Source organism: Pinus tabuliformis, chromosome 2_2 (genome assembly GCF_031772625.1).
Source record: "Pinus tabuliformis cultivar Carrire ecotype Pingquan chromosome 2_2, CPIR1, whole genome shotgun sequence".
NCBI classification, from domain to species: domain Eukaryota; kingdom Viridiplantae; phylum Streptophyta; class Pinopsida; order Pinales; family Pinaceae; genus Pinus; species Pinus tabuliformis.
The window spans coordinates 222812092-222956270 of NC_142300.1; the positions used below are offsets into that span (position 1 = coordinate 222812092).

A 144179-nucleotide genomic window follows, 5' to 3' on the forward strand; every position below is an offset into this window, starting at 1 on the left:
AGGAAATGTTGGCAATACTCCATGCACTTAAGAAATGGCGACCCTACCTAATGGGAAGACACTTCAAGGTAAAAACGGATGATGATAGCCTTAAATACTTTTTAGAACAAAGATTATCCTCTGAAGAGCAGCAAAAGTGGGTCACAAAGATGTTGGGTTATGACTTTGAAATCATCTACAAAAAAGGGAAGCAAAATGTGGTGGCAGATGCACTCTCAAGAAAGGATGAGGATGTGGAAGCATTGTTGTGCGCCATTTCTATTATCCAACCAGATTGGATAAACGAATCAAGGGGAGAATGGAAGAATGACAAAGAAGTTTGGGCACTTATTCGAAAGTTACAACAAGATTCCAGTACGTCTGATACATTTAGCTGGCAAAATGATTTGTTATGGTACAAAGATCACTTATACCTCTGTAAGAATTCCCAGCTAAAACAAAAGATTCTTATGGAATTGCACACTTCTCCCTTAGGAGGGCACTCAGGATTTTTAAAAACTTACCATAGGGTTAAGAAGGAATTTTTTTGGGATGGCCTTAAATTAGATATTCAAAAGTTTGTGGCAGAATGTTTGGTTTGCCAACAAAATAAAGTTGAAACAATTAAGACATCGGGTCTATTACAACCTTTCTCCATTCCAAGCCAACGTTGGGAGGAGGTTTCAATGGATTTTATCACAGGTTTACCCAAGTCTGAGAGAAAGAGTGTCATCATGGTGGTAGTTGACAGACTTACCAAGTATGCACACTTTTGTGCATTATCACATCCATTTAAAGCCAATACAGTTTCTACTGCATTTATGGAAACAATTCAAAAGCTACATGGAAACCCAAAGATTATTGTAAGTGACAGAGATCCCATTTTCACTGGCAATTTTTTGACAGAATTATTTTCTTGTCTTGGTACTCAGTTAGCTCATAGCTCATCTTATCATCTTCAATCTGATGGGCAAACTAAGATAGTAAACAAATGTTTGGAAGGATATCTTCGTTGCTTTGTATCTGATAAACAGACACAATGGGTCAAATGGTTGCCTCTGGCTAAATGGTGGTATAACACTTCCTTCCATACAGCAACAAAAATGACCCCATTTATGGCACTTTATGGGTATCAACCACCATCCATCACATCATATTTAAGAGAAAATTTTAAGGTTCAAGCAATGGAACATCACATCGAACATCAACAACAAGTCCTCCAACTCTTAAAGGATAACCTCGTGTTGGCACAGAATAGAATGAAACAACAGGCAGATCAACATCGCAGCGAAAGAAGTTTTGATGTAAGTGATTGGGTATTCCTACGGCTACAACCATATAAGCAAATGTCCCTCAAGCAAGCTAAGAAGGATAATAAATTATCACCAAAGTATTATGGTTTGTACAAGGTGTTACAAAAGATTGGTACTATGGCATACAAATTGGAGCTTCCTGCAGCTTCTCTATTGCACCCAGTTTTCCATGTTTCATGTTTAAAGAAGGTTATAGGCGATAAGCTCCCAGTTCAAACAATATTTCCCAAACTTGACGAGGAAGGAAAAATTATATTGGAACCGGAAGCAGCGACAGAAACAAGAACTTGACAGCTACGAAATCGATCAATTTCGAAGTATCTTATCAAGTAGAAGAACTTATCTGCTGAAGATTCCACATGGGAGGATGAGAATTGTATACAGAAGCATCCATAACTACTCAAGTGTTGAGGACAACAGTTTTTTGAAAGAGAGGGGCATGTTGGGTCCCTATAATACTAGTGATTACCCCATTACTATTGTAGTTGTACCCCTTATTAATATTGTTGTGCCCCTATTGTCCCCATATTGTTATTACTGTGCCCCATAGAATCCCTCTATTGTTATGTTTGTGGCTTTATATTATTATTGTTAGGTCGGCTAGGTTATATTGTGACTCCTTAGACTCCTATATATAAAAAGGAGGTTTTGTCATTTGAATCATCGAAGAATTGTTCATTTATGTAATGTAAAGGAGGTTGCCCCCTCGAAGACGTTGAATTTTAAGGTGTTGATCTATCTTTTCTATCTTTTTCTTGAGCTGGTTTCATAACAAAGCAATTGCTTTATATTTAGACATTCAACCTTCTCCTGCCATACCCAACGTGGTGAACATCAATCAACTAATGTTATATGAACAATGATATTTGAAAAATAATATAAAAATAGTACATTTAAATAACACAAATTTGGATTTACTCTTGAAAGATACACCCAAACCAATGTTAAAAATAAATGCGAGAGAAAATAATCATAGCATCAATAACACACAAAACGCAAAGTTTTTAAACTGGAAAACCCAAACCGGGAAAAACTAGCTAATAGATTTATTAGTCCCTTAGAAAAACCTGGCCAAGCCGACCAAGTGAGTATTCACCACTCACAACCTGGCACATATAATGAAGTACTCCAAACCTTTTAAAGGATTCATTACAGGCAATCCTGTTGAAATTTCTAACTCTGACACGTTAGAAATCCCTACTGCATTATCTGGTTTAATTTCTCCTACTTGTTCATTCCATTAACAAGTTATTTATAAATATAAATTTGAAATAAACACAAATGCAGCCTTAACTCATATACAAATCAGCGACTGAAATAATTGAGACAAACACACAAGGGACACAGTTATTTTTGGACAATCGTCCCCGGAAAAACCCAATGAGGGAAAACCGGTGCAGCAGATATGAGGGTTTTATGATTATGCAGTTTCTGAATACAACTAGGGTGCCAAAAATGGCTCACCCAACAGATCATTTCCTTGGCAGTAGTACCTCTCCTCGGAGACAGATATTCTGGCTGATCAACCACCAGATGGTCGATCCCACAGCAACTACGGCAGCTCCTTAGCTGGACAACGAAAGTTGCTCCACGCTTCTCCACTGCTCTGTGTCACTCTGCTAGGCACTATGTCACCCTCTCAACTCCATTCTGCCTCACGAAAATCTCTAACATTGCCTCTTGGCCCTACGTCAGCTCTGCTAGCCTCTATGCAGCTATCGGTGCCTTTGCGTCAGCCTCTTGGCTCTCTGCATCATCCTCTTGGCTCTCTGTGTCAGCCACCTTGGCCTCCTCAACCTCTGCATCAGTCCCAACTGCCTCTGTGTCAGCCTTCCCAGGCTCTGCTTTGTCTCTTTGGCACTATCTCTGCCTCTCTTCTATGTATTCTCGGCCTCGCCAGGCTGCCCCTCGCTGCAACAGATCATTGGTTCGATTCTCTCAACAAAACCCCGCTCCAGAAAATTGAACTGACTGATCAATTTGGTGTGTCTCCAACTAACCCTCAAGCCTCCTCTAATACTTTTCATGTTGAGTCTTTAACAGCCGAAATTAAGTCTCTAATCAACGACTAAGATTAGATTTGGCTTGATCCATGTCATTTAGAACATTTTCACCCAGTTTTATATTAATACCCATTAATATTTTAATTTTCCTAAATTTAGACTTAGGAGCCCCATTAAAAATATTAATTACTTTAATATCTCTCCAACCGTGTGGAATTTCTCCAAATGATTTTTGGGTCTTCGAGATCTTATGTGCCTTAGCCTCTCCACCAATTTTCATCGCTAGAGCACATTCGATGCTACCATAAATCAACACTCCCTCTTAGCGAAGAATGTGCTCTAGTAATGTTTCACCATGAAAACATCACATTGATCCTCTGCACTAGTACCTGTGTTGATGCTTGGCATGCTGCCTCACATCATCTACATTGCTGCTTCCTGTATTATTGCCCATGACACTGCCACTGCCACTGCTACATCTGTATTGCAACTCCCTCTCAATATGATGCCCGTGCTACCCCTAGCACTGCCACTGCTAAATGTTGCACTACAACTCAGTTACCGAGAAGTAGGTAACTGACTTCTCCCAAATACTAACATCCCAGTCAGTGTGGAAGCCTCGTGAAACTGAAGCTGCCTCTGCTGCTATCATTTTCTCCCTCTGCTGCTACTACGTTGTTGCATACACTTTTGTGCCTCTCGCACTGCTGCAACCTCTACTGTGTTGCCTCATATTTCTTCACCCAAGCACTACCTTGCTGCTCCACTACACTTGGCTCCACCCGACCCCTATCACCCTGCTACTGTCGTTAAGGGCTCCCGTAGCTGAATATGCTCCAAGAGTTTGGGCACCTCAAGGATGCTGCCCCTAGTATGTAGTCCTCCTGACTACAAGTCGATGTCTCCCCACCTCTTCTCTAAAGGTGCATGTGCACTCATGGCACAGTGGTCATCAGTCTCGACCTCTTTCTCCACCTTAGCTGGAGCTGCCTTAGAATCGGAAGCCTCTCCCTTGTTTTTTTCCTGGGACACTGGGATGCATAATGTCTCAGTTCCCCATAATGGAAGCACTTCACCTTGGAGATATCCTTCTTCTTCATCTTCCCTTGTTGTCCCACAGATGTTAGAGCCACATCCTCCTCCTCGTTCTTGATTCGACTTCCCTTGCCACTACTCTCCGCCTTGGTCAACCTCCTAATCTCTTCTTGGTGAAGAGTTGCCCACATCTCCTCCCGACCTAGAAGAGTAGCCCTGCCCAAAATACTTTAGACAAATTTCTCCCACCCCTCGGAGACTGCAATTAGGGCAGTCTTGACCATAAATTCTGGATCCGGTGTAGACCCCACGGAAGTAAGCTGGTCGTGAATCTCCTGCAACCTGAGAAGGAATGGATCATTAAGCTCTCCCTTCTGCATCTGATACGACCACAATTGATTCTCCAATAGCATCTTCTGTTGCATGGAAGTGCCTTGATACAAGGTCGTCAAAGTATCCCACATCTCCTTTGTTGTGTTATTTTCAGCAACATGTGGTATGACATGATCTTTGACCCTATCTATGATCATGCACTTCGCCCTTGCCATTGCATCATCATACTTCTCATTCTCAATTGGGTGACTAGGATAGCCACGGCTCTCAAGGCAAAGTCCTTGATGCGATTTCGATCCAGGACTGTCAGGATGTTGGCCTTCCAGATGACAAAGTTGGAAGCCCCGTCCAACACGTCCTGATCCATCAGTCCATTCACTACCATTTCAACTCCTCTTTTGGACTCCCTTTGAGATTTGACTTCAATCCTGGAAATCTCTCTCTAAGTCTTAATTTCCCTCCTAGAAATTCTCTGGCCAGTTGTCAAACCGCTCCTCTCCAATCCTCCTTACAACTGCAACTCAGATCTAGATTTCTTGGCTAGAAATCCGCCAAGGTAGTGACTCCCTCTACCTTGGTTTCATCTCCTTAGGTATTTCTATGTTTTGACAGAACCAGCACCCCACCAGCTTCTCAATCACAATCCACCCACAGCTCCCCAAGCCTCGGAAACTGAAGAAACTGAGCCTTTCAGGCTCTGCGCAATCCCGGCAAAGGCAGAATCTACTCCTCCTGCCCACAGCATCGATCCTTCCGAGCAGAGAAAGATGACCGGGCATTGCATAGGTCTGATATGCCCCTTTTTACCTCTGCGCTGACGCCTCTCCTGGCTCGAAATGGTGACACAGGCTCTATGTGAGCCTCTATGTCACCCTCTAAACACTTCGTCACCTCTCCTCTTGTCGCTTTAGCTCTAGAACAGCGTTGTCTCTCGAGATAGCTGCTTCTACTGCAATTTTTTTAGATTTCTCCTGCAAATGTCTTTAGTTCTCCTGTGATCTGTAATCGCTCTGATACCATGTTGAAATTTCTAACTCTGTCACGTTAGAAATCCCTATTGCATTATCTGGTTTAATTTCACCTACTTGTTCATTCCATTAACAAGTTATTTATAAATATAAATATTAAAATAAACACAAATGCAGCCTTAACTCATATACAGATCAAAAACTAAAATAACTGAGACAAACACACAAGGAACACAGTTATTTTTGGACAATCGTCCCCAGAAAAACCCAAAGAGAGGAAATCGATGCAGCAGATATGAGGGTTTTATTATTATGCAGTTTTTGAATACAGCTAGGGTGCTAGAAATGGCTCACCCAACAGAGAATTTCCTTGGCAGTAGTACCTCTCCTCGGAGACAGATATGTTGGTTGATCAACCACCAAATGATCGATCCCACAGCAACTACGACAGCTCCTTAGCTAGACAACGAAATATGCTCCACGCTTCTCCACTGCTATGTGTCACTCTGCTAGGGACTGTCACCCTCTCACCTCCAATCTGCCTCACGAAAATTTGTAGTGTTTCCTCTTGGCCCTGCGTCAGCTCTGCTAACCTTTGCGAAATTATCGATGCCTTTGCGTCAACCTCTTCGCTCTCTGTGTCAGCCACCCTGGCCTCCTCAACCTCTGCGTCAGTCACAACTACCTTTGTGTCAGCCTTCCCAGGCTCTGATTTGTCTCTTTGGCACTGTCTCTGCCTCTCTGCTATGTATTCTCGGCCACGTGCCGAACTGCCCCTCGCTGCAACAGATCACTGGTTCAATTCTCTCAGCAAAAGCCCGCTCTAGAAAATCGAACTGACTGATCAATCTCGGTGTGTCTCCAACTGACCCTCAAGCCTCCTCTTATATTTTCCTGTTGAGTCTTCAATGACCGAGATGAAGTCTCTAATCAACGACTAAGATTAGATTTGGCTTGATCCATGTCATTTAAAACATTCTCACTCAGTTTTATATTAATACCCATTAATATTTTAATTTTCCTAAGTTTAGACTTAGGAACCCCATTAAAAATATTAATTATTTTAATATCTCTCCAACCGGTTGGAATTTCCCCAAACGATTTATGGGTCTTGGAGATCTTATGTGCCTTAGCCTCTCCACCAATTTTCATGGCTAGAGCACATTCGATGCTATTATAAATCAATAAATCTATGGGAAAAAAAGCACATGCTACCAAAACCATGCGTCAAAAACCACCATTATTGACCTAACAACTTGACTCTTTTACTAAGACGAATTTAACCTAACAATCCCCACCTTTAAACTTGATTCGTGGTTTCCCGAGATCATATATGATCAAACCTGCCAAGTGAGCTAATACCACTCACCTCTAGGGCCTACCCCCCTCAAAGTTTATAATCAGGGTATCCGAGAATTCAACATGTCCCCCTATCACTTAGGCATATGTCCAAAATTTACTAGTAATTTACCAAGGGTACGCATGCCTAACCGGGTTTCATAGTCGTATTCTCATTTACATGCAAATAAATTTTCAACTCCAATATAATAATTATTTATTTTTCCATTATTGTTATCCCAACACTTATGTCACCATCCTCACACTTTGACATTTCTTTAACCTCAATCGCCTACAACTAGCACTTGTGGCTACTCTCCCTACGAACCTGCACACCACAACCAATGCCCTGGATCACTTCCATAGGCACCAATCCTCACCAATCTAACTACAGCATAGCCATGTTCCATGAACTACTCCTAGACATTTTTCTTTTCCCAATACCACATGCCTTTTAAGATCTTGACCATCCTCCATGGTTGGCCTTCCATGAATCTATCCACTATGCAAATCAGCCACAAAACCCATTCATTTGTTATTAGTCTGTTGATTACCTCGGCTCTCCTTCTCCGACCTCCGAGTTTTGGCTCCACAACAAGCCCACCATGGTACTCCACTACCCTATTGAATTTTCTCTGTCACTTCATCCAATGGAAGCATGGCAAGCATGTTGACCACTTCCTCGTAGGAAACTCGGCTTTCTTCATCCCCAACACCAACACGTTCTCAATCTACTTCACAATAACATGACTCGCTAGTGCATGATCAATAATGGTTGTCTAGCCCTCCACACACTGGAAATCAACTCCAAGTGGCAAAGACACAACTCGTCCATGCCTGCATCCCATTCCATGAGAATATCCGCTAGTCCCTTGATAGCCCCAACCTCCACGACCTTAGTGCAATTCTTCCCAACCAAATATGCCAATAATAGGGCCCTTAAACCCAATGGATCTCATCAATGTCATTTCTAATCTCGGCTTCATGAGATTTTGCTAGTCTCCTCAACTGGGAAATGTTCAAAAAGGTTTTGTCCAGTGTTCTCTCTTTTTTAGCCCAACATCAGTAGCAGCCAGGATGTGATTCTCTCATTGTTGTTGCTCCCACATTGATCCTTGCATATTCATATTCACACAGGCATACATCAGGGAATCATATCCTAATGAAATATATTGAGTCGGCTATTCAAACCATTTTGCATGTGCCTACACCTAACATGTCTCACTAGGACTCGAACTTTTTCCTTTGTGTCAAGGCTTCAACAACACCAAGGCTAGTGAACCCTCCCTTGATTATCAACAATCAAGGGGATTTTCTAGCTTGTTCTCATGGGGTCATTGAGATTGCTCCAATTTCTTCCGGTACAACTAATTTTTCCACTACATAATCACCAATCTGAGTAGAAAAGCATGCATCCTTATCTGAGTGTATTTTGCACCCAACTAAGGCTTTGATACTATATTAAAAATAAAGACAATATGAGAAATAATTATAGCAACATTAACACATCAAACATAGATATTTTAACCTAGAAAACCCAAATCAGAAAAAACCAACTAATAGATCTGTTAGTCCCTTGGCCAAACTTGGCCAAGCCATCCAAGTCAACCTTAAATGCTCACTTCCTAGCACATTATAATGAAGTACTCCAAGCCTTTAAAGGATTTATTACATGCAATTCACAAGCACAAAGCCACATGCCACCAAAACCACTGTTGTTTACCTAAAAACTTTCAATCTTTTACCAAATCAAGTTTAACCTAACAACCAAAACCAAAAATGCAAAACACTCCACACCTAGTTAGAAGAAAATAAAGCTTAACTTCACATGCCAAGGGGATTCCACAATACACCTTGCACAACAATTTCCTTATATTCCATATTGAGTACTAATGTCAAAATTAAAAAATTGTTGGACCTTTATTGGAAAGCCACAAGGACAGAAGTAAATTTTCAAAAAGCTTCAATTATTTTCAATGGATTGGGTGAAGATTTAATAAAGCAAATAGAATGAATTATTTCTTCTCATCCTCTTCCTCTTAATAGAGGCATCAAGTATTTGGGTCTTCAAATGAAGCCAAATAATTACAAGCATTTTGGTTGGTTGTGGTTATACCAATAAATAGAAGATAGGGTGTGATCAACTGGTGTTTAAGTTTAACGTATCAACTAAAACTAACCAAAAATGCAAAATACTCCACACTTAGTTGGAAGAAAAGAAAGCTTGCCTTCACATGCAAGGGGATTCCACAAGACACCTTGCACAACAATTTCCATATATTCAACAGATATCTCAGATAATTTCCTCTAAGTAGGGAAGATGAGTACTAAATCTATATTCAACACTGATGTCAAAATTAAAGAATTGATAGACCTTTATAGAAAAGCCACAAGGACGGAAGTAAATTTTCAAAAGCTTTAATATTTTCAATGCACTGGGTGAAGATTTAATAAAGAAAATAGAACAAATTATTTCTTCTCATCCTCTTCCTCTTGATAAAGGCATCAAATATTTGGTCTTCACTTGCGGCCAAATAATTACAACTATTTTGATTCGCTGTGGTTATACCAGAAAATAGAAGATCGAGTGACCAATTGGTATTTTAAGTGGTTGCCACAAGGTGGCGGGTTGACATTAGTAAAATCAGTGTCGAAAAGCATTCCAATTTACCAGTTGTGTTAGGGTCATACCCTAAAAGGGATGCTAAATAAAATCAAAAAAAAAATGTCCTGGCTTTTCTGTGGACTAGGAAGCAAGAAAATAAGGGATTTCCCTCCGTAAAATGGAGCAAATCGCTCATCAAAAGGAGGCAAGTGAATGGATCTAAAGAGCATTGTTTATTTTGGTTAAGCTTTGCTCACAAAGATTACATCGAGGATGATTCACAATGACAGTGTATGAGGTAGATTAATGGTAGGAAATATAATAGAGATCTCTTTAGAGCATTGGCTAAGAAGAGAAAGGAAGGTCTTTAAAGGAGCCTCCATAATATATAAACGTTGATAAAATCCTTTCCTCTAGTTGGTAAATGGCTAGGTTGGAAAATTGGCAATGGTACCAGAATTAGGAGAGGTAAAGACTCCTGGATAAGGTATACTCGAAAATCCAAACTTTCAGGCCCCTTAGTTCAAGCTCTCCACAATCAAGGTGTCTTAGTCTTGCAGATGTTAAGGCTACATGTCCAGTTCCATAGTGAAGGCAAGGGTGGAAGGAAGCAAATGCTCTTAGACTGGGGAATCATTTCACTGAAGAATGGAAGCATTATATTTTTCTTTCAAGACATAGTGTTGTCAAATTGAATGATTTTGAAAATGAACTAAAGCAGTCTAAAACCAAAGGCACAAATATTTACATCAATGTTCTACTGAGTTTCCAAGATGGGGAAGTGTGGGATTGGGGATACACATAAGGGGTATGTATATAAACAACCCCAAAATTTAGGGAAGTTTCAGGGAGACAAGGGACGTCAAAGTCATAAAAATTATAAAATATTTAAGAATTAAACCAAAAAAAAAAATCTCAACAATATGTCAAATAACTAAATAGTAAATCTTAATAATTATGAAATGTACATCTAAATTGAAATGCATCATTTTGTATCAAGGTTATTGGGGAGCCCTTATGGAAGCGGGGAGCGACATTTTTAAAAGCTCCTAATTTGGGAGCAAATCGGGAGCGAATTTTTATTTAGTATATATTTTGATGCATATATGTCAACAAAAGCATGTAAAACGATGAATTAGATATAAAAAAACATAAAAACATGGATTGAACCATACAACATCAATCATCTAGAAGTTATAATCCTCATCAACCACGTCCACAAGTTAGTAACATACAACACATCGAGTCTCATGATTCATTAATCTTAAAGTTTCAAGCTTTCAAACTTCGATATATAACATTTATCATCATTGATCACCAAATTTCTAACTTGTATTTGTAATCATTACCATTACCAAGTAACCAAACGATAACAAAGAATATCTAACATGAAATAAAATGTTTCAACTTTTATAAAGCATCATATTCACAATTTATTACCAATGAGTTATAATTGCCAACTTCAAACTTCATACTTAAATTTTCATATATTGTTTCCAAAAAATATCATAATAAATATGAAAGAACCAACAATTATAAAAACTACTAGAAACTAGAAAAGACGAGTAAATCTATTATCTATTGCTAATGCTTGGGCCTCTTGCAGCCACGAGAAATGTCTAATTTCTGAGAAAACATGTAGAATAATGAATTAGTTATAAAAAACATAAAAACATGGATTAAACCATATAGCATCAATCATCAAGTAGCTACAATCTTCATCAACCACGGGTCCACAAGTTACAAGTTTTGATTTATGTAGCGTGTAAGGGTGCATAACCAAAATAGCATAGAGTGCAATCCATCTCTGGAAACCGAAAATACATCAACAAACAGGCTCTAGATAGCCTCTATCGTCCAAAAAAATCATGCTACAACAAATACCTACATATCATCAAAATCATTGTCTATCTTGGGATCTTTGCACCATTAATATCACCCTCTAAGCAATAACATAAGATAGAAAAAACATAGCATGTCAATTCAAGGTTTTGTTTGAGTGATGGGTACATTTTTAGAAGGGTCATGATAGAGGATTTCGACAACTAATGTCACTAACATCAAGGTACATAGAGGGATCAGTTCTCTTGACGAGTCCCATATCTTAGTACATGACAAAATCCAATGGAAACATTGTAATTCCCCAATTCTGAAATCCTAAAAAACAAATAAGTTTGTTGGATTTTGAGTGAGATCTAAAATTCTACTTTCACCATATGAAATCCAATAAGGTCGGAACCACTCTCAAACATCCTGAGTCAGTTCATGGTAATGTTAAAAATTTAAGGATGAAAATGAAAAAGAAAGAAGAATGTCACTTTTACTTTAAGAATTTAACATTACTATGAAGTGCATATCAATATTAGGGCCATAGGTTTGATCATTAGGCTGGCCCACTAAAAAATTATTGTTTCTATGAAAAAAAATTGTGTTTGGAACGTGTTTGTGTAAAAAAAAAGTACAAAACAAGCAAGGGAGCGAAATTATTTTTAGGGAGCACACTCCCGAAATTCGCTCCTCCCAGGATCACCCCCAATCCGCTCTCGAATGGAGCACGCTTCAGGAGCAGGGAGCGCTCCCCGGCAACCAAGTAGACTATTATGAATTATCATTTTTGCAATGTACATCTAAAGTATATTGAATCTATCATTTTCCATTATGCAATGTTCCATCTAAATTCATCATTTGGCATTATGCAAGGTACATCTAAATTAAGTTCATCATTTGACAATTGAAATTATGCAATGTACATCTAAAAGTAAATTCATCATATGACAATGACCCTGAAGTCTAAAATAATGTTATCAGAATTAGACCGGTCATCGAAGAACCAGTCAGAACTGGACCGGGACCAATAAAAAAAACCAGACCAAAAAACTAGTCAACCAAAAATACAAAAATAATTCAAATTTTAAAGAAAAACACACACACACACACACACACACACACACATATATATATATGAATCCAAACCATTTATACACAAATAAGCAAAAGTGCTCATTTATATAGTGGCATGTAAGGGTGCACATAACCAAAATAGCGTCGCGTGCAATCCATCTCTAAATCGAAAATACATCAACAAACAAGCTCCACATTCCCTCTAACAGCGACAAAAAATCATGCTACAACAAATACCTACATATCATCAAAATCATTGCCTATATTGGGACCTTCGTCATCAATATCACCCTTTAAGCATTAAAATAAGATAGAAAAAGCATAGCATGTCAAGTCAAGATTTTGTTTGAGTGATGGGTACTTTTTTTAGTTCACTCATAATAGAAGAGTTCGACAACCAATGCCACTAACATCAAGGTACATAGAGGGCTTGGTGCTCTTGATTAAATATTAATTCCATACCCTCGTACAGAACAAAATCAAAAGGAGCGTTGCAATCCCCCCAATCCTGAAATCCTGGAAAATTGTTTTGTTTGTTGGATTTTGAGTGAGGTCTAAAATTACACTTTCTCCATATGAAATCCAGTGAAGTCAGAACCAGTCTCAAACATCTGGAGTCATTTTAGGGTAAATGTTAAAAATTTAAGTAAAAGGATGAAAACGAAAGATAAAAGAGAATGTCACTTTTACTTTAAGATTTAACATTACTGTGAATTGAATAATATTGGTAGGGCAATATGGTCAACTAGGCTTCCCCTATCATAAATCATTACCTTTTTGGAAAAAAATTGCATTCAAAGGGTCCTTGGCAGCAATGTACAAAACCAATGTCCCCCTGCATCCCCTCACCCTCCCTACAAGGGAAACGTGTTCCCTAACGGGGGGAATGTTTCCCCCTACGTTTCCCCAAAAGGGAGACATGGGGAAACACCTCCCTGCGAGTTTCCCCATCATGGGAGCATGGGAAAGTGAGGGGGTGCATTCCCCACCCTAGGGGGATGCATCTCCGTGGAACATTGGTTTACACTGCAAAGCTTGGTTAATCAGCAAAAATGGAAGTGGATGTAAGTAGGATTCAACAGTGGTGGAAAAAAAATCTGGAAATTTAATGGTGCTCTCAGGCGAGGATTTTTTTGTGGCTTGCACTATTAAATATTATTTTATAAGTTGACATAGTCCAAGGAGGTGTATATTATGTAAATCCAACAAGGAATCAGTAAATCATTTGTTTGTGTAATGTCAATAACAAGAGCTCTAGTCAGAAGTTTTAGTATCATCAAATGGTAATACTTGGTGGAAAAAGGATTCATTGATGAGTTGCTTATGTTGAAAAATGTAATTAGGTTCGGTCTTCATAAATTGTATTTGAGTAGAAATGAAATGTATTTATCAAAATAATGAAAAAGAAATTATTATTATTATTATTATTATTATTATTATTACGACTCACTAAAGCATGGGTTTCATGCTTGGGTCATCATGTTTTAGGTCAAAGTCCCCATTGTGGACTTCTAGGATTTATTCTGAGTCATTAGTCTTTTTCCATTTAAAGAAACCCTTCTTGGACTTTTGAATCATGTAAAAAGATTTATTATTGAGCCAAATAAAGTATTTGTCACCTCCACACCAAGTCGGCCTCAAGGAGATCAAGTCGGCCTCAAACTAGGTAAGTTGACCTCACCAGAAGCCTATATATTGAAGCAGTTTGAATTCATTTGGATACATCATTTTCACAAGTTCAATATCCAAGAGAAAGAGGTAGGAAAAGTGCTAAATTCCAAGAAGAGAAGGAGAATGTTGTGTTGGCAATCCTTTCTGTGGACAGAAACAATCCCTCTAGTCCTATGGGAGGATCTAGCAACTACAAAAGACAATTACATGCAATATTTCCTAAGTCATACTAGAAAATGCAAAGGAGGATAGATCTCCTACCTCTCTCTGATGCTAATACCCTTGTTGTTGACCTTGACTATTTGGCTTCCAAGCTCATGATCTCCTTTTCGCTAGTGTAGATGAGTGTCTGCAAGAAAGATCAAGTGGAAACAACAAAACTATGCAACGCATAACATTTTCAAATACAAATTATGTAACAGATCAAGGAGCATTACAATAAATGGACAATAATTGACACATTTATGGAAAGAAAACACATATTGTAGTATTGATAGATGAAAAAGGGAGCATTACAACCAATGAAGCCTTGATGTTGGAAGTCTCCTTCAAGTTAGATTCCAAGTCCAAGCCTTAGCCTTCAAACACCTTTCTCCTTTGCAAATTGGCAGCATTTCGGCACAATTCAGCACTAGGATGGCAACCAACCAATCATTAGCCAACCATTAGTGGATGGTGGGCAATTCATTTATAGGGAAGGAGAGGGAGTTGAGGATCCATGTAAAAAGGGACGAGTTCCACACCTCAAGGGAGAGAACCATGGAAGTAAGATCTAGGCCCAGGAATGGGAGGTCTCGTTCCAATCTTCATCTACCTGAAACCACATCGTCATTCTCAAGCTTCTAGTAAGAGAAGCTTCACCTCCATTTTGGGAAAAACTGCCTGAAAAGGACCAGCACGGATTTTCTTTATAAAAGCCGCGCTGGCAACATTAGACATGTGTAATGCCAGAGGTTACTAGCGTGAGACATCATCTATAGGAAGCACATTGGGCCTGCAAAAAAAAAAATGACAAGTTCTTCAAAATTCTTCCAAGGCAAGTTTTCTTCCTTTTCTTCAAGGATATTCTTTTGATTACCACAAACATGTTTCATGGTGAATACATTGTTTGCAATGGCTTTCACCACTTTGTGACACTTGCGGTATTGACAACACAAAGTGTGACACTTCAAGATACGAGGCTGGGAGTGTGACAAAATATTGTATAACAGGTGCCCCCTAAAGCAAGAAGTCAGAACGAGAAGTGGTGGTTGAGGTGCTTTACAGGGAAAGACAAGGACTTAAAGAACCATTGTAAGGAGACCTGCAAATCCAACATAATATAATATATTTGACATCTCTGATGTAAGTATGCTTAAAGTGTAAGCATCTAACAATACATGGATCCACAGCATGGACGCAGCCATTCGTATAGAAAGGATCATGTTTACAATCATGAATACTTAATAACTCCATACAGCCTGGATTTATCAAATGAAACCTAAGGTCTTCATCTCTGTCTCGATCCAACCAAAGTACGAATCTCACCATGCGAATAAATGGGTTGTAGTCGAACATGGTAGAAACCACCTGATTACTGGCCAATGATGTAAATTGTTAACAGGCATGAGAGAAACCACCAATGATGATGATGTCTCTCAAGGTACAACAACACAATCAATGAGTGTGAACAATGAAGCTGAGGTCGAACACTCGCAAAATCATTCAATTGAAGGCCAGTGATGTGAACCTATCGTCGAATGCGAAGAAACTACCATTGAGGCATGCAAGCTCCAATGTATTGAAAGGGATTTTCTAGATCATCTTCCCGGATAATGAGTTGGATTCGACAAGAAATGAATGATTCGTCGAAGGAGGGCCATAATGTTTCCCACATCATCGACACAAAACATAGGATTTTGCAGAGTTGGCAAGAGTGATTCAGGATTGTTGCAGAAAAAGTTAAACAGGGAATAAGTGGTTTGAATTTGCACGTAAAACTTCTCTTGAACATATCCGCGACACGACTCCGGAATTCGGCAACATTTGACTCAAAATAAGATCAGAGGTCATGGTGACAATAAGATATAATCAAATGAGAGGCAAATGGATTTCCCAAACCAAGTAAGACAAGTGACAAAGTGAGGATGTCCCAAACCCAACACGAGATATAAAATAAGTGTCATGTTCAAGAGTAACATATTGCCATTCACACAACATACAGAATATATGTTTCTTTCCACTCTCCTCACTATTTCTAGTGAGTACCTTTTTACTTTTAATCTCAAGCTTGAAGAGGATATCATATGCTTATTGTATAAGTTCATCCTTCGGATGAATCCATCCTAGTATTTATAACGAATCCTAGGAAGGAGTAGCTCAATCTTGTCATGGTGACAAGACCTTCATCGTTTCAGTTTTATGAGTCCGACGAAGGGGTAACTCGACATCTTTTTCATGTTTAGAGAGTTTGAAAAAGAGGCGAAAATAAAACTCCAAATGTCCCTTTTCGTAGATAGTCCCTTATGTCTAAAAAGGTAGAAAACAATACTCAAGAGAACCTCTTAGCAATGTTTGACTAAGGTATTCATTTTTTGTAGCTAGTCTATCTCAGTCTGGAAAAGGGTTAAATTTATACTGAGTAGATGCCTTTTCATTTACTTTTACCAGTTCGTAAAGACAAGTGCTCGACAATATTTTCGTATTTTTGGAGTCTGAAAAGAGATGAAAGAATACTCCACCTAGAGGAATGAGTGGTATAAAAGGATAGCAATTGGTTCCGGTGATGATGAAACTACTCAAAATATGTAAAGCTCAAGAAGTTGGCTAATAAGACCACTCATCGCAGTGGTTCCTCCGGAAAGGGTAAAACAACCAAGTGAAAGCATATAATCAGCCAAAGAGACGGTGACGGTGGAATGAAAAAACCAAGGCTCATCTAGCAAAAACAGACTGATAAAAATGGAAATCACGAGAGGTAAGATGAGAATGGTTTCATTTTTACACAATCTTGAAATGGAGACAAACTATGCTTGAGAATACTTGAAGATGGTTTCATTTTTTCACAAGCTTGAAACATGAGAAAAAACTATGCTTGGATTTGGTTTCATTTTTACACAAGCTTGAAACGAAGAGAAGCTATGCTTGAGATTAGTTTCATTTTTACACAAGCTTGAAACAAAAAAAAAAAACTATGCTTCAGATTAGTTTGCATGCCCCCATCATAATGACTCAATTCGAGGTACATGCCCCCTAAGTTTCATTTCATTCACCTAAGTAGATTATTGGTTTCTAATAGGTGGATGGAATGAAGGTTCACCTACGAGATCAAGCGAAAGACTTGACTGGGAATTTACGAGATCTAATCAAAGACTCGAATTGGAAGGGGATTTGTTTCATTTTTTAACGAGCTTGACACATGAAAAAAACCATGCTCATGACACCTTGTTTCATTTTTTAACGAACTTGATGCAAGTAAAGGAACTCTGCTCTGAAAACTTTGATTCATTTTTTAAGGAGCTTGACACAAGACAAAGAACTCTACTCCAACACCTTGTTTCATTTTTTAAGGAGCTTGACACAAGACAAGGAATTATGCTCATAGGGATCTATTTCATTTTTTAACGAGGTTGTCATAGTAAAAGAACTATCCTCATAAGATCTTGTTTCATTTTTTAAGGAGCTTGACACAAGAAAAGGAACTCTGCTTCAAAAAACTTTGAATCATTTTTTAAGGAGCTTGACACAAGACAAGGAACTCTGAACCGGGAACCTTGATCATGGACCATAAGAGGCCATGGCTTCCAAGAGGTTCTCATCAAATGGGAGAACAACGCTTTGGAAGGGATACATATCAAGGGATCTAATGGAAAGATCATGCTCTAATGCCCCCAATACATGATGCACTATATCACTAACTAGATCATTAGTAAACACGGGCATGGAACAGGTGGCCACATAATTAACCTGTGGCGGGGACGATACCACTTGCATATGAGGACCATTTAGGGAAGATGGTTGATTGAGAGTCAAATTAGGACCAATGAACAAAAGTTGGTCAATGGTCACAATTCTTCCTTCATGCGGAAACATATGACACGAAAGAGAGAAGAGACAAGAGTTCAAATGGCATAAACATAGTCACGGCCAAGGAGTAAATTAAAATCCAAAGGGCCTTGGACAACCATCACATTGATATAGACGAATTTACCTCCCAAAGTAATAGGCAACTTAGGAAGGATCCCTAACGGTTGACTGATTCTTCTTTTAAACGCTAACAAATTTTGGGTAACGGGCACAAGTTGTGGAGAACCTAAAGCTTGCCAAGTAGTTGAGGACAAAATACTAACTGACACGCCTTCAGCTATGATTGTGCCAAGTACGGGTACTATGATCTGGAAGGGCACATAAGAGGGCAGACGATATCTTATAAGTCGACTCCAATCAAAGGAAGTGACCATACTACTTGGAGGGGGTGTCATGGGAATGGGAGAACTGCCCCCTTGCGTTATGGGAACGGGAGGATCGCCCCCTTGTGCCGTGGGAACGGGCAGATTGCCCCCCAATTCATTGGAATCTGAAGAAACAAGAAGAACCTGAGCGGTATGAAGTTCACTCTCTACGGAAAAGGTACGATCAACTAAAGGTGGAATCGAGTCAACTATTTTCTCAACCAATGGTTAGTTGGGAATGGGTTCATGGGATTCACATTTAGAGAGAGTGGGATTTACTAGAGATGAATTTTGATCAATCACTTGGTCAACTAGTGGAGGATCAAGGGAAAGCTTTCGATAACCAATCAGAAGACGAGGTTGAGAAGTTGTAAGGTTGTCCAATACTTTTGAGGCTTTATCCATATAAGGACAAAGGTGAATAGGATGATTCTCTTCATATAACCTACAGGGAAATTTGACTTTACCCTTTTTCCCATGGACCTTACTATCACTTGTTAAGGGTTTATCACCATCATGATCTCCAAAGGTTGATGTAAGCATGTGGACCACACTTCTAATATCTTGGAAATACCAAGACAATCTCTAAGAAGGTGATCACGCTTACATAACTTGCAAGGCAACTTCACTTTGCAAGGTTAACTTGAAGGTTTCTCGACATTAGTTGCATATGTAGTAATGGTTGCTTGGTTGCCCCCTTGCTTATTTTTCTTCTTCTTAATCTTCATTTTCTTCTTCTCCTTATCCACCTAGTTACTAACTTGTAGGCTTTCACCAGACGAAGAGGAAGAAGACCGAACAGGCGAAGAAGGCAAAGAGTCAACTTTAGAATCAACTGGAGGTTGATATTGTTCAAGTTGAGGAGAACTCGGTTGAGAAGCAATTTGGACATTCAGAACCATAGGGTTGAAAATAACCAAACTAGCAAACTAGTGGTAAATACGGGAAGGACAACGTTGCTATACAAATAGCACCAATATTTCCAAAAGAACGAAAAGGACCAGGATTCCTGTCAAAGGGGTTTCCTTGATTGGTGGACTCAAGAGTGGTTTCCATTAGTCTCAACCAAAGATCTACTAAGGAGTATTTCCACGGGGAGGATGTTGTTCAACGGTCAATTAATTGATTTTAGAAATTAAAGATACAAACAAAAACAAAGAGGGGTAACTAGGCAAAAGGGTTTACAAAGCAATTGTGAACTGCAATATACACCTTGGTGAACCAAGGACTTAACGTACGGCAGCCAATCTCCCCGAATGCGGTGTTTGATGTATCACGGTATACAAGTCGGCATACTCGATTACCTATGGATGGATAGCAACCTATAGGGGACTCCCAAAATATACTCAACGGTATGTGGGAGTGCAGTCCGTAGTAGTGTTGTCTAATGTGTAACTGTTCGATGAGAGCGTTCCTTTATACTTCTCATGTGTGGAGTGTCATCCGATATACCCGAAGGTATGTGGAGAACGATCCTATACACTTACGTACGTGGAACGGGATTACACCCCCAAGATGCAACGTTGGCAAACAACGACAACTCCTACATTTAACGACGTCAGAACATGTCTCTAGCCTAGAACTCTAGATGTTTGCGTTAATGTTCCAAATGCTCCTTAGGTTAATTGAGAGAAATTTTAAAGTTGATCTTGAATTATGTTTCGGTTTCAAGGCTCAAAACCTGATGTCACCTGAACATACCTACGATGCAACTAATATGAGAAAAATATTCTTTTCATTTTCAATGAAAATTATCTAGTGTAGGAAATAAGTGCAAACATGATGCAACAATCAAATATGCAACCAACAAGAGCTTCCTAACTAGATCTTTCAACTTCCCAATTCCAATGCAACAACCAAAAAAGTAAACGAATTTTAATTCACTAAAGTTCACCTACATGAATTTTTTTCTTTTTAAAATGAATGAGGATACACTTATCATCTTTCAACACCAAGCAATGTAATCTATGCTCAATGACAATCTCAAAAACAACTTTCCAGTGCAACATAATCTAACGCAAATTCCAGAAGTGATGATCAATTTTGAGATGAAGGCCTAACAAATGCAAATGCAAATTCTTTCTGGTTTTTAGAAGAACTGAAAATGCTTATCAGACAGCAAATTAGTAACACATACAAGCAGCGAAACAATAAATTCGATTACCCAAAGAATTAAAGATTCAACCAAAGTTCGTTTTCACTACTTAAACATGGGATAGGCTTTTGCAAACCACAAAGAATCTAACAACAATAAGTCAAAATTCTATGCACACAGAGCAGGAGAAAGACTTTAGAGATGAAGACATTGCAAATCTTCTGTCAAAAAACCCTCAAAAAAATCTCATTTTTTGGACCAACGTGATTGTAATGGTCAAAATCCGCGCTAACAGGGTCTTTAGCGTGACTATAATGGGTAAAATATGACCTGGTAGTGCTCTATTTTTCAGAAAGAAAGAAAAAACGCGTTGGGCGAGAACAAATTAGGAAAAAATAAAAAGAATCGAACAAAGATCCATATTTGACACTCTAAACAACACACCACTCAGAATGCAGATCCATAATCAATCAAAGTTACGGAACACTAAGAGGTTGGCCAAATTTATCAAAAGAGACCAAAAACAAAAGGAGGTTTGAAGAGTTATGAAGTCCCCAATGGAGTCGCCATTTTGTTGTGCAGGCAATCCTTTCTGTAGACATAAACGATCCCTTTAGTCCGATGGGAGGATCTAGCAACTACAGAAGACAATTACATGCAATCTTTCCTAATTCATACTAGAAAATGCAGAGGAGGATAGATCTCCTACCTCTCTCTGATGTTAATACCCTTGTTGTCGACCTTGACTCTTTGGCTTCCAAGCTCACGATCTCCTCTTCGCTAGTGTAGATGAGTGCTTGCAAGAAAGATCAAGTGGAGACAACAAAACTATGCAAAGCATAACATTTTATAATACAAATTATGTAACAGATCAAGGAGCATTACAATAAATGAACAATAATTGACACATTTATGGAAAGAAAACATATATTGTATTAGTAATAGATGAAAAGGAGAGCATTACAACCAATGAAGCCTTGATGTTGGAAGCCTCCTTCAAGTGAGATTCCAAGTCCAACCCTTAGCCTTCAAACACTTTTCTCCTTTGCAAATGGGCAACATTTGGGCACAGTTGAGCACTAGGATAGCAACCAACCAACCATTAGCCAACCATTAGTGGATGGTGGGCAATTCATTTATAGGGAAGGAGAGGGAGCTGAAGATCCATGAAAAAAGGGAGTAGTTCCACATCTCAAGGGAGAGATCCATGGAAATAGGATCTAGGGCCAGGAATGGGAGGTCTCGTTCCAATCTTCATCTACCTAAAACCACATCGTCGTTCTCGAGCTTCTAGTAAGAGAAGCTTCTCCTCCATTTTGGGAAAAACTACCTGAAGAGGACCAACACGGATTTGCCTGATAAAAGTCGCGCTAGAAATGCTAGACATGTGTAATGCCAGAGGTTACTAGCGCGAGACATCAGCTATAGGAAGCGCATTGGGCCTGCAAAACAAGGTTTTTGACAAGTTCTTCGGAATTCTTCCAAGGCAAGTTTTCTTCCTTTTCTTCAGGGATATTCTTTTGATTACCACAAACATGTTTCATGGTGAATACATTGTTTGTGATGGCTTTCATCACTTTGCGACACTTGCGGCATTAATGACACAAAGTGCGACACTTCAAGATACGAGACTGGGAGTGTGACAAAATAATGTATAACAGAGAAGTGTTGGAAAGATCAAGATCAAAGATTTGGGTCATATCTCTCTCGCACGTGTGGATTTTCTGGTCTACTACTGGAGGATCGAAGTTGTTGTTGGGCTAACTGTTGGGTCGAAGTTGTTGTTGGGTTAACTATTGGGTCGAAGTTGTTGTTGGGCTAACTGTTGGGTCAAAATTATTACTAGGTTGAAGTTCTATTGCTGCTACAAGTTGGTGTTGCTAGGTCGAAGTTATTGTTGGAAAGGTTATCATCTATAGAAGGAAGAAAAGGTTGACTTGGTGTGGAGGAAGTCTGTTAGAGTCTTGGATTATCTCAGGAAGTTATTAAGGAAGATTTGTTGACTGGGTTTTCCCCTAGATAGGGGTTTTTCCCTGGTTGTCTGCCTATATCTTGTGTTTGTGATCTTTGTGCTATTGTTTTGATAATTGCTTGATGAACTAAAGATAAAAGAGGAACATAAGAATATCACAAGTAACTATCAATATAAAGAAAATCTTTCTACCTTTTTTTATTTTCTAACATGGTTTCAGGGCTAAGGTGAAAAAGGGAAAAAGGCAGCTCAAAGATCTATTAAAAGAAGAGTGGGGAGTTCTAAGAAGCTTTGAATAAGGGTATTCAAAAGGAACATATAAGAAGTCAAGTCTATCATCTTCAAGGACAATGTCTAACTCAATGAAGGGTGGAAACAAACTAGAAGGAGCATCTAACTACAGGGCATGGAAGAAGAGGATATGCCTCATCCTCGAGAAGAATAAAGTTCTGGATCTAGTCAAGCGAAAGGTAAAGAACCTACTAATGAGTCAAGTGATGCAGAAAAGGCAAAGTTCAGGGAAATAGAAGTATTGGCCATGACACTAATGGTTGATGGAATAAAAGATAACTTCATCCCCTATATATCTAACATAGACTCTACTCAAGAGATGTATGAGGCTTTATCAAAATTATTCACTATCAAGAATCTTGTTCATATAGGAAGCCTTAAAAATGAACTAATATCTATAAAGATGACAAAGGAAGACATTGTGGCATCCTTGTTTGGGAGAATAGCTAGATTAAGAGGTGAACTCCAGGGGATTGATGAGATAGTACCAGAGAAGGAACTTGTAATCACTGCACTTCTAGGTTTACCAAGATCATGGAGTGCCTTCTCATCAAGTCTCAGCAGCTGGAAGGGGACTCCTACATTTGAACAACTATGGAATGCTTGCAGTCAGGTAGAAGTCAGGATTTCTCTAGTAAGCAACAAAGAGAATGAAGAAGAAAAAGTTTCAAATGCCTATTCTGCTCATCACAAGAACAAAGGATCATTCAAGAAGACTAAGGGGCCTAGAAGGAAGATAGACATATCTAAAATTGAATGCTACAACTGTCACAAGATGGGTCACTAGAAGAGTGATTGTCCTGAAAATACGAGAAATAGAAAGAGAAATAAAGATCATGCAAATGTTGCCAAAGAAGGATCTCCAAAGAAGCACAAGACAGAAGAATAAAAAATAAAGGACTTATACTATTAAGCCCTTCTACTCCAAGTTTTTGATTTGTTTTGTTTTTTTATTTCTAGAACTTATAGGTTTAACATTCTTTGGAAAAAGATTGTTGAATTGTTTTATCAAAGTTTTAGGTATCCCTTGAGATTGGATTAAGAGGGAGCCCTCGCCATTTTCCAAATATAAGTATCTTACTCCATGTATTATCTTTTAGATTTAGTTTTCCTTTTCCTAGATGTGTTTACACTAGATATTAATCATATTTCTTTTATATTTTCCTTGTTTAGGAAAAGTTGTTGACATGCTCAAGGGCTATGAAGAAGACTTCACAAGACAAATTGGAATTGATGTCCTATAAGGTTTTTCCAAAACTCAAAGGTACGTCTTAGACTATAAGTTTTGTTCTCTTTGTGATAAAGGTATATTCATTTAAATTTTCCTTACATTACTAACAAATGTTATGTCTATGACCTTTGAATCATAGAGATTCTTGTCTAAGAGATTAATTGTTAGATTAAATCTACCCTCATTAAAATCATTGTGTGTGGAACCCTAAAAAGGTTCTATGTAAAACCCTAACCTAAGGGTATGTCAATGCTAATGTGAAAACCCTAGTCTACTTAGGGTTACTAATGAAACCTATAAAATAATATTCGTTTGATGTTTGGGGTTTTGATGGTGATGTCATGTTTGGAGTCTTAGTATTGTTATGGAAACCCTAGTCCTTTAGGGTTGTGTATTCCTAGACCTTGAGGTTTATGAACAAAACCCTTATATATCGAGAGTAAACTCCTAGGAATGAAACCCTAGGTGTATGTTTGTCTGTTTGATCAAAACCCTAGCCTAATCAAGATCATTATATGTCTGACTTTAAATGTATTGATATGTGTCTTGGGTTTGTCCAATATATGTTATGATATGCTTGTGCATGATTATCCTAGATATATGTGTGTGTGTGTGCACGCGCTAACCTATTTGTTGATAAGTTCTAGGGTTTTGTAACTAAGCCCTAGTAGAAGTTTGATATTCTAGGATATGACGATATTGTTCCATTATGATGATAAAATCTAGGGTTTACAACAAACCCTAGTAGAACTTGGTCATTTAGCTGAAACCTTAGATTGTGTTGTGATTGGTTTTGATTGATGACATCTAAGGCTTAGTGTGTCTAAGATGGAATCTAGGGTTTGTATTAAATCCTAGTAGAAGTCTAACATGTGAATTCTAAAGTTGTTAGTTGGATTGTAAGTGTACTTGTTTGAATTGCTTCTAGGGTTTGCAATATATTATAGTAGAGTATGTCATATCTTTGGAAGAAAAATTGAGGCCCTAGATATAATGAGACCGATATCCTAATTGAATTACTGATGTGATCTGGGCAAGGAGTTGAAGTTTAAAAGTATGTGTCTCTTATTGATTATGAACCTAAGTTTGGGTATTTAATATCTAATGTCTAATACTTCCATGATTTTAATATAGTTAAGTTCATGCTTCTATATATGTATTTGGTTGTACATGTTGTTTAAGTTGTGTAGGTACATAATCTTCAAGATGCTGAAGATATTCGTAAGTAAAGTTGATTTGATGAAGGAAGTTATATGAATGATGATGATCAATATGACTCTGACAAGAAGGATGGAAGTCATGAAATATTCTTCAATGTCATAGAAAAAAAGTTGATCTCCCTAAATTAAGAGGGAGCCTAGATAAAGAGTATATCTCCCGAGTTGAGATGGAGGGCATATTATAATCATGATGGATACCTTGTAGAAGAAATTGGAGAATGCATATTGAGGTGTTGTTGAAAGAAGGAAAGTAGGTTTTGGCTGTTGCATGTAAAGTAGGAAAGGAAGTTGAATGATTGAGGAAACCTTTGTCAAAGATTTGTTTGGGAAGCCTCGAAGTCCTACTATGATGAATTGTGAGGCAGCTTCAAGAAATCAAAAGACCCTGAAGGTTTGTGTTTACTCATGAGTATTTGAAAGGTTGTTACTGATTGGGGTTGTGATTGTTCAAGTCAATCTCTCAAAGTGTTTGAAAAAGCATGCTTGAGGGTAGAGAGATTTGTTGAGGCATTGAGTGTGTAAAATGCCTGGGAGGACATCTGGTCGGCGTACGTGTTGATGTCTAGATCCCAAGTAGTAGGGAGGGTGGCAGACCTTGGATATGCACCTAGATCGATTCCCTAAGATGATGGTTAGCAAGTAAGCTTGATGGTACCTAGACTAGCTGAAAACTTTAGTGCATCTTAGTCCCACCTGAATAGACTGCCCTGGTCAGGAATCCAGTCTATGGCACCGTAAGTGCCTAAAATCTTCATGGTTCATGTGTTTTTGAGATCACCGAGACTTCTCCTCTAAGATATAAATGAACTCTTCTTTGCTATGATCATCTTTGCGATCTATCTGAACTCGTTGTCCTGTAATAGCACCGAAACATTACATTCAAACTTGCTTGATTCATTGAAACTACTAATCTGAAATCTGAATTGTTCTATGGTGAGTAATGTGAAACCTCAACCTGGTATATATAGTAGTTTTCCCATCTTAAATGAGCCGACATGATCATCATGAACCGTTGTGTCTCCAATTTATGTTAAGGTCGACTTGAGTTATATTAATTGAAGCAGACTTGTAGATGATCTCATTGAGGTTGACTTGAATACTTCGAGTAGGTAATTTGCTGAAGAGGATGACTTGATGGAGGAGCCTTTGACCCAACAATAAATGACTTTGACAATAACCTAAAGCCTGCAATGGAGGCTTGACCTATAATTGACCCAAGCATGAAACCCATGCTTTAATAAGTCAATTCAATTTAATAAAAAATCGTTTCACTTTCTTTTGACAAATATATTTCATTTGACTCAAGTACAATAATCAAGACCGAACCTAGTTACATCTGCCAACACTGATTCTCTTTTCGGTCTGCAGACTTCGTTTTTGAGAAGGATTTCTGATAAAATGCTATCATATTCAAGGCAGCCTAATACTATATAATCTCCTGTGAGGAAACCATTCTTAAAAATTGATTTAAATAACAATTTGTGATTCGGACATGGAAGTTACTTAGATGAAGATCCTTGAATTAAATTCAAACTTACAATAAAATGAATGAACTATCCATTCGCCTTTATTGACATGTCACTCGAGAGTTAAGAAGAGAAATCTTTCAAGACAAGTAGGTAGCCTTTGTATTAATTGGAGTTGAAAACTGTGACATGGAAAGGAAGCTTTCAAAGGACATTTTGCACTACCTCTGTTTGGTAAAAACTATACTTCTCTAGTGGATTTTGAAAAATATAACAGAAAATTGGAGCATAATGAAGAGTACAAGCCACTCATCAACACAAAAAATATCAAATAGACAAGATTATAAAAACATTTTTAGCTAATTATTTACAGAATATTCTGCATACACATTTATATCAATCTACAGTAGTAATGCCAACCATATGCTACAGGTAGTCATCCCTTGCCTATAATTTAAAGAAACATTATTGTCCTCGGTAATTTGTTATATTATTCCTTTCGTGGTTTCAACTTCAAGGAAGCACTGCAATCATGACAAGAAAATGAATCACTTCAATCACTGTAAAAAACTTGTAAAAGTCCCAGAATGAATAAGGAAAAGGAACCAAAGCACAAGAACTAAACTTTCTAGACATGTTTGGAAACAGAATATCCAACTCTTATTAATCAGAATATTTAACATATAGGTAAGCAGAATACATATTTTGGATCCAGTAAAATTGCCCTTACCTGTTGATGCAGTAACGCTTGCCAGTAGGTGGTGGACCATCGTCAAAAACATGACCAAGATGTGCATCACAAGTTTCACACAAAACTTCTTGGCGTGGCATCAATATTATTGAAAAATCCATTTTTGACTTCACATTGTTTCCAATGGGATCGTAATAAGATGGCCATCCAGTTCCACTATCAAACTTTGTGTTTGAGCTGATATGCAGCAATGACATGATACAAAAGCATGAATTGGGGAGAAAGCAACTCAAACATTTCACATCACACGAGCAAAAATACAAAGTCCACAAACACAAATTAATTCAATTCCGAAAACCATGGAGAATAACATTCATGTGTTTAAGCGATATTTCCAAAATATTTTTTTGTTTAGTGTTAAGACAATCCAAAATTGAGATTGGATGAGAATCTTACTCAAATAAAGGTGTATCACAACATACACAGTGGTAGATCCCATCAATCTTAGTATTCCAGTATTCCCTGTTAGAGCCCAAACAAAAACGCTTAATAATGTCTTTCATGAGAGAGAGGCATATGAAAGAACATTTTCTTATGTTGCAAACATTATTAAAATCATACCCAGTAAAAGACCTCTCAGTTCCTTTCTTTCGAGTAATCTCATACTGATTCTTTGTAAGGCGTTTCTTCCAGTCATCATCACTGATACCAGAATAGTCCATCTTCCCTGGTGTTCAATAAAATGTAAGATCAGAGAGTGGATTTATATAATAATTGTATGCAAGTTGCTACTCCAGAGAAATTTCATCACATGTCAAGAACAATTTCTGAATGACAGATTTATCAGTGTGAGAATCTAATCAATTTAATAAACTCAAGAAGTCTGATTCAATGGCTGACTGGTCAGACAGCTGACAGACTGTTTTAACTATATCCATCAAATTTATCTCGAACACAACAAAAGAATAAAACTTATAAACTGTACAATCAATGAATGGTCCGCTCAAATCTTTGAGTCAAGCAAGAATAGTTTTACATACACTTGAAAATTATCTGATGCATATGTGAAAGAGACATTCAACAGGCACCCTGGCTAATGCTGGTATAAAATAAAGGGACCAATTATATACCCTCATGTAATACGCCCCATTTTGATACAAAGCATGTAATGTTTTGCGAAAGCTATTTTATAGCTTTTGAGTGGCAATATCCCAATTTTAAATTGGGAGCTCAAGTGCCAAGGCCCTGATAAATAAGGGAACTTGCATATATTTATAAATTCATTTCAGATTTTCTATGTTGATTTTATTTTGTGGGCTGGACTGTCTTGAGACAACAATCGGAGGTAGGGAGGTGTAATGATATAACAAATGGAGAGGGTTAGGGAGGGGTATTGGACAGCTCATCTACTGTTAGGATATTTAGACACCTATAAGTTAGTTAGCCTCAGCTTGGTCTAATTCGTCTATGGGTAAAAGTGTGTTTCACTGCATTGACAAGGTCCCTGTTCTATTTGTTCCATCTTCTCAGCTCCAAGCTTGTTTTTCTGTAACATTTCATCATACACCTATGCTCTTCAAATCGATTCTACATCGGTATATCAACTCCTGCTCCCTACACACTTATCCCCTATGTGCTAACAAAGATTACTCCAGGATTACTTCCTTCAGTTGGTATAATTTTATAAGTTGTTTCCTAACTTAGAAATGGCATTGATAGTTCTAACTTGCTTGTAAGCGTGCTATGACATTAGATATGAACTTTTATCATTTACAAATAAGTGAGAATATTACCTCATTACCTCATCTAACCATGGAGAGACATAATTGTCCTTGGATAAGTGTGTCTTAATTTAGGCCAATAGGTACTACTAGGAATCAAGGTAGGTTACACAAGAAATGGTGTTGATAGTTCTAACTTGCTTGTAAGTGTGCTATGACATTAGATATGAACTTCTATCATTTACAAATAAGTGAAGATATTACCTCATTACCTCATCTAACCATGGAGAGACATAATTGTCCTTGGATAAGTGTGTCTTAATTTAGGCCAATAGGTACTACTAGGAATCAAGGTAGATAGTGTAACCATACCATACCATATCTACACTTAACACTTTCCACAAATTCTCTTACATTTCCATCCCAACCATATGAAAAAATTACACTCCTTACTTGTGAATAGCTTAAAAATGTCACCAGAAAGCTTTGATGAAAAATTCAAATGAAAAAGTTCAAGCAAGCCCAAGTTAAATAAAACCAAAAGAAAAGGCTGAGATGTAAAGAGCAAAGAAAAAACAAAGAAAACAGTTGTACTACTTCAATTAAAAGGCCCACCCCCTGACATCCAAGAGTTGAATGTCTCAGTCTAACTAAAGAGAAAAAGGACTTGAAATTAAAAAAAATAACAAAATAGGGGAAGAAAAAGGTGACAAAGTAGCAAAGCCAAATAAAAAGATTCCCTCCACATGGTTTACAAAAAATAAAATTGAAGACCCCTAGCTAAAACAGGGCTAGTTGGACCAAAGACAAACATATCACATCATTTTGTGACTTTGAAGCTTTTTTCACAAGTTTTCCCTAGTCCTATTCCATAAATTACATCACCTTTACCTATTTTTAACCAAAAAATTTAGGAAATACCTGATGTCCTACGTAAAAGACATGTAAAAAGGATAACGTTGTACCACCATAGTTTACTTAGGTAATTGGGTAAGATTAGCTTAAGTTATTTCAGTTAAATGGGATTATCTATGTTTTCATGCCTAATAACTTGTTAGAGTCATGATTCATTGTGATAGATCATAGGTTGGGGTGCTACACATTGAGTTCGTGCATTACGCCTCAGGATTTGTGAAAATTGCCTTGGAATCCATGACAACATGGATGCCAAATCATTAGGGTGTCCACATTATCTTATGACATTACATGGAGTATTTGCTACATCGTACAATGGCTATCAAGCATATGTGAGGAGCGTCATCCTTTCTTTGAGCCATTTCATACTTTGGGGCCTTATTCATGCATTATTGAACTAGTAGGTCACATGCACATGTGTGAACACTACTAGATTCCATTTTCTATTTCATCACCTGTTTCTAGATGCTTCTAGAGGGAATTACATGACATGTTTGACCGAATCAACACATGCTAGATGTAGATCCTTCTAAAAGAGGGTGAACTTCTCTCTCTTAACTCCCACAGGTGTGGATGGATCATGATGTACTTATGAGGTTTATGGTGGATGGACCTTCTTTGACCCACATGCATGGGGTTTGTTGACCACTTTAGTGGAGTGTTCCACTTATTTGACCAAATTAAACTTCCACAAGTGGATAATGTCTAATAGGGTGCACCTCACATGTGGTAGTAAGAAATTAGAAGCTGGTTAGAGAACCACTTGTTTTTAGCATGTCGTATTTCTGGCCAAATTGTTTTGTATGATGGTTTGTAGACACCTTTTCTCCTATAAAAGAGGTTGTCCCATTCATTTTTACTTGTTGGAGAATTAAAAAAGGAAGCTTGCATACTATTTGTCTCTATTAGTTTCTCTTTCTATTGTGCAAATGTTTCGTATTTTCTGAAGATTGATTTGAATTTAGTCTCTTGTGGTCAAGGTTGTGTCAACTAGGAAACGCGTAAGAGGTGTGACTCTTCCTACTTTTTAGGATTTCCAAATTTTCTTAAGGTGAATTTGTAATTTTATTTAGGAGAAATATCATCTAGATTTTGTCCTATTGCTTTATGATTGACTGAAAAAACCCTTGCTTGATTTTCGTTGTTTACTGTAACTGGATTTAACCACCTATGGAGCTATTAGCCTTTGGAATTTTCGGGTTTGATGTTTTTTCTTTCAACTCTAAGTGGGAGAAAACTATAGTACATCTACAAAAAAGAGTTATAAACATGATAAATGTAAACAATAATAATAATGAATAATTAATAGCTAAAAATTAATAATTAATCAACATTCAATGAAGAGTCATTGGTCACACCTATTCACTCTCATGACTAGTCATTGCCTATAAAGGTATACTATCATGAGAGCAATGTAACTATCAATTCATTATTCAATTATTCAATTGCAAATATCTCTATTAGACAAGAGCAAACAATAAATCTACTTACAATAATAAGGTAGTATCCCATTGTCACCACAGCTACTACCCCGTACTCTTTATGGATTTTCACTAATGGGAGGAGTCTCAATAGATAGGTCACCTAAGAGATATTTTATGCTTAAAGGTATAAGGTGACTAAAAGGCTTCTAAGGGAGACTCAACTTAAGGACAAGGCTCAAGCGATGGGAAAGAGGAAATGCAATTCCCTTACACAAGTCAAAAATAGGGTACACTACATCTAGGGTTTGAGTATTGGCATGGAAAAGGGAATGTCCCAAGATCAAGGTGTAAAGAAAAGGTTTCCAATAACGAGTATTAGCAAGCCAAAGGCACATGAAACCTTCAACAAGGCCTCAAGTTGAGGCTTAAACCAAACTAGGGTTTTATCCTAGGGAAAGAAACTAGGGCAAGAGAAATTACGGATGAAAATGGAAAGAATGGCCACAAGAGAAATGATTATGAGGCAACCACTACAACCTTTGATGTTGATACTTTCCAAAACCAAAAATTCCCCTTCCTAGCTAATTCGCACTAAGCCCTAAATGGGTCGTTTGGCTTTACAAGGCCCAAGTTAGAGAAAGGGAGAGAAAATTTTAATTTATGGATGAAAGATGACTTGATCATCAACTAGACAAGGCCAATGGGATGGAGTCTATGGATTCCTAAGATGAGCTATAACTTGCAAAGGAGTAACAATGTTTGATGCCCTAGCACAAACCCTAACTATTGCCTTTGTGAGGGATCAAGGTCAATTGGGGGAGCTATAATCAAGATTCACCAAGGGGATTATCATTCACATATCATACATGAGTAATATATACAATAATGAAACCTAGTTTCTATGCAATTGATTTTCAACAAACTAGGGCACAATAGAAAAACCCTAGATCATGAACTTATTCCATACATTAGAATAAAATCAGAAATTTTTAAGAAATAAGCTCACTTACAAGACAATATGCATGAAAAAACTTTATTGATCCAAGACAACTTCTCCAAAGTAAAGAAAGTAGCTCCAATGAAGAAGAATACTCCATAGATCACATCTTCACCAAGAAACAAGAAGGCTGAAATCTCTCTAAGGAGGGCTAAAATAGTCCAAGAGATGTTGAATTATCACAAGTGATGATGATTGAAATGAAAAGTACTCTCTTGTGTTTTTATGAGAAGGATGAGTTCTAATTTTAGCCTAAAAGCCCCTACTAACAAGTAAAATCGCAATGAAACCCTTGGGTTACAAGCCAACCCTACTAGCTTTGACATAAATGCAAATAAAAGACCACATGAGTGAGCCGTGAGGCCTCTAGGGATGATGTCATCCATGAAGGAAGCTCCAAATGCTAAGCATTAATGCTACATAGGCCAAGTGCGATGTAGTAACATCTAAAAATCATCATTTGAGGGTTGGCCCTCAAATCTCCATCAATGGCTCTCTGTGGTCCCCCAAAATCCAGTTGGGGCATGATAAAGTGGTCTACTAGGTCTCCAACTGTGAAAAGGTGTCCATCTTTGGTCCAACGGTGAGGGCTTTCCAGGTGCTACATCCCTCCCAAGTCTCTGAAGGTGAGACCATCTTCATCTAGGCCCCGAATCAACTGCGATCCTTCATATGGTGCTAAGGTCAGCCTAGGGGCATGTTGGGTCCAAGTGTATCATCCTAAAGAATCATCAAATGAAGTGTAGAGTGGCAAAACGTCCTAAGTGTCGGAGATGCCCAGGGTTACATGTGATGTGCTACTATTGCTTGGCAACCCAAGGCTCTCAACGCTTCACTTGTGGATGCCAATATACTTCTCTAATGGTCCAGGTACCTGTGTGTAAGGCCCAAGACATGGGTTGTTGAACCACCTGATAACCATAGCATAAATTCTAGAGAAAGCAACCAGTGATCAAGGACAGTAATCATTATTGAATCTAAGTGAACCAAGCTTGAATGTAATGGGCTATTTAATACTTCAAATAAGGATTCCCTTCCAAAATCAGGGCCTTGAGCTTGTAATGGACAACTCTATTAGGTGTTTTCAACCACCAAGGGGAAGTAACATTTCTTCAATCCACCCTTCAATTGATAGGTGTTAGTGAATAATAATGATGGCAACAGAGGGGACAAGACTTCATGGCCAAGTGCCATGGTCAAGGGGACTAGATGATGGGGGTATCCACATTCTGAGTGTATAGATGTGAGGAGGGAGTAATTGTGGATGCATAAGTTACCAACTCAGCCTTTGTTTTTCCACCCCTCTTGTGGACCTTTTACTTTTGCTTGATTTTTCTTTGTATTATTGCTTGTAGCCCAAAGGGTTAGAGCTTGCTTTGAATGATATTGCAGTTGTATTACCCCTTAAGGATGAGTCACTTCATTGTTTGTCAGGGTTGGGACATGCAAGGGTTCCTTTCATGATGTAATGGAGCAACATGTGCTCAGGAACCAGGTGATGGTCGTAAGGAGTGAGGTAGAGCTCATGCTAGGCCTTTTCCCACTTGCTAATGTGTATGTTCCAGCCATCTTTTGCATTTTGATATTCTTTCTTTTGATTTTATTTATGGCCATCATATGATATTTCTATTTTTTTTCACTGCATCAGCCACCGAGGGCAAAGTTTCAAGCCCTACCCAAGTATGTGGATGTATGGGTGCCAAATCCCAAAGAATCAATGGTTAGTTGAACCCAAAGAATGGATTTGAGATAAGGGCTTGTAATGTATGATGGAAAGTGTTAAGTATGGAATAGGGATAGATGGAACTATGTTATCTCAATCAGGGCTTCCCAAGTAATGCCCCTCCTATTCCCATTGGGCCATTAGGGGAGATCCCATTGAGCCAGGATCGAAGATTAACCCCCCATTTAAGGTGAGGGAACAAGATCATAGTCAAAACCCCCCCTCCTTCTTCCAGTTCACCCCATAATCCATATCAAATGCCCAAATACAAACAAGCATAAGCACTTGATTGCAAAAAGAATAAATTACCTTTTGACCGAAAGCCCATCTTCATCCATGTGCTCTTGCCAGATGGGTGAGAAGCATATGTTTGATGCAGGTGGCAGAGATATAATGGCACATCATTATCTAGTGGTCGATATAAGGGGCTACATTGCTAGACAACTAGATGTGAAGAATGGGAGAAAAGTTTTCTCCCATAGGGTTACCCATTTTGGTGGGTAACATGTGGCTCCAACTCGGGGACATGAGCTCACCATAAAGCGCATGATCCATATGCTCGAATGGATAGTTCACGAGAACTTCAACAATCCCTGGCCTTGCAGACCCGTAACTTGCACACTGCAATAAACTTGTTTGAGAGCATGTGCACTGGGCGTAGGGTATCCCATATTTTATATGAAAGTATAAATCCATACAAAAAATAAAATCTATTCCAAATGCAATTTAATCTAGTGTGAAACATGATATGAATGATATTAGAATGCTCACACAATATGCAATGCAACTACACTAATATGCATGAAAATTATGTGTACAATGCATGACCTGAGTTTAATCATATAACCAATTCAACTAACATATCATTGGATCAATGTCACACCCCTTACCCCTACGATTAATCATGGGATAAAACCAAGAACAATAATAATTATAATACTCACATGTCAAATCACAAGGGTGGGAGGTGGGAAAATAGGTAGACCATTGATCATGGAGAGGAGTCACAGATGAAACAGCAAAAGAGGAATTAGGCTTGCGCCATTGGATCCTCTCTTGCAGCTTGAAAATGGAGTAATCAATGATCAAACTCAAGAATTTTTATTCAAGAGTTATTGCAAGCATACAACTCTCACTGATGTCCTCAGGGATATGTTGAGAGTGACATGGATGGAGGACATGATTTTGACAACTAGATGGCTTGTCACAACAATCAAATTCAAAAGGGTCAACCAATGTTGGCTCGCCATGTTCAAGAATTATGCACCCTGAATATGATTGAGAGATGACAATAGGAAGATATAAGAATAGCTCAAATACATCAATAATCATGTCTTCCTGAGTATATTGAGTGTATGGCAAGACAAGGTCATTGTTAACATTATCATCAATATCATAGATTGGGTCTTTGTCAAAATGATAGCCACTCAAATCCCACTTCCCTTTTTCTATATGCAAAAAATCACAAATGTTAACTTCAAGGAATTTATGGCTTCAACCTTTTCAAGGTTTTCAAAAAGTGGATCATCAAACTCAATGTCGATGAAAAGGGTGGAGCTTGCCTCAACTTCACTTGCCAAAGTTTCATGTTCATCATGTTCCCCACCATGCTCCCTTCTTGAATTATCTTCAAGTTCACTTTCTACGAGTTCATCTTGATGATCCAGAGAGAACTCTCCTTCATCACAATCCTGATTTCTTTCATCAATAGAATGATTGAAATGCTCGAGGGCGATGTTTGCTGCTACCAAGAAATGGTATTCAACATCTTCAACATAATTAAGGAGGCCCTCCTTTTGGAAAGCAACAATCAAGTCTTGAAGGACAACTTCAAGATGGCACATGGGTCCCTAGTACTTCAAGGAATTCTTCAATGAATACCCCAATAAAAGGAAGGGTCTTAGCTCGGCAATAATGTTTAAGCCAATCTCTTTGATCATCCCCAAAGAAATTAATGAGCAATCTCATGAGAGGGTCCTCATGAACCATGTTAATCTTCGAAGTATACTTGAAAAATTTGGCAACATGATTCACCGCTGAAGAAGGATCACCATCAAATTTTGGGACATTCATTATAGAATTTGCATCCCATCGATTTGGATATCCAAGGCAGGGTATGGTATATCTCATGCAAATCCCAAGGAGCCATTGCCTTGGGCTTTTCATAGCAACAAAATGAGGAGACGTTAGGGTGAATTCAAAAATGCCTTGCAAGATGCTTGCTTCACACTGCAAGCATTGAAACTTTGAGCCATAAGAGGATATATCTTGTTGTTAGAGATCTTCCCCATGAAGCCTAATCTTCAAATTACAAGGAGGTAGACTCGCTTCCTCCTTGGCAACGGTGCCAAATATGTTGCCGCAAAATATATCAAGCCTTATGGAGGGCACCTGACAAGGAAATCACTAGACCAAGTGACATCAATAAGGTAGTATCTCACTATCACCACAACTACTACCCCCTTCTCTTTATGGATTTTCACCAATGGGAGGAGTCACAGTAAATAGGTCACCTAAGAGATATTCTATGCTTAAAGTCTAAAGGTATAAGGTTAAGGTGACTAAAAGGCTTCTAAGGGAGGACTCAGCTTAAGGACAAGGGTAAGGTGATGGGAAAGAGGTAATGCGCTTCCCTTACACAAGTCACAAATAGGGTACGTCTTAAAATTGGCAACTAGGGCCAAACTCCATGTGGGTCACCTTATTTATGGAAGCTAATATTTTTCTTGGATTCCTCTCTCTGAGAGGTGTAGGATTGATCTAAATATCATCCGATTCCGACATGTATTTATGGAGATATTAATTTATTTGTATTATTCACAATTTGTCAAGGTCGGCCAGCAAACAAATTACCCCTAGCTCAACCTCAACGTTGCATTGAAATAGAGGAGACCTCAAGTCATTTGACACACACAACATCTCATGATCTCTCTCCACTTGTTTGGGTTTGTCTTCTCTCAAGGAAGACGTAGTGGAAAGAGTCATCTAAGAGAGCCCTAGACGCAGTCATCAAAGGTGCCCTAGCCGCAGTTGAAGGGAGAGACCTAGATGCAATTGAAGGGAGAGCCCTAGCAATAGTCTTGAGAAGAGATCTAGCCGCAGTTGAAGGGAGATCTGGCCGCAGTCAAAGGAGCTAATCCGCAATCAAGCCTAAAGCCGCAGTCAATAAAGACCTAAAGCCACAGTCAATAGAGGTCTAAAGACGCAGTCAAGAGAGGCCCTAGACGTAGTCAAAGGGAGGCCCTAATGTAGCAAGAAGAACCCTGTTAACAGCGTGAAAGAAGCATGAGAATTTTGGGTGTGTTGTAGGTGACAGTGAGGGCATTTAAGGACTATTTCAAGGGTTCGTTTAGAGGACAGAGCTGCTGGTTGGAGGGCCGAGGCCCTATCCTTGGAGGCCAAGGCTAGGAGGTTTGTTGGATGGCTTGCTAGAGGGTGGACAGTCCTCCTAAGAAGTTGTTGCAGACCTAGTTAAGGTCTTGTTGAGTGTTGTAGCTGTTTTAGGGAGACTAGTCTTTGTGTTGGGCTTGAAACTGCCCTAAAGGAGCAGCGTGGAGGGCAACATCCCATTGGAGGATAGCCATGTTGATTTGTGGTAGCATCGAATGTGCTCTAGCCATGAAAATTGGTGGAGAGGCTAAAGCACATGAGATCTCCAAGACCCAAAAATAGTTTGGGGAAATTCCACCCGGTTAGAGAGATATTAAAATAATTAATATTTTTAAAGGGGTTCCTAAGTCTAAACTTTGAAAAATTAAAATATTAATATGTATTAATACAAAACTCGGTGAGAATGTTCTAAATGACATGGATCAAGCCAAATCTAATCTTAGCTGTTGATTAGAGACTTAATCTCGGCCGTTGAAGACTCAACCGAAAAAGTATAAGAAGAGGCTTGAGGGTCAGTTGGAGACACACCAAGATTGATCAGTCAATTCGATTTTCTAGAGCAGGGCTTGCTGAGAATATTCGAACAAGTGATCTGTTGCGGCGAGGAGCAGTGAGTACATAGCAGAGAGGCAGAGATAGTGCCAGAGGGTCAGCGCAAAGCCTGGAGAGGTTGACGCAGAGGCAGCTAGAGACTGCGCAGAGGCTGAGAGCCTACCTGGGTGACGCAGAAGGCCAAAGAGCTGACACAAAGAGGTAAAAGGCTGATGCAAAGGATTCAAGAGCTACACTGAGGCTAGCAGGGCTGACGTAGAGCCTAGGAGAAGCGTCGGAAGGATTTTCGTGGGGCAGACTAGCTGAATATCTGTCTCCAAGAATAGGTATTACTGTCGTGTAACAATCTCTGTTGGGTGAGCCAATTCGGCACCCTAGTTGTACTCAAGAAATCTGCATAATAATAAAACCCTCAGCACTGCTGCACCGGTTTTCTCGCATTAGGTTTTTCCAGGGACGATTGTCCAAAAATAACAGTGTCCCTTGTGTGTTTGTCTCAATACTTTTCAGTTGTTCATCTGTATATCAGTTAAGGTTGCATTTGTGTTTATTTTCAGTATTTATATGTATAAATAACTTGTTAATGGAATAAACAAGTAGGTGAAATAAACCAGATAATGCAGTAGAGATTTCTAACGTGTTAGACTTAGAAATTTCAACATGGTATCAAAGCGTCGCAGATCACAGGAGGACTAAAGGCATCAGCGATATCAAAAATTTGCAGCAGTAGCAGCCATCTCGAGAGACAGAGTTGCTCCTAAGCAGAAGGCAGCAGAGAAGGAGTGACACAGAGGGCCTGTGTCATCATTTTGAGCCAGAGAGAGGGCCAGCGCAGAGGCAGAGAGAGGCAGAAGAGGCTCACAAAGAGCCACGTCATCCTACTCAGCCAGGTAGGCTTGACGCAGTTGGCCAGAGGAGCGATTCAGCCTTTGTCGGGATTGCGCAGAGCTGGAAGGCTCAGTTTCTTCAGTTGTCAGGGCCTAGAGAGCTATGGGCAGATTGTGGATTGGGAAGTTGGTGGGGTGTTGTTTCTGTCGAAGCATAACAGTACCTAACAGGACAGAACCAAGGTAGAGGGAGTCACTACCTTAACGGATTTCTAGCCAAGAAATCCAAATCCAAGTTGCAGTTGCAAAGAGGATTGGAGAGGAGCGGTTCGACAGTTGGCGGGAAGATTTCCAGCAGGGAAATCAGGACTTAGAGGGAGATTTCCAGGAGGGAAGTCGAATCTCAGAGGGAGTACAGAAGAGGAGCAGAGATGGCAGTGAAAGGATTGAGGGATTAGAACAGGTTGGACGAGGCTTCCAAATTTGTCATCTGGAAGGCTAGGATCCTGTCAATCCTAGATAGACATTGCATCAAGGGCTTCGCCTTGAGAACCGTGGCTATCCCAGTAGACCCAGCTGATAATGAGAAGTATGAGAATGCAATGGCGAGTGAAAAGTGCATAATCCTTGATGGGGTCAAGGATCATGTCGTACCACATATTGCCGAAAAGAACACAGCAAAGGAGATGTGGCATACTTTGACGACATTGTATCAGGGCACTTCCGTGCAGCGAAAGATGTTATTGGAGAATCAGTTGTGGTCATATCAGATGCAGAAGGGGGGGCAGATAGATCTATACCTCCTCAAATTGCAATAGATTCGGGACCAACTTACTTCCATAAGGGCCACGCCGGATCAGGAGTTCATGGTGAGGACCGCCCTAAATGCAGTCTCCGAGGAGTGGGAGACATTTGTCCAAAGCATTTTAGGCAGAGCTAATCTTCCGGGATGGGAAGAGATGTGGGCAACTCTTCGCCAAGAAGAGATCAGACAGTTGACCAAGGCGGGGAGTAGGTCGAATCAAGAAAGAGGAGGAGGAGGATGCGACTCTGGCATCTGCGGGACAGCAAGGGAAGAGGAAGAAGGATATCTCCAAGGTGAAGTGCTTCCATTGTGGGGAGCTGGGTCATTATGCAACCCAGTGTCCCCGGAAGAAGAACAAGGGAGAGGCTTCTGACTCCACGGCAGCTCCGCTAAGGTGTAGAAACAAGTCAAGACTAATGACGATTGCGCCATGAGTGTTCATGCACCTCTAGAGAAGAGGTGGGGTAACATCGAGTTGTAGTCAGGAGGACTGCAGAAGATGAGGCGCAGGATCCTTGAGGTGCTCAAACTCTTGGAGCATATCCGGCTACGAGAGCCCCGAATGATAGTAGCAGGATGACGGATGTCGATAGAAGCAAAATGCGATGGAGCAACAAGGTAGTGCTAGAGTGCAGAGGTCAGTAGCAGCGCAGTGGAGGTTGCAGCAGTACAAGAGGCACAGAGGAGGTTGCAGCGATGCGGAGAGGCACAGAGGTGTTTGCAACAGTGCAGAGGGAGCACAGGATAGCAGCAGAGGTAGCTTCAGCATCGGGAGGCTTCCGGACTGACAAGGATGTCAGAATTTGGGTAGATCAGTTACTTACTTCTCAGTAACTGAATTGCAGTGCAACAGTTAGCATTGGCAGTGCTATGGGCAGCATGTTGAGAGGGAGCTGCAGTACAGATGTAGTAGTGGCAATGGCAAGGTCATGGGCAGCAGTGCAGTGCATGTTGGGCAGCAGGCCAAGCATCAGCACAGGTACCGATGCGGAAGGATCAGTGTGATGTTCAATGGTGGAGCATTACTAGAGCACATTCCTCGCTAAGAGGGAGTGTTGATTTGTGGTAGCATTGGATGTGCTCTAGCCATGAAAATTGGTGGAGAGGCTAAAGCACATGAGATCTCCAAGACCCAGAAATGGTTTGGGGAAATTCCACCCAGTTAGAGAGATATTAAAATAATTAATATTTTTAATGGGGTTCCTAAGTCTAAACTTAGAAAAATTAAAATATTAATGGGTATTAATATAAAACTGGGTGAGAATATTCTAAATGACATGGATCAAGCCAAATCTAATCTTAGTCGTTGATTAGAGACTTAATCTCGATTGTTGAAGACTCAATAGGAAAAGTATAAGAGGAGGCTTGAGGGTTAGTTGGAGACACACCAAGATTGATCAATCAGTTCGATTTTTTGAAGCAGGGCTTGCTGAGAAAATTCGAACAAGTGATCTGTTGCAGTGAGGGGCAGTGATAGTGCCAGAGGGGCAGCACAGAGCCTGGAGAGGCTAACGCAGAGGCAGTAGAAGCTACGCAGAGGCAGCTAGAGACTGCGCAGAGGTTGAGGGGTCTGCGTGGGTGACGCAGAAGGCCAGAGAGTTGATGCAGAGGGGCAGAAGGCTGACGCAGAGGGTTCAGGAGCTACGCTGAGGCTAGCAGGGCTAACGCAAAGCCTAGGAGAAGCGCCGGACGGATTTTCATAGGGCAGACTAGCTGAATATCTATCTCCGAGAAGAGGTACTACTGCCGTGTAACAATCTTTGTTGGGTGAGCCAGTTCGACACCCTAGTTGTACTCAAGAAATCTGCATAATAATAAACCCTCAAAACTGTTGCACCGGTTTTCCTGCATTGGGCTTTTCCGAGTACGATTGTCCAAAAATAACGGTGTCCCTTGTGTGTTTGACTCAGTATTTTTCAGTCGCTGATCTGTATATGAGTTAAGGCTGCATTTGTGTTTATTTTCAGTATTTATATGTATAAATAACTTGTTAATGGAAAAAACAAGTAGGTGAAATAAACCAGATAATGCATTAGGGATTTCTAACGTGTCAGTCTTAGAAATTTCAACAAGCCACAGCCAATAGGAGCTATTCTAGACTAGTTTGATGGGTTGTTAGGGACTATGGTTAGTGACCTAACCAGTCCCAAATTTGCAACATTGCAGCAAGTTCAAAATAGTCATCATTAGAAGAATGAAATCAAAATTATGAGCAGTGTTTGGGCTGATACATCTCGCTGTTGAACACTAAGTTGACTGATCTTTGACCAAGCTTGATTGGAGGTCAAATCTGACCTGTTTGACCAGCGTTGACTTTGTTGGTTAGGGTTTGTTGTGGATGTCATAAAATATCAGTTTTGTATATTTGTACTATCTCTCTCTACTGAACTATTGAAGAATATAAAAAGAATTGATCAAGGGTTTCCCCACATTGGGGTTTGTCCCTGGTTGGTGCCACATTTTGTGTCCTCTTGTCTTGTCTTGTCCTCTACTGTTTATGTTTATGTTCTATCTACATTTTACTATCATGCTGATGTGATTGCTAATCTGGATATTGATATTGGGTTAATAAGAAAATTGAAGTAAAATGCTCTTAAGCATAGAACATACCAAAATTAACAGTACACTAGAAAAAAGGGTTTGAGTACTGGTGTGGAAAAGGAAATGTCCCAAGATCCAGGTGTAAAGAAAAGGTTTCCAATAATGAGTATTAGCAAGCCAAAGGCACATGAAACCTTCAACAAACCCTCAAGTTGAAGCTTAAACCAAACTAGGGTTTTATCCTAGGGCAAGAGAATTTAAGGATTAAAATGAAAGAATGCCCACCAATAGGGATGAAAGATGACTTGATCATCAACTAGACAAGGCTAGTGCCTAGCCCTTGGGTGGATGGAGTCTACGGATTATTAAGATAAGTTATAACTTGCAAAGGAATAAGGATGCTTGATGCCCTAGCACAAACCCTAACTATTGCCTTTGTGAGGGATCAAGGTCACTTGCGAGAGCTATAATCAAGATTCACAAAGGGGATTGTCATTCACATATCATACATGAGTAATGCATACAATAATGAGACCTAGTTTCTATGAAATTGATTTTCAACAAATTAGGGCACAATAGAAAAACCCTAGATCATCAATTTATTCCATACATTAGACATAAAATCCAAAATTTTCAATAAATAAGCTCAGTTACAAGAAAATATGCATGAACAATCCTTTATTGATCCAAGACAACTTCTCCAAAGTCAAGAAAGTAGCTCCAATGAACAAGAATACTCCATAGATCACATCTTCACTAAGAAACAAGAAGGTCGAAATCATTCTAAGAAGGGCCGAAATAGTTCAAGAGATGTCAAATTGTCACAAGAGATGATGATTGAAATGAAAAGTCCTCTCCTCTATTTATATGAGGATGAGTTCTAATTTTTGCCTAAAAGCACCTAATAACAAGTAAAATCACAATGAAACCCTTGGGTTACAAGCCAACCCAACTAGCTTTGACATAAATGCAAATAAAATCCCACACATGAGACATGAGGCCTCTAGGGTTGATGTCATCCATGAAGGAAGCTCCAAATGCTAAGTGTTGATGCTACAAGGTGTCGAGTGTGATGTAATAACATCTAAAAATCATCATTTGAGGGTTTTCCCTCAAATATCCATCAATGGCTCTCTGTGGTCCCCGAAATCCAGCTAGGGCACCACAACGTGGTCTCCTAAGTCTCCAATTATGAAAAATGTCCATCTCTACTCTAGTGTTGAGGGCTTTCCAGGTGCTACTAGCCCTCCCAAGTCTCTGAAGGTGAGACCATGCTCATATGGGCCCTGAATCAGCTGCCATCCCTCAAATGGTGCTAAGGCCAACCTAGGGGATGATGGGTTCAAGTGTATCATCCTAAAAAATCATCAAATGTAGTGCAGAGTGGCAGAACATCCTAGGTGCAGGAGGTGCCCAAGGTCATATGTGATGTGAACTGTTGCTCGGAGACCTAAGGCTCTCAACGATTCACCTGTGGATGCCAATGTACTTCGTTAATGGTCCAATTACCTATGGGTAAGGTGCCCTGGACATGGGATGTTGAACCACTTGACAATCACAACATACAGTCTACAACGATTCACCTGTGGATGCCAATGTACTTCGTTAATGGTCCAATTACCTATCGGTAAGGTGCCCTGGACATGGGATGTTGAACCACTTGACAATCACAACATAGAGTCTAGTGAAAGCAACCAATCATCAAGAACAATAATCATTATTTCATCTAAGTGAACCAAGCTTGAATGTAATGAGCTATTTAATACTACAAATAAGGATTCCTTTCCAAAATCAGGGCCTTGAGCTCGTAATGGTGTTTCCTCCTGTTGACAGTGTTGGACCCTGTTGGAATCACGATTATCGTTACACCAAAACCTGGAGGTGTTAGTAAATAGACACATCGCCAAAATTAACAGATCCACGAGAAGTGGTTAAGCACAAGTCGCGAAACACACGGGAGCGTTGGTTTATCCAATGTCCAACAATCTCCCCCATCACGAGTCGGGTGTGATTCAAACTCAAGACCTTTGGCTCTAATACCACTTTGGAATCACGATTGTCGTTACACCAAAACCCACAGGTGTTAGTAAATGGACACATCGCCAAATTTAATAGATCCACAAGAGGCGGTTAAGCACATGTCATGAAACACACGGGAGCGTTGGTTTATCCAATGTCCAACAGACCCTCCAACATTCAGGGCCTCTCCCCGATATGAAGTCCCAATTAGACCTCACACTGTTTGGAATAGGAGCCCCGTCCGAAATACAGCCCAGTTGTTGAAATAGTGGGTTTTAGTGTTATGTCTTGGCTGCGATAACGCATAGAATGACGTATTTGTGACTTTGGTGAAACAAGTGTATAGCTCTGTGAAGGGTCAAGTGCAATGCATGAAAGGTTCTAACACGATGAAGGGAAAGTGAGTGAGCCCCTTAGAAGCCTGTAATAGTACGCAACTTGAAAGGAACACACGAGCATAAAAGGCATCACAAGTTAGCCTGCAAAATAGTTCACAAGTTAACCATGATGGAAATATACAACAGCACGCATTCAACAAGATTCATACTAATGCAAACGAAATAGTTCATAAGCGTTAGCGTAAATGAAATAACATATATTGCAAACATAACAAGAATAATCCTACTATATTCACAACATATGCATGAAAACGTGCCAGCTCTGAGCTTTATTAAAGTGAAAGTCCCAAGCATACATATACAATTGACAAACCACTAGTCCCAATAGTGGAACATGAAGCCAACACCTGCTCCTCCAAAGAAAGATACTCCCTCTATGCTACGGAGAAGCCAGGGCTCAAAACTTCCAAGCTTCTGCTCCTAAACCAAAATCTTGGCCAAAAGCCTGGCCCCCAAAATCCCTTTACATGACTAATGACGGTAGATTTATAACAAAAGGGGTGACCATTCATCTCCCTTTGTGACTCTTTGACTCCCCTTATGATTGTTTGACTTCCTTCAACCATCACCTTTGGACATCATTACAAATGACTCTTTGCATTCCACAATTGACACTTGGAATTTCACTTACAATTAACTACAAAAAATATTAAAATATCGCTCACACCCATGTAAGACAAAATTGGGTAGAGTCAACTAGACACTCTAATAAGACAAACAAGTTAAGCTTGAGATTGGAAAACTCTAGTTGGGCCACCTCAACTTGTAGCTCCTCGGTCACATAGTGGTGCCAAGCCTTGTATTGTGTGATGACTTCCCCAAACTATGCAATGGGATCAGGCTGGAAGCGAACTCTAGCCTACATTGCATCTGGGTACACTGATTTGGAACAGATTTGAATTTCTTTCTTCAGGAGGAGCAACATGGTGTTGACCTGGACATGGCCACCAATGTACTTCTACATATTGTTCTTGTTCACCTCCAAATCTTCCTTGGTGGCAATCTGTCTGAGCTGGTCCAAGTATTCTTCAACCTCCTACCTGACTTGATTACTATGCTTAGCTTTGATGGGTGAGCCAACTGAAGCGATCTTATGTGATTTCACCATGAAATCTGCGTCGTTGTATAATCGTGCATATGAGGCTTGAATATTGGCGATGAATGAGGCGAGTTGTTTGTTACTCTGAATGATCATCTGCACTTGTGCTTTATCCAACTTTGTCTGTTGCCTTGTTTTCTTTGACAATTTGGACAGTGCCCCTTTATGTTGCATTGACCACTCATGCATGGTAGCAATGGTTGTATGGACAACCATGAGAGCTTTAGCATTATCTTTACATTCCTGCTGCATATCGTGCAAGGGGACAACTACTTTATGCACGGTGACAAGCTCCTCATAAAGGCTCTGCATGGTTTCATCCAATGTCGATAGTTCACCGTGTATGGTTGCCTTGAGTTCTGGACCTCTGCTTGGAGCTGGTCAATTGATGCTTTGCAGCCTACATGTTCTTTGCCTTTTGCCTATTCTCGACCATGAGGTTCTCCGTGTTTAACTAGGTAGCCCCTGTGAAGGCCAATTTGGCTGCAGCAATGGCCTCTGGATTTCTCCTGGTATGTATTACAATCACCCTTTCTCTAATGAATGCAGGAGATGTAAGATCATCTGGAAGAATTTTCTTTCTTGCTTGTACAATCTTCTTCTAAAGCTCATTGTAAGTTAGATTGTACGTATCCATGACCGGACCGTCATCAAGCAGGACAATTTCCTCTTCTTCGCTTGGAGCTTGCTCTATTGTCAAAGGAGGGAGAGACTGAATGGTGACCTATTGAGTACTTGGCATAAGATCAACATCTTGGTTTAGCAGCTCCAGTTCCACCTCCATCTCTTGAATCGCAATCAGTTCTTTGATTTCTTTAGCAAGTTCCTTCTCCTGCATCTGTTTGATCTCCTCTTCTAGTAGCCAGTTATGCTCTTGTTCCTCGGCTTGTTTCCGTGCTACTTCTTCTTATTCTATTCTCCATCTTTCTTCTTTTTCTTGTTTCTTGCTTTCTTCTTCCAATCTTTTATGCTCTTGTTCTTCCCTCTGCTTCATCTCTTCTTCCTGCTTCCTCTATTTCCTCCTCTTTTCTGGTGTTGTGGCCACTTTGAGGATGATTGGATATGCTTTCATCTCGTGGCTTTTCTCTTCCACTGGACTGCATGGAACTTTCCTCTTGCCCTTTTCACACACTGGGTTGTGCCTTTCGGTTGGTGCTGCCTCCAGAGTGACTTCTTTATGAGGAGTAATCTGTGATGTTCCTGCAAAGCTGATTGGTTCGCAGGACTTGGAGGCATTGTAACAATTCTTCATCTCTTCCTCCTCAGGCCTGTAAAATGTCTCGCTTGGCCACTGGAAATGAATCCTTGCACAATGTTCTTTGCAGACATTCCTAGGATCGTACAGATTGAAGTCCAAATGACCGAATGAGAATTTCTCTATCTCCTTGCCTTCGGTGTTTGTAACCTTCAAATTCTTGATCTCGTACAATCCAATTTGCAGAGGAAGAATGGGCCAAGGTGCCTTCTTCTTCTGGTGCAACACTCCTGATAACCCTGTGGAGAGATGATAAGTGACTTCTTGCATGACCAACTTGTCGGTGGCATACCTTGGCAGAAGATGTGGAGGCTTCTGACCACTAAACACTCTGAGGAAAGTGCCATCCGGTGAGGCAAACCAATCTGCTAACTCTAACACTACTTCCATTGCCCCATGGGACATGCAAGGTGGCTCTTCCTGAAAGATTAACCTGTACAATGGAATGAGGAAGTGATCAGTCAGCTTTTCCATTACTCCTTTGTAACTACACTCTGAAAGCAGCTTGCAGTAAATGTGCACGACAAGTTCTTTGGGTGACCAGGTCCAACTCATGCCAAGAAAAGAGTTTTGAGCACAGATTGCATCCAACAAGTAGGCAGACATGTAGAATCTGGCTTGCTTACCCTTGGGAGGGTTCTTAGCATTATTTACATGGGTCCTCAATTGTTGAGCCAGCAAAATTTGACCAGTTGAATGGTTTTCCTTCATTCACAACCTGATTAAGCAAGAATGCCCAGCCTTCTGGAAAGGTCTCAGTACTACTCTGGCCATAGATCCGACAACATAAGATTATCAAGTACTGATAAGCCTTCCTGAGAGATTTGGTCTTGTAAGTGTTGTTGGGTGTTTGGCGGAATTTGGAAGGCTCTTTCACCCAACTTTTGACGATATCCTTTGTGCTCAAGTAGTTGGTGACCGCATAGAAGTGGGAATCCATGTAAGATTCTAGTAGTGGCAAATGATACATAATCTGAAAATCATGTGCCATAAAAGATGCAAGCCTTTGTCCATTGGCACTGTTGAGAGTCATGGTCTTGTTATTTGTATGGGACAGTATCTAGCTGACAATGTCTACACATGGAAAAACCGGGTACCTGCATGCAATCTTGTGTAATCCTGACCTTTGGACATTGACATACACCTGCCGGTCTTCTAGATCTGCTTTGAAGCTTTTTGCTGAGAACACCTTGTTCACCTTCTGCCATGTAATGCCTGACTCTTTCTCTATGAACAGCTGAGTGTTATGAATATAATTCATAACAATTAAGTAATAAAATAAATATTAAATATTAAATAATTAAATATTGGTTAGGTTAAATAAGTCATTAATTAAGTGAAAAGGCATGCCCATTCACGAAAGGTCACCTGCTGAGGTATAAAAGCAGGGTCCTCATTGTACATTCAGATCATCTTATACAATTATACATATTAATAAATTATTATATTAAATACCTGTGTGTATTTTTATATTAAAGCCTTCAAGTTATCAGTCTTTTGTGTTTCAGCATAGTTTTTATGCTACAGTGGTATCAGAGCCATGGCACACAATATAATCATGCGGGCCTTTGAACGTAGTTGGCCGCACAATATATCATTACATTCACGTTTTGAACCCATGGAGAATTCTAATAAAATTCAATAAGTATTTTTGCATTTAAAAAAATAATGTGCTTAAGCTACAACATGTTTTAAGGAAACACGTGCAGAAATCGATAATACATATTCACCGCTCGAACCAAATTGGCAAGAGCTGAAACGAATGAAGGAAGAGAGTGAGAAGGAAAAGAGAGGGGAGGATAAGGGTGAACCAAAGGCTAAAATTGGAAATAAATGGACCCTTGAAGATGAAGAATCTGATGATGATGATGTATTGGCTGTTATGAAAGCACATGGAGATGTTCCTGGGTTTGAAAATGGAAATGTTGTAATGGTTGGTTTGGAGGATGAAAATATGCAGAATTGAGAGGCCATGAAGATTGATAAATCCGATGCCATTGTTGAAGATGAAATTGATCCTCTAGATGCATGCATGAATACTTTGGTTGCATCTGACATGGAAAATTTGAATAGCACAACAGAAACTTCCATGCTTAGTAATGAAATTGAGAATGAAGCCAAAGGTGTAGGCTCCAAAGGAAAGAGGACTTTCAAAAACACTCTTGGGAGAATTATACTAGGTGAGGGGCCTGATACAGATAACGAAGAAGATGAAGACTTCAATGAAGATCAAGTGGATGAGAATGATGATTTAGATGTAGCGTTGGCTATAAAGAGAAATTTATTGCTTGAAGGACAGGATGGAGAAGATGATGTAGAACTTCAGAGGATAGACAAAGACCATGCAAAACTGGCCCAAATGAATTTCTCAATATTGAAGCAAGAAGTCGCAGTCCTTTTTGAAGTGATCACAAAGGATGCAACCCAAGGAAGCAAGAACATGATATATTACAAAATATCCAACGTGGATAACCAAATCACTAACCCAGAGCAGCGAAATGCAAGTGATATTCGAAGGTTCTGTTCAGAGCTGAGTGAGCTTATAAGAGAAGATTTAACAGCAGTTTCTAATGGACTACTCTATACATGGCATCTTTGTTCTTATGTGAGTCCAAAATATGTTCTTTGGATACTGGCTTATGTTACTGGAGTAGGTTTTGTGATTGGGAGGTTTTCTCCCTCTTTTGGGACTTTGATGTCTAAAGAGCAACAATTGGAAGGAGAATATCGACAGTTAAATTCTCGATTAAGAAGCCATTCAGAAAGTGTTGCATTCTATGGTGGCCAAGACAGGGAAGCATCCCATATAAAAAAATGTTTTGGAAATTTGGGTAGGCACATGAGCCTTGTTCTGCATACAAACTAGTGGTTTGGGATGATACAAGACTTTTTTCTTAAGTACTTGGGTGCTACGTTTGAAGTGGTTCTTATCATTGAACCATTTTTTTCTGGCAATCTGAGGCCCGATAGTTCCACAATAGGACATGCTAAGATGTTGAGCAACTTGCGCTACCATACTAGTGTAATAATATCGTTGTTCCGGGCATTGGGGACACTCTCTGTTAGCTCACAACGTCGCAATCGACTAAGTGGTTTTCCGGATCATATTCAAGAAATGATGATTGTGGCAAGGGAGCTAAGAGTTGCCGGTGGAAATCGTGCTATCCAAAAGAAAGAGAGTGGCAGCTACTTTACTGAAGCAAGTCATATTGAATTTGATGGAGTCAAGGTGGAAACCCCAACTAGGAATACCTTGGTGGAAGACTTAACTCTGAAGGTGGAACCGGGTTCTAATCTTCTTATTACTGGTCCTCATGGCAGTAGTAAAAGCTCTTTATTCTGGGTACTTGGAGGGCTTTGGCCCTTGGTTGTCAGTCGTATTACAAAACCTGGAGTGGGATCAGACCTGAATAATGAGATATTTTATGTGCCGCAAAGGCCTTATACTGCCTTTGGCACCTTGTGTGAGCAGCTGATATATCCTCTTACTGCATCAAAGGCGACTGAGCCAATTACCAAGGAAGGCATGTGTGAGCTGCTGAAAAATGTTGACCTCAAGTATCTATTGGATCGTTATTCTCCGGAGAGGGAAGTAAATTGGGGTGATGAACTTTCCCTTGGAGAACAACAGAGATTAGGAATGGACCCCGTCGGCCTGCGCCGTTGCGTGGGCCTCGGCTTCTCCTCCAAAGATGCGGCCAACAATTTCTCGAGCTTCTGCAGTCTATGCTGCGGCAAAACACAAGCTCCAGGCCCTCCGCTGCTGAAATTGTCAGAGGTCCAATGTTTGATGATGCTCGGGAATTTATCGAAAAGCCTGCGTCGGTTTCATCTGCGGTGACCAGGTAATCCGTCGTCTTTTTTCCATTGGGTGACCTACGGATCCCTTACGGTGGCTCTACAGTGATATCCGTGGTCTTTCCTTTGTTGTGAGCTCAAAGGTGATATCCGCCCAAAGGGTCGACGGTCAAACGTGACGGTTCAAAATGTGACCATTTGGTTAACAAAATAAGTTATTAAATACGCCTACCTATAATGACATTTATATAATATATATATATATAATATAATTTGAGAAAAAAAAATACAAAAAAATATATTATATTAAAAAAATTATCAAAAATAAATAAAGATAGAGAAAACCTAGCTTTAAGACAGCCATTAAAAAAATAAGAATAACACTTAAGAGTTATAAAAAAAAAAACGAAGGGAATATACATTGAAGACGACATACACTAAGGGAAGAAAACCCCAAGCGTTAAAACTTTGAGGACAAAGCTTCCGAAGGAAGAGGGTATGTTATGAATATAATTCATAACAATTAAATAATAAAATAAATATTAAATATTAAATAATTAAATATTGGTTAGGTTAAATAAGTCATTAATTAAGTGAAAAGGCATGTCTAAAAGACATGCCCATTCACGAAAGGTCACCTGCTGAGGTATAAAAGCAGGGTCCTCATTGCACATTCAAATCATCTTATACAATTATATATATTAATAAATTATTATATTAAATACCTGTGTGTATTTTTATATTAAAGCCTTCAAGTTATCAGTGTTTTGTGTTTCAGAATAGTTTTTATGCTACACTGAGTGTCTAAGAAAACTAGCAAATTCATTGGAGTACTCTCAACTGCCTCCCCGGTGCTACTCTTTGTAGTGTCCTTTGAGACAGATCTCTTGGGAGCCATAGTGACAGTAACTGATCAAGGGAAGTGCTCAAAAACTGCAATACCTGTAGGAGAAAAATGCACTCATGGCAAACATAAATTAGCTCAAGCAAACTGACTCACAAAGCAAGATCAAGGCAGCAACCACAAGACTGAGAGGGAAAACTGCGCAATTTTTGGACTGAGGGAAGAGACTGGCCTCATGAACTGCGCATTGCGTAGTCTCAACAGTTAGGGGAGAGGCTTGAGGCTTGAGACTATGCAATGCGTAGTCTCAGCCTAGGAAGACTAAGGGAGAGATTGTGCATTGCGCAGTCTTAGTGGCCAAGGATGAGGCTTGAGCCCTGGAAATACGTAATCCGTAGTTGGGCAAGCCAAGGACTGCGCATTGCGCAGTCTTAGAGACCAAGCATGAAGCTTGAGCCTTGGAGTTGCGCAATGCACAATTGATCATGGTAATTGCTGGCCAAGTAAGGGGCAGATATGCCCGGGAAGAGGATGGGAAAGTGGCAAGTAAGAGTGCAGATCTCACCAAGGGAAAGATAGATTACTAAAAATCAAGTGCAGAAGATCAACATGGAAAAGGAAAAACAACATGCATAGGGAGTTTCCGAAACAGCGACCACAAATGGGTATAAACGAGACACTGATGCGACACTTGTAAAAAGCAAACGACAAACCGAACCAAGACTTGTACAAGCTAATATAAGATAAAACGCCAACAACTATGAAGAGAAGCAAACGAAACAACACTCACGGAAGTGAAACGACAAAAAGCGACAAAAACAAAACTCACTCGAAAAAGTGCCGCAAACTCAACCAAAAGTTCCTTGATCTCCTTGGGAAGGCTAGAGCTCCAAGATCGAGTGTGCAAATGAGCTCTAGGGGCGTATATTATATAGATCTAGGTTGATTAGGGTTTCTGACGCACATGCCTAAAATCAAAGGAAAAAGTGCCACTTGTAGACTGAACTGGACATCAATTGGGCAACTCTTATTTTTTAGGGATGCCAACTCTGCTTTTTCAAGAAACTGGTTTTTCACACTGGCAAAGGAGATTGCACAATACCCAAGCTCAAGGGGTTGGGCAATTCCTTGCCTCGATGAATTGCGCAGTTTCTAAGGGCAAGGATGGCTCTGTGCAATTTCTGAGCTCAAGGTCACACTGCTCTCCAAGATTGCACAGTTTCTGAGCTCAAGGTTAACATGCCTCTCTAGATTGCGCAATTCAAATCCTCAAGGTTGGCCTGCCTTCCAAGATTGCGCAATTTTTGAAGGAAAGACCGGAAAAGTTGCAAAGTCAAGGAAAGAGATAGCTTGTCTGAAAAGTATCAAATCGGGATCAAAACAAAACATCACAAGCACTGCATGAAAGATAAGTCTTTACGATAACATGGATAATTGACGATAGTGAATGATGAGCTCCTGTGGATAAGAGGAAGGCTCCAAAATATAAGCATGGCAAAATTTTTGAGGGTGGTTGTAGCAGCTACAACACTTTACTAAGTAAGAGTGGTTAAAGGACAACTCTATTAGGTGTTTCCAGCCCCGAAGGGGAAGTAACATTTCCTTAGTCTACCCTTCAATTAATAGGTGTTAGTGAATAATAATGATGCCAATGGAAGCGACAAGACTTCATGGCCAAGTGCCATGGTCAGAGGGACCAGTTGATGGGGCTATCCACATATCGAGTGTATAGATGTGAGGAGGGAGCAATCGTGGATGCATGAGTTACCAACTCCGCCTTTTTTTCCACCCATCTTGTGCGCCTTTTACTTTTGCTTGATTTTTATTTGTATTATTGCCCGTAGCTCAAAGGATTAGAGCTTGCTTTGAATGATATTACAGTGGTATTAGCCCTTAAGGATGAGTCATTTCATTATTCATCGGGGTCACGACATGCAAGGGTTCCTTTCATGATGTAATTGAGCAACATGTGCTCAGGAACTGGGTGATGGCCATAAGGAGTGAGGTAGAGCTCATGCTAGGCTTTTGCCTATGTGCTAATGCGTATGTCTCGACCATCTTTTGCATTTTGATATTCTTTCTTTTGATTTTATTTGTGGCCATTATATGCTCTTTCTATTTGTTTTAACTGCATCAACCTCCCAAGGCAAAGTTTTGGGCCCTACCCAAGTAACTACGTTATCTCAATCAGGGCTTCCCGAGTAATGCCCCTCCTATACCCATTGGGCCATTAGGGGAGGTCCCACTAGACTAGAATCAAAGATTAACCCCCCATTTATGGTGAGGGAACAAGATCACAGTGAAAACCCCTCCTCCTTCCAGTTCACCCTATAATCCATATCAAATTCCCAAATACAAACAAGCATAAGCACCCGATTGCAAAATGAATAAAGTACCTTTTGATCGGAAGCCCACCTTCATCTATGTGTTTTTGCTAGATGGGTGAGAAGCATATGGTTGATGCAGGTGGTAGAGATATAATGGCACATCATCAACTAGTGGTGGTTGTCAAGGGCTGCATGGTTGGTCAATTGGATGTGAAGAATTGGAAAAAAGTTTTCTCCTATAAGGTTACTGTTAATTTTAGTTAACAATGGTATGTTCTATGCTTAGCACAATTACTTCAAAGTTCTTTTAGCAGTCCAATGACAATTTCCAATTTAGCTTCCAATAGCAATCACATTAACCATACATTGACAGTAACTGTAGATAGAACATGAACAAAAGAAGCAGAAGACAAGAGAACAGCAGATTTGGCGAATGCCAAGGAAAAACCCCAAGATGGGGAAAACCCTTTGATCAATTCTTCTTATTATAAATATCAAATGTTCAGCAGAGAGAGAGTACAATAAATTCAAAATTGACTTGCCAAAAGATGATCAAAACAGCCCTGTCAAAGTCTGCAATTCTGTCCTTGGTCAATCGCAGTAAAATCAGCAGCAGTGTTTGCCCTAACCAATGAACGGTCAAGGGTCAAAACAACCCTTTAGCAGCTCGGTCAAAGTGCATTCAACTCGGCCTCCTTAGCTAGTCAAACAACAGTCAAAACAATCCTCTTTATAGCAGTCAAACAAAAGTCAGCCCTGCAGTCAACGCAGGTCAAACAGCCTAGAAAATCTTGATTTTTGTGCCAATGAATGCGGCCTATAGAGACAAAAAATTTCCGTGGAAATCAAAGTCAAAAAGTTCCGAGAAAGTCAAAGTCAATGCTAGTCAAACCCTGGTCAAACTGCAGAAAAATTTAGAAATTTCAACCCTGTAATTTTTTCCTCCTTCCTGCCACACGTGTGAAGAAATCAACTGCCCAATGAGGTGTACGAACCAATCAGATGAGGAGAGAGAAGAATGTGTGAGTTGATGAAGTGCCAAATGAGGGTGGAGGTCTCTCTTATTTATACAAGCATTAGGGGTCAAGAGACATGTCCATTAGGCTTCATGAACCTACATGATGATGTAGCCAACCATGACAATTTGCACATGTGGGCCTGACCTCAAAAACATATTTCTCCTTGTCAAAATTTGATGAACTTTAGGTCGATTTTGGTCCTCTCGAAAAAAGGAATTCAAATGCAATAATCATCTCCAACAAATGAGTTGTCCAAAGTGGAATTTGGCCCTATTTTCCAATTTTAACACTCCCTCTCAACTAGAGAAAATTCCACCTACCAATCAATCCATCATTATGCCATCCTATCATCATGATCCATCTCTGCATCTCGTCTTAACTATGTTGAGCATTGATATAGATACTGAAGAAGAATCGATCGAGAGTGAGTCACAAGACCTTGCCACTCTCCATTGACAAAAGTAAGTCCAAGGGTAGAACCCCAATCAGACTTCATCCTAGATCAAGTTGTTGAACATCATGCATCCTAGACATAGGGAGTACAACAATACATGATTTGTCCATCTGTACTGCTATGGTCCCTATCCTCTTTTCCCAACTCATTAGCCAAATGAAAGGTACTTCCCATGAGTCTCAGACTACATGGGTAGGATATATGTTGGGGCATTCGTAGGAGAAGGTGAACCACTCATCCTGCTCATATGCCATAGGAGAAGGTGAACCACTCATCCTATGCATATATCATCAATTGTAGGGGAAGGTGAACCACTCACCCTACACACATGTCAATAATCATGGGGTATCACAGGGAAAGGTGAACCACTCACCCTATACATAGCACACCTATAGGGGAAGGTGCACCACTCACCCTATGGTCACACATAGCTCCAAGAAGTACCCCAAGCCGCCAAGAGCTCCCAGAGCTCAATGTCCAACTCAAGTGGGACCCTCATGGGAGGGTCCTTCCACGACTCCAAGTCTCTCTCGGAAGGCTAATAATTTGACCTTCCCCAAGGGCTTCATGAGGATGTCAGCAACCTACTCATCAATCCTGATGTGTTGGAGCCTTATTGCTCCCTGTTGTACCATATTCCAGAAAAAGTGGTCCCTGATATCAATGTCCTTGGAGCGATCGTGGAATGCGAGATTCTCTGAAAGGCGAATCCCTCTACGGTTATCGCAATAGATAGCGGTGGTGTCCAGCACGTGCTCAAATAACTCACTGAAGAGCTTCCTCAACCATATAGCTTCACAACAAGCCATACTAGCTCCAATGTATTCGACCTCGGCGTATACAGAGCAATTGATTTCTGCTTCTTGCTCATCCAATAAATCGAAGCAGACCCCAAAGAGAAGCAACATCCTGACGTGCTCTTTCTATCCACCACACTGCCAGCCCAATCAGCGTCGGAATATCCATAGTTGATTGTGCCACGGAGATATCTCAAGAGATTCTTAACAGTGATCCAATGTGTGTGATGAGGCTCAACCATAAACTGACTCAAAGTATTTACAGTGAAGCATATGTTTGGTCGAGAGTTTACCAAGAACATTAGGGCCCCCACAAGTTGTCGATACTCGGAAGGGTTTGCCAATTCAGGCCCAACAACACTTCCACATAGATTCTTGAAGTTGAGTTCCATCAGAGTAGACACAGATTTGCAATCCACCATCCCACATCTCTCTAGCAGCTTCATAATGTATTTTCTTTGAGAAAGGAAAATCTCACCTAGCTTTTTCTAAACCTCCAGGCCTAGGAAGTAATGCATCAGTCCTAGGTCCATCTCAAACTTGGAAGTCAACTCCCTCTTGCATTGATAAATGAGAGGTTTTGCACCAGTCATAAAGAGATCATCAACATAAAGGACCAAAATAAGAGGCATGTCCCTTTCAACCTTGAAGTATAGGTTTGGATCAGCATAACTACTTGTAAATCCCAGCTTCATAAGATAATTGTCAATCCTTTCATACTAATCCCTAGGGGCTTCCTTCAACCGATAGAGATCTTTCTTCAACCTGCAGACATGTGTCCTTCAGTCTTGTACTTCAAATCCCTGCGGTTGTTCCAAGTAGACTTCCTCCTCGAGCCATGCAAGAAAGCAATTTTGACATCCATTTGATATAGGCTCCATCCTTGATTGGTAGCGAGAGCAATAAAAGATCCGATAGTGGTATATCGGGCAATTGGTGCAAATATCTTGACATAGTCCACTTCTTCCTTTTGAGAGAAGCCCCAGGCAATGAACCTAGCTTTGTATTTTTCAACACTTCCATCAACTCCATGTTTAATTTTGTAAAGCCATTTTGACGTGACCATGGACTTGTCCTTAGGTCTAAGCACCACGTCCCAGACATCATTCGCCATGATTGATTCATACTCCTCATTCATCACATCCTTCCATACTTGTTGTTTTACGACTTCTTCGAGCGTGCATGTTTCAGCTTGAACAATAGTACTCATAGTAGCAAATACCCTTGATACTTGTTCGGCTTCTTACTTTTGCAAAATGTCCCTCTTGGAGCAATATGTCTTTCAGTATCTTCAAGAGTATCTTTGAGCCATAATGGTCGTTTCCTTGAGGTAGAGGGATCACCACGAAGTGGATAAATAGGATCCATCGAACCATCAACATCGGGCATAGGCTCATCTGTCGAAGGTTCATCCTGTTTTTTTGCAGCATCATCATCGTCCTTCCTTGGGATAGGGAGATCTATGGATTTCCCAAGGGCAGTGTTGGCAGATTCTCCCCATAAGAACTTCGGTAGACATTGATCATAGATCATGGCAAGGATGGCTTCCATAATCGTTCGGTTCTTCCTTTCAGCAACGCCATTCTACTCAGGAGTGTATGGAACAGTTGTCTCCCTCTTAATGTTAGCCTCTCTGCAAAAGTCATTGAATTCATTTGATTCATATTCAGTTCCATTGTCAGTCCTTAATATCTTCATCTTCTTCCCTGTTTGATTTTCCACCAAAGCCTTGAAAGAACGGAACCATTTGAACACTTCATCCTTCCTTTTTAAGAAATAGATCCATGATTTGTGTGAGTAGTCATCCATAAATATTCCATAGTATAGGTAACCTCCTAATGAAGTTACAAGGAAGATACCAGATAGGTCAGAATGGACCAATTGAAGAATATCGGTTGTCTTGCTTTCACTAGAAGGGAATGGTCCCTTTGTATGTTTCCTAGTTGCACATCCCTAACAAACACCTTCATGGTTCATATTAAACTCAAGCATACCTGTGACCATCTTCCTTACCCTAGGTAAGGCTTTGTAATGTAGGTGGGCAAATCTCTGGTGCCATAATTCACATTGAAGAGAAGTATCACTCGCCAAAGCTCCCAAAGGACTTCCTCCAACTTGATAGAGACCATCGACCCTAAATCTAAGAGTAAATGCATCTTTAGGGTTCCTTTGCCAAATACGTACCTTTCCATCAACGAATGCTACCTTGAAGCCTTTCTCTTCCATTGCAGAAATAGACACCAAGTTCTTCTTCAAATCAGGCACATACAACACTTCTTGTAGATGGATGGTTTGACCTTGGTTCAAGTGAAGAGTGACAGTTTATATCCCTTTCACGAGGTAGGTGGCATTATCTCCAAGTATAATCTCTAGATTAGTCTTCTTTTCAATCAAATTTGAGAGGGCGTCTTTATATCCGATGAAGTGCCTTGGCCCTTGAGGCTCCACTATCAATCAACTAATGATCCAAAAGATCCGAAGGAGATGCGATAGATAGAGCAGAAATAAGATAAAATTCATCTTGTTTTTCCACAACATTATTTTCATCATACCTGGAATTTCTTGTCCTTTTGGGAGGTCAAGCATTTCCATTTCGAGCAACGGGAGCATTCCTCTTACCTTTGTTATTGAACCTGTTGTTCCTTTGATTGCCATTGCCTTTGAAATTATTGTTGTTGTTTTTGTCATCATCCCATGGAGAATTCTTCTTGTGAGGACACTCTAGCATAGTGGTCGAACCTGTTACAATTGTAGCACCTTCCTTTCCTTCCCTATTTGAATCCCTTCTTAGATCCTTGACCCTGCCTCCTTGGACCATCATTTTTCTTCCTTTTCGCATGAGCGAAGAAGGCAGTAAGCTCATTTCCATTGTCGGGCTTATCTCTCTCCATCATCCTTGTTTCCTCTTGAGTGCATCTAACCAATAACTCATCAGACCTCCAAGTGCAATGAGAGTGAGCTCCCTATCGGCAATAACTTCTCCAATAGATAGTAGGTCATTCTTGATTTGTGTTATTCTCATCAAGTAAGATTGGATAGAATCCCCTTTATCCATCTTGATATCCTTCAACTTGTTCTTGAGAAAGAGGATTTGATTTGCATTGTTCACTTTGAATATCCCAACCAACTTATCATATATTTCTTTAGACGTTCCCAAATCAGAAATATAAGCAACCAAATGCTTTTGAATGGAGTCAATGAAAATTTTCTTTGCTTTGACCTCACATTTTCTATACGTCGTCTTAGCAGCAGCAATCCATTTGAAAGAGGCCCCATCACTTTTCCCTGCACATAGTCCAATCCTTCATGCTCCTCCAAACTCAGGTCCAAAGTCATCTTCCATGCATGATAGTCAGATTTGTCATTGAGCTTGTCCTCAGTCTAGAACTAAGATGTAAATGCCATGGAGACTTGTCCAATAGTCTTGTCCAACAAATCTCTCTTAGTGTTTGATTTTCTCTCTTTCTTGGGCTTTGTCTTCACCTGGGCTCTGATACCATGTTAATTTTAGTTAACAATGGTATGTTCTATGCTCAGCACAATTACCTCAATGTTCTTTTAGCATCCCAATGACAATTTCCAATTTAGCTTCCAATAGCAATCTGTTAAAATTGGCAACTAGGGCCAAACTCCATGTGGGTCATCTTATATATGGCAGCTGATATTTTTCTTGGATTCCTCTCATCGAGAGGTGTAGGATTGATCTAAAGATCATCCGATTCCGATAAGTATTCATGGAGATATGAATTTATTTATGTTATGGGACAATTCGTCAAGGTCGGCCAGCAATCAAATAACCCCCACTTGTCCTCCACGTTTTAGTATAAATAGAGGTGCCTTGAAATTCATTTAGCACTCACCTCTTGTGATATATTCTCTCCACTGTTTTGGGTTTTAGTGGAAGGGAAGAGATCCTAAGAGACTACGCAGCTATGGAGAGGATGCCCTAGCTGAACGCAGTCATGAAGAGATGCCCTAAATGCAATCATGGAAATGAAGGTAGAATGCCGCAGCAAGAAGAGGAATTGAAGATAGCATGGTAAGGTCACTTCAGGACAGCCTTTTAGGAGTTGTGTGTAGGGTTGTTGCTTCAGCTAGGAGGCCGAATATCTTCAGGAGCCTAATCAAGTTTGTTTGGACAGCAATCGAGGTAAGTAGAACTGGTTTTAAGGTGAGTTGTAGATGACAGCTAGACTTTGATAGGCTGCAAGCCTAATCACCTCAGAACAAGGGCAACGTGGATGGGTTTGGGGCTGATTTGTGCCCAGAACAACAGCACGGTTGAAGAGAAGTCTACCTTGCCTAGGTCGCAGATTATAAGGGTTGTTCAATGAATCTGTTAGGGTTGTTACAGCAAATGCCCTAATCAGTCATTGTAATCTAATATGTTGTTCGAAGACATTGGCATTGCTATGGGCTAGGCCGCAAGCCATAGCACCATAGCTAGCCACCTTGGTGTCTTATGATGAATGTTGTAAGTAGACAGCATTGTATATGACAGCAGTATGCATAATGCAGCACACTGCACAGAGCAGCGTGATGTAAAGGTGTGCATGATGTAAAGGGGTGCAGTGTGGAATGATGCATAGTGCAGCAGTATGAAAGATGCAGCACAGTGAGACATAGTGATGGTGCAGCATGGTGCAGCTCAGTGATGCTGGACATGGTATGATTTTGCAGCGTGGTGCAGCGCAGTGATGTTGGACATGGTATGATGGTGCAGCATGGTGCAGTGCAGTGATGCTGGACATGGTATGATGGTGCAGCATGGTGCAGCGCAATGATGTTGGACATGGTATGATGGTGCAGCATGGTGCAGCACAATGATAGGTGCCGCATGGTGATGGAGTCACCTTGGAGGATCAGTTGAAGCAACATGCCTTCAACTGAGTTCAGTTAAGCTACCTCATGTGTCATCTTCTTATAGATGATCTCTGCTCTTATTTAGATAAGTCAAAATCTTGACTTCTGACGTATATGTACTATCTCTCTCTCTGCTGAACTATTGAAGAACATATAAGAAGAATTGATCAAGGGTTTCCCCACATTGAGGTTTGTCCTTGGCTGGCGCCACATCTTGTGTCCTCTTGTCTTGGCTTGTCTTCTGCGATTTATGTTTATGTTCTATCTGCATTTTACTATCATGCTAAATGTGATTGCTAATCTGGAATTGATATTGAGCTAATATGGAAAATTGAAGTAAATTTCTTGTCAGCATAGAACATACCTAAAATTAACACAATCACATTAACCATACATTGACAGTAATTGTAAATAGAACATGAACAATAAAGGCAGAAGATAAGCCAAGACGAGGGAACACCAAATTTGGCGAATACCAGGGAAAACCCCAAGATGGGGAAAACCCTTTGATCAATTTTTCTTATTATAAATATCAAATGTTCAGCAGAGAAAGAGAGTACAATAAAGTCAATATTGACTTGCCAAAAGATGATCAAAACAGCGCTATCAAAGTCTTGTGTGCCCTAACCAGTCAAGGGTCAAAACAGCGCTTTAGCAACTCGGTCAAAGTGCATTCAACTCGGCCTCCTTAGCTAGTCAAAAAATAGTCAAAAGAATCTTCTTTAGAGTAGTTAAACGCAGTCAAACAAAAGTCAACTTTGCAGTCAACGCAAGGAAAACAACCCAAAAAATCTCGATTTTTGTGCCAATGAATGTAGCCTGCTAAGACAAAAATTCTCCTTGAAAATTGAAGTCAAAAAGTGCTCAAAAAGTCAAAGTCAACGTTGGTCAAACCCTAGTCAAACTGCAAAAATTTCAGCCCTGTAATTTTGTTCTCCTTGCCACACGTAGGAAGAAATTAGTTGCCCAATGAGGTGTACAAACCAATCAGATGAGGAGATAGAAGAAAGCGTGAGTTGATGAAGTGCCAAATGAGGTTGGACGTCTCTCTTATTTATACAAGCGTTGGGGGTTAAGAGACATGTCCATTGGGCTTCATGAGCCTACATGATGATGTAGCCGACCTTGACAATTTGCACGTGTGGGCTTGACCTCAACAACATATTTCTCCTTGTCCAAATTTGATGATCTTTAGGTCGATTTTGGTCCTCTCAAAAAGAGGAATTCAATGCAATAATCATCCCCATCAAATAAGCTATCCAAAGTAGAATTTGGCCCTAGTTTCCAATTTTAACGGTTACGCATTTTGGTGAGTGTATGCATAACACAAAATTTCAAGATAGAGATTATCAAAAAATTTACAAATAATTACCAAAATATGACGATAAGAACCATAAAGGAGCCATCATCTGGGTCAACAAAATGGAGGGTATCTTTGAATCAAATACAACACTAGATGAACAAGAAAAAATAACAACAACCTCCAGCAACTTAAAAGGGAAAGCTTACAATTGGTTTCCATGGTGGTCCAAAAAATGTGACGCTCATTCCTTTCATTGGCAAAGTTTCACAATTGCCTTATTAAAAAGATTCCATGATAAAGAAGACGATAACATGTCATTTGGGTTTATCTCGGGTGGTTGGGAGGAATGTTTGTTATCCTCCCCACATAGGTTCAATTCTTGTAAGTGACATAACATGATGAGCTTTGTTGTAATGGCTTCAAGCCTTGTTGTTGGGTCTGAGGGACCCTTCAAGCACCGAAACAAGTATATTTCTCATATGTTAAGTTACAGGAAATGTCCTCCCCCCATGTCACATATTTAATATGTCGAACACGACACGTGCTTTAATCATGTCCTGAAATTCAAACACGTGTCTAATGGAAAAGCAGACCTTCACTTCTTAAAATCAATTTTTTCTCATACTCGCACATTTCAATAAAATTTTGGAGCTCCCAGAGGTTTTGGAGTGCAACTAAGGGAAATTAAGCAGTGCTAGAAGGGATTCCAAGTGCTAAGAAGTGGGTATAAAGGAGAATGTCACTTTTACTTAAATTTTTAACATTACCATTAGTTGTTTCAAGATGTTTGAGTGGTTCCAACCTCGTTGGATTTCATATGAAGAAAGTAGAATTCCATATCCCACTCAAAATCCAGTAGACTTAACAGTTTTTAGGATTTCACGATTTGGGGGATTGCAACATTTTCATTCGATTCTATCATGTTTGAGGATATGGAACTAGTATTTAATCAAGAGCTCCAAGCCCCCCATATACCTCAATGTTGGTGGCAATGATTGTTGAACTCCTCCATGTCCCTAGAAAAATGTACCCATAACTCAAACAAAATCTCGATTTGACATATTAAGTTTTGCCATCTTATTTTAATGTTTAGAGGGTAATATTGATGATGAGGATCCCAATATAGGAAATGGTTTTGATGATATGCATTTACTTGTTGTAGCATGAATTTTTTTGGACTCTAGAGGCCATTTAAGGCCTCTTTATTTATGTATTTTTGGTTCAAAGATGGATCGCACTTGGTGCTATTTTGGTTATATGCATTAGTTGTATGATTGAATTTGCATCATCATCATGCAAAATTGTAAATGTTTTAGTTTATAAATTCTAGAGATTTGAATATGTTTATATCTCATTTGTGTGTGTGTATATATATAACGTGTCCTTTGTGTCCAATTTCTAAGGTTGCCATGTCCCATGTCGGACACTTGTATTTTTGTGTCATTTGTGTCCCATGTCGGACACTTGTATTTTTGTGTCATTTGTGTCCCATGTCTTCATGTTAGATGACTTAGCTCATACAGAATATAAAGTCATTTCTCATAAAAAAAAGACAATGACCTATATAACCAATCTATGTATATTAAACAAAAAGGAAACGTAAATGAATATACCCATGAATGGGATGTTATGACATATGGTCATAGGAACTAACCCCCCTTGCTCATTCCAGAGCCTAGAAACATGCCCCGAGCGAGAACACCATAGAACCACCCTTTAGTGCGAACCCAAAAAATGGAACCACAATTCGCCTGTGTTTGCGTGCTCCCTATATGTTTCAAACCATGTCGCTCTCTCGTACATGCTTCACTTATGGTTCCATCGCAATCCCTGCACACTCCCAAGGCCTGCAGGACGCTCCTACACATGCCTTAGCATGCAAAGACCATAAAGTTGAATACTTTAGCATTGTCAGGTACAATCTTAGTTGGCACACCAAAAACCATAGAGTTCAAGACTTTAGCATTGCCAGTTACAATCTTAGTTGGCACACCAAATCTTGTAATAATCCGATCTTCCAAGAAATCCATCACCACTTCATCTGTAGCCCTTTTTGTGGAAATGGCCTCCACCCACTTGGTCATGTCATTAGTGGCTATAAAAACCCATTTGTGACCATTACTCAAATTATCATTGAATTCACCAATGAAATCAATACCTTATTGTTGAAACAATGATTCAATGATTACAGATTTCAAAGGGAAAGCAGGCAGTCGTTTCTTACTGGAAAATAATTGACAAGGTTTACAGGCCCTTACATTCTTGTGTGCATCAACGAAAATCATAGGCCAACAATAGCCTTCCCTCAAGATTTTGTGGGCTATAGTTTTGGTTGAATAATATCCCCCACCAAATCCAACTGAAACTCAGTGATTGACATTTTTACCTCTTCCTTATCTACACACCTAAGGATCGGCCATCAAGGCTTTTCCATCCTAAGCCATCCTATGTTAAACAATACTTCATAACTCTTAATCTTAAAGCCCTCCTATTATGGTCAACTAGTTCAAGGGGTGCAAATAGGTTCCTTCAGTAGTATATGACATCGGAATAGATTCATTAGTTTCCACCTCAATAGCAGTCGCACAGACTTGCTCAATTTATCCTAATTGGAAAGCTCTAGTATTTTCTTCAATTAACATCCCGTCTAGTCCTTGACCTTTCATAATTTTCTTTGGTCTACTATCTAAATCATATTCTTCGATCTTAAATACCCATTTTCCTCTAGATCCCACACAACCATACTAGGGAAAGACATCCTTGATAGTAGGGTAAGGGACGTATGCTAGAATCTTATTGTATCCAACATATACCCTGAAATGCTTGAGGGATTTGACCGGGGCATAAGCTTGTTTTTTTAGTGATGGTATGTCTAACTTCAACATCCTGCAAGGATTTTCTCATAAAGACAATGGGTCATTCATTCCCTTCATCATCCTTTTGCATAAGGATTCCTGCTATGATATATTTAGACGTAAAGGATTAAATGATTAAGTCTCTAGAGTAGTCAAGACTTATTAGAACAGGGGTAGTTTTTACTCATTCCCATATTAAGAAAGCATCCTTTTTTAGGAGATCATTCACTGGTTTGACAATTTCAGTCAAGTTTAGGAAAAATCTTCTTTAGAAGTTTATCTTACCAAAGAAAGATTTCAAAGCCTTTTTATCTTTAGGGAGAACTATGGCTCTAATTGCCTCTATTCTTTCATTATCAATACTAATTCCTTCTTTTAAGACAACATGCCCTAGGAGCTATTAAAGTTCCTAGTAGCTTCGGATGGTCTTCTACATGAGCTTGGTCTCTTACCATGTAAGAGATGGTTGAATGCCTCTTTAGGTGCTTGCTTGGTGGAGTAAATGATGTATGACTTCTTTCCTAGGTCTAACTTAGGAAAAGAACAATAATTAAAGTCAATTAATTATAATGGATTATTAATCCAAAGTACTAAGGATAAATAGTACTATTATTTAAGTGACTTATATATGATCTCAATCGTTGATCTCAACTGAGGCGAGATCTAATCTTGACCGGCAATCACTTAGGAGATTAGGGTTAGTGATTTTGCTTCACGAAGTTATAAAATAAGCCTAAGGGAGAGGTGAAGACACTCAAGTGGCGGAAGCGATATTTTGTAGAGTGAGAGGCTCAGCTAGACTAAAGAGAAGGGAGGAAGAGTGTAGGGAAATTTCGGGAGTACTTCCAAGAGGTTGAGTTCAGGAAATTAAGAGCCCGAGTAGCTAAAGCACAGAGGAGGCTGAGTTGTGGAGAGGTCGATTTATCCAGCGGGCCAATTTTCTTGAGTGCACAAAGGTTGTGCAAGAAGAAAGGAGAGGGTCGATTCACTGGTGGTGGAGGTCGAGTTTCCCTAGGGCTGAAATTCTTCATGAGGCTGATTTTCTAGTGGGCCAAATTCCTTAGGCCAAGTTACAAGTTCCAGCTATGCATTTTTCTATGTATTTGTCTCTGTGGGTCTCGGCCCAAATTTATTTTAATGAAGAAAAATTGTTACGGGTATATACTTACTGTTGTGATGTGATTGATCTCTCTAATTTTTTCTACTGCAAATATTTTATTTCAGAAGTAAAATACCAATGATTTTAGTTTCACATCAATTCAAAATTTTATTTAATAATTTTATGAGAATAAAAATTGTTAAGGTATAAATAAATCTGGACTGGTATTGGAAATTTAACATGGTATTAGAGCTACAATAACTTTGACGAGAGATTTGAGATCACAAGGATTTTGCAGCAGCAAATTATTCCTTTTTATGGCAGCAAAATTTTTATTTTTGCAACTAGGGTTTTGTGCCCAAGGTCAATTTGTGAACTGGCATCAATGAACTTGATAGAAAAGTTGGATGCGGGCGCTAATTTTAGTTCATGGAAGGAGCGGATCACTATTGTTCTGAAAATGAATGGTTTGTGGGATTTTGCAAACACAGAGATCGAGGTTCCTTCTAACCCTTCCCAAGCAGCGAGCAAAATCTAAAGGATGTGAAAGCGATGGGCATTATTTTGGATGCTATGGGGGATCATATAATTCCTCACATAACAAGGGAGGACATAGCACGTAAGATGTGGGCAGCCTTAACCAATCTGGATCAAAGTAAAAATGAGAATAGGATAATGGTGTTGCGAGAGAGGTTGAACAACATCTAAATGAACAGATAAGAGACTGTAACCTCCTATTTCACCAAGATCCAGCAATCCCATGATGAGCTATTAACCGTGGGAGAACTAGTTAGTGATCTGGAGCTAGTGAAGGCAGTTTTGATCAATGGACCACCTTTGGGGAGGGGATCCTTGAGAGTCAACAGCTTCCTAATTAGAGTCGGTTGTGCGATGACATCATCTAGAATAAATCTAGAAGAGTTCAATAACTGGTGGACAGCATAGGAATGGTGGTGGGGATAAGGAACTTGCTATTATTGTGCAAGTGAATAGGGAAAAGGGAAGGCCAAGCAGAACCAAGACGGAGCAAGATCTTCACAAAGCAAAAAGGACATGATCAAAGTAAAATGCTTTGCATGTTGTGAGTTCGGTCACTTTGCCTAACAGTGTCCAAACAAGAAGAAGGGCAAGGGAAAGACATCTACAACAGCCACAACACATATGGATGAGTTGGCTAAGAAGTTTGAGAAGAACTTTGCCTTGGTGTCATGCCTTACTAGCATCATTACGAGAGGGGTGAGGTTTGTGGATAGCGGAGCATTTCGTCACATGACGAGATCTCGAGATATTTTCACTAACATGGCTAAAGAGCCTAGAGACCTAGATGTGGAGCTTGGAGACAACACCAAGTATACAATAGTGGGCATTGGCAGGATTGAGTTTCAGATGGACTCGGAGGGTATCACGGAGGTGAACTAAGTGATGTTTATACCGAGGTTGGAAAATAATCACCTACCAGTTTTGGCCATGGAGGACAAAGGAACTAGAGGTCAACTTCACAGGAGGTGAAGTACTTGTTGGGTCAAAAGGAACTGATCCCAACAAGAGGCAAGTAATTAGGAATAGGGAAAACATCCTACATTTGTTGAGAGGACAGCCAATGAAGGCTCCTATACATGAGAGAGATAGCCAGAGTGAGCTTTGGCCTAGGAGGATGGGGCACCTACACTATAGGGATCTTGCTATGTTACGGAAGATGGTTACAGGTTTGTTGGAGATCAAAGTGAAGTAAGAGGAAGTGTGCAAAGGGTATGCGCTTAGCAAGCATGCCAAGGCAATGTTTCCTCATAATGAGACCAAGTCCAAGGGGATATTAGACTTGGTGCATTCTGATATATGTGATCCTATGTTATTGGAGTCAATCATAAGGTCTAGCTACTTCATGACATTCATTGATGATTACTCCAAGAAAACTTGGATCTACTTCCTGAAGACCAAGGGTGAGGTCTTAGTTGGTTTCAAGAGTTCAAAGCTCTTGTGGAGAGCTAGACTTGGGAAGAAGATTAAGATGTTGAGATCTGATAATGGGGGCGAGTATACCTCCATGAGTTATAGGATTTCTGTAGGGAGGCAGGGATTAAGAAGGAACTCACAATGCCTTACAACCCTCAAGGGAATGGAGTTGTCGAAAGGAAGAATAGGACCATAGTCGGAGCAGCGAAGGAAATGATCTATGATGAAGACTTGCCTATGTTTTTGTGGGCAAAGGCCTGCAATACAGCTAGTTATTTGCAAAACAAGAGTTTTCACAGAGTATTGGAGGACAAGACTCTTGAGGAGATGTTTATAGGAGTGAGACTGAAGATGAGCCATATGCGCATCTTCGACAATTCGGTTTATGTCCACATTCTTACAGAGAAGAGGACTAAGTTGGAGCTCTCATCAAAGAAGGGCAATTTTGTTGGCTACAGTGAGGTCTCAAAGGCCTACAGGGTCTACATTCGAGAACAGAGAAGAGTCATTGTCAGTTGGGATGTTAGATTCGAGGAGGACAATACCTTTAGGAGGTATCATGATATAGAGACAACAGGGGTAGAGGATCAGGGAAAAGAGGCTCCTAAGGTTAAGTAGGACCAACAACGCTAGCAACTAATCCTTAAGGGGCCAAAAATCAAGTTAAGAGAGAGAAAGTGAAATTTTGTGGATGATCAACCAAGTGACCAAGGCCAGTGCCTTATCCTTGGGATGACGGAGTCTATGGGAGTGTAAAATATGCTAAATCTTGGTAAGGAATAAGGGAATAATGAAACCCTAGCTATCACTTTTGTGAGGGAGCAAAGTCAATTGGGAGAGCTAGTTTAAAGATTCACCAATGGGATTGCCATTCACATTCTATAAGTGAGTAATGCATACAATGCTATCATCTAGATTCCATACAATGATTTTCAACAATAACTAGCAAAATAGAAACCCTAGATAATCATCCATTCCATACATTAGACACAAAATAAAGATTTACCAAATTTGAGGTGCACTTACAAGATAGAATGCATGAACAAGCCTTTATTGCTCCAAAATGACATCTCCAAGACCAAAGAAATAGCTCCAAATAGAAAAATACACCATAGAATCACATCTCCACAAGAAAACAAGAAGGCCAAAATCTCCAAGAGGGACGAAATAAGACACAAATGATGATGATCCAATACAATGAGTCTCTCTCCTCTATTTATGAGTAGGACTAATAATTAGCCTAACAAATCCCCTAAAACAAGTTTGCTACTAAAATGTACTTAGGTTACAAGCAAACCCATCAGCGTTATGAAAATATGCCCTAATTTTCCCACATCTGTGAGTCATAAGCTCTATCATGCTGACATCATCAACAATAAATGCTCCAAATGCCATAGCGAAGGATGATCAAGTGTCCAAGAAGGTGTAGATGCCTGAGAAGTCCACGATTTGAGGGTTGGCCCTTAAATTCGCCTCATTACTTCTTGTGGGGTCCCAAGATCTATCTAAGTAGTCTCCATAGGTCTCCAACTATTAAAATTAGCCTCCTCTCCTCCAACATTAGGGCTTCCTCTGGTGCAACAAGCCCTCCCCGGTCTCTCAGTGTGATACCTCATCTGGGCTTTGAATCAACTGTCGCCCATCAAGTTGTGTCAAGGCCAACTTGGGGGCATGTTGGGTCCAACTATGTCATCCTGAAGAATACTCAAATTTGGGTCAAATTCAACCAACGTCTTGGGTGCTCGAGGTGCTCTAGGACATGTGTCATCCGATAATGCTGCTAGGAGGCTTCAAACTCTCAACGCTTGACTTGTTGGTGCCAATGTACTACTTGAAAGGGCTTGGGTACAAGTAGAATACGAGCCCAAGGTTGGGGTTGTTGAACCACCTGAAAAGAACAACATGGATTCTAGTGAAAGCAGCCAATCATTAGGGACAGAGATCAATAGTGCATCTAAGTGAACCAAACTTGAGTGTTAAGGGAAATTTAATACTTCAAACAAGAATCCCTTTCCAAAATTAGGACCATGATCTCGCAAAGGTGTTTTCTCCCTTGGTAGGTGTGGCTAAAGGTCAACCCTATTAGGTGCTTCCAGCCCCTAAAAGGAAGAAACAATTCCCTCGTCCACCCTTCACTTGATAGGTGTTAATGAATAAAGTGGCAATGGAGGGGAGAGTACTTCATGGCCAAGCACCATGGTCAAAGGGACCAACTGATGGGGGTGTCCAAATCCTAAGTGTATAGATGTGAGAAGGGAGAATTAGTGGATGCATGAGATACCAGCTCGGCCTTGGTTTTTCCACCCCTTTTGTGCAACTTTTACTTCTTGATTATTCCTTGTATTACTACTCATTGCTCAAGGGTTAGAGCTTGCTTTGTATGATGTAGCAGTTTTATTACCCCTTTAAGACGAGTCAGTGTATTCTCATTGGGGGTTGGGACATGCAAGGGTTTCTTCTTTTGGATGTAATGGAGCAATATGTGTTCAGGAACCAGGTGATAGCCATATGAGTGAGGTAGAGCTCATGCCAGAATTTTGCCCATGTGTTAATCTTTATGTCCTTGGCCATCTTTTGCATTTTGACTTTTTCATTTATATCATAGTGGCCATGATTTGCTCTTTCTGTTTCTTTTAGCTGCATCAACCTCCCATGGGAAAGTTTTTGGGCCTTACCCAAGGTATGTGGACATATGAGTGCCAAATCCCAAAGAACCAATGACAAATTGTACCCAAAGAATCGTGATATGTGGGGCTTGCAATGTAAGGTGGAAAGTGTTAATTATGACATATGGGAGGATGGAACTATGTTATCTCAATCATGGTTTTCCAGGTAGTTCCCCTCCTATAGCCCAAAGGTCCTTAAGGGGGTCCCACTGGAATAGGATAAGAAATTAACCCCCCAAGTAAGGTGAGAGAACAAAAATACGATCAAGGTCTGTCAATCTTCCATATCACCCCATAATCCATACCAAATGCCCCAGAACAAACAAGAGTAAGCACCAGATTGCAAAATGATCAAAGTACTTTTTTAGTGGCATCCCACATTCGTCCAAGTGCTAATGCCAGATGGGTGAGAAGCACATGGTTGATGCAAGTGGTAGAGGAATGTGGCATATCATCAACTAATGGTGGTTGGTAGGGTTGTTGTTTGTCTGGTTGATCGGCTAGCTGTCAAATGAAGGAAAAAAGTTTTCTCCTATGGGGTTACCCATTTTAGTGTGTTACAGAGCCTAGAGAAGTCAACTTGTATAATTATATTCATTTAGGGGTGGAAAAATGATGAGAAATGCTAAACATTCCACTACATTCCTTAGCATACGTTTTTACACCTAATACCATCATGTATCATGGCCTTCATCACCAACACCCGACAGAATAACTAAGAGAAAACCACATCAAGATTCAGATGCTCAAGCTATTTATATGAAAGCATTAAACAAATTGATCACCAAAGAGGAGTAACGTGACACCATACAAAGATAGTTGAGCAACTACTTCCTTTGCAATGGTGCCTTTGGGACTTTGTCCATAAAATCTAGCATGCCTTGTGAAGGGATCATAAGGCGAGGGCCAATCTGTATGGCAACAATAAGGGAGAATTGCCACTATCACTTCAACAATATTCCTTCTATTGTTTAGTGGAATTTCACAAGGGAGGCTTCCCTGTATTCACCTATAAGTGTATTTTAAATAGAGGGCTCAAGGTGATATGAATACCCTAGGGAAAGATACCTTAAAGCCAAAGTAGACTAAATCTTTTTTATAAAGGTACAAGTATTCTAACCCTAAACTAGCTAAGGACTACTACAAATTAGGATTTATTGATATGCAATGATTAGGAGTATCTATACATGTAGAAGTCAAAGAAAGGATTCTCCCAATGATTAAAGTCAACAAGGGAATAGGGGAACCCTCAAATAGGTTTCAAATTGAAGCATGGCTAGGGACTAGGGTTTCAATGACACAAAGGAGCTTAAAGAAGTTGATGTCAGCTCTAATTAGGTAGGTTTCACCACAATTAATGCTATATTTTGAATTTAAAATGTTTATGAAGGAAAACCTTGGAATTTCATCCACATGCATCCACCCAAAGTCAACTCTATGGCAAATTAGGCATAGAAAATCTCTAGCAATTTTCCCTAAAAATCCTAGGAGATGTAAGAAAAGAAAAATATTTAGGTATTGCTAGTATTTAATCAACACAACCCTAGCCAGTACCCACTTCCACTTGGGCTAATGGAGTTTTAAGGCAAATTTTTAAAGGAAGATGAAAATTGATTGGAACGAGGGGAAAAGAATAGGTATCCTCTTGTAAAACCCTAGCGATATTTTGTGTGGGGGAAGAAATTAAATAGACGATGCACCCTAAGAGTCCTTTTATAGATTTCAAGGAAGACTCATTTTAACATGTAAAATTTCACCAAGATTTCCAATAAACAATATGCATTTAGTCACCGAACATTTAGAAGTCCCAGCATAAATTCATTCTCATGCAAAATATTGAAAAATCAGCAATAAACTTATGAAATCCACCAAGAAACCCTTCTTTCAATCCCAAAAATACGTCTCCAATGAAAAAACCTATCTCCAATATAAAGATGCTCCACAAAAATCACATTTTTCCAAGTAGCAATATGACATCAGAATAGATTCATTAGTTTCCACCTCAGTAACAATTGCATAGACTTGCTCATTTTCTCCTAATTGGAAAGCTCTAGGATTTTCTTCAATTAACATCTTAGCTAGTCCTTGACCTTTCATAATTTTCTTTTGTCTAATGTCGAAATCGTATTCTTGGATCTTAGATACCCATTTTCCTCTAGATCCCAGACAATCATACTAGGTAAAGACATCCTTGTAGTAGGGTAAGGGACGTATCCTAGAATCTTATTATGTGCTTGAGGGGTTTCACCGGGGCATAAGCTTGTTTTTTAGTGATGGTATGTATAACTTCAACATCCCGCAAGGATTTTCTCATAAAGACGATGGGTCATTCATTCCCTTCATCATCCTTTTGCATAAGGATTCCCGCTATCATATCTTTAGATGCAAAGGATTAAATGATGAAGTCTCTAGAGTAGCCACGACTTATTAGAATAGGGGTAGTTGTTATTCATTCCCATATAAAGAAAGCACCTTTTTTAGGAGATCATTCACCGGTTTGACAATTTTAGCAAAGTTTGGGATAAATCTTCTTTTGAAGTTTATCTTACGAAAGAAAGATTTCAAAGCCTTCTTACCTTTAGCGAGAACTATGGCTCTAATTGCCTCTATTCTTTCATGATCAATACTAATTCCTTCTTTTAAGACAACATGCCCTAGGAGCTATTAAAGTTCCTAGTAGCTTCAGAAGGTCTTCTACATGAGCTTGGTCTCTTACCATGTAGGAGATGGTTGAATGCCTCTTTAGGTGCTTACTTGGTGGAGTAAGTGATGTATGACTTCTTTCCTAAGTCTAATTTAGGAAAAGAACAATAATTGAATTCAATTAATTATAATGGATTATTAATCCAAAGTAGTAAGGATAAATAATATTATTATTTAAGTGACTTAGATATGATCTCAACTGAGGCAAGATCTAATATTGATTGTCAATCACTTAGGAGATTATGATTAGTGATTTGGCCTCATAAAGTTATAAAATAAGCCTAAGGGAGAGGTGAAGACACTAAAGTGGAGGAAGTGATTTTTTGTAGAGTGAGAGGCTCAGCTAAACTAAAGAGAAGGGAGGAAGAGTGTAGGGAAATTTTGGGAGTATTTCCATGAGGCTGACTTCAGGAAATTAAGAGGCCGAGTAGCAGAAGCGCAGAGGAGGTTGAGGCTGAGTCGATTTATCTAGTGGTCCAATTTTCTTGAGTGCACAGATGTCGTACAAGAAGGAAAGGAGAGGATTGATTCGCTGGTGGTAGAGGTCGAGTTTCCCTGCGCTGAAATTCTTTAGGAGGTTGATTTTCTGGTGGGCCGAATTCCTTGGGTCGAGTTATAGGTTCCAGCAATGCATTTTTCTGTGTATTTTTCTCTGTGGGTCTAGGCCCAATTTTTCCTAAGGATTTTAATCAAGAAAAATTGTTATGGGTGTATACTTACTGTTGTAATGTGATTGATCTCTCTAATTTTATTTTTCCACTGCAAATATTTTATTCAGAAGTAAATAACAATGATTTTATTTTCACATCAATTCAAAATTTTATGAGAATAAAAATTGTTAAGGTATAAATAAATCTGGACTGGTATTGGAAATTTAACAAGGTATTAGAGCTACAATAACTTTGATGAGAGATCTGAGATCACAAGGATTTTGCAACAGCGAGTTATTCCTTTTTATGGCAACAAAACTTTTATTTTTGCAGCTAGGGTTTTGTGGCCAAGGTCAATTTGTGAATTGGCATCAATGAGCTTGTGATATGAAGACAGGTTGGATGTGGGCGCTAACTTTAGCCCATGGAAGGAGAAGATCACTATTGTTCTGAAAAGGAATGGTTTGTGGGATTTTGCAAACACAAAGATCGAGGTTCCTTCTAACCCTTCATAAGCAACAATGCACAATCTAAAGGATGTGAAAGCGATGGGCATTATTTTGGATGTTGTGAGGGGTCATATAATTCCTCACATAATAGGGGAGGACATAACACATAAGATGTGGGCAGCCTTAACCAATCTTTATCAAAGTAAAAATGAGAATAGGATAATGGTGTTGTGGGAGAGGTTGAACAACATCCAAATGAACAGATCAGAGACTGTAAACTCCTATTTCACCATGATTCAACAAGCTCATGATGAGCTATCAATTGTGGAAGAACTAGTCAGTGATTTGGAGCTAGTGAAGGTAACTCTGAAGGGTCGCATTAAGCAATGGACCACCTATGTGGAGGGGATCCTTGAGAGACAACAGCTTCCTAACTAGAGTCGGTTGTGCGGGGAGTTCAATAACTAGTGGACAGCATAGGAATGGTGGTGGGGATAAGGAACTTGCTATTATTGTGCAAATGAAGAACGCCAAGGGGAAGGAAAAGAAGAACCAGGATGGAGCAGGATCTTCACAAAGTAAAAAGGACATGAGCAAAGTAAAATGCTTTGCATGTCGTAAGTTCGGTCACTTTGCCTGACAATGTCCAAACAGGAAGAAGGATAAGGGAAAGACATCTACGCCAGCCACAACACATATGGATGAGTTGGCTAAGAAGTTTAACAATAACTTTGCCTTGGTGTCATGCCTTACTGGTATCATTACGAGAGGGGTGTGGTTTGTGGATAGTGGAGCATCTTGTCACATGATGAGATCTCGAGATTTTCACTAACATGACCAAAGAACCTAGAGACCTACATGTGGAGCTTGTTGACAACACCAAGTATACAATAGAGGGCATTGGCAGGATTGAGTTTCAGATGGACTCAGAGGATATCACAGAGGTGAACCAAGTGATGTTTGTATCGAGGTTGGAAAATAATCTCCTATCATTTTTGGCCATGCAGGACAAAGGAACTAGAGGTCAACTTCACAAGAAGTAAAGTAGCCGTTGGGTCAAAAGGACCTGATTCCAACAAGAGGCAAGTAATTGGGAGTAGGGAAAACATCCTATATTTGTTGAGAGGACAGCCAGTGAAGGCTCCTACACATGTGAGTGATAGCCAGAGTGAGCTTTGGCTTAGGAGGATGGGACACCTACACTACAGGGATCTTCCTATGTTACAGAAGATGGTTACAGGTTCGCTGGAGATCAAGGCAAAGCAAGAGAGAGTGTGCAATGGGTATGTGCTTAGCAAGCATGCCAAGGCAGCGTTTCTTCATAATGAGACCAAGTCCAAGGGGATATTGGACTTGGTGCATTCAGATATATGTGATCCTATGTTAGTGGAGTCAATCATAGGGTCTAGCTACTCTGCGACATTGATAGATGACTATTCTAGGAAAACTTGGATCTACTTCCAAAAGACCAAGGGTGAGGTCTTCGGTTGGTTTCAAGAGTTCAAAGCTCTTGTGGAGAGCCAGACTTTGAAGAAGATTAAGGTATTGAGATGTGATAATGGGGTCGAGTATACCTCCAATGAGTTTTAGGATTTCTATAGGGAGGCAGGGATTAAGAAGGAACTCACAATGCCTTACAACCCTCAAGAGAATGGGGTTGCCGAAAGGAAGAATAAGACCATAGTGGGAGCAGCGAAGGAAATGATCTATGATCAAGAATTGCCTGTTTTTTGGGCAAAGGCCTGTAATACAGCTGCTTATTTCCAAAACAAGAGTCCTCACAGAGTATTGGAGGACAAGACTCTTGAGGAGATGTTTACAGGAGTGAGACCGGAGGTGAGTCATATGCACATCTTCGACACTCTAGTTTATGTCCACATTCTTACAAAAAAGAGGACTAATTTGGAGCTCTCATCAGAGAAGGGCATTTTTGTTAGCTACAATGAGGTCTCAAAGGCCTATAGGGTCTACATTCCAAGAAAGAGGAGAGCCATTTTAAGTTGGGATGTTAGATTCAAGAAGGGCAAGACCTTTAGGAGGTATCATGATATAGAGCCAACAGGGGTAGAGGATTAGGAACAAGAGGCAACAGGGACACAACCTATAAATCTGGAGGAGGAGCAAGATGTTCCTTCGAGCTCTACCAAGAGAGACCGATATGGGTTGAACAAACCTTGAGAGATGTTGATGAGCATGTGGAGACACCTAGCTACACGTTCATGCAAAGCAGACCACAAGTGAGAGTTTCCAATTATTTGGCCTTATCAAGCAACATCAGCGAGTCTGAGCTTTCCACTTTTGAGGAGGATGCAAATGAGCAGGTTTGGAGGGATGCCATGGTGGAGGAGTATAGTTCCATTATTTGGAATGATGGGTGGGACATAGTGTCGAGGCCTGAGGGGAAGTTTGTGGTCACTTCAATGGATCTTCAAGATCAAGCATGTAGTTGATGGCAGTGATGAGAAGTACAAAGTGAGGTTCGTGGCAAGAGGGTTCTCCCAACAGGGAGTGGACTATGAGGATACATTTGCTCATGTCGCTAGATATGCATCTATTAGGGCAGTAATATTTATTGATTGAGAGATGAAGTGGAAGATACATCAGATGGATGTGAAGACTGCCATCCTTAATGGGGTAATTGAGGAAGAGGTGTATATTGAGCAACCTCAAGGCTTTGATGTGCATGGGAGAGAGTCTCATGTATGCAGGTTGAAGAAGGCCCTTTATGGGCTGAAGCAAGCTCTGCGCACATGGTATGCCAGCATTGATGGATATCTTCTTGGTTTGGGCTTTACCAAGAGTGAAGTGGACTCCAACTTGTATTATGTACTTGTTGAGGGTGAACTGCTTATCTTGGTCCTCTATGTTGACGTTCTCTTGACTAAATCGGAGAATCTCATGAGGATGTGCAAGGAGGATCTTGCTTTGGATTTTGAGATGAAGGACATTGTCTTGATGCATTACTTTTTAGGATTGGAGGTGTGGCAACAACCAAGAGAGATTTTCCTAGGGCAGGGCAAGTATGTAGATGAGATCTTGAGGAGATTTCAGATGGAAGACTGCAGGCCAATGTCTACACCTATGACCACCAACTTAAAAAAGCTAAGTGCTTCTGAGAGAGAATTGGTGGATCCCACATTATATAGGTACTTGATTGGGTCCTAGATGTATCTAGTCAACACTCAACCAGATATTTGTTTTGTTGTGAACACACTCAACTAGTTCATGGTGCAGTCAAGACAAGTTCATTCCATGGTAGCGAAGCATGTGTTGAGTTATCTGCAAGGTATGTTGGACTTTGGATTGAAATATGTTGGAGTTGGTGGAGTAGAGTTGCAGGGGTACACTGATTCTGTTTGGGCTAGGAGGGGTATGGACAGAAAATCCATTTTTGGATATTGTTTCATCTTAGGATCATCCATGATCTTGTGGTGTTGTAGGAAGCAGCAACCAGAGGCACTTAGGTCAGTAGAGGCATAGTAGATGGTGGTGAGTTGGAAAGTTGTGAAGCCATATGGCTTCGCAAGATGCACATAGTGTTATTTGGTCTTGAGTTGGATCCCATGATGATTCACAATGATAATCAAATTTGCATTAAGCTCTTTGAAAATCCTGTGTTTCATGATAGATCCAAACATATAAAGATCAGACATCACTTCATCAGAGACAGGGTCCAAAGAGGTGTTGTGATATTGCGGTACATTTCCACAGAGGAAAAGGTGGCAAATATTCTCACCAAGCTTCTATTGAAAGGGAAGTTTGTGTTTTACAAAGACAAGTTGGGGGTGGTGAAGAATCCCTTCCTTGCTAAGAGGGAGTTTTGAAGTTCTTGGTAGCTTCAGAAGATCTTCTACATGAGCTTGGTGTCGTAACATATAGGAGATGGTTGATTGCCTCTTTAGGTGCTTGCTTGGTGGAGCGAGTGATTTATGACTTATTTCCTAAGTCTAACTTAGGAAAAGTACAATGATTGAAGTCAATTAATTATTGTGGACTACTAATCCAAAGTACTAAGGATAAATAATATTATTAGTTGAATAACTTAGATATGAACTCAACCGTTGATCGCAAGTGAGACGAAATCTAATCTTGATCGTCAATCACTTAGGAGATTATGGTCAGTGATTTGGCTTGATTTGGCTTAATGAAGTTATAAAATAAGCCTAAGGGAGAGGTGAAGATACACTAGTGAATGAAACAATTTTCTCTAGAGCCAGAGGCTCAACTAGATTGAAGAGAAGGGAGGAAGAGTGCAAGGAAATTTTGAGAGTATTTTCCAGGACGCTGAGTTCAAGAAATTGAAAGGTCGAGTAGCTAAAGCGCAGAGGAGGCCGAGTTGTGGAAGATTGATTTATCCAGTGGGTTGATTTTCTTGAGTGCACAGGGGTCATATGAGGAGGAAAGGAGAGGGTTGCTTTGTTGGTGGTGGAGGTCAAGTCTCTCTAGGGCCGAATTCTTCAAGAAGCTAATTTTCTAGTGAACCAAATTCATTAGGCCGAGTTTTTCCAATGGGGGTCGAGTTACAAGTTCCAGCAGTGCATTTTTCTGTGTATTTTTCTCTGTGGGTCTAGGCCCAAATTTTCTTGAGGATTTTAATGAAATAAAATTGTTATGGGTGTATACATACTACTGTGATGTGATTCTCTGATTTTACTTTTCTGCTACAAATATTTTATTTCAAAAGTTAAATACCAGTGTTTTTTTCACAGCAATTCAGAATTTTATTTGATAATTTTCTAGGAATAAAAATTTTTGAGGTATAAATAAATATGGACTGGTATTGGAAATTTAACAGGAGCTTCCCTTGGTCAACCCCAAATATGGACTTCTTAGGATTCAATGAGATTCCATATTCCTACACCTCTCAAAAACCTTCCTCGAATATCAGCAATGGTCTTCCCTTTCCTTTGATGCCATGGTCAAGTCATCTTGATATATTTCCATGATCCTACGAATGATGTCTCTAAAAGCGAAATCCATGTCTCTTTGGAAAGTTGACTCTGCATTTAGCAAACCAAATGGCATCCCTAAGTATTTATATGTTCCCCATGCATGGTAAAAACAGTTTTAAATTGGTCCTCTTCTTGTGCCACCACTTGGTTATTTCCTAAAAATCCATCTAACATGGAAATTATACCAAATTTTGTGATTCGTTGTAAGGGGTTTTCCATGTTAGGTAGTGGATAATTAACTTTAAGGCATGCTTGGTTTAGATCCCTGAAATCTACACACATTCTAATGCTACCATTCTTTTTTCTAGTAATTACTAGATTAGATATCCATGAGGAATGTCTTATAAGGAATATGATCTTGGCATCCAACATCCTTTGAAGCTCTTCCTTAACTAAGGGGGAAAACTTAATTTTATTTTCCACAGTTTTTGCCTTACTAACTTGGTTTCATCTATTAAAGGGATGGTATGTTGGATGACATCTTCACCTTCAAATCTTGGTATGACCATGCAAAAACATCTTTGAATTCTCAAAGAAGCTTCTCAAGTTCAATTCTTTCATGTTTGGAGGTTCCTTTTCCTATTTTAATTAATTGGGGATTAGATTTTGTCCCTAAGTTGATCTCAAAAATATCAAGGGATTCATCAACCACCTTACCCACCTTACACCTATCATTTCAATCGAAAGACATTTCCATGGAAATATCCTTTTCCGTGTTTGAGATACAATGGTCATTCTTTCCAACTCTATCTGAGTCATTGACTTATCAATTACTTTGGAGGAAATCTATGATATATGAGCAACATGCTCAAACACCTTCCAATGATCTTAATTTCGGGTATGGCTGACCTAAAGACTACTTCCATAGTAAATTCTCCCAATCGAGAAGTTGTTTCATCAGGTGGTTGTAAAGTAGTGTCCAATACAGATAACGAGTCAGCGATGGCATTCTTTTCCCTGGAATCAACGCCAATACCGAAAATTCCAAAGCGTTCCACTATGTGACATACTAAATCCTTGTACTTCTTGAGCTTCTCATTTTGGCATTAGAACATCCCTTGATTTGGGAAACAACTACGTCTGAATCTCCTATCACTTTCAAATGCTTTATCCCTTTTCCAAATATAATCCCAAAGTAGTGCCTCATATTCAACAATGTTATTAGTGCATTGGAATGCAAGCCTATATGAAAACATTAATATGTCTTTTAAAAGGTGATATCAAGACAATCCCAGCGCTTGAGCCAGACTTGGAACATGATCCATCAAAATACATGGTCCAAACTCCATCCACTTCTTGCTCAGTTGATGTTATCCTTTGTGATATTCTCCAATCCCCACAAACACAATCCTCTTCTTGGTCTCTATCAAGGATACTACATTGTTGTTCTACTAAGGGTTTGGGTTGAGGGTCGCCTAGAGTAGGGCATAAGATTGCTCTCCCATCGGAATTTTTATGTATGACAGGTCCATTTGGATGGTACCCCTTAAGTTGGCAGCACAACAACATCCCCCAGTCATTGGGAATACCAATTACAATCACATTCATAGATATTTTCTTTTCAGGGTGCCTGTGTAGGGATGTAGACATTTTCAATCATACCACATACTTCAACGACCATTGAGTCAATCCCACATATATTCCTATATGGTCTTGTGATGTCTAGTCCTAATTGCTTCATGATCTTTAAAGGCATTATGTTAGTTGATGCCCCTGAGCCAAGCATGCAATTATGTAGCAAGAAGCCATTGATCTCAAGAGTTATGAAGAATGGGGGATGTTCATCAAAAATTTGTGTGTATAACACAATAGGAGGATGAGTTTCATCTTTCTCATTTGAGTGGTGTTTTTCAAAGTGTTCGTGAGGAATTTGTTGCTCAATGCTTTGATCTTTTTCAATTTTGTTAATTTTAGCAATGACTTTGTAATTTTTCATCACAATAGGCATCCATTCTCCAAATATGCACTCAACATTTTTGGTGGAATCTATTGAGGAGACACATGCCATTTCAGGATCATGATGTTCCTGTCTCACGAAATCATATATATTGATAACATTGTCCTGGGCTTATGTGGTTGTAGGATCTTTATTTCTAAGGCGACATGGCACTTCACCTTCAAATGCCTAAAGCTATGACGCAAGGACCACCTCATTAGGAGGTTTTAATTTTTTGGTATTATGACTATTATGTGGTTAAACCTCTGGTTGAATTCCCTAAGAGTTTCAGACCCATTTTTCTTGACTAGGAGGAAATCTTTTTATAGGTCCACAATGTCCCTTTCTTCAATCCACCTGAACGAGACGACATTTGCAAGATCACTCCATGAGTGTATACACTTGTCAGGGAGGGTTTGGAACCATTCCTTTGTGTATCCTTATAAGGATAAAATAAACAATTTCATCACCACATCATCTTCAATCTCCTTAATTAGGTGAGAGGAACAAGTTATCCCAAAGTCTCTCAAGTGTTTCTTTGGATCATCAAAAGTATTCCCATGAAACAATGGTAACCACTTGTGATTTTTGGGCATAGGATGTGGATATCCTAGGATTCCTTCTAAGTTAGAAGAAGACATGGTGTAATTCATTCAAGGCTTCATGTTAGCAGTGATATTCAATTTATCAAGTACAAGAATCTCAAGGGAACTGTTACCTGAAAATCTAGAGCCCTTGTGAGAGGCATCACAAGGCAAAAGCCAAACTATGACACAAAAATGAGGTGGATGCTTCATGTTAGCAGTGATATTCAATTTATCAAGTACAAGAACCTCAAGGGAATTGTTACCTGAAAATATAGAGCCCTTGTGAGAGGCCTCACAAGGCAAAAGCCAAACTATGACACAACAATGAGGTGGATGCCACTGTCACCTCAACACTCCACCTCTTGCTCTTTAGTGGAATTTCACCACATGGGAGGCTTCCCAGTATAGGTCACCTAAGGATATTCTAGGTTGATCGGATCAAGGCGACTCTTTAGGGGGCTAGATCAAGGTACTGCATATTAGGAACATGGCACAATTCTTTGTGTTGAGTAGCGTACCTATGAAGAAGCCTATGAGATAAGGCTTGTAGCCTAGGGTTTCAAGATGTAGCTCAACAATTGTACATCTAGGCATACAAGCAAGGGGAAAAGATTTGTTTGTAAGATATAATCAACCAATGGATATACAAACCTTCAAATGACCCTAAGTTAAAGCTTTTATGCAAAATTAGGGTTCTATGAGTCCTAGAATTGCCTAGGGTTGAGGACTTCATCCCTAGAGAGACACTTTTACCATGCAAAATGCTATATTTTGATGTTATAAGGTCAATCAAGGTGAAATAGTCCCAAATCAGCTCCAACGCTCAAGCCCTAGTTGAATTCAGCTTGACCCCTAACCCTAGTAGCTTTCGTTGAAGGGCCAAAATTAGAGGAAGAGAGGAAAAAGATGAGATTTTGAAGTTTTTGATCATCAAGATGGTTGCCAATGCCTTCTATCTACTTGGATAATGGGGTCTTAGAAACTTTAACCATGGAAATATCAAACACTTAAAGGGGGTAAGGGGAAAACCCTAGGCTTTCAATTGCTAACCCCAGCTATCATTTAATGAGGGGAGAAGTTCACTAGAAAAATTCTCTCTACGAGGTTTTCTAGGGAGGTCAAGGATACAAGATTAAAGCATGCAAAAATTACCAAGCATTTCATGTAAATATAAGCATTTAGACAAGGAAAATAGAAACCCTAACAACATTCCATTACATGCAATAACCATAAAATATATTCAAGAAAAAGTACTCACAATGTATCCAAGAACATGCCTTCTTTCAATCCCAAAAAAGGCGTCTCCATAACAAGAACTAGTTTTCAATAGCCAAAATCCAGATAAGATCACATCTCACAAGTAGCAAAGTACAAAAGACAAATCAAATCTCTTTAAGAGAGGCTAAAGTGGTGATGAATAAATGAGAGAGGTGATCCTCTATTTATATGAGGTTTATCTCCTCTAATTTATGACTAAAATCCCATACACAAATTTGATTTTTGAGTGAACATAAAGTAAAATTGGGTTACAAGCCAAACCATTAGCTTAACAACAAAATATGCCAAAATTAGCCCACATGTGAGCCACATGCCTAAAAGGGGTGTGACATTATGCCCTTTTAGGGCTCCAAATGCTCCATCAAGGCAAAGAAAAGGTTGAAAGTGTCTCCAAGCATCATGATCATCCTCCATTTGAGGAAAATCTTCAAATGAAGCCTCGAAGCAACTCCAAGGGTTCAAAATCCAACTGTAGGTACCACATGTTATCTCCATGGGTACTAAGTAGACAACATAGTGCCTTCTCTCTCTAGCATTGGGGCTCCATCAAGTGCAACAAGCCCTTCTTAATCATCTTAGAGATGATCATCCTCATCTAGACCTTGGATCGTGGCATGCTCATCAAGTAGTGTCAAGGCCAGCTTGGGGGCATGCTAGGTCCACTAGTACATCTTCAAGGATCCTCCATGCTTAGCAAGAGAAGCTTAGAAATATGGCTCCTGGGGGTGCTCTAGGATATGCATCAACTACTCAAGTCATCAAAGTGCCCAACACTTTACTATAATTGGGCAACAACACTACATCTACAAAGTCATCATGCTCTCTGAAAATGTAATGTATGGCCAAGGAAACATGTGGAATAGGGAGCCCTCAAGGCCTTTGCTGCCTGCAACCACCTAGCAAAACCAAATCAAACTCAAGCGAAAACAACCATTCATTAGAGACTAAGATCATAATTGCATCTAAGTGGACCATACTTAAGTGCCAAGGGCATATTAATACTTCAAATCGAGATCACCTTCAAATATCTAACTAGACCAAGTCCCGTAAAAGTGTTCCCTCCCTTTGTAGGGGTGGCTAAGTAGTCAACCCTATTAGGTGCTTCCATACCCTAATGGGAGGTAGCATTTCCAAGGTCAACCCTTAAATCAATAGGTGTTGGTGTAAGTAAGTGGCAGTGGAGCGGAAAAACTTCATGGCCAAGTGCCATGGTCAGGGAACCAACTAATGGCAATCCACATTCTGAGTGTATAGATGTAATGGAGAGAGAAATCCAGGAGGCCTGAGTTACCCTTCTCGGTGTGAAAATTCCTTGAATGCAACAACTGGAAATAATTCTTCTAACTTAAAAATTAATTATGCAGTTTATTTTGTTTCTAGCAAAATAACGAATTATTCACACTGCAATTTCTTCACCAAATAAAATATTGCGGAAGCAAAAAATAGGAACTGAGAAATGCTAGAACACACACACATAAAAATGAAACAATTATTTTTGGACAATTGTCCTCGGAAAAACCCAATGTGGGAAAACTGGTGCAGTAGCTGAGGGTTTTATTATTATGCAACGGTGAAATAATTTGAGTACAATCTCGATGTCGAAACACTGGCAATCCACAACAAGAAATCTGACAAAAATGTTAGAAAGAATTTTTCTCTCTCCACTGACAATCCTGTCTACTGGCTCCCTCTGAAGGCTAGTTGTCCAACCTCTGCGCAAACCCTTTTGCTTTGCCTTTGCAGAGGTCTTACACGTGTAGTTGGAAACACCCTCACAACAAGTTGTCCTACATGTCTATTCTGCTGGAAGTGACTCTTCGGCACTCTGGAAAATCTTCCCGACCTCTGGATGCTGAATCGATCTTCACCACAGCTAAATCGAATTACTTATGAATTTGCCTACACAGCTTCTCTGTCACTTGTTGTTGCTCACTGAAACTGGAAAACTTCCTCTGGATTCATTGTCTTTACCCCTCTCTAGCCATATGTCCTCTCTTTGGCTCGAACTTTGCTACTGGCTAGCTCAAACTGCCCAAGGAACCCGCACTGTTGGCTCACTCTAGTGTGTTTCTCCATCTACCCACCAACCTCTTCTTATAATCTCCAGTTGGGACTCCAATGGCTAAACTTAAAACTTAATTGATGGTTGAGATCATCTCCAAGTCGATCTGCGTGAGTTTCTAGAGAATTTTCACCATTCTCAGTTAATTACTATTAATTAACCAATTTTCCTAAGTTAGACTTGGGAAAATTTTAAATGATGGTCAATTAATTTAATTGAGCTATCTCTAGGTGGAATTTCCGAAAATGATTTTTGGGTTTTTGTTAAAATTGGCAACTAGGGCCAAACTCCATGTGGGTCTACTTATTCTTAGCAGCTGATATTTTTCTTGGATTCCTATCGTCGAGAGGTGTGGGATTGATCTAAAGATCATCTGATTCCGACATGTATTCATGGAGATATGAATTTATTTGTGTTATGGGACAATTCGTCAGGTCGGCCAGCCACCAAATTGCCCCCACTTGTCCTCAATGTATTACTATAAAAGGAGGTGACTTGCAAGTCATTTGAGACACACACACATCTCTTGTGATCTCTTCCTCTCCATTCGTTTTGGTTTTGGTGGAAGGAAGAAGACCCTAAGAGAATACGCTACCCTAAGAAGAAGATGCCCTAGCTCTTAATGCAGTCATAGAGGAGGCTTCTATAAGTACAACAAGGGTTCTAACGCTGCCATAGAGAGCCCTAATTACAATCAATGAAGCCAGCCCTAACGCAATCAAGGGAGGAACATCTGGACGCTCTTAAAGGGGATATGCCATGCCCTAATCCGCTATTCTGAAAGAGTCAAGGATGCAGTCAAAGGAGGTCTTATGTGTTGCTTGTAAAATCCTTTCACGCTGTCATAAGGAAGCCCTACTTCAATTAAGAAGAAGCCTAAACGCAGACCTAAAGAGAGATGCCTTAACTACTAATCTAATCAAAATCAAGGCAGTCATAAAGAAGCCCTAAACGCTGTCTATAAAGGATGTCCTAGTCGTAGTAGGAGGAGAGTCCTAGCAGCCGTTAAGGGAGAAATATAGTTGTTGTGAAGGAAGGTCTAACTGTAGTCAAAGGAGGCCTATTTCAGTTGACAAAAGAGCCTAAACCGCAAAGAAGGAGATTGATCAGCGTGTCCATTTAAGGGTTGTTTCGGGGGTCCAATTAGAGGGCTGAACTGCTAGTTGGTAGGCCGAGGATAGGAGGCTTGAGTGAGCACTTGCAAGAGTGATATCAATCACTCTAATAGGCTGTCATAAGCATGTTCTAAGGACTGTTGTATGCCACTGTAATAAGAAGAGAGCATAGACATTGTTCAGTCATTGTTAAGGGCTTGAAGGCTACTCTGAATAGTAAAGGCAACAGCCTTTCCTTGGAGATCAATTGCAGTCAAATCTAGGCAGATTTTGGGACTGTTAGGAGACTGCACTTTGGACCAGTTGAAGGAGTCTTCAACTATAGCCTAGTTGCTCTGCTAGGCTATAAGCCATAGCAAGTAGCTAAGGCTGGTGAGTGTAATGGATGTAGTGATGATGGGTGCAGCATGGTGCAGCGCAATGACGATGAACAGTAATGATGGGTGCAGCATGGTGCAGCACATTGATGATGCACAGTGATGATGGGTGCAGCATGGTGCAGCACATTGATGATGCACAGTGATGATGGGTGCAGCATGGTGCAGCACAGTGATGATGAACAGTGATGATGGGTGCAACATGGTGTAGCACATTGATGATGCACAGTGATGATGGGTGCAGCACAGTGATAGGTACAACATGGTGATGGAATCACCTGAGTTCAGATCTACTACCTCATGTGTCATCTTCTTAGATAAGATCTTTGCTCTTATTTTGTCAAGTCAAAATATTGACTTTTGATGTATATGTACTATCTCTCTCTCTCTCTGTTGAACTATTGAAGAACAAAAGAAGAATTGATCAAGGATTTCCCCACATTGGGGTTTGTCCCTACCTGGTGCCACATCTTGTGTCCTCTTGTCTTGGCTTGTTTTCTACGATTTATGTTTATGTTCTATCTGCATTTTACTATCATGCTAAATGTGATTGCTAATCTAGAATTGATATTGAGCTAATATGGAAAATTGAAGTAAATTTGCTCTAAGCATAGAACATACCTAAAATTAACAGTTTTGGAGAACTCGTGTGTTTTAGCCTCTCCACAAAGTTTCGAGAGTAGAACACCATTTGATGCTACAAAAACTAACGCTCCCTCTTAGCGAGGAAGGTGTTCTCCAACTCTGTCACCGTAACACCGTCCATACACCCTGTTGATGTCTAACAACTGTAGCTGCCTGCCACTATCCACGAACAACTACGCTAACTTTGATTCATCTGCCACTGACTATAGTTGAACCATGCTGCATCTATGTTGCTGCTTACACTGCATTGTACAACCTGTACTACTGCCAACTCTGCATCTGCATTGCAACCCACCTAACATCCCTCTCATTGTTGTTGTTGCTACTGCAACTGAGAAGCATCCAAAATACTTAATCAATTGTGTCACTATGTTGCAACTGTCTCTTGAGTCTCTGACTGCTACTAGCTTCTGCACTGTCCACTAGGAAATCTGCATCGCTGCTGACTCTGCTACTGAGCCTCCTTCTCTGGGCTCCTCAGCATCTGACTACAACTAGTCTACAACTATCACTCTGGAATCTAACTACATCAATTGACATTGATCCTCCTATCACTGAATCCTGTGGGCCCCTGTAGCAACGATCATGATCCATGAGGAAACACCATCCAATGCTTACCTCAATGAACCCCACCCAAGGCTCTATGCAACTCCGGGACTAAAGCTCCATGTCACCCACCTCTCTCCTGGAGGTATAGCTACATACATGGCGACATCTTCCTCTAGTTTAGAGAACACCTGGTCTATCTCCGCAAATGTTGCCGCCTTATCCTGTGTCATATTCCTTATGGAAATATTAAGTAATAACAGACATAAATTTCTTACATGCAACCAAAAATCAAAACACCGCAAAATATCAGCACATTAACAATTTATCCCCAAAGAAGCTGAGCCATTTTATTATATATCATGGTAGGAGTACAATAGGTAAGAACAAGTGCACCTAGGCTTGCCAAAGGCAAGCTAGACAAATCCCAGGTGAGAAAACAAGGTGGTTAGATGATGGGAAGTGACTTCTCCTTTTGTGCTACCCTTGAACTCTGCACTGTTGGTTGGAGGGAGACCTTTGTTTGAGCCCTCTACACTGCTCAGAAAAATTTGCCAAATCAATCTTGGCCTCTCCTCAATAAAGCCAAAAAGGGTTTGTCCTAGTTTTGACGCTCCAAAATTGACCCCAAAATGCTTGGCCCTCCTCTGCTGTTGGAAAATGTCATCTGTGATAGTTGGAGCATTTTATGCTCCTCAAAGGCTAGGAAATCTCCTCCAATTCCCCTCCAATCAAATCCCAAACAATCCCAGCTCCTCAATCCCTCTCACCGGGCCTCCCCACAAACAGCTCCACAACTCCCTGCGCAGTCCTGGGGAAAAATGACGCAGGCCCAACCACACCAATTCGTTCTGCTGAGAAAGGCACCGCTGCTCTTGGAATTTCCTCCTTCCAACAAGTATTTGTGTGAGGAAATAGCCCAACAACGACATATCTCTTCCCTCCGACACAATACCTCTCCAAGCCCTGTGTAGCTCCCTTTTCTGTGTCCCACTAAAGCCAAAACTCGTGCTACTGTGTGGTATCCTCCCAACTACCAAAGATGAGTAGAATTTGCCTCCCTAGGGTGGCACTTGTGGTCCACCAAAGAAGAGGGTGAGATTTCCCCTTGGAAACCTCTGGTGCTAAACAGCACCTGTGACTCAGCTAAACAGCTTGAGCAACAATGTGTAAAATGACAAATTATCAAAAGTTATTTATGCTGCCTTCAAACCCCTATTTATAACCGTTACCTCCCTTTCCTTGTGGGTCCCTTAGCCAACTATTTCGACCACCTTCCCACACAATTGACTTTTCCTCCAAGGGCCTCGTATTCCATGAGGAGTGGCCCCCACAATCCACTAAAGTTGGAATTTTTGTTTTCTCCTAAGTCCCATGTACCCAAAATGTCTCCAATACCCAGATTACAAAATTGTGCTAGGCTTAGCACTTCCCCAATAAACTTTGTTAATCCAATTAAATGAAAAATCAAAATTGGGGATATTACATCCCACTTCTCCTTCTTGTCCTTCTTCCTTTAACAACATCGAGTACTGTAGTGGCCAAACTCACCACACCTGAAGCACTTAATCTTGGATAGATCCTTCTTCTTCTTCTTCTCTCCCTGCGAGCCTTATCTTGACTGGGACCTTTTGCTTTCCCCTTCGATGCCTCCATTTTCTTCCTCCTTCACACCTTTCAATCCCTTGTTGCTACTGTCGTTGATGGAGCTCTTTACTAAAGCTTACCTCATCTCCTCCTGTGAGAGATCATCCCACATTTTGTCCCATCCAAGCAACATATCTCGTCAAAGAATGCCTTGGACGAAATTCTCCCAATCCTTGGTGACACTGTTGAGGGAAAACCTCACCATTTCTATAGGTGGTGGTGTCTCTCCTACAGCTGCAAGCTCATCCCAGATATCCTGAAGTCTGGTGACGAAGGAGTTGATGCCTTCACCCTTTTGCATCCTAGCATTCCGCAGCTTTTCCTTCAAAAACATCTTTCGTTGCTCGGAAGGATTCTGATCAATGTTGCATGACTTGTTTGGCTATTGACTCAGCAAACTGTATAAGACTCGGGAACGACCCGTATAAGACTCTGCCTCCATTTTCCCTTTCCCTCCACATGATCTCCAAAAAACAAAAAACAAAAACGACTTTTGAGGGTTTCCACGGGTCTTATGCGGTTCTTCACAGGTTTATTGCAGGTAGCCAAGCTTAATGAAGGTTTTGGCCGGTGCGGGTAGAAACTGCGAGTTATATGAGAGTGACTCGTCTCGCTAAACTCATCAAGACCCGCGGGTACTCGCAGACCTTATAAGAGTCGTGCTACACTAATTATTATATAACCCTGCAAGAACATCTCACATCTCTTTGGCCGTATTCTTGGTCACTATGTGTGAGACTATATGATCTCGAACTCCATCGAGAATCATCCGCTTCGCCTTGGCCATTTCCTTTCTGAAATTCGTTGGCTATTGTTGATCTGTAGGTTCTACCACAACGTTATCTATAGAAGTCTTCAAACCATGCTCATCTAGGGGAAAGGACATCCTGGCCTTCCAAATGATATAGTTGGAGACACCATCCAATCTATCCTGATCTCTAAGCCTTGTTGTGGCCATTTCTACAAAAACTCGAAATCTCCCTCTTTCACCTGCTAGGCTGTTGGAAATGCTATTTGCAATCCTTTTTGGAATGAGAAATCAACCTGCCGCAACTGGAAATTGTTGGATTTCTTAAGCTAAAAACCCTCTAAGAGAAATTCCCTTTGTGTGTGCACTTTCTCTTCCACCTGGCAATGAATCTACTCTAGCAAAATGTTGCAAACCCTTTGTGCCCAGACAAGAAATTTGCTCTGCAAAATATTGAGTTGTTGCTCCCTCTGCCTGATGGAATCGCTTCCCTAGACAAATTGAACTTTCCTGCCAATCGAGCTCTTGTCCAGCAATTCGCACTACCTGGCTAGGCACTGCATAACCCCTGAAAATTTCGTTCTGCTGCACCCTCTGAATCGCAAAATTTTCCTCCTTCGACTCTAAGCCTCCTGTTTGCCAAATATGCTCTGATACCATGTGAAAATTCCTCGAAATGCAGCAACTGGGAATAATTCTTCTAACTGAAAAAATAATTATGCAGTTTATTTTGTTTCCAACAAAATAATGAATTATTCACACTGCAATTTCTTCACCAAATAAAATACTGCGGAAGCAAAAATTAGGAACTGAGAAATGCTATCACACACACATAAAAATGGCACAATTATTTTTGCACAATTGTCCCCGAAAAACCCAATGTGGGAAAACCGGTGCAGCAACTGAGGGTTTTATTATTATGCAACAGTGGAATAATCTGAGTACAATCTGCATGTTGAACCATTGGCAATCCATAGCAAGAAATCTGACAAAAATATTACAGAGACTTTTTCTCTCTCCACTAACAATCCGAGCTATTAGCTCCCTCTGAAAGCTAGTTGTCCAACCTTTGCAGTGTTGCACAGGCCCTTTTGTGTTTCTTCTGAACAGGTCCCACACACGTGTGGTTGGAAAAACCCTCACAACAAGTCATCATACCTATCTCTGCTGCTGGAAGTGACTCTCCGACACTTTGGACAATCTTCCTGGCCTTTGGATGTTGAATCAATCTTCCCCATAGCTAAATCACACTGCTTATGAAGGTGTCTGCGGAACCTCTTTGTGGAATACTCTGTCACTTGTTGTTGCTCACCAGAACTGGAAAACTTCCTTCGGATTCACTGTCTCTGCCCCTCTCTAGCCCTACGTCCTCTCTCTAGCTTGAACTCTGTTGTTGGCTAGCTTGAACTGCCCAAGAAACTCACATTGTTGGCTCTCTCTTGTGTGTTTCTCTAGACCTCTTCTTATAATCTTCAGTTGGGACTTCAACAGACAAGATTAAAACTTAATCGATGGCTAAGATCATCTCCAAGTCAATCTGTGTGAGTTTCTAGAGAATTCTCACCTTTCTCAATTAATTATCATTAATTAACCAATTTTCCTAAGTTAGTCTTGGGAAAAAATTAAATGATGATCAATTAATTTAATTGAGCTATCTCTAGTTGGAATTTCCATAAATAATTATTGGGTTTTGGATAACTCGTGTTTTAGCCTCTCCACAAAGTTTCAAGACTAGAACACCATCTGATGCTACAAAAACTAACACTCGACCTGCATTTTACACCTCTAGTGTGCCTTTTACTTCTTTTTTATAATGTTTTTATTTGGTGCATAGATCAAGGATCAAAGCTTGCCCTTTATGATATAGCATTCGTTTTACCCCCTAAGATGAGGCAATTTATCACTCATCAAGGTTGGGATATGCAAGGGTTCGCTTTGATGGGTGGAGCATCAATTGCTCAGGAACCAGGTGATGGCCAATGAGGAGAGTAGAGCTCATGCTAGGCTTTTTCCCACATGCTAACTTATGTTCCGACCATCTTTTACATTTTAACTTTTCTTTTTCTTTCATTAAGGCCATCTTATGCTTTTCCATTCTTTAGTTGCATCAACCTCAAGGGAAAATGCAATCCTCTCCCATTTCACTACTGCCCATCGTGGACCCAAGATTCCAACTTCTTTGTCACTGTCTAGAAAGTTTGGTGCCAATGATAGAAGAATCCCCATATCTAGAAACAGAATATTAAAAGAAACAAATAAAAGTTGAAGATTTGGGTCAAAGCCAAGCAAGCAAAAGAAGAAAAGTCTATACTCACTGTCAAATTCCAACTAGAAGAAATTCAAAGAAAATTAGATCAATCCACAACTTCTCAAAGCCTTCTTTTAGAGGAAAAATCAATATTCCAAAATCTCCATGGGGAGTTAAGGAAGGAAGAAGAAATATCGAGGCTAAAATAGCGAAGCACTTGGGTAAAGGAAGGGGATAAAAATTCCATGTATTTCCAAAAGCAAGCCAATCTGAACACCTGGAGAAATAATGTAAGTAAAATAGCGTCAGGAGAATGAGAAACCGTGGATTCCTACATAAATATTAAGGAGATAGCGTTGTACTACTCAGAATGATACAAGGAGCCACCAACAGATGTAGAAGACAGAGACAACCTGCTAGAACACACCCTCCATCTTGTAACTCAGAAGGATAATGGCAAGCTAGATAAACAATTTCAGTTGAGGAAGTTTGAGAATCCCTTCAATCCTTTGATTCCAACAAAGCCTTGAGTCGTGATGGAATTTTTGCTCATTTTTATAAGCCATGTTGGCATATCATCAAAACTAATTTAATGTGGATGATCTCTTATGTTCATAAGGTCTCCAAGTTGGGGAGGAATCAACTCAATTGTTTTAGCCTTGGTGCCAAAAGAGATCAATCCTTCTTCTTTCAACAGGTTTCACCCTATCTCTCCCTGCAATATGTCATACAAGGTTGTAACTAAAATTATTTCTTGCAAAATAAGGACCCTTCTAAAGAAGCTAATTTCTAAAAGCGAAGGAGGATTCATCCAAAAAAAAACAAATAATAGATAATATCATTGTAGTTTAAGGGGCGATCCATTCAAGCAGAGAGGGGAGAAAAAGGAATGATTATCAAACTAGATATGGCAAATGCTTTTGATAGGGTTTGCCATAGTTTTTTTTATTTTTTGTGCTCTCTCGCTTTGGTTTTGGTCAAAGATTTATCTCTTGGATCTCGACATGTATCAACTCACCATGGATTTCCCCTTTAGTCAATGGAAGATTTATTAGGTTTCTTAAGGCATCCCATGGTCTTAGTCAAGGATGCCCCTTATCCCCTTTTCTTTACATTCTCATGGCTGACTCCTTGGGTACAAAGCTTGATTGTGAAATAAATCTGGGATCTCTTCCAAGTATCAAAATCATGACAGGGGTCAAGGAGATAAATCATGCACAATTTGTTGATGACAAACCCTTGATAAGAGGAGCATTAACAATTACAGAAGTCAGATTCGTGAGCATTATGGAACAATTTGTTAATGCATCAGAGGTGTAGGAGGGTATTTCACCACGGCTTCCATGTATTCACCTATAAGGGTATTCTAATTAGAGGGTTGAAGGCGATATGAATGGCCTAGGGAAAGGTACTTTGAAGCCAAAATAGACTCCAATCTTCTTTATAAAGGAACAAGTATTCTCACCCTAGACTAGCTAAGGAGTACTATAAGTTAGGGTTTATTGATAGGAAATTATAAGGAGTATTTAAACATGCAGAAGTCAAAGAAAGGATTCCCTCAATACATTAAGTCAACAAAAGGGATAAGGGAACCCTCAGATAGGATTCAAGTTGAAGATCGATAAACGACTAGCATTTCAAAGAGATAAAGGAGCTAAGAAAAGATGACATCGGCCCTAATTAGGGAGGTTTTACCATAATAAATACTAGATTTTGTGTTTAAAGGGTTTATAAAGGAAAACTGTAGAATTTCATCCAAGCATCCACTCTAGCTCAAGTTTATGGAAAACCAACCGTAGAAAAACCCTAGTAGTCTGCCTTAAAAAGCCTCGGGGAGGTAAAAAGAGAGAAATATTTAGATATTGATGGTTTTTATCAACACAACCTTGGCCAGTGCTTAATCCTAGAGGGGCTTTGGGGCAACTTTAAAAGGAAGATGAAAATTGATTAGACTGGGGGGGGGATTACTTTCCTCCTGTAAAACCCTAACTACCTTTTTTGTGAGGGGAGAAATTAAGCATAGAAGATGCACATTATGAGTTCTTCTATACATTTCAAGGAAGAATAATTTTAACATGCAAAATTTCACCAAGATTTCCAATAAACAATATGCATTTAATCAAAGAATATTTAGAAACCATAGCATAAATTAATTCACATGCTAAATATAGAAAAATCAACAATAAACTTACAAATTCGACCAAGAAACTCTTCTTTCAATCCTAAACAGGCGTCTCCAATGCAAAAATCAATCTCCAATATAAGGATGCTCCATAAAAATCACATTGTGTCAAGTAGCGAGTTAGATAAAAGGCAATTTGCACTCTCTCGGAGGAGGCTAAATTCACATGTGTGATGACGATTACATGAAGTGGAGGGATCATCTATTTATATGAGGTGCATCCCTTCACTTTTACATAATAATTACGCCTACAAACCCTAAGACAAGTTTAACATTGAGTGTTTGACAAGACAAAAGGCTACAAGCCAACCTCATAGCTCAAAACAATAAAATAATGCCATAAATGACCACACGTGTGAATCGATATCCTCTACAAGCATGATGTAATCTCCTTTTTGAGAAATAAATGCCACAACAAGGTGTGGAATGGGCTAAGGAGATACTCCACCACCATAATCAACTCCAAGTCTTGAGGGGAAGCCTCAAGAAGTGCCTCCATGTCCAAAAACCATGCTCTAGGTTCCTTACATCACCCTCTCAAGGGCAATATGGGTGATGTGGCACCTTCTCTCTCTAACATTGGGGCTCCAAGAATGAGTACAAGCCTCCATTGTCATCTTGGGGATGACCATCACCATCTAGACTTCGGTACAAGCAATGCCCATCAAATAGTGTCAAGGTCAGTTTGGGGGTGTCCTAGGTCCGTTGGGTACAACATCAAGTAAATCCAACACCAAGCAAGAGGAGCTTAGCATTTTGGCATTTGGGGATGCTCTAGGGTGTCAATCATCCTGTGGTGGTTAAGATGCTCTCAAAGGCCTTTGTTGTTATGCGAAGAACCACTTCGAACAACCATCTCAAGATCAAGTCAAAGTCACCATTCATTAGGAACAACGACCATAGATGCATCATAGTGGACCATGCTTAATGTAAGGGGCATAATAACAATTCACACTGAGATCATCTTTAAATATCTAACTAGACCAAGTCCCATAAAAGTGTTCCCTACTTGTGATGGCTAGATGCTCAACCTTATTAGGTGCTTCTAGCCCTAAGGCGAAGTGACAGATCCTAGGTCAACCCTTGAATACATAGGTGCTTGTGATAATAGTGGCAATGGAGGGGAAGGACTTCGGGGCAAGGTGCCACAGGCTTACAGCCATGGAACCAGTTAATGGAGGTCCATCATCCCGAGTGTATAGATGTAAGGAGGGAGCAATCATAGAGGCATGAGTTACCCCTTCCTTCAGCCTACTTTTTCCACCACTTTGGTGTGCCTTTTACTTATTTTTTTGATAATTATTTAACCGAGAGCATAACTTAGGAGCCCAAGCTTGTTTTTTATGATTTAGCATCTATTTACCCCTTAATGATGAGTCTACTTATCGCTCATCAGGGTTGGGACATGCAAGAGATCCTTTACTATGTGGTGGAGCATCAAGTGCGAAAGGAACTAGGTGATGGCTAATGACAGGGTTAGAGCTCATGCTAGGCTTTTGCCCATGCGCTAATTATTGTCCCAAACATATTTTGCATTTTATCATTTCTTTTTGTTTTATTTTGGCCATTTATGCTTTTAACGTTATTTTAGTTGCATCAACCTCCAAGAAAAAGTTTTCGACACAGACTCAAGGATGAGGATAAAAGAGTGCCAATCCTAATGAACCAATGACCACAAGCACGAAGAATGGAGATGACATCAAGGTAATGATGGAAAGTGGTAAGTATGGAATATCATGGACACACTACTTCAATCCAAGACTCTCAAGTAGTGCCCCTCCTATAATCCTAATGCCTTGGAGGAGGTCCCACTAGTCTAGTATCAAAAACTAACCTTGTTGGTGAAGTGAGAGAACAAGTTTACAATCAAAATCAATCAATCATCCAAATCACCCCTTAATCCATGTTAGAATGCCCAAAACATTAAGTAAAATCACATGATTGCAAAATGGTCAAAATACCTACGAAAGGATGGCCCATATTCCTTCAGAAGGGATTTCGGATGGTGAGAAGTGCCTGACTGGTGCAAATGGTGGAGGATCCTATCACAATGTCATGTACTGAGCAATGTAGTGTTGTCGACTAGTTGGCTATCCAAAGAAAGAGAAAAAATTTCTACTATCAGGTTACGCACATTTTGGTGGGTAACATCTGGCGAGTTGACATTTGTTCACCATAGAGCACATGACCCATATGCTCAAATGGGGAGTGCATGAGAACTATAGCAATCCATGTGCTTGCAGGCTTGTTACCTGTACAATCAAAGCAACTTGTTGATAACATGTGAGTAGGGTGTTGATTCTCATTCTTGAGATTATACGATATAGATAAAACAATACTTGAAAGAATAAATAGCTAAATGAAAATGCAATCTAATTTATTATGCATACACATCAGCGTGAGTAATGAATAAAGGAGGATGCACACACAATAATGCAAACACACAAATGCAATGCAACTATCTAGATGTAAATGCATCAAGTTCCACTAAATAAAGAGAGGCACTTTCATTCCAAAGGGGAGGACAAATGTTCACCATCAAGATTTGCAATGTAAAAGTAACCTACCCCAACTTTGCCATGGACCATAAAAGGATATGGGCCGTCATCAACAAGGACTAGATCTGCAACTTGGAAATCCTTGCCTTGATTTTGAACCCATTGCTCATTTTTGGTGTTTTGATATGTTTGTTTCTTACCTTTAGTTACAGGTGCCATTTTGAATTGATAGACATTTCCTGACATTGGCTAAACCTGTTTGGGTCTTTCTAGAAATTTTGGTTCAAAGTGTTTCCACTCTACTTGCAAGTTCAAAGGAGGTGTGTTAGGGTTGGCTTTACCGGAATGATTGGAGAATGGGAAAGGTTCAATATCTCCAACATGTTCAAGCATGTGTGGCTCTCTATAAAAGATGAATGGTTTCCTATCAACGGTGAGTATGGTAGCATACAACAATCCATTTGTAATTGTCCAACTACAGAGGCACACCATTTTCTGAATAAAAGCATAGCACATGCATTCAGAACACGAATGACTACAATATCAATTAGCACATAAATGTCTTTGTTAGCAACCAATGAGGCCATCACGTCCTTTATTAGACCACACACAGGGATAGACTTTGAATCAAAACCACAAACATTCCTATATGGCCTACTAATTTGCATTGCCAACTGGCTCATGACTCTTTCAGGCATGACATATGCTGAGGCACTTGAGTCAAGAATATAGTTATGCAATATGAGATTATTAATCACTAGGGATAACAGGAATGGTGCATACCCATTATCACCATCTCCTTCATCATGATTGTGAAAGGCTTAGTTATTCCCCACAGGTGGCTCCCACCCTCAAGAGATTTGAACCAATGGCCTGATGGGGACTAAACCCCACACAAACCAATTGATCTACACTTCATGGGTACATTGATAATGGTGAAGGAGATGGGGCACGGAGTAGTATGGTCAGACTCTTCTATCCAACTCTTTGATTCGTGGAACCAACATTATTTAAATTATTTAAATGGAAAGCCAATTTTATGCAAATTTGCATGGCACTTCCCAAATTTGTTTACCTGAAGATATGGCTTTCAGGGAACATGGTGATTTTTCAGGACATCGCCACCAAGCCTGAGGTGGTAGCAAGAAGAGTGTTGTCCATGTTGGCAGAATAAATGAGAACAAAAATTTTCCAGTTATACAAGCCTCAATCGCTAGACCTCGATGAAGAAGTGGTGTTCTCAATTTAATATACAACAGTGTATTCCCTCCTCAACAAGCGGAAAGAAAAAATACCAGCTATCACTCAATAAAGAGAAATTCAAAGATTGGATCTCCTCTAAAAACACTTTTCTATGTTTCTGTTAATTTGGTAGCTCAGTGACAAATTCCAACCATGGGATGAGGTTCCTCTTTTCAAGAGGACCAATTTTGACTATTGAAGCAATCAATTTGGACAAGGGAAAGCTTATTTTTGAATTGAAGCCCACAATGTCACATTTGATCAAGGTGGCCCTAACAGGAAAATGGACACCCTTGGAAGCCTATAAATACAAGTGACCTCAAGCTCATTTGGACATCACCGAGCATCTTCTTCTTCTTATTCATTGATTGGTTCGCAGTGCGCACAGGTCTGAGACTGGGTTGAGATAAGTGGTTCGTACATGTCCAAGATTACAGGGTCCGAAGCTCGCACATGTTCTAGGGTTTTGGTTTCTAACCGCAAGCTGCACACAGGGAATTTTCGGCTACAACCGCAAGCTAGCAGGCTCATCCGTGTGGTTGGAAAGTCTCAATTGCACACATCCTTCTTTGGGCTCTAAGGTTACAAATTTCCATTTAACCATAGTTGACCGAAGGCAGGACAAGTTGACTTTGATCTGGATTGATGCTGGGAACATATTTCTGAATGTTGTTGGGTTAATTTTGATGGATGATTTTGTATTGGCTCATTGTACTCTCCGTTGAACATTTTATGACAATCTAATAGAGAAGATTTGCAAAGGGTTTTTCTCGTAGTTGGTTTTTCCCTAGTCATTGACTATAATTCCGGTGTCTCTTGTTGATGTGTTGATTGTCTCCTTTGTCATTGCATTTACTATTCTATCTTCAATTATTGTTGATGAATTGGAAATACTAATTATTGATGAAAGATTGCTAATTGAAGAATTGAATTGGGCTAAACTAATTGAATCAGCATAGAATAGTCTGAAATTTAACATGGTATCAAAGCTAAGGTGAAGGACAAGCCTAAAAGGAGACAAGAATTGAAGCAATCATCTTTAGAAAGTTGAAGGAGCCTATCTAATCAAGTCAAGATGTCTTCTTCTTTCTTAAAAGAACATGAGAAGTTGGGTGACTCATCTAACTTTGTTGCACGGAAAATTAGGCTGGAGATCATAGCTGAAAACAATGATGTTTTGGAATTCATTCAACGAAAAGTACTTGAGCCTTCGAAAAATGCTTTTGTTACTGCCAAGAACAAGCACAAGAAAGGTGAGTTAAAAGCTAAGAAAATTATAGTTGATGGTTTACAAGATAATTTACTTGCATATGTTGGAAATTTGAAGAAGTCTAAGGACGTGTATGATAAGCTAGTTGTCATGTATGAAGGCAACAAATTGAATGCAATCATCTCCTTGAAAGATCAACTCAAAGATATGAAGATGAACAAACGAGAGTCTGTGCAATCCTACATTATGAAGATATCTCGTCTTAAAGACCAATTGCAAAGAGTTGGGGAAATTGTGCATGACAGGGAATTGGTGATTGTAACCCTTAGAGGTCTCCCTCCTATTTGGGAAACCTTCATTACCACTATAAGAAATAACAACAGTTTTTCATCATTTGATGAGATTGTTGGAAAGCTCACTCAAGAAGAATCAAGGATGATATCAAGGGGTAGGATACAAAAGCATGAAGAAGGAGGGTCTGTTGCATTTGTCACTCATGACAAGAAAAAGAAAGGAAAAGGAGGTCCATCAAGTTCAAGAAAGCCTCCTCCTCGAAATTCAAATATAAGGAATGGAAGAGTCAAGGAATCATCGCACATTGAATGCTACAATTGTCATAAGAAAGGCCATTATGCTCGAGATTGCCCCGAGAAGAACAATGGTCCACATTACAACACTAGAAGCAACAACAACAGGTTTAATAATCAAAGAAGAAGAGATGACTAAAGAAATGATCGCAATGGAAGAGATGAAAGAAGAAGAAGAGATGCTCCAAGTGATCATGAAGAAGATCATCGTCCTCAAAAGAAGTCAAGATATTCTAGGTATGAAAGTAATGTTGCAAATCAATCTGAATATATTCTTATTTTTGCACTCACTAGTTCCTCTCCTTCGGATTCATGGGATAGTTGGTTGGTTGATAGTGGGGCCACTCATCATTTCTCTGAGTATAATGAAGTTCTCTCTAATTTGGTAGAGAGGGAGTCAAATTTGAAAATCATTCTTGGAGACAACTCCACTCATTCCGTTAAAGGTTTTGGGCCCGTCAAAGTTCATTTGGATTCCGGGGAATCTGTTTTGCTCCATGATGTGATGTATCTGTCGGGATTGAAGAAAAATTTAGTATCAATATCTGCTTTGCAAGACAAAGTGATGAGGGTTGCCTTCATCGAGAGAAAGGTTCTTACTTGGCTTGTTGGATCATCTATGAGAGATGCATTTACATTGGGATCAAGATTTGAAAAACTCTACAGAGTCACTAGTAGACCTCTTCTAGCATTGGTCTATGATACTAATCATCTAAACGAGCTATGGCACAGAAGATTGGCCCATCTCCATTATGATGCTCTTCCAAATTTGAAGAAATTGGTCTCTTCAATGTCCAGGTTATGCCAGTGAAAAGAAGACAAGGGGGCCATGTTGGAAATAATACTGAGAGGGGGGGTGAATCAGTATTATCAGATCAGATAAAACTTTTCAATTTCATACTCAGAAACATATACGCGACTTTAGTTAAGTGAACCCGCGTGTACACGCGACTGTGTCTAATGCAACTAGCGTATATCCAGAGATCTTATGATTCAGTTAATCTTATCTTCAGTAAATGCATCAGAACATTATTAAGCATATTAACAGTAAACAGGTGCAGTATAACAGAACAGATCATCACACAAAAGCCACACACATGAACACCATGATATAAGGTGGAAACCCAATGTGGGTGAAAACCACCTGCTGCAATTTGTCTCTTTCTTCTTTAATGAGAACTTCTTTTACAATGTACTGGTGCAGTCCTTTACCAGCACGCAGGCTACAACCTGCAGAGGGCTACAACCCTCTTAGCTCTTGTACTAGCCGATCCATTTACTAGTACGTAGGTGCCTACCTACAGAATGCTTCTTTACTCGTTTTCCAGCTGCTAGTGGAAGGGAGCTACACCCCCCTGGCTCTTGTACTGGCTGATATGTTTACCAGTACGTAGGTGCCGGCCTACGAGCTACCCGGGACCACGTTTCATACATTTTCATACTAGATCCATAAGACAATCATCATTGTAGTACAACCTGCATCATCAATCACTGAAACACCCAATTCTGAATCACTGTAACCCTATCAACAATAACCAGACAATCATAGCAACAACCAGATCCAGCTCCATATTCAAATATCATACTTCACATTGTATACGCTACTTGGATGAACCCAACCTGCGTGTATACGCTCTTTTACCAAAACCAACTCGCGTACAGATCTATAAATTCAACCTTAAAACTCTGCAGCTATATCAGACATCAAAACATACCCAGATCATAATAATAAACATGCGTCAGTAGATCTAGTCTATCCAGAGTCAAACCATATGAAGATAATCATTCCAAGCCTTGAGATCTCGTTCCATCATTCATCATCATGGGTGAAACCTTGGTTCAGATCACCAACCCATAACCAGCACTTGGATCACACACTTTCTCAGATCTTCATCACTCACACTTCCACTCTTTGGCCTAGTGATCTTCTCCTTATATAGCCTTAGGCCTTGCTCAATACCAAGAGCCAAAACCATAGTAACACAATACCATCAACCTCGAAACTAGGGATCGACACGTCCGTCGAGACACCATGGTCCAAAACCATAGGCACAACTTCCAAGGACTAACTGCCACTGACCAAAGGTACGTTTTCACATGTACGCGCTTTTACTGAAGCCAACCTGCGTGTACACGCGGATTCTCCTTGCTGAACCTGCGTATATCTCTTTCTTGTCCTGCTGTACTGAGATCTGTCCTCTGATTAAGTTGCCATCACCTGTACCAACCTCTGAGCACCTGTACCAACCTCTGAGTGAGTTGCCATCAAGGACAACACTTGAAACATAATGCCAACAGGCCATTCCCCTCTAGCAAGAACAAGACAAATGACATCCTCCAACTCATTCATTCTGATATATGTGGTTGGATACCCGTACATTATACTGGTGGCCATCTCTATTACATCACCTTCATTGATGATTTCTCAAGAAAGACATGGATATATTATTTGAAGCACAAGGATGAAGCCTTTGAAATGTTCAAGGAGTTCAAAGCTTTGGTTGAAAATCAAACAGGGAAGAAAATTAAGATCTTCAGGTTTGACAATGGTGGAGAGTACATTTCAAATGAGTTCATCAATTTTTGCAAAAAGGAAGGTATCAAGAAAGAGACGATTATGCCCTATACTCCCGAACAAAATGGAACAGTTGAAAGAAAGAACAAGTATATTGTAGAAGTCGCTCATGCCATGCTCCATGATCAAAAGTTGTCGAAGTTCCTTTGGGGAGAAGCAATGAATGTTGTCGTGTATGTTAAACACAGGACGCCTCATCAACCATTGGACAACAAGACCCCCGAAGAAGTGCTCACAGGTGTCAAGCCCGATGTTGACCATCTCCATATCTTTGGCTGCCCCGTATATTTTCATGTGTCAAAGGACAAAAGAAACAAGTTGGAAGCCATAGGAAGAAAAGGTACGTTTGTTGGATACTGTGAAAATTCTAAAGCATTTAGAATATATATTCTTGGTCAAAGGAAGGTTGAAATTAGCAGGGATATAACATTTAATGAAGATGTTGCCCTTGGGAAAGCAAGGGACATTCCTCCACCTCCTCCTCCTGAGAAGAAGAATGATGATATGGATATTTTAGATGGTCGTTTTGTGCCTGAATCTGAGAGAGACATTGTTGATGATCCCATGGAGCCCATGGACCCCTACTCCTCCATGTGATCCTCCTACTAGGAAGAGGCCACTTTGGCTTCGTGACACATTACAGGATGATGAGAGACGCGTTCCCGTTCGACAATCATTTAAGAAAGCAAGAAGCCATGCAGGTACCAAGGATATGTTGCAGCTATGAGCACTGTGATTCAAGTTGAACATCCCACCTTTGCAAAAGTCGTGAAAGAACAAGTTTGGAAGGATGTTATGGCCGAAGAATATGAATCAATTATGAAGAATGACATATGGGATGTTGTGCCGAGACCAAAGGGGAAATCTATGGTGACTTCAAAATGGTTATTCAAGATCAAACATGGAGTCGATGGTAGCATTGAGAAATATAAGGCAAGGTTCGTGGTCGAGGATTCTCCCAAAAAGAGGGAGAAGATTATGACGACATCTTTGCACTTGTAGCTCGATATACAACCATTCATTCAATAGTTTCCCTTGTCTCAAGTCAAGGATGGACCCTTCATCAGATGGACTTGAAGACTGCATTCCTTCATGGCATGTTACAGGAAGAAGCGTACGTTGAGCAACCATATGGATTTGAAAAAGAGGATCGAAAGACACATGTTTGCAGGTTGAAGAAGGCATTCTATGGTTTGAAGCAAGTGCCCAGAGCATGGTACACCCACACAATGTTGCACGAAGCGGAAGCGTTTTTTGGAAGCGGGGACGCCGAAGCGTCATTTTCCAAAAATCTAGGAAGCGAAGCGTCTGCAGCAGCGTCTGCTATATATATATATATTTTTATATTTTTTTGCATTTATACTCAAAACAAACATCCCAAATACCAAATTAATTGTAAAAGACATGAAAACATGCATATTTTTGCATAAATCAAGATAGATATAACATCCATTGTACATTAATGATCTAGAATCTAGATTCTTCTCCTCTTGTCTAGCCTTTGCCTCTACCTCGATTGTCTAGGGATATTAGTCAACATTGCCCAATTTTGATCAAACTACCTAATTCAAGACTTAAAATATGGTAGAAAAGCTTAACATGTTTGATCGATGATTTTGACTTGATTGAAAGGTAATTTTTTGCTAAGGGCGTGCCGCGTGCCGCGTGACAAAGGAGTTCAACAATTAACACTACCAACACTAGGGTACATATAGGGCTTGGTGCTCTTGATTAAATGCTAATCGCATACCTTCATACTTGATATAATCTAATGAAATGCCACAATCCCATTGATCCTGAATTCCTGAAAACTGTTAAGTCTGCTGAATTTTGAATAGGATATGAAATTCTATTTTCTCCATATGAAGTCCAATGAGGTTGGAACCACTCTCAAACATCCTGAGTCATTTCATGGTAATGTTAAAAATTTAAGTAAAAGGATGAAAATGAAAATTAAATGAGAATGTCACTTTTACTTTAAGAATTTAACATTACCATGAAGGAGCATCTGCTATATTTATATTTTTTTTTTGCCTTCATTCGTCACCCTAACCCAAGGTGGACCCACCCCCAATAAGCAAACTCACCTAAAATTAAAAAAAAAAATTGAAAAAAACGATTTTCTAAACGCTTTTCCGGAAGCTTTTCTGGAAGCATAGGGGAAGCGTACGCTTCCTCCTCCGAAGCGCCACCCTTCCGAAGCCCGAAGCGCCGTACGAAGCGCGCTTCGGCGCTTCCATACAACGCTTCCAAATTTCCAGGAAGCGGCTAAAAAAGCCGAAGCGCCGCTTCCGGCCAAGCTTCCTAGGCGCTTCCGTACGGGACGCGCTTCGGGGCTTGGAACCGTGGGGGGGGGGGCGCTTCGTGCAACACTGCACCTGCATAAACAGTTTGGTGAAGTTGGGCTTTACAAGAAGCAATGACGATCCCAAACTCTACTTCAAGGTAGTCCAAGGTATGTTGTTGATTTTGGTTTTATATGTTGATCATCTATTCTTGACAGGTAGTGAGCCCCTGATGATCAAATGTAAGAGGGAGTTAGCCTCTCAAGTTGAGATAAAGGACCTTGGACTCATGCACTACTTTTTAGGCCTTGAGGTGTGGCTTGGTGAGGTTTTCCTTTCACAAGGAAAATATGTCGTAAAGTTGTTGGAGAGATTTGGAATGACAGAATGCAAGTCCCTACCCACACCAATGAAAATGAATTTCAAGAAGTTGTGGAGAAGTTGCAGGACCCAATTTGGCGAATCCATCCGAGTATAGACAGTTGATTGGGGCTTTGATGTTCCAAGTGAACACTCGTCCAGACATATGCTATGCAATGAACATGTTGAGTCAATTCATGACCGAGCCTCTCCATGCACATTGGATTGCTGCCAAACACATTTTGAGATATTTGCATGGGACGATCACCCTTGGTCTGAGATATTCTATCGGAGATGTTTGACTTCATGGATATACCGATGTTGACTGGGCAGGAAACATTGTCAACAGGAAGAGTATGTTTGGATGTTGTTTTACCCTGGGATTTACCCTGGGATCTACCATGATATCTTGGATGAGCAGGAAACAAAAGTCCGTAGCACTAAGTACCGTCGAGGCAGAGTACATTGCCGCTAGCATGGCTAGCTGCGAAGTAGTTCAATTGAGAAAGCTCTTTGGAGAGCTATTTGAGCAGGTCCTAGATACTACAGTGATATATTGCAACAACAAGAGTGGGATCCGTCTAGCAAAGAATCTCGTATTTCATGACAAGTCCAAGCACATAGAGATCTGATATCATTTCATTCGAGACATGGTGCATAGAGCAAATTGCAGATATTCTCACCAAGGCTTTGTCGAAAGGGAAGTTCTTGGTCTTCAGAGAGCAGCTAAGACTGATAAATGTGACCCCTCCTTATAAGAGGCATCGCTGATCGAGGACACTGGACCAGCTCTTCCCCCCTATCTGAGCTCCCAGCATGTGGAATTATCCCTATCAGTTACCCATAGGGTTGGAGATGTTGCTCCCCTATCTTGGTCTATGCATAGTATACCCTAGTTGGCATCATACCCACAAGTTGGGCTTGTTGGGATTACGCTCCCCGTCTGGTCAACGGGTTGAGAGAGTACTTGGGGGTGTGTGATCCTTACCTTTGGTAAGTCGAGTATCTCACCCAAGCTGATTATGATGCAGGTGTTCTACCACATGACTCTTGAGGGTCATTGCTAGGAAGATCAGCAGGCAATAGGATGGATGTGATCCTTACCTCTTATATAGCAAGTTGTATCTCGCCCATTGATTACATCATGGGATGGTTGTGATCCTTGCTTGGTAATTTGTATCTCACCTATTGCTCGATGAGATGACTTGGGGTGAGAGTGTCCAATAGGACCTTCCCCACAGTCATAGACATGGGGTGAGAGTGTCCAATAGGACCTTCCCCACTATCATAGACATGAGGTGAGAGTGTCCAATAGGACCTTCCTCATTGTTCGAGAGGGTGGTAGTTTTAGCTCCCTGATGATTCTTCTTCTTTAGATTTGAGAATGTTTCAACAAATAGAGTTGAGCAGAGATGGGACATGATATGTCGACAGGATGCATATGATTACTACATGATGCAGTTGGAATTTCTCCCTAGCTGAGACGGAGCGTTAATTTGGCAACTCAGTGACAAATTGCAACTATGGGACAAGATTCCTCTTTTTGAGAGGACCAATTTTGACTATTGAAGCGCTCAATTTGGACAAGGGAAAGCGTATTTTTGAATTGAAGCCCACAATGTCACATTTGATCAGGTCGGCACTAACAGGAAAATGGACATCACCAAACATCTTCTTCTTCTTCATTGATTGGTTCGCACAAGTCTGGGGTTGGTGAAGGAAAGTGGTTCGTGCAAGTCCGAGACTACAAGGTTTGAAGCTCGTGCGTGTTTTAGGGTTTTGGTTTCCAACTGCATGTTGCACACAGGCAATTTTCGGCTACAACCGCAAGCTAGAAGGCTCATCCATGCGGTTGGAAGGTCTCATCCGCACGCATCCATATTTGGGCTCTAAGGTTACAAATTGGCATTTAACCGCAGTTGACAGAATGCAGGACAAGTTGACTTTGATCTGGATTGATGCTAGGAACATATTTCTGAATGTTGTTGGGTTAATTTTGCTAGATGATTTTGTAATGGCTCATTGTACTCTTTATTGAACATTTTATGACAATCTAATAGAAGAAGAATTGCAAAGGGTTTTCCTCGTAATGAATTTTTCCCTGGTCATTGACCGAAATTCTGGTGTCTCTTGTTGATGTGTTGATTGTCTCCTTTCAATTACTGTGGATTAATTGGAAATACTAGTTATTGATAAGAGATTGCTAATTGAAGAATTGAATTGGGCTAAAGTAATTGAATCAACATAGAACAGTCTCAAATTTAATAGTTTCGACGGGGCTTCAAAGAAAATCTAGGGGTGGCAAGAGTTGGGGGAGAGGACTTCTTTTCAACCCTGAAGGGCCAATAGAATCAACCTTCTCGAGGAGCCTAGGAAAAGCATCTAATAACCAAAATGAGATGTGCGCTCTTTATCAAAGACTCCAATTAGGTAAGCAATTTAACCCCTAAAAGCTAATTATTGTTAAAGACTCTCATAATACAATCAGACACCTTAATTTAAAAACTTCCCCACATAATCTTAAGTTAAATTGTCTTTACAAAAGACTTTTGGTCATTATCTCTACTATCCAGGAATGCCATGTGTATCACATGTTAAGAGAATTGAATAATCAAGAAGATGTAATGGCAAACTTAGCCATCAACATGGCGCCAAGAATGTTGAAGGAGGATGGAACCTTATTAGATGCTATGATCCCCTAACATGCATTTGAATATTAATGGTTTGAGCCCCCCCCCCGGATTACACACCATGCAAAACCCGGCCCCTCGTCAAGGAATATAGCGCAAGTGATTGGACATATGGGGATTATATGAAGTTCTACGATATACTCTTCACCATGAGCAAGGTTAAATGGAATATGATGGAGGTGAGAAGTCAGGACAACATGGTGCAGGTTGTCGAGAGATGTGCAGACATGCAAGCTTGGCCAAGCATTAAAACCACCATTATTGTTCATCATGCTGCAGAGTTAAACCCCCCTGCAAGTCTGAGAAGTTGGTGGTGAATGAAGGACAAGTCACGGGTGGCAATGACACTCAATTCATCCTGCAAGGAAACAAGTATGTTGTGGGTTAGTCACTATACTCCCTATGCATTCATGCTTGCGTGTCATCTCTAAATTTCAGGTATTATTTCATTCAAAGTATCATTTGGCACGTGTATCTGTTTCAAGGCTTCGGCATTATTTTGGTGCATATTCTCTATCCAGGGTGGCGAGTTTGACTATGGAACAAGGCCAGTAGGAAACTCTCCTCTCCCTCAGGTCGTGATAGGGGATACAAGTCTGGTGATAATTGCAATGCATATTATGGGATTTCAACGCCATAGGGATGAAAAGAACTCTAGCTTTGTGGAGTCAAAAGAACAGTTGGAAATTGCCACCCATAAGCTAAGGATCGACAGTTTAATGGCTCAATTCAACTCCATGATGGACATTATGCTGGAGCAGAGGAAGCTAATTCACCAATTGAGTGAGGAGATAAAGGACCTTCGCCTATACAAGTAAAGTCTCTGTGGTGCCTTCCAGGATAGCCCACATGCAGTTATTGATCCAACATCGTTGACAAACTTGACACTTTCTCCAAGGGCCGTTGTACCTAACCTGAACCCGGTGGCCTCAATAGCAAATTTGGTGATTCTAAATGACCGATGTAGTAATTTTCAAAGTTATGTGTTGTAGTTTGCTACTAAATTTTTATTATGCCTGCAAAGTTCTGTCCCTTCAGATATGGTTGGATAAATGTAACAGCACTACGGCCTTGCAGACCAGAAAGTTTTAGACTAGCTCTAGGAAATCAAAGCAATTTTGAAACTCAGTATTTAACATATAAACCTGCTGTGTATTCGCACAGATTTTGCTAATATAATTATCTGTTACTGTTAAAAAAGCAAAAATATTCAATCCTAGCATTGACCCTAAAGCCTGCAATGATGTAGACTATGGGGTTTTGCATGACATGGTCACGGATCTGGAGGATGCTATTATTTGACCTTTATCCCAAGAAAGAAATACTTGGCATCGTGATGAGAAAGATACCTGAAATCTCTCTGAAACTGATATTCTGTATGAGAATGGAGGTGAATTGGGGCTTTGACCATTTACGTACAATTTGGGCGGTAACACTCCCTAGAAAATAAATCCACCATTCAAAATTGATGGTTTCCACAACTTCATGATATGTATTAAGTACTTTAACTCATCTTGATGATGGGTACATGGAATTTTTAACCATATTTGACAACCAAACTGGCTCATGGCAAGCAATTTTGCCATCAAATTCCATTCCTACTCCCCACGGCTCCGGAAAAAGCTGTTTAGCCTTACCCCAAAAAGACCAAACTGTCTTCGTATAGCTAGAATTTGTCTTCATATAGCTGGATTCTTCTCTTCAATTTGTTTTCTAGAGAAGAAAATTATATTTTTCTCTACGTTTTAGAGCAAATTCCATACACCATTTGCTTAATATAAATCCTTCCCTTGTAAGAAGATGGAATGCATAATATTCCATGATATCTCGGTTAAGACAGTTATTTTGTTTTCATCCCTCAGCTATGTACGGGCTATAATTTTCTGTACTTTTTCCTATCTTTTATTATTTCGTGTAATTTTATTAGTTGTCTATTTCAAAAAATAATATATAATACCCATGTTTCCCTATTTCCTGAAATTTTGAAGATACCTTTTGTGAAACCTGTTACTATTTGGGAAAACTTTTGTCCCATGCAACATAGCTTTCATAACATAGACAACCTCAAAATGTCCGAGAGATTTCTCACTATGAAACATGTACTTTTTCTGTCAAAAAGATCGAAATTGCTTAAAACTCTGTGAATCGACTTGGGAAATAGACTGTGCCCACAGAGCTTCAGAAAAAGGTTTTGACTCTCTTTATGGAAAAATTCTGGAAACTCAACTCAAGATTGCAAAGACCAAATATGAAAATCCAAAGGTAGCATGTTCCAAGAAACCCATACTCTATATATTTGAGAAGAAGGGCTTGGATCTTTACAGCATCTTTTCATTGCGAGAAATGAGTTACAAACTTACACTCCACTTCCCAAAGTGGGGATGAGCTAATCTATCAACTCTTCATGTGCCCGTGTAACACTGCAACTGCAAATGAGGTACACTCAACATCCTAAATGGGGATAAGTAATCTATCAATTTTACTTGTGCTCGTGTAACGCTGCACTAAATCTAGATGGTGCATGGGGTGTATTGACAATAGACACTTGCATAAACCCATATAAACACAGGTTTGATGTGCAGCTCAAGCTCGAGGAAGCATATCTCGGCTTCAGAAAAATGGCTAAATCACATCAAATATTAAAATTTGGGAGATGCATCGGTTTAAATGGGTTTGTGTTATTAAATAACTTCATTCAAATCAAATCATTGTTTCAAATTTTTAACACCTATATCATCAATTTCTGAAATTCAAAAGGCAATGACTGATACTGAGATGGCAAAATTTGACTACTCACCTGGGAGATCGCCTAATGGCTTTTTGGCAGAAGAAGAGCTAGCCGACCCCATTTGACAATGTGGTTTCTGGTCCTTATCCCTCCTACTATTCCAGGAATACAACTTCCTAATTACTCCAATTGAAGAAGGCCAAGCTTCAGATTCACAATAATCCTGAAGAAAAATTTGATGTGTTCTCTTCAAAGGAATCGTTTTTCGCACAATGGCATTTGCCACCGACCGGTGCATGTAGTCGACCGAAGGAAGGCAAGGGGATAAACTACCAACGCAAGTGCTACTTATCATCATGACTGTTATTCAATTCGGACTCTAGAGGTAGCCTCGTCGATTAGGCTGAAGCATGGACCCATTTACAACGCCCTGTTAATTAAAAAATTTGCAAAATAAGACATGTCAATCGTATTAAAATGGAAGGGATGCCACTTCCACGTTTAGCGTTTAACACCACAAAGAATGCTTCCACGTGCAGCGTTGAACAACACAAACAATAAATGATTTTTTTCAAGTCATACTCATTATGTGTTTTGGAATTGTTCAAAAAAAGGGTCGGATTTAATAACACAAACAATAATAAGTTACATATTATTTCTATTTATTAGTATTTTTTATTAAATTTATTACGTGGTTTTGAAATTTAAAAAAAAAATTAAGTAAAGTATAAAAATTTTGATAGGTTTTTCCACCTTTAAAAATATATATATATATAATATACATATACATATACATATACATATAAGGGGTGGCATGAGCGGGGATGATTCCTTGCTTTGATGGACAAATAGAATCATAATTTGTCTTAGAATTTAGAATAATAATCAATAATCAAGTTGAGTTCTTTGCTCTATGGCAAGGATTAAATCTAATAATTGAATAGAAAATTCAAAGAATTATGATATTTGGCAACTCGATAGTTATTTGGCAAGTATGGGAGGCAAATTGTCACTCCAAAGTGACTTTCTCTTCCATGGAGACAAGGATCATACTCCAACTTCAACATTTTTCAAATGTTGAACTCTTTCATGTGTCAATTTAAATTGCTCAGCAGACATTTTAGCAAACCGAGGAACAAGGTTAGCACAAGGAACCTTAGAATTAAATAACGATCATACAATAATCTCTTCTTTGCCATGAGGTTCCAAATTTTATAGAAGGAACATTTAATTCAATCCATGAACATTTATTAAGGAAGAAAGTTGAATATTGTTTGAAGCATGATATAAGTCAGCAAATCGATACACTGGAACCTCCAAGGTTTGTCGGCCCTCACTTATTGATTGGCCTCGATCGTCCCCCAAGGAGTACCCCTGTCACCTCATCATTAACACTTTGCCAATGGACTTACTCCCTCTTCGCCTAGTGTATCATAAGACCAGTATTGGGCTATGGTTAATTAGATTGTCGATGAAGAGACATTCAATTCACATCATGTCGAGGTTATTTCTCTATTAAATGGTTTTTCCAGCAAGGAACTTGAAGTTGTTTCATCTTGGAATTCTCGGGCTCGCGTTTAGTGGAGACTAGGAAAGATATCACAAGTGATAATGTTTTCTTCAGTTCTTGTAATGGGATTTCTCAGGCTCGCTTTCGTAGAATTGGTATTTATATCCCCCTTCAAGCTATAAGTTGTGCATGGTATGATTTTATCTTTCTTGGGTATAATAAAGCTTGTCCCTGTGAATTAGTGTTGTTGCTAGATAATTTTTTCTGGCGACTGCAAGTTCTTCTTCCGTGACCCCAACTTTGTAGACATTAACATAATATTGGACAAGGTTCTTGAGGCGATGGTGAGCATGCAATTTGCTTTTAAGCAAAGATAGGAAGCAAAGGAAAAGGCTTACAACTCTTTGGAATTGATCACCAATTCTAAGCTTGAGTTAATGCAAGTTAAAATTGATCGTCTCTAGCACGAATTAAGGACAAAACTGGAAATTTTCCATTGCAAAATGGCGGAGATGGAGGATATGTATATCATTTGGCTTCAGTTATCTCCAGAGGATCCCAATTTAGGTGATGAAGCAGCGAGGAAGAGAGGAAGGTCAGCCGAAGCTCCAGACCAACTAGGATAAAACAGATGATGTGTCTTGTCAACAAGTTTTTGGAACTCGTCCTATTAATTTTATTTTTAATGAAGTGCAAATATAGTTTGATTTTTAGGTACCTTTGTTAGGATATTTAGTAGACATCTTTTTAGAATTATTGAGAAAATATGCCACAAGCTTAGATTACATGTGTGCTAGTCTTCATAATGCAGAATTTTGATGGAGTTGGACGAATTATGTAAGGGTTCTAGCCCATAATCCAAATTTTGCCTTTTAACAGAATCTCTTTAACCACTTATTTGGAAAAAAAGAATATATATATATATATATGAAAAATATGTATATAAATATGTATTGTTTCTTTTTGGATGAGGATAGTGATAAGCTAGTGTGGATGTCTCGAGATTTTGTTTTATAGTTATTATGACTCACTAATTTTTCACTTGCAACACCAGTAGTCTTTTTTGTCTTTCATGTTGATGTATGTCGAGGGCTCGCATAACAAGCCTGTTTTTATAAGTTTTTATTTAGAAGATTCTCTATATAGATGAGCTCTTAGCAACATCAAGAATCTGAACTTATGTTATCCGTCTAATAACAGAAAAATTTTGGTCCATCAACCTATTTTTATAAGTTTTTATTTATAAGATGCTCTACTTAGACGAGGTATTAGCAACCTCGAGACTCTTAACTTATGTTATTGGTCTAGTTTCCCTTCGAGCAAAAGAGGATTTGTGCATATTATCCTTGTGCATGGGCCATGTTAGCCTTATATATAGATATATATATGAAAAATATTTATATAAATATGTATTGTTTCTTTTTGGATGAGGATAGTGATAAGCTAGTGTGGATGTCTCGAGATTTTTTTTATAGTTATTATGACTCACTAGTTTTTCACTTGCAGCACCAGAAGTCTTTTTTATCTTCTCATGTTAATGTATGTCGAGATCTCGCATAACAAGCCTGTTTTTATAAATTTTTATTTACAAGATGCTCTAGATCGACGAGCTCTTGGCAACTTCAAGAATCTAAACTTATGTTATCAGTCTAATAGCAGAAAATTTTTGGTCCATCAACCTATTTTTTCAAGTTTTTATTTATAAGATGCTCTAGTTAGGCGAGGTATTAGCAACCTCGAGACTCTTAACTTATGTTATTGGTCTAGTTTCCCTTCGAGCAAAAGAGTAGCGAAAAATGTTTGGTATAGTGCAAAATGTCTAACTTAAAAACAAAATTATATATATATATATATAATATTAAAAAACAAAACATAAAATCATATAGATATATATATAATATTAAAAAACAAAACATAAAATCATATATATATATATATATACTTTTATAGAATTAATTTCTAACTCTTCTTAATAACATTAAATAAAATATTTTAAAATAATAATTATATATTGACGTTTGGTGTAGAATTGTTGTTTTTGTTTTGTAAATTATTGTAATTTATATTCATAATCAAGGAGACGGTTACATCAATAACATTTTCCAGAGTTTACAAAGGGCCAGCCAACCCAACAACCAGTAACAGAGCAAAATTGCCCACGACCATAGATGATATAGTCGATAATTACCTAATTGATCTACAAAATCACAAAGTCGAAGGGAAATGACAACTCAACATTGACATAATTAGTAACCATTGAACATGTGACCAAGTAAAGCACACAGTGGGTGCCTAGAAACCAATAATAAAAATCCATAAGGTGCACAGAATGATCAATAGAAACTACATTAATACCCTAAAGTTATCCAAAACCAACCAAGCCCATTGAGAAAATAACCAACAGATGCACAACAACATCCATAATGTACCATAAGTTTTATAGTCCCAGAAGATAATGCGACCATCATTAAAAAGACCAGGAATTTCTTCAAATTTGGATCAAATAAAAATGACCTCCACCGTTAAGACAATAATTATGCAAATGACCCAACGTCTAAGTTATACCATTGATTGAAATTGTTGTGAAACATGATCCAGTAAAAAAAACAACATAACACATGAAAGAGCACAAGAGGAAGGCACGCATTTTCATCAAAAGGCACTATAGCCATTACTCCGAAGAGATCCAATAGAATCATGTTGCTAGAAGGTAAAAAAATTATTTCTTCACCATACCATCGATACCCATGACCACATATGCCATGAAGAAACTAGAGAAAAGGACTCAAGGCCCTCAAGAGAAATTCCATAGCAAAATTCAGAGATACATGGCTCCTAGAGAATTTAAAATAAGTGGAGCATAAAAGCAAAAGAAATACCATAGCTACATGCTCCAGAACAAAGAGAAGATGCAGAAAACATGTAGGACACATATCATAATTGATGACAAACATACTTGAAGCCACCATATCTAATTGTGATCTGAAAAAATTAAGGCATGTGTCTGAGCACCATCATTAGGAGGATCAATAAGGTCACAAAAAGCATAATCACTCGTAAAGAAGCTCTCCACATGAGCCAAATGTTGGTCCACATTGTCTAGGTAGAAGCGTCGGTTTTGAAACAAGCGCTTAATGTCCTCTAAAGAGGGAAAAACATTATAGGACTCCACTTGTTGGTCTTTAAAATTAAGGTGCAACAAAGTCACCATTTGCTAAAGAAGAGCCATAAAATTCATAAAATTGAGTCTCTTTTCCTGAACCTACCAAGCTTAGGGACCCATTTCATATCCTCCCCTGCCAATTTTGAATATGAGTGATATGGTCATTCCCCAGACTCTGTCTCCAGTAAAAAGATTTCCTTTCTTACCTCCAAAGAAATAGCATCAAAAAACGTGGCCACAAAGTTGTAGGTAAAAGGGCAAACCCTTTTGTGCCCAATGTTACCTTCACCACCCCTTCTACAACTCATTCTTTGCCTAGGAAGCATGAGGAAAGTTTCCAAAGAACACTATCGACAAGTACAAGAAGAATATTTGCCAAGAAGACTATAGAAAAGACGAGACAGAGGGCCATGAAACTTAGACTTAAAGACAAGTAGATCATCAACTACAAACCACACTGCGGGACCAAAAGTTAGCAAATTGTTAAGCTCAATATATTGCAAAAACATAACACGAGGTAGAGATAACTAGTGTGCATTCTTAGGAGCTAAATTTGACATAAAGACACTAGAACACAACCCAAAAACTCTAATTAAAACTTTAATTTCGCCAATGAACCGCGGACACTGAACACTTTGGGCAAATTGAAAAAAAACACTAAATGTTTAAGAGCTAAAGCTTCAGCCACATAATTCCTCCGAGACAAAAAAACACCACTAACAACAGAGACCCACCAGGGTTGCAGAAAATTTCTCAAGAACTTAAGAATTAAAGAGACAAACTGACCATATTCATAACTCAAAACCAATACCAAAAATTGTTAGACTACGACAATCAAAATGAAACTCACCAGCTCACAAAGGAATAACTAGGTTCATTCCAAACTAGAAAAGATCCATAAAAACCACCACTGCAAACGAAGAATGAAGTGATATGCCACTAGGAAGAAACCATTAATGGAGGACAAGGGGAATTCCTTGCCTCCTTCCATATAAAACACGTATTCAAACTATTTTTCAATAATCATGGGTTAGAAACCTTGTAGGTATCGCATTTATTTCATGCTCAATTGAAAATTATAGTGATAATAATCAAAATCAACACCATATCATATAATTACAAAACCAACCATTTATATAATAAAAAAACATTATATTTAAATAAAAAAAAACTTAAAAATAAATGAAAAAATTAACTCACAAATAAATTACAATAGATAATAAAAACCTTATATTAATTGTAAAAATAATTATTGGAAAACATTAATTATGCAAAAACGCATAATCTAAAACAAGTTATTTCTATTGGTTTAAATAGACAAATTTCTCTCAATTTAATTAAACCATCATAGATCCATCTTAAATACAAATCTAACATGAGCGACGTAGAATTTTTTTTATGAACCAACATTATTTAAATATTTTGTATAGTTTATTTTTTTTTTTTTTTTTATTTAGGCTGACATAAGTAAAATTTCAACTTTGACGACAAACAACAGAGTTACACATCACACTGGGCTTTAGAATGAGCCTTTCGGCTCAATAAAAGATTTAAAATTGTAATTATATATGTTAATCTATCTGAAAATACACTAACAAAACATAACCAATTATTAATAAAATATTGAATTATATCATACATATACATTGAAATATTTTTAATACTTTTAAAATTAATTCATATTTTAAAAAACACTAACCATATATTATATAATGGTTAAATAAAAAATGAGTTTATCACCATTAAATTCATTTATATATATGTGTGTGATGGGATTTCATGATTGTGAAACTTGATATGGTTACTTATAGAAGAAGAAAATTTGATTTTTTTAATTAATTTAAATGTATTTTAAGATAGATATTTTTTTGTTTATGGGTTTTGGATATATGGTGATCACGTGTTTTGTTAATGTATTCCTTGATGAGAAGTCACCGGTTCAATTTCTTGCCTTGATTAGGGTGATATATTGGACATGATGATGATATAGTCTCACCCAAACTTACAAAAAAATATAGATATTCATTTTTTAATTAATTGTTTATAGAGAAAATTAATTATTTAATCAAAATGTTTAAAGATAAATTTAAAAAAATAAACAAAATAATATTATTTGAAATAGCAAATTGTTTTGATAAAATGGATTGTTGCATTGTTATCAATCAATGGTCCTTTACCTTTATTAGATTCGTCACTTTATGTTCTAATATTTACAAAGTGAATATATAATTAAATATTGATTAAAAAAAATTCCCAACAAGGTTAAACCTAGGTCAGGCAATGTTGGTTGCAAAAATGATTTGCTCACATATGGGATGTTGTCACCATGACTGTGCAAGGCTTAATTATCCCCCATAGGTGGCTCCCACCCTTAATCCCTTCCCATAAGATTTGAACTAGTGACCTAATGGGGACTAAACCCCACATAAACAAGATGATCTACACTTCATGGGTACATTGATAATTTTTCAACAGAATTGAGTGTTAATAGGCCAGGCCACGACTGCACATGTATGTCATGAGGCGGTCACTCTGCCATGCAATAAAGATCTTATATAGTGTGAGAAAATAAATGTGGATGTGGTTCACTACAAGGAGGAGAGGGATAGCAAGGAGTATGAGCTCAATCCCTCTAGCTATTGAAATGATGAGTTTTCTTAGTGAATTAATGTGAAGATATAATGAGAAGACGACCTTACATTCAACTAGGAGGTGTGCTTCTAGGTAGTGGAATGGAATATACAACTTTTTGGATGATAATCTAAAGAGGAGGGGACAATAGGAGCTCAACATAATGGTTTTTTTCTATTAAAAAGGGGATATTTTTATACTATGGTTTCAATTATAGCTCTAGATCACCCAAATAGCGTAGAGAAAGATGAAGGGCACAATTGGTGTGACTAGCTCTTGATAGCTTCAATGAGCAACACCATCCTAGTTTTAGGTACTTATTTCTGCTCTGCTTAGCACTTTTGGTTATTTTTTTGGGTTTAGATTCTAGGATGGCATGGGGTGGGCCATCAATTTCTCCTTTTCTTTGAGTGGTCCAAACTGTTGTTCTTCTCCGGGGGAAATGTAGGGTCTTATTTGTCTGTGGTATAACCAATCAATCCCCTCTTTTCTTGAATAACCCACTTTTGTCTATTATGTTGATGGTGCATGGGGGTTTCATTGGGGGAGCAATACAATACCATGTGTGTTCATATTAGGGGATATATATTAAGGGGAACATGACATAATATATTGAGCATATAATAGGGGGTGAAGGATTTTTATATGTCGTGTATAAAAAATAGAGGTCGAAGTTAATGAAAAAATATAAAAGGGTATAAAAAATGTTAATGAAAAAATAGATACCTATAATATCTAATGAAAGTAGGGCTCTTTTAAATTGGGAAGGCATATTGGGTTTGTATTGGTGGGAGGTTAAAAAAAATAATTTTTAGAGGTATTTCCCAATACGTAGTCAAATTAAGGGTATTGTTTAGTATGCCACGAACGCACGTGCTATGTTAGAGGTTCATTGAGTGCAACCCCAGTGTGACGGTGTTGTGTTCAATCCTTTATTTAAATGAGTTACTTGAGCTATGATGAACCATATTGTAGTTAGGGATGGGAATGAGAGAATGATAAAACACCAACTTGGTTCTTATAGGGACCTGGACTTAGAGAACACCAAACATGTCTCGAGAGTAAAAAAAGAAGCAATTGAGGCTCAGAGGTTTTTCCATGAAAAATGCTCTCATAGACTTAGAAATTAAGGGGATTGAGAATGTCACGAAGGGTAAAAGATAGAACCTAACCAATAATCAGGTCATGGAGGAACTTGAGGGATGTGTTAAGGATCTAGTCTATTTATGTATTTGTGAAACTAAGTTGTTTAGAATTATTGAGACCTAGTAGTTATTCAAAGCCCTAGAAAATAAAAAGGAGGAGCAACAAGAGAGCCTCCATGCCATTAAGATTTTTGAGGGAAAGTTTAAGGTTGTGGTAAAGCGATATTTGAGATCAAGATATCAGTCTCATGAGTCACAAAGGAAGATGAAAACATGAATGGAGAGGATGGTTCATTTGGCTTAAAGGGAACTCAAGTTAATCCTATTTTTCTAAATGAAGACACACAACCTTCAAGGACTACACAAGATGAAGAGAGGGAGATTGACATGCTCATGGATGTTGTTGGAGAATGTAACTATGTTCGGTCTTAATTAATGTACTTGAGTCATCATGTAATGTACTTATCAAAAGAATAAAGAAAAGATTTTTTTATTATTATTGTGACTTATTAAAGCATGGGTTTCATGCTTGGGTCGTCATGTTTTAGGTCAAAGTCCCCATTGAGGATTTCTAGGATTTATTCTGATTCAATAGAGTCATTTTACTTTTAAAAAGACCCTTCTTGGGCTTTTGATTCATGTAAAAAGGTTAAGTATTGAGTCAAATATGAATTATGTAACCTCCACACCATGTTGGCCTAGAAGAAGATCAAGTCGGCCTCAGGACCCTATTTGACCTCACATGAAGCCTATAAAAGCAATCTCATTGAATTCATTTGGAGCATCAATCTCACACACAAGTTCAATTTCTCTTGTAGCTGGGAAGAAGTGCAAAATTCTATTGTAGCTAGGAAGAAGTGTGAAATTCTCTTGTAGCTCGGAAGAAGTGTGAAATTCTCTTGTAGTTGGGAAGAAGTGCAAAATTCTCTTTTAGCTGGGAAAAGGTGCAAATTCTGTTGTTGGGAAGCCAAAGTGAATGAGAGTTTGAGGAGGTCTAAAGAAAAAAGGAAAACCAAAATTTTGGTGTTCTCTTTCTCTGTTTCGTGCTCTTGATTGGGAGATCAAAGTCTTCCAAGATTATCTATTGCCAGAAGCTGTTGCCTAGTTGAAGTTGCTAGAAGGGGTTGAAGATTTGGAAGGTTGACTTGGTGTGGAGGGAAAGTATTGTCTTGGTCAAGGGTGAATAGTCTCAAGGAATGTTATTGAAAGGAAGAATTCTTTGACTGGGTTTTCCCCTCGAGGGGGGTTTTTCCCTAACATGTGCCTATATCTTATGTATCTTGTTTTGTGATCTTCATACACACATAATATGGTAATTGCTTGATGAAATATATGATAATAAAGAAGTAAAATAATCCAACACACTCACAAGTAATTATCAAGAAAGGAGAATCAAACTTTAATATAATTACTTTGATTTTTCCAACACGGTATCAGAGCTAAGGTTAGGAAGAGTCGAAGCTCACTTTGTTGGCATGGATTCTCCCTCTATGATGAACTACATAAGAATGGGTTTTAACACTGTTGGAAGATGGATCAAGAAGGTCATTTACTACTTGTTCAACAAGATCAAGATTCAAGGATTCTTGGTTGCTCTTACAGGTTCTCTTACTGATGACTATGATGTTAGAGGCGTAGATCAACATTGTTGAAGCTAGATAATGGATCAAAGTTGCATTCTATATGTTACAGGTTTGAAAAAGATTTTTTTTTTTTTAGAAAATAAAAGGGAAAGAATTGTTTTTGTTGATGGAAAAGGATTGGTTTGGAAAAAATACTCTAGTATTGATAATGCTAGGGTTATTGGTAGGTTATTGGAGTTCATGAAACTAGTGAAACTAGGTCTAAAGAGCTATTAGACCTCATCCATTCCGATGTGTGTGGGTCCATGTATAAAACATCACTTGGAGGTCATCTCTACTCTGTAACATTCATTAATGACCATTCTAGAAAGACATGGCTCTAACTCCTATTGTGTTGTGAAACAATCCCCCATTTATTTGTCTTAATACTTAGGTAATTATTGTACAAATAAATAGGGGCCCTTAAAAAATTTGAAACATAAGAATATAAGTTTAATTTAAATATTTTCTTAGGAATAAATTTGATTTTCACTATTAACAAAACCTCACTAAAGCTTGAATGACCAAAGAAAGCCAGTTTAAAAGCAAGTCCGACCATATCGCAAATTGCAAAGTCTTAAGAGTGTATGTTTATCCACTAGGTCAAGACTTGTGATTATGATAAAGGATAACCCTCGAGGAACCCAAACATATTAATTCTAAAAGCTTAAAAAGATTAATGAGAATGCCTTATGGCGAAAGCACCCCGCATCGTAATTCATACATCCAAAAGGCCTCCCTCTTGCGTAGTGCGAAAAGCATCAGACCCAACGAAATATTAAACCATACCATAAAAATACAATCGCATCCGATGTATCGCAAAAATGCTAATAAGCTCTGCCCATAACATTCCAAACGGTTCCGATTGTGATAAATTTATTCATTAAAGGAAAGTGCCCAAGGAAATTATAAAGCTCAAACGAAAGCTTCACTTAAATATAAACCTAAGGGCTCGCTATACTTCCACATCACTTATCACAATCGCTAATAGTTAAAAAAAAAATTGGGTAATGTATATTCTCCACTGTCCCAAAATCCCCGATTACGATAATGTGATTATCACAATCGCAAATCTCCCATGCTTAACACATCGATACGATGATATCGCTATCGCATATTGGTGCAGAACTTAAAGAATGAACTTGTTTCACCATCCGAAGAAATATTGCGATGCGATATATTAATGAATAATAAATAAAACACACGGAGCCATGATTTCAGTTAATAAATGGGTTCTAATGATATTAATGGTTTCAGGGCCCAAGGAGATTTGGTGACCTATTTAGATTGATTTGCATTAAAACCTCCCTTTCTATCATTTCAAAAGCTTTATGTGTTCGCATGATTTTATGTTTAACTCCTATTTGCTCTTCAGTTGCTCTGTATTCTCTGTATTGCAGGATTTCTCCCGAAAGAGAATTGTGCAACAAAATGACTAAGTCTAAGAAGGGAAAAAAGTTTGGTGAAGCCACTCAATCCTCTGCGTTCGATGTAATTGAAATGCCTCAATTATTTTCATACACAACATGCACTAAGGATAGTGGGACTTCCTTTTGGGAAGCTATGTACAATTTGTTGGAAAACGAGGGTCCAAGAATAATTGAAACCAAAGAAACAACAGATGCTACCACTTCTTCTGAAGCTTCTTATTTTGAAGCTGTAATTTCTTTCTTGCATAGAATTTATGCCAGGCCAAAGATTTTACCATACACTGATATGGTAAAATGGATTATAGACCACATCAACATTTCAGACCGTGCATTCCAAACTTTAAGACAAGAGGTTATTGGTTCCTTCACAACAGAAGAGACTTCAAGGCAAGAGATTATTGGTTCCTTCACAAAAAACCCTGAACAGAATGTATCGTATACCAGAACCACAGAAGGTATACGATAAAGCCTTCCTCGAACATTTCACGATGGAGAATGAGGAACCATTAGACCCAATTCCGCAATGGAGGTCTGGTTCAAGTAATTAAGACAAGAGAAATCAGGTATATATCCTATAGCATCTCTTGCTTTTCCCTAACCTTGTGTCGCAACTATGATATGTAGATTATTTGGGCATGCTAATACAACCAAGTTTTCTATTAAGTGGGTTCCCCTAAAATATGCAATAGTAAACTCTTTTGTAATGGATCGGGGAACCATTTTGTCTAATAACCTAGCTATGCAAATTCAGGAATATAGGCAAAATCAATTTATCTCTACTCGAACAATCCCTCCATTTTTTATGAGTGCTTATATTATGGATACAGTCTGTTTCACCACCAGTTTTCCAACTATGGGGTGGAAATGGACTATCCAAGACCTTATCCCCATTCATATATATCATAAGATTTTGTGGGAGTCCGATTACCAAGCCCATTTTTACAAGATCTGCCAGGGAGTTATGTTACCCATCCACCAAGCGATTTTTAATAAGAAGGCCACAAGGTTATCCAATGAGGCCAAGATTGATATTTTTCCAATAGCTAGGTGGTTTGGGTGATCAGGTGATCAGTATTTAGCTCAAAAATCAAAGTGCTCAGAATCTCTCAAAACTTGAACGACCACGTCCATCTCGACGATACGATCCCAATGCAACTCGTTTCACTCAAAACCAAGCTCGTATGAGGAAGATATCGTTTTCTGTCTGCTTTGCCAAACAGAGGAATTTGTGAAAAAAGGTACAGTCACTGCATAGTGAGCAATCTGTACTGCTAACGTGGTAGGTGACTGGGCAGGTCAAAGGGATGGTCAATGTCCAGTAAGGACTCGCCAAGTGGCGCATTATGGTTGGTTAATGGTTTGATGATTTGGCTTGTTTTCATTGGTTAGAGGAAGGACCAATGAGGAGGGGACATGTGGCAAGCCCGAAGGCAGCCACGTGTCCCTCCCCAAAGGTCGGGTATCAGTGACGCACAGTAGCAAAATTTATGGGTAGGTTGGCAGAGTCGAATCCGTGACCTCACCTGCACCGTGCCCATGCCTTACCGTTCTACCACCGCATCATGACTTAACATTCTATGGTCACAATGCATATTTAAAGTTTAATTGTTAACTGTTTGGGGGGAGGAGAGGGCCAGCCCCCTCCCATGTGACCATTACCACAGAACCGGAGGTTAGGCAAACCATAATCGTTGGCATTTAATGCCACCATGTGATCACACCATACCATCTGACGGCCAATGCAAACCATAACCGCGCAATTATCGCTAATCCAGATTAACTCATAGTTAATACATGATTATCATCTGATTAGTGCATAGTTAGTTTGGAGGCATATTTGGTAGAGCCCCAAAATTCGGTGGTAACTCTAGATTTAGTGGAGTTAACTGGAGTTCCTCCAGTTTTAGTGGAGAATTCCTAAGAGAAATTGATTTTGCCATAAATTTTGCAAAATTTGACCAAATTGGGATCAGGAAAAGGCATTCCTAGATGATTTTGATGTTCTGAGCACATTGAAGTAGGTTTCAGGAGCAGTAGAGAATTGTAAACAACACTTTTTCCATTTTTAGCTAATATAGAGGCCCAAGCCATGGAAGCTAGACCAAGGAGATGTAGCCCAGGGGGGTTGAACTCCTTCATCAAAACACTATGTTAAGTGTTCATTTTTATGGTTTGTTGTACATTTGTTCAGTTGTTCAACACTTTACTTTCATGCTATTTTTCTCATGAGTTTGACATAAAAACTTGAAAAAATTTACCTGTTCATTCATAAACACCATAAAGGAACCCTATGCACATGAAGCAAATGATAAGCAATTGTTTTTAATTCTGAAGTTGAAATTAGCACAACAAAACTAACATTCAACAATAGATCAAGTTGGTATCAGAGCAAATGTTATTTGCTTGATTGCTTGAGTTTTGTGCAAGTAGGGTTTTAATGGTTTCAAATTTGTGATGCTTACAAGGTTAAAGTTGCAGAGAGGAGAAGGGAAACTATTGGTTGCAAATCCTGAGGTAATGCCCAAAAGAAGGAGAGCCATAAGGCCACAATCTCCACCCATATTTTCAATCCCAACTGCAATTGAAACAACTCAAGTTTTACCTTCAATTGAGATTGAGGAGGTACAAGCAGTACCAGAAGTTGAGCTTGAATCCAAAGCCATCATGTCTGGAGTAGGAGAGACTAAAGGTCTTTTAGAAGAGGAAGCATTCAATAAATATTTCTATGACTTAACTGACATGGTTAGAGTCCTCTATGAAGAGAGGAATACTAGAGTGGCTGGAGAGAGTTCTAAGTCCCCACATGGAGAGGGAAGCTCAGGAGATAAAAAAGTTTAAAAGAAGGATTTAAAGGGTAATGGAGGAAAGCCTCATCCATCTCCACCATCTTCATATTCCTCATCATCTTCATCATCCTCATCATCTCAAACATCATCATCTTCCACTTCCACTACAAAAATTGTTCATACTCATTCAAAAACCCCAAAGGAAAAAACTCCTTTACTCAAATTGGACATTAAGTTTTAACTTCCCATGTACAACAGTGAGGTCAATGCAGAAAAGTTAGACAAATGGATTCGACAATTGTAGGTTTATTTCAGAATTCAGAACCTTCAAGAAGATGACATAAAAATCCAGTTGTCTTCATTGAGGCTAGAAGGAGCAACACTAGTTTAGTGGGAAGCAAAGACTTAAGAGAAAATGCAAATTCATGGTAATATATCCATTTCTTGGGTTGAATTTGTTTCTTCAAATAAAATACAATTTTATCCTTTAGCATATATGCAAAAAGCCATTATGAGTTGGCAAAATTTTAGGCAACTCAAGGGCCAAACATTTCATCACTATACCCAGGAGTTTAGGAAGAGGGCTTTGTTGTTAGGACTAAACTTGAATTCCCAAGATACACTATTGAAATATATTGGGGGTTTACATTCCTATTTAAAACATACTATTCTTGTGTTCAATCCAAGTAATTTAGATGAGGTATGTGTGCAAGCCACGCACCTTGAAGCAAGAGGAAAGAACATTTAGGGAGAGGGTAGTAAGAAGAAGCCATTCAAGGGTAAGGAGAAAGAAAAGGGTAGAAAATGGAAAGGAAAGAAGAATGAAAGTGTGAAGAAATAAGGGGAGAAAACTATATGCCAACATTGTTCCAAAGTGGGGCATGATGAAACCCACTGTTGGAAATTACATCCTGAAATAAGGCCTAAGAAACCAAACAATAAGGGGAAACAAAAGACGACAGCTACCACACAACATGATCTTGGATTTGATTCCGATGATGAGACCAATATTTCAACCATGGTCACAAAAGGAAAAGAAGCTATTGCAAGCACTAGTTCCTCACATAGTCACAACAACACTCAAAATGAAGAATCAAGGATATAATTGTTCCATGTAAGGGTAATTTCAAATCATACAAAGATTGATGCATTATTTGATAGTGGGTCACAATCGAACTTAATTTCAGAAGACTTGGTCAAAAATATTAACCTTGAAACTGTACCTCATCATAAGCCATATCCCTTGGGTTGGATAGTCAATAATGCAAATTTACAGGTTACAAGGAAATGCTTATTTAGGTTTGCCATTACTGAAAATTCATTGATGAAGTTGAGTTAGATGTAGTTCCACTTGACATCTCAGGAATCATTTTGGGAAGCCCATATTTGTATGATAGGAAAGCATTATTTTATCGCCATGAGAACAAATATCTATTGCTCAAGGATGGAGTGGAGTATATTGTGAGAGCCCATCGCAAAAAGTTAAACATTTCTTTGGTTAATGCAGGGTAGATGAAGAGACTAGTAAATGCAAGTAAAAATTTTGTGCTTCTCATGATCAAGAAAAAGAATGATATTGATTATGAATATTTTGAAGGTTGTGATGATAAGTTAAAATCTGATTTGTTTGATGTGGTAAGCAAGCATGGCGAGATGTTTCAGGAACCAAAGGGGTTACCTCCCAAGAGGGGAATTCAACATGAAATACAGTTGCAATAGGATGTTCCACTTCCAAACATTGGCATGTATCGCATGTCAATCATGGAGAGCATGCAAATCAAGAAGAAAATTCAAGAATTGTTGAACAAAGATATCATACGCCCATCTACTTCGCCATGTGGTTCACCCATTCTCTTAGTGCCAAAGAAGGACGGGACTTGGATCATGTGTGTGGATTTTCATGCACTGAATAAAATAACGGTAAAGAATCATTATCCACTCCCAAGAATTGATGATTTGCTTAATCAATTGAGGTATGCAAAGTATTTTACTAAGTTAGACTTACGAAGTGGTTATCATCAAGTTAGAATAGTTGAAGAGGACATTTGGAAAATTGCATTTAAAACTAAAAAATGATTATTTGAGTGGCTTGTTATGCCTTTCGGTCTTAGAAATGCTCCAGCTACTATCATGAGAGTTGTGAATGATGTATTGAGACCATTTCTAGATGTCTTTGTCATTGTTTACTTAGATGATATTCTCATATTCAAAAAATCCAGAGATGAACATGTCATGCATGTGAACAAAATACTTGATGTCTTGAGAAAAGAACAATTGTTTTTAAAGATGTCAAAGTGTGAATTTGACAAGACTTCTTTAGTGTATTTGGGACATATTTTTGGAGGAGGTGAGTTGAAGATAGACCCCTTTAAGGTTGAGGTCATTGTGAATTGGCCCAAGCCTAATACAGTTACAAAGGTAAGAAGCTTTCTAGGGGAAACACAATATTGGAGGAAATTTATTGCTAATTTTTCTTCCATTGCAACACCACTACATGCATTGACAAGTGTCAAGAAAGTCTTCCATTAGGGAGATGTACATCATAAAGCATTTGATGCTTTAAAACAAAAGATCAATTCAACACCGGTATTAGCTCTTCCGGACCTTAGATAGCCATTTGAGATTCAAATGGATGCTAGTGATTACTCCATGGGAGTAGTTCTTATGCAACATGGTAAGCCCATTTTATTTCATTCTGAAATTTTTAATGGTGTTGTGACTAACTATCCCACTTATGGCAAAGAACTTTACGCATTGGTACAAAGTGTTAAAAAATGGAAACACTACTTGATGGGGAGTGGGACCATTATCCATACCGACCATCAACCATTGCAATACTTACAATCACAGTTAAAGTTGCAACAATCACGACACTTCAGATGGATGGGTTTTCTACAGCAGTTTCATTTGATTATCAAGTACAAAAGGGGAATCTACAATAAGGTAGCTTATATGCTTTCTAGGACTATTGTAAATTCATCTATTATACTCAAGCACAATTCTGTTTTACATGAAAGTTACATTGAGCAATATGCATATGATAATGACTTCCAAGATGTGTATGTAAGCTTGAGGCAAGGAAACCAAATTAAAGAGTTAGATTACCATGTAAATAACAATTTTTTTTTATCACTTGGGCAAGTTATGTATTCCATAGGGAGAAAGAAACAATATCATAAGGGAGGCACACACTTCATTGATTGTTGGACACTTTGGTGTAGGCAAGACAATATTGAATCTCAAAATTTATTGTTATTGACCATGCATGTTTGATAATGTATCTCGTTTCATTAGAGGACGTTCTTTGTGTGCAGCAAGTAAGCCTAGAAATAGGAAACTAGGATTGTACACTCCACTTCCAGTACCTTCACGTCCATGGGAGAGTATCTCAATGGATTTTGTAGGAGGTCTTCCATTGTCAAGGAAAGGTCATTACTTGTATGTAGTTGTATACAGGTTCAACAAGATGTGTATTATAACGCCATTTAAAAAGCAAATTACAGGTGAACAAACAACTCATCTTTTCTTTCAAAATATTTGGGTTCATTTTGGTCTTCCTACTTCCGTTGTAAGTGATTGAGATTCTCGATTTGTTGGGAATTTTTGGTCAAATTTGTGGGACATGGTGGACACTAAGTTGAAGAAGAGTACAACCTTTCATCCACAAACAGATGGAAAAACCAAGGTGGTCAATAGGATAGTCATTCATATTCTTAGAGGATATTGCAACAAACATCCCAAGTTGTGGGATGAACAGTTGCATTACACACAACATGCATAAAACAGGGCAAAGCATTCTTCTACAAACACATTGCCATTTGAGGCATCTTTTGGGTACTTGTCAGGATTGCCATTGGACTTCATCTTTGAGAAAAATGTCTCCATCGATGGTCATAGTGATATCAATAATGCAAGGAAATTCATTGAGCAAATTCAGTTGATACATCACACAGTGCAAGAACAACTGGAAAAGAGTCAAAGCAGCTACAGAGCAAGGCATGACAAACACCGTGTTGATCATAAATTTCAAGTTGGAGACGAAGTTTGGTTATACATTATAAAATAGAGACTTCAAGGGGAAGGTAAACAACTTAAACCAATTTGTTATGACCCTTTTAAAATTCTATAAAAGATTGGTAACAATGCATTTAAGCTAGATTTTCCTCCTTATATGCAAATATACTCTGTTGTTAATGTTGAGAATTTGAGATTGTTTGAGCCTCCTTTGATTGATGATCAAGGAGAGCATGTTTAGCTACCATCAATAGATGATTTCTCGCCAAAATATCTTGATGAAATTCAACAAGATCTCATACTTGACAGAAGAACCAAAACTTCAAAGAGAGGGAATGTTGAATACCTTCGAGTGGGACTGAAGGGACAAAATCCTTCTAAGGCCAAATGGTTGCAAATTGAGAAGGTGAGGGAGTTGTACCCTCACCTGCTGAACAATTGATAGTATCTTTTGGGGTCCAAAAGGCTTCTAGTAGGGAGGAATGATCAGGTGATGAGTATTTACCTCAAAAATAAAAGTGCTTATAATCAATCAAAACCTGAATGACCGCGTCCATCTCAGTGATACGATCCTAACGCACCTCGTTTCACTCAAAATCAAGATCGTATGAGGAAGATATCACGTTATGTTTGCTTTGCCATACAGAGGATTTTTTGAAAAAAAAAAGGAAAGTCATTGCACAGTCAGTAGTTCGTACTACTGACATGGCAGGTCAAAGGGAGGGTCAATGTCCAGTAAGGACTTTCCAAGTGGCGTGTTGTGGTTGGTTAATGGTTTGATGATTTGGCTTGTTTTCATTGATTGGATGAAGCACTAATGAGGAGGGGACATGTGGCAAGCTCGGAGGCGGCCACGTGTCCCTCCCAAAGGTCAGGTATCAATGGCACGCAGGTCGGCGGAGTTGAATCCGCGACCTCACCCACACAGTGCCCACGCCTTACCGTTCTACCACCGCATCATGACTTAACATTCTATGGTCATAATGCATATTTAAAGTTTAACTGTTGGCGGTTTGGGGGGAGGAGAGGGCTAGCCCCCTCCCATGTGACCATTACCACAGAACCGTAGGTTACGCAAACCATAACCGTTGGCATTTAATGCCACCATGTGATCACACCATACCATTTGACGGCCAACAAAAACCATAACCGTGCAAATAGCGCTAATCCAGATTAAGTCATAGTTAATACATGATTATCATTTAATTAATGCACAGTTAGTTTGGTGGAGCCCCCAAATTTGGCGGTAACTCCATATTTTGATCCAAATGGAAAATGGCATCAACCCATGGTATTCATTCACCCATGTTATTCATCTACCCATGGAATTTACCCATGGTATTATAAGTGGCATCCACTCATGGTATTTATCCACCCATGGTATTGTAAGTGACATCCAACCATGGTATTCATTCACCCATGGTATTTGCCCATGGTATTGTAAGTGACATCCACCCATGGTATTCATTCACCCATGGAATTCACCCATGGTATTGTGACATCCACCCATGGTTTTCATTCACCCATGGAATTAACCCATGGTATTGTGACATCCACCCATGGTATTCATTCACCCATGGAATTGACCCGTGGTATTGTAACTGAAAAATACTATAAGTAACAAGTCGCATTTTGTAAAAGGACAGATGGTCCGCCACAATGTAGCCTTTATAGTTATTATCAATTTTAATAAAAAGTTTCTTTGTGGTTTTATTTACTGTGTTCTGTCATTTTCTTTCAAGCATTGCAATTCTTCAGATCTTGAGGGCCTCCCCCACAAGATCCATTTCAATCTTTTAGATCTTGGGGGCCTTCCCCCCAAGATCCGGATCATATTTAGTGGAGTTAACTAGAGTTCTTCCAGTTTTAGTGGAGAACTCCTACGAGAAATTGATTTTTCTATAACTTTTGCAAAATTTGACCAAATTGGGATTAGGAAAAGGCATTCCCAGATGATTTTGATGTTTTGAGCACATTGAAGCAAGTTTCAGGAGCAGTAGAGCATTGTAAACAACACTTTTTCCATTTTTAGCTAATATAGAGGCCCAAGCCATGGAAGCTAGACCAAGGATATGTAGCCCAGGAGGGGTGAACTCCTTCATCAAAACATTGTGTTAAGTGTTCATTTTGATGGTTTGTTGTACATTTGTTTGCTGTTGTTCAACATTTTACTTTCATGCTATTTTTCTCATGATTTTGACATAAAAATTTGATAAAATTTACCTGTTCATTCACAAACACCATAAAGTAAACCTATGCATATGAAGCAAATGATAAGCAATTGTTTTTAATTCTGAAGTTGAAATTAGCACAACAAAACTAACATTCAACAAAAGATCATTGGGGAAGAGTTGTTTACCTATGTCATAGTTTTCAGAAGCATAGCACCCCCTCATGTCCTTCCTTGGTATGTATCAGATAAGCTTTTTGCCAGGGAAATTGATTACCAGACTAGAGGGGATGGGATAACCAAAACCTTTAAAGAATCCAAAAAATCCTTTTGGCCTTCTTTTCCCCTTTAATGTGGTGTCTATGCATTGCATGATTTCAAGCATGTTGCACTTGAAATCGAACACATTTTGTGTTTGAAGCTCGCTACTATTCCAGGCAGGCAGTATGACCCCAACAAATTCGCACATGACTTCACTGCTTTAGTCAAAATAAGGAAATTCAGCCATGAGGAGGATGATTTTGATGATCTATTTGAGTCAGCCGAGCTATTTTCACAGGTCCAACATCTAGCTACTTTGAGACTCAATCCACCAGATTTTGCCCATTTCCACCAATACAGGAAGAAAAGGTTACTAAAGGTCCCTTTGGACCTCTTAGAAATTCCTAAGCCAAATACTAAAATAGAAAAAATTTCAAGCCAGAGTTCAAAAAAGGGCTCAGATCATGATGCAGAGAAAGCCTCAGAACACGATTCTGAGCATAACTCAGAAGAAAAATCAGAACAGGGTTTTGAACAAACATCAGAGCAGAGATCGAGCCAGAATTCAGAACAAGGTTTAGAGCATGACTCATAGAAACGTTCATATAAAAGCCCCACGAAGAGTTCTATAAAGGACACTGAAAGGGAATCCGAAAAGGCCTCACAAGAGAAAGAAGTGGAAGATATTTCCACTAAAGAACACACAGATGAGAACCCCTTAAAAAACCAACTAGATGAGGCATGGAAACAGTTTAACCGACAACTCAAAGGACAACAAGGGGAGGAGAATGTTGAAACACAAAACATATTCAACACACCCCAGAATACTGGAAAAAGCTCGCTTACTGACAGAGCTACTGACAAGACTATTGCCACAGAAGAAATTGAAATCATCCCAACCTTCCCCTCAACCTAAATTGTTCCTAGAGTAGAGGAAATTCCTCCTCTTGATGTCTTTTACAGTCCAAAACATCGAGTTGTAGTAAAACGATAGAGGAAGAAAAGGAAATTAGACCAAACCTCGGTGATAAGTCCTGACAATGAGCCAATGGATGTCGTTTGGAAGGATACTCCTATGGATCCTTCAGATAATTTGACCAAACTATCACAGTTTGCAGGTGCTTATGCATATGCTACAATTGATAAGGAAACAAAGGTCAAACAATTGATAAAGGATAAATATGAGAGGATACAACAGTTGGCCGAAGAAAAGCAGAACATACACCATCAGATGAAGGAAAAAATGGTACAACTACAACAGAGCTTTAATCAATTAAAGCTCTAGTTTCAAGCAGAGACAAGTGCCAAAGATGCTCAAATAAAATAGCTACGATTTTTTGTGGAAAAACTGAAGGACAATCCTAAAGTTGAGGAGTTTGTAAAAGAAGCACTTGAACTGAATTATTTGTTATCCATGCAACAAGCAACATTTTGTCAGAGGCTATCAGTCATCAATCCAATGTGCAAGGAAAGTGATTCACTGATGAATCGAGTATCCGATATGAGGGTCACTTTCAATGAGATTGATGAAAAGATTTCAGGATACATTGCATGGCAGGATACCCCAGAAGGAAGGATAACAGATCTACCCAGGATAGGAGAGACTCAAAAAGATATCCTTTTCACTAAATGGGATATACAGCTGAAACAGGAAGAAAGGGCAGTCGCAAGAGCAATTGATGCTACAAGAAAGATCATTGAGACCATCAATGACAATTTATACAATGCCAACTTGATATAAGAATGCCCACCGGGAGTCTTCCCAATATCAAAGACTTAGAAGCAAAATGGAAAGAAACTTCTACAAAAAAAGAAGTGATCAAACAACTTACAAAACTAGAATGGGAAGTGTATTGGAGGTATCTGGTAAAGCCACACAGTCAGTGGTTAGTGCTACGTTGTCTTGATGAATCAACCATGCAAATGTTGCCTTCCCTCTAAGATGCAGTGTATACCAGCCAGATGCGTACAAGGATGAAACAACCTCCTAAACTCAAGCCGATTATGGATATATATCATCTCAGACAACAAATGAAATATTAGAGACGATCGCATGCTACAACTAGTCATTTCCATAATTTTTCTTTTATGTAATTTTGTCACTTATTTCCAGGTGGGTTTTTTAAACCTCCTCAGAACTTCATGCATTTCCTATTTTTGTACTTATATTTTATTATAAAAAAACCTTTCATTTATTTTAAGAAAGTGTCCAGAAATTTATAAAGAAACTCTTTATTATCTTGCACTTTTGTACCATAAAGTTTCTCTTGTTAGAATCCTTGGATCGGAGTCTTGAACTTTTCTTAGAGAAGGCTTAAACAAGCTTGCACTTTTGTACTTTTGCAAGCCATCTTAATAAGACAGACTCGACTAGAGCTACTTATTTTATGTGCGGACTGATATGCATTAGGTACTTTTATCTTTGTGTATTTATTTGCTCATGAATTCACAACCATTTTTATATATTGTTTATCATATGTATCTTTTTCCATACAGTGTTGTATCCATTCACTTTTGAATATACTAGGACTGTTATTTTTTTAATACATTGATGAGGAATTGGTCAAACGATATTTGATGCGATATATGCTTTATAAATTATTTTGATTAACTATTTAATCAAAATAATCACTTCAAAGTTTTTTCATTTATGTTAGTATCTGTTTAATCTTCATTATCAAGAACTAAGGATCATCGTTTTAGATCACACAAATATAAGTAAAAATTCTTGGGTAATATATATAGATAGGTTACATGTGTGTGTGTGTGTGTTTTAAATTGAAAACCACCCTATCTATCACTTAGTTTTATCAATCAAACACCCTATCCATCCTATCACATTTTGATTGGGAAACTAGTCCCATTATATCCAACCACTAACCCAAACAGAAAAGGGACGGTATTCAAGTCCCCGACCGGGTGGTTTTCCCCCATGTTGTTGCAACGATTTTCAAGGCTTCAAGATTTTGGCACTAGAAGGAGGGCCAAGACTATGAATGGCAAAGAGAACTCAATCTAAATTAACAAGCCATTCCAAGAGTCACTTCCCCCCAAGATCACCTCCAACTTCTCGATCCTCATCTTTAAAACCTATTTCTAGATCGAAAGTTGAGCAGTCACTCCCAAAATCTCCTTGTACTATTCCTAAAGTACCTTATTCAGATTATAATCCTGAATCACCTGAGGTTTGGACTGTAATAAAGAAATTAGAGGAAATATCTATTTCAGTAGAAAAGCATGTCCTATCTGAAGCATCTGAAGGAAGTATCACTTTTGTTTTACAGCCCACTCAGATTCTAACTCGTTCTCAAAGTGAGAATCTTGGGGTTCCTCCATTTGAATTTCCCCTTCCTTCGTTCTGCAAGAAAACTAAGAAATCTAAGTCACAGACATCAGCTAGTGAGGTTTTATCAAATTCACCTCCACAAACACCTTCATTCCCTCCATTCGTTCCTCTTAATATCCATTCTTCTCAAGGTACTAGTGCTAGTTCATCCAACTCAATCACACAACCTCCATCTTATTCCACTCAAACTCCAATAATGGCAAGACAAAAACCACCACCACAAGTCAGGCCATGGGCTAATCTTGGTGTTGTACAAATGGCACCTCCCCTCCATGACCCACCTAAGCATCCTAAAATATGGTTGCCAAAATTCAATCTTGATGATGGATTCCCTGTTGAGGAATATCACCATAACTATATGTTAGCTATCAATATCAATGGAGTAGCTGAAGAAGATTATTTCCCTACACTCCCAAAGATCAACAGGTTCATGGTATTTTTCATTACCACCAAGATCCATTACTAATTGAGACATGTTTGAAGAGCAATTTATAGCCAAATTTGTTGATGATCGTACAATTGCATCTCTTATCAATGATATTTCTAATTTAAAAGCTAAATTAGGTGAAAAGATTAAAGACTTCAATTCCAAATTCAATAAACTTCTAAACAAAATCCCAACTACATCAAGCCCTAGTGTCGATGTCCAAATCGAGTGGTATATTTCCTCTCTTCCTTCCAATATAGAAATTTTTGTAGATAGAGCTAATAAGGCTACTCTGGTAGAAAATATGAAGGAAGCCCTATCTATAGAAAAGAGAATAGTTGCATTAGAAAAGAAAATAGCTCAGGAAGATAGAAAAATGAAAAGGGATTCATTTAAGGATGAGCCAAATAAGAAATCCCCTAAAGATCCTTTTGATCTTGAAGGTCTATAAAAAGTCTTAAAAACCATGTCAAATGAAATGGTAGAGATTAAGAAACAAGTAGTTGAATCCTCTTCTAAAAAACCTTTTACATCCTTCAAGAGGAATCAAACTTCTAATCCTCAGCCACCAAATACAATATCCAATGCTGAATCTGACTTAGAAGAAGAGGAAGAAGAAAATGCATTGACTGATGAAGAGACTGAAGATAAAGAATTGGTTGAAGTACATGGCATGTGGGATTTTATCCTCCTTGTTTCTGATAACAAATAAGAGCAAGAAGGTCTACCTGTTAGCACTGAGAGTAAAGGCCCTACTGATTTAACACAATCAAATCAAAAGAAAAGACCTCAACCCCTATTGCCAAGGAAAAGGTGGCCAATAAAAAGTCTTCTCCCAAAACTTCTCAACCAACTCCATCCTCATCAAATCCTCCATCATCATCCAAAACCTTGGTAGTTACAGATACCATGGAATATAACATAGTGGAGGACATGAAGAAAACCAGAGCCAATATCTCTCTTCATGAGCTTAGTAAGCTTAAACATCAACATAAATTATTGCTGAAAGAATTGAATGCAATTCCTGCTTCTCCTCTTATAGTTGCTGCTGTATCACAAGCTACAAGAGGAATGGGTAAACCCCCTAATGATTCATCAAATAAGGTCGATCCTACTGATGCTATCTTAATTGGTGACAGATCCAATTCACATACTCCCCCTTTCCTCTTGACTTATGAAATCTTCAATAAAAATTTGCACAATTTCTTAATAGATTCAGGGGCCTCTTCAAACATAATGCTGAGAACAATCTGTTCTAAATTAAATGTTTCACCCCAAAAGTCTGTTGTTCATATTGTGCAACTTGATAGGATGAAAGTCGAGGTATTAGGAGAAATGAACTCAGTCACCATCAGACTCTCTTCTAATCTAAAATTCTGTCAAGTAATTGACATATTAGTTGTTGATATACCTGAGTTCTACGGTTTAATTCTAAGCAGAGATTGGTATGAAAAGCTTCATGACTATTTTGCGACAGATTGGTCTCACATGTGGCTCCCTTATAATGGAAAGCCAAATCAAATTATAATTGACCGAGAAAAGCATTTGAAGCATACAATCACTGAATTTGAAGGTGAGAATGAGCCGGTAGCTTTCAATAATAATATCATTGGAAATTACTCCGCTGAGTCATTTTTAGGGAACTTCAACGCACAAAGGTCTCCTTTTTTGGACAACTCTGTTACTTCCCAGATTGAGAACTTTTCTCAAACAAATTCTTCAATATGTATAAACCTTGTAGATAAACCATTAGTTAAAAGGATTTTTTGGAAATTATATTTTTATGGGTCTAAATCCAATGATGGTGTAGCAGTTGGTTGTATATTAATCAGTCCAGAAGGAGAAAAAACCATGCTAGCATGTAGGTTAGAATTTGAATGCACAAATAATATTGCTGAATATGAGGCACTGATACAAGGTTTGTATAAAGCAATAGGCCTCGATATCAAATATCTTCAAGTCTTTGGAGATTCAGAAATTGTTATCAAGCAAGTAAGAAACACCATTCATTGTCTCTCTGGACATTTAAAACATTATCAGTCATTAGTCTAGGATCTTACTTCACATTTTTCAGCATTCAACATCTCTCCAATACATAGAATTCAATATGCAAGTGATGACCTTCTCGCTAACATAACATCCAAGCTCATACCATCAGAGGATTACAATCCAGATAGGTTTTCCATAGAATTGATTTTTAGACCATCCATTCCTGATAATGTCACCAATTGGCGAGTCTTTAATGATGATGAGGATATCATAAACTTTCTAACATCAGAAGGGTCATATGATGACCAGATAATAGATGAAAATGAGCATGATAATAAGTTGAAATAGAAGTCTAATGAGAATCCCATACCTAAATTTGTGGTAAAACTGGAGGATCTTTATGATCTTAGGGACAGATTCAAAAAGGTTACCAATTCTAAAATCCAAACCCCAACCTTAAGGTTTGAACTAGTAAACCTTGGAATTGATGACAAACCTAAAAACATTAATCTAGGACTTGGTCTCTCTCCAGATGAGACATTAGCCTTTATCCACTTGTTAAGAAAGTACAAAGGTATCTTTTCTTGGGACTATGATGACCTTAAAACATATGATACCTCTATTATACAACACACCATTCCCGTGATATTTGATGACAAGCCTGTACAACAGAAATTAAGGAAAATTAATCCCAATTTAGAAATCCAAATCAAATCAGAACTGAATAATCTCCTTAAAGCCAAAATCATCTTTCCTGTTAGGCATTCAAAATGGGTCTCAAACTTAGTACCTGTCAAGAATAAAAATGGTGACATTTGCATCTGTATTGATTTTAGAAATCTTAACAAAGATTGTCATAAGGACAATTTTCCATTACCAACTATGGAACAAATACTGCAATCAGAAGCTGGTTCAGAATTAATGTCTTTTCTCGATGGATTTTCAGGATATAATCAAACCCTTGTTCATCTAGATGATAGATTAAAGACTACATTCAGTACTAAATGGGGAACCTATGCTTACCATAAAATGCGTTTTGGTTTAATTAACGCAAGGGAAACTTTCCAAAGAGTTATGGATACATCCTTTAAAGGTTTGATAAACAAAACCGTTGTCATTTTTTTCCCAAGGAAAAATCGTAACTTTTCATTAATTTTGAAAAATTACATATAGTAGATTCCATTGGCATATGCATAACTGTTGGCTGTAGCCATTCAAATAGTGTTAAAAAATAATAAGTTATGGCCGAGGCCATTCCAAAAAGAGTTGTACATAGATCACCTCGTAGGGTGTGTTCGATATGTCTAGTAACAAAAATAAATACATAAATATATACATAAGTCAACACTGTGTGCCAGCTAAAAATAAACAAGAATTAGTGCTTGTCCGCCCTAGGATCTGCCCTATCAAGGTAGGGCCGGTGGTAGTATTGATATTGTTCTTAACCATTATGTTTCTGTATCATCCACAGGCCTCTCGGATGTGTCGTAGCCTCCTTGGATAGTTTGTCAGCAGCCGCGTTACGTTCCCTGTAAATATGTTGACAAGTAACAGAGTTAAATTGTGCCTTGAAGACCTGAATTTCATCCAAGATGTTTATGAGTGAATGTTCATGACAATTATTTATGTTATTGAACCAATTTATGATGATTTTTGAGTCACCAAAGATCTGTAGTTTATTGCATGAGTGAGCCGATGCAAAATGCAAAAGATGTCTGAGGGCGATCAATTCGGCATAATTTTTTGTTCCCTCTCCCAAACCCAGTCGAATTTTGTAGTGATGTTGTTTAGTAAGATGGAGTATAATTCCACCTCCACACCCCTGTGCTTGAGCGGCCTCGTCTAAATATGCCCACGGAATGGTCGGATCAATCGACTCAGTGGAAATATTGCGAATTGTAGGTGTGTGTGTCTCATCTGGGATCTCATGGTAGGAAGCAATGATTTTTGTTGTAGCATGTGGCCATCTGGCCTCTATTTCTTTGAATATGATTCCATTTCTGATCAACCAGATTGTCCAGCAAACAGGGAGGGGAAGGCAGTGAATTTTTGAGTCATTGTTTGCAGCTGTCTAGTGATCCCAAGCCTCGGGTATCATTTGTCCTTGCCAACAACCAGATTTGGAAAGCATGTTTAATACTTGTAGCCATAGCTGAGCATACATCGAGCAATGGAGGAACAAATGATCTTTTGTCTCCTCAAACTGTTTACATAACACACACCAATGTGGACCGAAGTGGGATCGATGCATGAGGTTTGCTCCAGTTGGGGTTTTATTTCTGAGCACATTCCACATGAATAATTTCATTGTTGGTGGTGCTTTGAGCTTCTAAATCTTCCCCTACCAGTCTAGAAATGCAAGTGGTTTGCGCACTAAGAGTAGGATGGGATATCTAATTTTAGGAGAGTATACACCATGCTCAGCTTGAGTCCAGATAAGTTCACCAGGGCCTTCTTTGATGCACACATGGGCTTCTTTCAGAGCAATAATATACCCTTCCCAAATTTGCTACCAGTGTTCATGGATGCCCAAGTGCAAAGCTGATAACCAGGCCTGTTTAAAGATGGAGTTTTTCTCCAAATTAACAACCTGTGCAATTACTTTGATATTCCTCTGATTGAGAAACATGATGAGGTCTGGAGGTAATTTATACATATTACCCCCTCTAGTCCGTGGGTCCATGCCTATATGAGCCAATGAACCATAATTTATTCATAAAGCTAGACCCTCTCTGATAGAAGGAAAAGTATTTAATATTGCTTTCCAGAGCATAGATATCCCAGATCGAGGCCAGGAGGGTAGTCGAATCCAATCCAGGAGGTGATGAGCCAAATGTATTTGTGGTAGGAGACTTCAGTCCAGAGGTTTTGTGATGTGAGCAGGTTCCATCCCATATTGGCAGCAAGAGTGTGTGCAAATATTGTTAAGTCCTTTAGTCCCCATCCACCCCATTTCTTGGGGAGGGCAGTGTGTTTCCATCCCACCCAAGCAAAGGGTTTTCCCTCTTTATACCCGTTCCAAAGGAATCTGCAACAAATCTTCTGAATTCAGGCGACGATTCCTTTAGGAATCCAAGCCAATGACATCCAATAGACTGGGGTAGCCTCCAAGACTGATTTGATGAGGACTAACCAGCCAGCTCTGGAGAGGAACTGTTGTCATTTATTTGGATGATATTACTATTTATTCCAACAACAAAATAACATTTTACATGACCTGAAGCAGATCTTTGAACATTGTAAGAAATATAGAATCTCATTAAATCCAAAGAAGTCTTATTTTGCTCTAAGTGAAGGTAAACTTCTAGGGTTCATTGTATCCAAAAAGGGAATTTGTATTGATCCAAATAGAATAAAAGAAATTGCTGAAATTTCTTTACCTCACAACAAAAAATCTATGCTTCTTTTCTAGGTCAGATAAATTTTGTTAAAAGATTTGTCCCCGACTTTTCCCAAATTGTTTTACCATTACAAACCATGATTAAAAAAAATTCAATCTTTAAATGGGGACATAATGAAAGAGAATATTTTGATCTTATCAAACAATCCATTATCAATGCTCCCTCTCTAACAACTCCAAATTTTTCTAGTCATTTCATTTTGTATACATTCGCTTCTGAAACATCATATGTTGTTGTTGTAACACAAGTGAATGATCAAGAAATCGAAGCACCCATCTCATACTTTAGTTGTAATTTTCAAAATGATGAACTTAATTATTCAGAGGTGGAAAAAGAGGCTTTTGTTGTTTTCAAATCTGTAAAGAACTTCAGGCCTTTTCTCCTCAAAACCCATACGAAAATAATAGTCCCATTCTCAATACTGAGCCAATTAGTTATGCAAAGGGAAGTAGAGGAAAAAAGGGCAAACTGGGTAGCAACTCTGCAGGAGTATGATATTGACATTAAACCAACCAAAATTGTCAGAGGAAAAGGTTTTTGCAGATTACTTACAAGAGCTTCCAACTTACCAGCAGATGAGGACTCATGTAACACTATACATGTATCAGACGTAAGCCTAAATGATTTAGAGTCCCAATATGTTGATCTTATTTTCTATTTGAAAAATGGATACACTCCTCCTAAACTCAATCATAAAAGGAAAAGGGATTTAAGATTGAAATCAAATCAATATTAAGTCATTAATGATGTGTTATTCAGAAGGAATTACGATTCTGTATTATTAAGATGCCTTGAAAAGTCTGAAGCACGGAAGGTTTTGCAGGAACTCCACGATGGACTAGCTGGTGGACATTTTGGAGGAGATACTACTACACACAAAATCCTGCATGTTGGTACTATTGGCCAACCTTGTTCAAAGATACCCATGAATACGTAAGGAAATGCAAAATATGTCAAAATGTTGTGGGAAGACAACGAAAACCTGCCTTACCTCTACAACCAGTTAACATTGATCATCCTTTTGAACAATGGGGATTAGATATCATAGGTGAGATTGTTCCCCATTCCTCAAAGCAACATAAGTATATCCTTACAACTACAAACTATTTTAATAAGTTGGTGGAGGAAATTCCACTAAAGGTAGCCAATTTTGATGCTAGCATTGAATTCATTGATCAATTCATTATTACTAAATTTGGCTTACCAACTACACTTACGTTTGAAAATGCATCTTACTTTTTGAGAAATAATATGACTGGATTTTCTCTTAAGAGGGGATTTAAACTTAAATACTTTGGTAACTACTACCCTCAAGGAAATGGTTTAGCAGAGTCAACCAACAAGAACCTCATAAGAATTATAAAGAGAATTGTTGATCAGAGCCAAAAGAATTGGCATAAATCGTTGACATTTTCTCTATGGGCAGATTGAATAACTCAGAAGGCCTCAATAGGCACTTCTCATTCAATCTGGTATGTGGGAAAGAAGCTATCATCCCTTCAAATCTAGATATTCCCTCATTAGCCCTAGTCCAATTCATTGAATAATCACCTTCTTCTTCTTTACAACTAAGAAAATCTCAAATTCTTAATTTAGAAGAAGAAAGGGAAAAAGCCAAACTTAGACATACTCACCATCAACAACGAGTCAAGTCTTCTTTTGATGCGAGTTCTGTTTCCACGAAATCTTTTCAAATTGGTGATCTCGCCCTTAAATGGGACAAGGCACACAAGGAAAAAGGAAAGCATACCAAATTCCAGAAAATATGGCTTGGACCATTTCAAATTGTTGAACAACTAGGCCCATCAACATTTATATTGCAAGATTTATCAGGAAAGAGAGATTCTCTTCGTGTTAATGGGCTTATTTTGAAAAAAATATTTTCTTAGAAGATTACATCTTCCACTGTACATTATTGCATTTACTTTTTATGTTTTGTTAGGAAAATAATGTTAGATAACATTACTTTTGGCTTTACAATCAAATCTCTTGAAGTATTTTGATCTTTCTCTTTCAAAGTAGAAATTCTTAAGGAAATAATTACAACAATTGAAAATTGTCTAAGTATCAATTTTATTTTCCATTGAAGTTATAAATTCTTTGAAAACCTCAAACTTTATAAAATCCTTTATTCTGTAATCAGTCAAGAAAAGTTATCTTTAACAAAGTAAAGACTAATTACAACTTAGCATCTCCAACTCTAAAATTGTCATCCAAAAACTCTTAAGGAGTCAATGATTCTCCCCATCTATTAACTTTATTATTTTAAGAGTGTAATTCAAAAATATATTAACCTTAAAAGATAAGAGGTCTCATCACGAGCCTACTTACCATGTTCATAGGGAAATAACAGACTGGCATTACCAACACTAAATACCAAACGAGGGTAATGGCTTATGATTATGTTAATATTAAGACAAGGGGTTTCATCACGAGCCATATTGTTCAGTTCAATTACAACCAGTGAATGGCATTATCACTTTCTGGCCACCAAACCAAGATAATGGCTTTTAGGTAATAAAAAAAAATTGTTAAAGAAAAGTAATAAAATAATAATAAAAAATGAAATATATATATATATACTTTTGAAATTATCTCTAAAGGCTGCACTCTTATATGGATGGGATTCTGAATTAAAAGGTAACCGTGTCGAGGCTATGGAGGCCTGTTGGCAGCAGCGGCTCTACCTATGATAAATGAGTATATTAAAATTCTAAGTTGTAAAAATCCCCCTACTTTATATTTACAACTAATTAATCACTGATATAGACCAAAAAAAAAAAAAAAAACATCTATAA

General features: G+C 39.0%; 1 protein-coding gene across 1 annotated transcript; it reads right to left on the reverse strand.

The window, feature by feature from the left end:
• Positions 1-27176: 27176 nt before the first annotated feature.
• MSRB1 (methionine sulfoxide reductase B 1) lies at positions 27177-111937 on the reverse strand. The gene is made up of 5 exons (XM_089404484.1): positions 111556-111937; positions 28164-28269; positions 27999-28064; positions 27582-27779; positions 27177-27375 (listed from the first exon to the last, which is right to left on the reverse strand). The coding sequence occupies exons 1-5, from the start codon at positions 111842-111844 to the stop codon at positions 27342-27344; spliced, it is 693 nt and encodes a 230-aa protein (XP_089260610.1). The 5' UTR covers positions 111845-111937; the 3' UTR covers positions 27177-27341.
• Positions 111938-144179: the final 32242 nt, after the last annotated feature.

Bases quoted from the DNA above. Each gene is read 5' to 3' on its own strand.
- MSRB1 (XM_089404484.1), bottom strand. From the start codon at position 111,844: ATGATGATAAGTAGCACTTGCGTTGGTAGTTTATCCCCTTGCCTTCCT. The intron at 28,270-111,555 runs GTGAGTAGTCAA...ATTGAACACCAG, and splicing joins GCCATTAGGCGATCTCCCAG to GGAAGATGGACTATTCTGGT. The intron at 27,376-27,581 runs GTAAGGGCAATT...TCATGATTGCAG, and splicing joins AAGCGTTACTGCATCAACAG to TGCTTCCTTGAAGTTGAAAC.